A 144179-nucleotide genomic window follows, 5' to 3' on the forward strand; every position below is an offset into this window, starting at 1 on the left:
TTCATGACCATCATGATAGACGGCGGCTTCATCCATGCTCCGGTCCCTTGAATCGAGTCCAAAGTAGTGATGCTATGTGTAGTTCTGAAACATCGATTGGCTCATGTTGTAATTAAACTTTAATGAACTTGTATGTCTCTTTGGTTTGGACAGTCGTTCAACTTAGATGTAATCGATGCTATTAATGTCTTGCTTTTCTCTTCCGATCCTTTTGTTGCATACTTATATATTGCTTATGTATTGTCTGTGAATTGCTACTAACATTTTGTTTGGCTAGTGCATAGAGATGCCGTCGTATGTCGTGTACAAGGGTAAGGTTCCCGGAGTCCATGACGACTGGGAGGAGTGTCGGAGACAGGTTCACCGTTTCAGCGGTAACAGTTACAAAGGGTACACCACTAGGGCGGAGGCGGAATCTAGATACACGTGCTATCTAGTGGGAGAGAGGAGGGAGCGTAGGAGGAACCGGATGAAGACCAGTTTCATCGCGATTATGCTCATCGTGATGACCGCAGCTCTCTTCTATGTGATGGTAGTTTAGATGATCAATATCGACTTGTAATGTGAAGACAAACTCGCTACTCGCGGTCTCGAGACTTGTAATGTTCTATCTTTGTTCGGTCTTTTGAATTCGGAGACTAATATGATGATTTGTATGCGGAGACTAATATTCTATTGTATTCGATGAATTTGCTGTTGCTGTGTGGTGTTGTCTAAATTCTGTCCAATAATATATTTTGTAACCTGTGAAAATATCACAAAAGAAAAAAAATAATCCCTAATATTCATACTAGTGGTGCACCACTCAAGACACTAATGGCGCACTGTAAAAATGACACTAATGGCGCATTAGTGGTGCGCCATTAGTATTTAATTCGAATGGCTTGGTGCTAGTGGCGCATCAGTAGTGCGCCATTAGTAGGCAAAACTGGTGCGCCACTAGCTTGCCTTTTCCTAGTAGTGTCGCTCTTGATTCATCGCATATCCCAGTACACCGCCGGAGGTATTCACATAGAGTCATATTTTTGTTCTAGTATCGAGTTGTAACATTGAGTTATGAGTAAATAATAGTGTGATGATCATCATTATTAGATCATTGTCCCGTGTGAGATGAAAAAAAGGAGGCCAAAGAAGCCCAAATAAAAAAGAGAGGCCAAATAAGCCCAAACAAAAAAATGAGAGAAAAAGAGAGAAGGGACAATGTTACTATCCTTTTGCCACACTTGTGCTTCAAAATAGCACCATGATGTTCATGATAGAGAGTTTCTTATTTTGTCACTTTTTTATACTAGTGGGAATTTTTAATTATAGAACTTGGCTTGTATATTCCAATGATGGGCTTCCTCAAAATGCCCTAGGTCTTCGTGAGCAGGAAAGTTGGATGCACACCCACTTAGTTTCTTTTTGAGCTTTCATACATTTATAGCTCTAGTGCATCCGTTGCATGGCAATCCCTTCTCCTCACATTGACATCAATTGATGGGCATCTCCATAGCCCGTTGATTAGCCGCGTCAATGTGAGACTTTCTCCTTTTTTTGTCTCCTCATATAACCCCTATCATCATACTCTACTCCACCCATAGTGGTATATCCATGGCTTGCGATCATGTATTGCGTAAGGGTTGAAAAGGCTGAAGCGTGTTAAAAAGTATGAACCAATTGATTGGCTTGTCAACGGGTTATGCATGATGGGAGCATTTTGTGTGACAAAAATGAAGCATGGCCAAACTATATGATTTTGTAGGGATAAGCTTTCTTTGGCTATGTTATTTTGGTAAGACATAATTGCTTGGTTAGCATGCTTGAAGAATTACTATTTTTATGTCAATATTAAACTTTTATCTCGAATCTTTTCGATCTGAACATTCATGCCACGGTAAATAGAATTACATTGAAAATTATATTAGGGAGCATTCCACATCAAAAATTCTGTTTTTATCATTTACCTACTCGAGGACGAGCATGAATTAAGCTTGGGGATGCCTGATACGTCTCCAACATATCTATAATTTTTTATTGTTCCATGCTATTATATTATCCATCTAGGATGTTTTATATGCATTTATATGCTATTTTATATGATTTGTGGGACTAACCAATTAACCTAGAGCCCAGTGCCAATTTCTATTTTTTTTCTTGTTTTGAGTATCGCAGAAAAGGAAAGCCAAACGGAGTCCAATTGACCTGAAATTTCACGGAGATTATTTTTGGACATGAAGAAGCCCACGAAGTATCGGAGATGGGCCAGAAGATTCCCGAGGCACCCACGAGGGTGGGGGGCGCGCCCTACCCCCCTGGGCGTGCCCCCTACCTCGTGGCCACCTCGGGGACCCCACTGACTCCAACACCTCTTATATATACCCAAACTTCTAGAAAGAAACATAGATCGGGACTTCCGCCGCCGCAAGCCTCCGTAGCCACCGAAAACCAATCTAGACCCATCCCGGCACCCTGCCAGAGGGGGGAATCCCTCTCCGGTGGCCATCTTCATCATCCCGGTGCTCTCCATGACGAGGAGGGAGTAGTTCACCCTCGGGGCTGAGGGTATGTACCAGTAGCTATGTGTTTGATCTCTCTCTCTCTCATGTTCTTGATTCGGCACGATCTCGGTATATCGCAAGCTTTGCTATTATAGTTGGATCTTATGATTCCCCCTCTACTCTCTTGTGATGAATTGAATTTTCCCTTTGAAGTTATCTTATCGGATTGAGTCTTCAAGGATTTGAGAACACTTGATGCATGTATTGCATGTGCTTATCTGTGGTGACAATGGGATATTCACGTGATCCACTTGATGTATGTTTTTGTGATCAACTTGCGAGTTTCGTGACCTTGTGAACTTATGCATAGGGGCTGGCACATGTTTTTGTCTTGACTCTCCGGTAGAAACTTTGGGCACTCTTTGAAGTTCTATGTGTTGGTTGAATAGATGGATCTGAGATTATGTGATGCATATCGTATAATCATACCAACGGATACTTGAGGTGACATTGTAGTATCTAGGTGACATTAGGGTTTTTGTTGATTTGTGTCTTAAGGTGTTATTCTAGTACGAACTCTAGGATAGATTTAATGGAAAGAATAGCTTCGTGTTATTTTACTACGGACTCTTGAATAGATCGATCAGAAAGAATAACTTTGAGGTGGTTTCGGACCCTACAATAATCTCTTCGTTTGTTCCATGCTATTAGTGACTTTGGAGTGACTCTTTGTTGCATGTTTAGGGATAGTTATATGATCCAATTATGTTATAATTGTTGAGAGAACTTGCACTAGTGCAAGTATGAACCCTAGGCCTTGTTTGAACGCATTGCAATACCATTTGTGATCACTTTTATCATTAGTTACATTGCTGTTTTTATATTTTCAGATTACAAAAACCTATATCTATCATCCATATTGCACTTGTATCGCCCTCTCTTTGGCGAACTAGTGCACCTATACAATTTACCATTGTATTGGGTGTGTTGGGGACACAAGAGACTCTTTTTTATTTGGTTACAGGGTTGTTTGAGAGATACCATCTTGATCCTACGCCTCCCACGGATTGATAAACCTTAGGTCATCCCCTTGAGGGAAATTTGCTATTGTCCTACAAACCTCTGCACTTGGAGGCCCAACAAAGTCTACAAGAAGAAGGTTGTGTAGTAGACACCAGTTGTCTCCCAACATGCGCTTTTGTTTATAGCCATTAAGGTAGGCTTGAGAATTCAATGATGCTCACATAAAAGATAGCAATTGAAACACGAAGACAGAATCATAAAACATGTGACTAACATATTTAAGTCTAACATACTTCCTATGCATGGGAATTTTATATGCAAACAAATTATCGAGGCAAGCAAAAACTAGCATATGCAAGGAAGAAGGAAGAAACAATGGCAATATCAACATGACGAGAGGTAATTGAGTAACATGAAACTTTTTACCACCATATTTTCCTCTCTCATTACATTTGGGATCATATTCAAATTCAATAATATAGCTATCACATAACATATTCTCTAGATGATCCACATGCATGCAAAGTTGACACTCTTCCAAAATAGTGGGATTAACATTAACTAAAGTCATGACCTCTCCAAACCCACTTTCAATATTATTGCAAACATATTCATCATGAGTCTTAAATAAATATTCAAGATCATAAGAAAAATCACCCCAATCATAATCATTGCAACAAGTATTGGACATAGTAAATTTAGCATCCCCAAGCTTAGGGTTTTGCATATCATTAGTACAACTGACATTAATAGAATTTATAGTAGAAACATTGCAATCATGCTTTCCATCCAAGGAGCTATCGTGAATCACTTCATAAATTTCTTCTTTAACACTTAATCACAATTTTCATATTCATGAATTTCAAGCAAAACTTCATAAAGATAATCTAGTGCACTCAACTCACTAGCAATAGGTTCGTCATAATTGGATCTCTTAAAGATATTTCCAAGTGGATGAGGATCCATAAACTCTTAGCTTATATTTTTTCAATATAATACACAATTATTCCAAGCAAATGAGAAAACAAACCAAGTATGAAATAAGGGCAAACGGAAAGAAGGCGAATAAAAAGGCAAATCTTTTTGTATTTTTCTGAAAATAATTTTAGAAATGGGGGAGAGGAAAACGAGAGGCAAATGGTGAATAATGTAATGCAAGAGATGAGAGTTTATGATGGGTACTTGGTAGGCTTGACGTAGATCTCCCCAGCAACGGCGCCAGAAATTCTTCCTGCTACTTCTTGAGTTTGCGTTGGTTTCTCCCTTGAAGAGGAAACGGTGATGCAGTAGAGATAAGTATTTCCCTCAGTTAAGAACCCAGGTATCAATCTAGTAGGATAAACGCGCAAGTCCCCAATAGATGCACCTACACAAAAAATCAAACACTTGCACCCAACACGATAAAGGGGTTGTCAATCCCTTCACGGTCACTTGCAAAGGTGTGATCTGATAGAGATTGATAAAAATAAATAAAAGATTAAATATTTTTTGAGTTTTTGGTTTCTACATCTAAAAATAAAATATTACAAAGTAGTAGATCGGAAAGAAAATATGATGGAAAATAGACTCGGGTGTCATAGGTTTCACTAGAGGCTTCTCTCTTGAAGGCAAATAAGACGATGGGTGAACAAATTACTGTCGAGCAATTGATAGAAAAGCACAAAGTTATAACAATATCCAAGGCAATGATTATGCATATAGGCATCACGTCCATGTCAAGTAGACCGACTCCTGCTTGCATCTACTACTATTACTTCACACATCGACCGCTATCCAGCATGCATCTAGAGTATTAAGTTCATAAAGAACGGAGTAACGCCTTAAGTAAGATGACATGATGTAGATGGATAAACTCAAGAAATATGATGAAAACCCCATCTTTTTATCCTCGATGGCAACAATTCATTACATGTCTCGCTACCCCTACTTTGTCACTGGGTGAAATCATGCAAGATTGAATCCAAAACTAAGCACCTCTCCCATTGCAAGAAAAAAAAATCTAGTTGGCCAAACCAAACCGATAATTTGAAGAGAAATACAAAGATATCAAATCATGCTTATGAAAATTCAGAGAAGATTGAAATAATATTCATAGATAAGCTGATCATAAATCCACAATTCATCGATCTCGGCAAACACACCGCAAAATAAGATTACAGCGGATAGATCTCCAAGAACATCGAGGAGAACATGGTATTGAGAATCAAAGAGAGAGAAGAAGCCATCTAGCTACTAGCTATGGACCCGTAGGTCTGAGGTAAACTACTCACGCTTCATTGGAAGGGCAATAGGGTTGATGTAGATGCCCTCCGTGATTGAATCCCCCTTCGGCAGGATGCCGGAAAAGGCCCCAAGATGGGATCTCGCGAGAACAGAAGGTTGCGGTGGCGGAAAAGTATTTTTTGGATGCCTTTGAGGGTTTTGGAATATATGTGAATATATAGGATGAAGAGGTAGGACAGGGGACTCTCAAGGGGGGCACAAGGTAGGGCCCCCTCTAGGGTGTGCCCTCCACTCATGGGTCTTCTGGCTTGGACTCCAAGTCCTCTAGGTGTCTTCTGGTCCTAGAAAAATCATCATAAAGTTTTATTCCATTTGGAATCCATTTGATATTCCTTTTCTTCGAAACTCAAAAACAAGGAAAAAAACAAAAAATGTCACTGGGCTCTAGGTTAATAGGTTAGTCCAAAAAATAATATAAAGTAGCAAATTAATGCATATAAAACATCCAAAACAGATAATATAATTGCATGGAACAATCAAAAATTATAGATACGTTGGAGACGTATCATATATCTCTCAGACTCGATTACACAGAGGGAACATAGAGCAAAACTCAAAGCTAGATCATACTATATATTTATTCTAGTAAACCGAAATATAACCAAAAGTATCGAACTAAGAAAAACGATAAAGGTAAAGGTGTGATGGTGATATGATACCGGGGCACCTCCCCCAAGCTAGGTAGTTGTGAAGAGGACTTCCCATACCCGTGTATTTAGATTTCTTTTTTCAGAGGTGGTGATGATGGAGTTAAAGATGTATCTGTCAGCTTCATTAAGGTACCCTTAAGGTCCTGCAATTCTCGTAGCACGTGTTGGAGCATATTCACATTCTTCTGAATTTCCTCCAAAAGATGCTTATTTTCAGGCCACCAAGAACTTTTCCCTGCATCACATTCACTTTGACGAGATATGCCCAATTGGAGGGGATATGTGCATGAGAGGTATTCTCCACTCCATAGTTACCAACCAAATTATGAAAGTTGTTTTGATGTAACCTGTTTAAGGGCCTCCTAGGGGGAGCCCTTCTCGTATCTCTTGGCCTTTCATGGATGCTTATAGTCCCTGTTGCTTGATGGGGATTTGGGATAATGGAGATGCCGGCCAGAGTACCTCTCTCTGAAGCCGGAGGCTGAATCTCAAGCGAATCTCCTCCATACTCCTCCATTGTGACTCTCTTGGGATCCTCCCTCCCGAGTTCCATCTGCATCAACCAAGCATCGTCTTCCACGTTGTTGGAGGAGGGAGAAGACATGATGCCTGGCCATGAAAACTCTGGCAGAAAACAGCTTGAAACAAGAACAGAGGATTTTGCCGTGGTACGTTGGTCAAAACCTTAGGGAGATTATATAATGAATTTTTACCAAGCAAAAGAAGTATTCCACAAGAAAACTGAGTCCATAGGGCACATGAGGTGACCACAAGCCAGGGAGGCGCGCCCAGGGGGTAGGGCGCGCCCCCAAGGCTTTTCGCCTCCTCGTGCACTTTTTGGACTACCTTTAATTTTCCTAATTTTTTAAATATTCCAAAATGGAGTAAATTTTCCATGGGAAAAGTTTTGGGGTTGGTTTACTTACCGTACCACATACCTATTCCTTTTCGGAGTTTGAAACTTTCTGGTAGGTCTCCCATATGTACTAGTCTAGTGTTATGGTGTTTATAATATTGGTTTCAAAATTTATGGGAGTACCTGAGATATAATGTTTAATTCTTTGCCCGTTTACCACCTTTGGGTTATTTCCCTCGACGTTATTAATCTTGATGGCACCGAAATGATAAACTTCCTCGACGATGTAAGGCCCTTCCCATTTAGAGGGAAGCTTCCCTGCAAAAAATCTAAAACGAGAGTTGTATAGCAAGACAAGGTCACCTACACTAAATTCACGTTTTTCTATCCTTTTGTCATGCCATCTTTTAACTTTTTCTTTAAACAACTTGGCATTCTCATAGGCTTGGGTTCTCCATTCATCAAGTGAGCTAATGTCAAATAACCTCTTTTCACCGACAAGTTTGAAATCATAGTTGAGCTCTTTAATTGCCCAATAAGCTTTATGTTCTAGTTCAAGAGGTAAGTGACATGCTTTTCCATAAACCATTTTATATGGAGACATACCTAGAGTGTTTTTATAAGCAGTTCTATAAGCCCATAATGCATCATCAAGTTTCTTAGATCAATTTTTTCTTGATCTATTAACAGTCTTTTACAAGGTCAATTTAATTTCTCTATTGCCTAATTCTACCTGACCACTAGACTAAGGATGATACGGAGATGCAATTCTATGGTTGACATCATATTTAGCACGCAATTTATGAAAAGCACCATGAATAAACTGTGAACCACCATCAGTCATTAAATAACTAGGAACTCCAAACCTCAGAAAAATAACTTATTTAAGCATTTTAATGGAGGTGTTATGATCAGAACTACTAGTCGGAATAGCTCCTACTCACTTAGTAACATAATAAATAGCAACCAAAACATGTGTATACCCATTGGCGGAAGGAAAAGGTCCCATATAAACAAAGCCCCAAACATTAAATTTGTTCAATAACGTGCGAATAATTCATAGGAATTTCCTGACGTCTACTAATATCATCAATTCTTTGACATTCATCACAAGGTAAGACATACTTACGAGCATCTTTGAAAAGAGTAGGACAATAAAAACTACATTGTAATACCATGTGTGAAGTTCTATCTCCAGCACGGTGTCCTCCATAAGCTTCGGAGTGACACTTGCGTAGGGTATATTCCTATTCATGCTCAGGAACACAACGTCTAAGAACACCATCTACTCCTTCTTTATAAAGGTTTGGGTCATCCCAAAAGTAATATCTTAAATAATAGAATTTTTTTTTCTTTTGCGGGTATGTGAAACTAGGTGGTATGAATTTAGCAACCATGTAATTAGCATAATCAGCATACCAAGGAGTATTATGAGAAGAATTTATGGCGGCTAGTTTCTCATAAGGAAAACTATCAACAATAGGTAGTGGGTCATCAAGAATATTTTCTAACCTGGACAAGTTGTCTGCTACGAGGTTTTCAGCTCCCTTTCTATCAATAATATGCAAATAAAATTCTTGCAGCAAGAGAACCCATCTAATAAGTGTAGGTTTAGCATCTTTCTTTTCCATAAGGTATTTAATAGCAGCATGATCAGTGTGAACAATTACTTTAGAATCAACAATATAAGGTCTAAACTTATCACAAGCAAAGACAACAACTAAAAATTCTTTTTTAGCAGTAGCATAATTTCTTTGCGCACTGATACGTCTCCAACGTATCTATAATCTTTGATTGTTCCATGCTGTTATATTATAAATCTTGTATGTTTTTTAATCATTTTATATCATTTTTGGTACTAAACTATTGACATAGTGCCAAGTGCCAGTTGCTGGTTTCTACATGTTTTTTACATCGCAGGAAATCAATACCAAACGGAGTCCAAATGCAAAGAAACTTTACGGATATTTTTTTGGACCAGAAAGACACCTAATGGGCCAAGGCTGTGCCTGGGGGTGCTCTGAGGAGAGCACAACCCACCAGGGCGCGCCAGGACGCCCAGGCGTGCCCTGGTGGGTTGTGCCCACCTCGGGTGCCCCCCGGACTTCCTCTTTGCTCTATAAATACCCAAATATTCTAGAAACCCTAGGGGAGTCGACGAAAATCATTTCTAGCCGCCGCAGAGTCCAGAACCACGAGATCCAATCTAGACACCATCACGGATGGGATTCACCACCTCCATTAGTGCCTCTCCGATGATGCGTGAGTAGTTCTTTGTAGACCTTCGTTGGGTCTCTCCGATGATGCGTGAGTAGTTTTCCGATGATGCTTCCTCTCTCTCGTTTGATTCTCAATACAATGGTCTCTTGGAGATCTACATGATGTAGCTCTTTGTGCGGTGTGTTTTTTGGGATCAGATGAACTTTGAGTTTATGATCAGATCTATGTTTTTATATCCATGAAAGTATTTGAGTTTGTTTGATCTCTTTTATGCATGATTGCTTATTGCCTCATATTTCTTCTCCGATATTTGGGTTTGTTTGGCCAACTTGATCTATTTATCTTGCAATGCAAAGAGCCACTTTGTAGTGGGTTCGATCTTACGGTGCTTGATCCCAGTGACAGAAGGGGAACCGACACGTATGTATCGTTGCTACTAAGGACACAACGATGGGGTCTATCTCTACATAGATAGATCTTGTCTACATCATGTCATCATTCTTATTGTATTACTTGGTTTCTCCATGAACTTAATACAGTAGATGCATGCTGGATAGCGGTCGATGTGGAGTAATAGTAGTAGATGTAGGTAGGAGTCGGTCTACTAATCTTGGACGTGATGCCTATGTAATGATCATTGCCTGCATATCGTCATGATTATTTGAAGTTATATCGATTGCTAAACAGTAATTTGTTTACCCACCGTTTGCTATTTTTCTCGAGAGAAGCCACTAGTGAAACCTATGGCCCTCGGGTCTCTTTCTCATATTATTTGCCTATGCGATCTATTTTCCTCTGCTTTTAATTTCAGATCTGTTAAACCAAAAATAGAAAAATACCTTGCTGCGTTTTATTCTTATTTATTTTTATTTGGCATTTGATCTATCAATCTACTACAATTTATTCACGTCTATTTGCCTATCTTGAGGCAATGCTGCCCGAAAGGGATTGACAACCCCTTTTACATGTTGAGTTGCGAGTAGTTGTTATTTGTGTGCAGGTGTTGTTTTTGTTGTGTTGCTTGGTTCTCCTACTGGTTCGATAACCTTGGTCTCATAACTGAGGTAAATACCTACCACCTTGTGCTGCATCATCCCTTCCTCTTTGGGGAAATACCGACGTAGCTTCAAGCCGCTCAAGCACTGTCTAGAGTTTTGCTAGCATAATAAATAACATTCAATTTCTTATCAACTCTTTGTCCTAGAACAGCACCAACAACATAATCACCAGCATCACACGTAATTTCAAAGGGTAGGTTCCAATCAGGTGGTTGAACAATAGGTGCAGAAATCAAGGCTTTGTTAAGGATTTCAGATGCTTCTACACAATCATCATCAAAAACAAATGGAACATCTTTTTGGAAGAGATTAGCGAGAGGCATAGAAATTTTAGAGAAGTCTTTAATAAACCTCCTATAGAAACTAGCATGACCAAGGAAACTTCTTATACCTTTGATATCGTTAGGACACGAAAAATCAACTTTAGCTTTATCAACTTCAATACCTCTTTTGGAGATTTTATGTCCCAAAACAATACCTTCATTAACCATACACTACTAGGGAAAAGCATATACACATAATCTTACCAGCAGCGCGCATTAAAATAAGGCAGTGCTGCTAACTAGCACTAGCGCGCGCATAAACCTTGCTGCCGAAATAAATGTATCAGTAGCGAGCCCTCTCAAAGACGTGCTACCGCTAGAATTGCCACGACGCCGCCGCTAGGCTAGTTCTAGCAGCAGCTTGCTAATATGAAGAGCACTACTACTAGGGACCATAGCAGTAGCGCATTTACACAATAACCGCTACTGCTAAGTTTACTAAAAAAATTAGTCCCACCTCACTTCATGAAGAGAGTTTGTACCACCTTAAATATGTTACTTCTCAAACTTTCACAAGCACTTGGTCTTCATTGAACTCTATGTGTAGAATTTGTGGCCGCAATATGAGTGTTCACCAGTTCCTAAACCGGTGAGGACTCATATTGACAAATCAGATTGTACACAAAAAGATCATTGATGATCAATGTATTTTTGATGTCTATTTTTACATGCTGACACATAGCAGTAGCACGCTCTTTGTGAAAGGCGCCATTGCTAGGTCGTTTAGCAGTAGCGCCTTTAGCTGTAGCTCGCTACTGCTAAGACATTCCATCTCCCCCACTCTCCGATCTATCCGATCCACTCACACTCTCTCGATCTCCCCCTCAACCCTCACGCCAGTCCTCCCCGTCGCCCCTCCTCCGATCTGTGCCGCCGCCACCTCCTCCTCCTCGCTGGACTCGGTACTGGCCTCCTCCTCCGTCCTCCCTCTAGTCGCCGCTAGTCGGCCCCTCCTCGCTCCGCATTCCTCCTCCGTCCTCCCTCCACTCGCCGCCGGCTGGCCCCTCCTCGCTCCGTCTTCCTCCTCCGTCCTACTCTCTCCTCCCTCCTTGAGTCGCCCCTCCTTCTCCCTCCTCCCTCCTCCATCCACAACCCCTCCTCCCTGCTACATTTTGATTTAGTAGGCTAGTTGATTTAGTTGATTTAGAACATTTTGATTTAGTTGATTTAGTATGTAGATGATTTAGTTGATTTAGAACATATTGATTTAGTTGATTTAGTAGGCTAGTTGATTTAGTTGATTTAGTAGGCTAGTTGATTTAGAACATTTTGATTTAGTATGCTAGTGGATTTAGTAGGCTAGTTGATTTAGTTGATCTAGTATGCACCATTTTATTGTTATTTTTTCTGTACATGGATAGGTAGATGCTTTTGTTTTTTTGTAAGAAGTTATTTTTTGGCAAAATGTAGGTGCCAATTTAGTTAAATTTGCCACTTGTTTTTTAATCAATTATCTTAGGCAATAGGGGCAAAATGAGATGAAATGTCTTGGTAGGTGGTACCCTTATTTGGTAGATATTTGTGAAAAGTTTTTTCGGCAATAGGTGACACCGAAATGCTTTGTCCATAAAATTGCTTCTCGTGGAAGAACCAAAAATATCACATGCTACTGTTTTTCTTTCCTGTGAAGTGAATCGTTAATCCTTTGCTCATATTGCTTTAGGAAAATGGCACCACCACCACCAGCGCTATGTCGACTGTGCAAGTCACGGTGCGCCAGCAGCCTTGCAATTGGCAAGCTATTTGGCATCTACTTCCAGCCGAGTTTTTGTCATGCGGCAGCAAGAAATTAGATGAAATGTAACAACTATTTTATTTTTAGTGTTGGCATTACTGCATTGTGTCATTTTGCTTTTTTTACACAGATCGTCCCATGCAATGTGAGGTTGAAATTCAACAAGCTGACAGGAGACACCGTGACATTTGAGGCTCTTGGGGGGCCGTACACTATGGAGGTCGAGAAAGGACGCAATATGTCGCATATTGGAGGAGATGGATGGGCCCGTTTCTTTGCCCACATGCGTCTTATTGGTGGTGAGTTGATCAGCTTCTCCTTCAGAGCAGAAAGACCGAAGCTGGCTGTCATTTATCTCAACCTGGTGGAAGATGACGAAGATGACGAACATGATGAAGATAATGAGGACGCACTCGATGAAGATGATGAGAACCCACTTCATGAAGCCATCATAGCTAAAAGAATGAGGTTGAGCGAGGATGAGGTGCGCAACCTATGGGATATAATTCCGCCATGTGATGACTTTGTCGGGGTGCCATTCGTGACCCGCCTGACAAGTACCATGGTCGATCGGCATGAAATGGTATGTTATACGTACCGCCTGTAGTAATTTGATGATATATATATGCTTTATTGTTATACTTACAAATGCAAATTATTCAATGATATGCTTAGTAATTGGATGATATATATGCATGTAGTAATTTGATGATATATATATATATATATTCTATGATATATTTATTAGTAGAATTCATGATTAGTTAGTACAAATGCGTAATACTGTGTCTTTTGATAGTGTAGAAATCTAGACTTAATAGAAATATATTTGCAAGAGTATGCGCGAGGCTATTTATTAATTGATATGTTTTTCTTATTCAGAAATTGCCAAAGAACCTATCTGTGAGTTGTGGTATCGTGCCTGATGAAGAAGGCTCAGCTGGACTACGCCTTACCGCAAGGGGCTCTGATACGTCTCCAACGTATCTATAATTTTGATTATTCCATGCTATATTATATTCTATTTTGGACATTATTGGGCTTTATTATACACTTTTATATTATTTTTGGGACTAACCTATTAACCGGAGACCCAGCCCAGAATTGTTGTTTTTTTGCCTATTTTAGGGTTTCACAGAAAAAGAATATCAAACGGAGTCCAAACGGAATGAAACCTTCGGGAACATGATTTTCGGAACGAACATGATCCAGAGGACTTGGACCCTACATCAATACATCAACCAGGAGGCCACGAGGTAGGGGGGCGCGCCTACCCCCTGGGCGTGCCCTCCACCCTCGTGGCCTCCCTGTTGCTCCACCGACGTACTCCTTCCTCCTATATATACCTATGTACCCCCAAACTACCAGATACGGAGCAAAAACCCTAATTCCACCGTCATAACTTTATGTATCCACGAGATCCCATCTCGGGGCCTGTTCCGGAGCTCCGTCGGAGGGGGCATCGATCACGGAGGGCATCTACATCAACACCATAGCCTCTCTGATGAAGTGTGAGTAGTTTACCTCAGACCTTCGGGTCCATAGTTATTACCTAGATGGCTTCTTCTCTCTTTTTGGATCTCAATACAATGTTCTCGCCCTCTCTTGTGGAGATCTATTCGATGTAATCTTCTTTTGCGGTGTGTTTGTTGAGATCGATGAATTGTGGGTTTATGATCAAGTTGATCTATGAACAATATTTGAATCTTCTCTGAATTCTTTTATGTATGATTGGTTATATTTGCAAGTCTCTTCAAATTATCAGTTTGGTTTGGCCTACTAGACTGATCTTTCTTGCAATGGGAGAAGTGCTTAGCTTTGGGTTCAATCTTGTGGTGTCCTTTCCCAGTGACAGTAGGGGCAGCAAGGCACATATTGTATTGTTGCCATCGAGGATAATAAAGATGAGGTTTACATCGTATTGCATGATTTTATCCCTCTACATCATGTCATGTTGCTTAAAGCGTTACTCTATTCTCTTGAACTTAATACTCTAGATGCATGCTGGATAGCGGTCGATTTGTGGAGTAATAGTAGTAGATGCAGGCAGGAGTCGGTCTACCTGTCTCGGATGTGATGCCTATATACATGATCATACCTAGATATTCTCATAACTATGCTCAATTCTGTCAATTGCTCAACACTAATTTGTTCACCCACCGTAAATACTTATGCTCTCGAGAGAAGCCACTAGTGAAACCTATTGCCCTCGGGTCTATCTTCTATCATATTAATCTTCCAATACTTAGTTATTTCCTTTGCCATTTATTTTACTTTGCATGTTTATCATAAAAATACCAAAAATATTATCATATCATATCATATCTATCAGATCTCACTCTCGTAAGTGACTGTGTAGGGATTGACAACCCCTTATCCCATTGGTTGCGATGATTTATTTTTTTGTGTAGGTGGGAGGGACTCGTGTGTGGCCTCCTACTAGATTGATACCTTGGTTCTCAAAAACTGAGGGAAATACTTACAATACTTTGCTGCACCACCCTTTCCTCTTCAAGGGAAAACCAACGCAAGTGCTCAAGAGGTAGCAGGATCCGTCACCACCTGTACTTACCGCATGGACCCAAACGGTCGCACACACTTAAACTCGGTTGGGTGGAAGAGATTCCTTGTTGGCAAGAATCTTCATGTTGGACAGGCCATCCTAATTACTATTAGGAACACCCACCGCCCAGTCTTGAGGATGATGATCGTCGTCGATATCATCTAGAACTACATATCTATGTGTGTGGCTATATCATCTAGAACTACATATGATGATCGTCGTCGATATCATGTAGAACTACATATGATGATCGTCGTCGATATTATCTAGAACTACATATGATGATCGTCGTTGATATCACTTTGTACTGCTTCAGGATGCATGTTGAGTATATATGAAATTATTATCTTGTACTCCCTCCATTCCAAATTACTCGTCGTGGTTTTAGTTCAAATTTGAACTAAAACCATCACGAGTAATTTGGAGCCGAGAGAGTACTACCTAGTACCTATAATGCTTTATGAAATTGATATCTAGTAGTACCTAGTTTCTGGAAATTGCTTTTTATTGAAGCTGAAACGGGGTAGGAAGCCGGGGGGAAATGATGAAAGATATAGCAGTAGCACGGGGCCAGGAAATCGCTACAGCTAATTAATAGTAGCGCATTCCGGAAACGCGCTGCTGATATAGTCCATAGTAGTAGCGCCGGTGCAGACCGTGCTACTACTAACTGTTAGCTGTAGCGCCTTATTGGTAGCGCGGCTGCCCGCGCTGCTGATAGCCTCAAAACCAACGCTACTACTAGGGTTTTCCCTAGTAGTGATAAAGTGGCACTTATCCCAATTCAAGACAAGATTAGTTTCTTCAACATCTCTGCAAAATTTGATCAAGGTTGCTCAAGCAATCATCAAAAGAAGTTCTGTAAACGAAGAAATAATCCATGAAAACCTCAACAATCTTTTCACAAGAGTTAGAGAATATAGGAGTCATACATCTTTGAAAGGTAGCAGGTGCATTGCATAAACCAAAAGGCATACGTCTATAAGAAAAAGTACGGAAAGGGCAAGTAAAAGTAGTTTTTTCTTGATCCTCTTTTGACATAGGTGTTACCGTCGTTGGTGATCCACAACTGGTTTAGCATCTGGCTCCATATTAATTCTGTGCTGACATAGAGTGGGACTAATGCCCTTAAGATCATCAAGTATATGTAATATGTCTCCAACGTATCTATAATTTTTTATTGTTCCGTGCTATATATATTATCTGTTTTTGATGTTTTATATGCATTAATATGCTATTTTATATGATTTTGGGACTAACCTATTAACCTAGAGCCCAGTGCCAGTTTCTATTTTTTCATTGTTTAGAGTTTCGCAGAAAAGGAATAACAAACGGAGTCCAAACGGAATAAAACATTTGCCATGATTTTTCTTGGACCAAAATACACCCATGAGACTTGGAGTGCAAGTTAGAGGAGCCTCGAGGCAGCCACAAGGGTGGAGCGCGTGCCCAGATGGGGTGGGGCACGCCCCCCGACCTTGTGGGACCCTCGTAGCTCCCGTGACATAATTCTTTCGCCTATATATACTCTTATACCCCAAAAACATCCAGGGGAGCCACGAAATCACTTTTCCACCGCCGCAACCTTCTGTACCCGTGAGATCCCATCTTGGGGCCTTTTTCGGCATCCTGCCGGAGGAGGAATCGATCACGGAGGGCTTCTACATCAACACCATTGCCTCTCCGATGAAGCGTGAGGAGTTTACTTCAGACCTACGGGTCCATAGCTAGTAGCTAGATGGCTTCTTCTCTCTCTTTGATTCTCAATACAAAGCTCTCCTCGATGTTCTTGGAGATCTATTCAATGTAATACACTTTTCCGGTGTGTTTGCCAAGATCTGGGATTTATGATCAGCTTATCTATGAATATTATTTGAATCTCCTCTAAATTCTTATTTGCATGATTTGATATCTTTTAAAGTCTCTTCAAACTCTTGATTTGGTTTGGCCAACTAGATTGGTTTTTCCTGCAATGGGAGAAGTGCTTGGCTTTGGGTTCAATCTTGCGGTGCTCGATCCTAATGACAGAAGGGGAACCGACACGTATTCTATTATTTCCATCGAGGATAAATAGATGGGGTTTTCATCGTATTGCTTGAGCTAATCCCGCTACATCATGTCATCTTGCTTAAAGCGTTACTCCGTTCTTTATGAACTTAATACTCTAGATGCATGCTGGATAGCGGTCGATGTGTGGAGTAATAGTAGTAGATGCAGGCAGGAGTTGGTCTAGTTGACATGGATGTGATGCCTATATTCATGATCATTGCCTTAGATATCATCATAACTTTTCACTTTTCTATCAATTGCTCGGCAATAATTTGTTCACCCACCGTAATAATTTCTATCTTGAGAGAAGCCTCTAGTGAAACCTATGCCCCCAGGTCTATTTTCCATCATATAAGTTTCCGATCTACAATTCTAGTTTCCTATTTACTTTCTTTTGCAATCTTTTACTTTCCGTTCCATAAACGAAAAATACCAAAAAAATTACTTTACTGTTTATCCATCTCTATCAGATCTCACTTTGCGAATAACCGTGAAGGGATTGACGACCCCTTTGTCGTGTTGGTTTCAAGTTGGTGTTTGTCTGTGCAGGTATTCGGTCACTTGTTGCATAATCTCCTACTAGATTGATACCTTGGTTCTCAAAAATGAGGGAAATACTTACACTCCTTTGCTGCATCACCCTTTCCTCTTCAAAGGAAAAACCAACGGAAGTTCAAGAGGTAGCAAGAAGGATTTCTGGTGATGTTGCCAGGGAGATCTACACCAAGCGAAGGCATACCAAGTATCCATCATAAACTCTCATCTCTCGCATTTCATTATTCGCCATTCGCCTCTCGTTTTCCTCTCGCCCACTTCTCAAATGATTTTCGAAGAGATTCGCCTTTTCTTCGCCCCTCTTTCGTTCATCTTTTCTGTTTGCTCGTGTGTCGCCATCATGTCTGAAACTGGGTAGGTTATTGCTGAAAAGGATAGTAGTGTGGATGGGGGGAAACTTTGATGCTTTTGTTAATTTTGAACCTCATGAAGAAACTACCATCTTGCATGCTAAGAAATTCCACATTGGTAGCGGAAATATTATTGGAAAAGGGTTTATTCAATATTTCCTTACTTGTGCCGGTGCACTCCCCACTATGGGTGGATCTATCCTCCATAAAACTAGTAGCCCTGCGGATGCTATATCTTTGCTTGTTGTTGAACTTGAAAGACAATTTGTTCACATGCATCCATCCATGCAAAGGATTTTTCTAGAGTTTTCTAATATTGAGCATTCTTCTATTAAGCGCGCCGCCACTATATTCCTAGCCCATGTGTTTAGATTTATTATGAAAAAAGCTAGTGAAATTTTTGCTCATTACAAAGTAGGTGGTGGTCATCCTCCCATAGAGGTAATTCTCTTTAATCAAGAGGATATAATGCGCTTACGGTCTTTAGATCATGTTGCTTGCAACAAAAAATTTAGAAAGAGGGTTCCTACCGATGTTTTAGTTAATAAGATTTCTGAGCTGAATGATGATTTTGCTATTCAAAGCCGTGGGTGCGTTTCTCTCTTGGACATAAGCTCATGACTCTTTGCCAAAAGAATGCTTATAATGACGAGTTGGTCATACAATATGAAGGACCGAAGGATGAACCAATTTCTCGCGAGATTGATCTTGGGGACTCTTAACCCGTTAAATTTAGCCCTTTTGTTTACTTTTGCTTGCAACAAAGAAAACTTGCTGCTGAACGAAGGGAGTATGAGATGAGTTTTCGGGATTTTCCCTATCATTATTACGACAATACTTAGATATATTCGTGTTTTTATGCCTAGCTAGGGGCGTTAAACAAAAGCGTTTGTTGGGAGGCAACCTATTTTTATTTTTGTTCTTGATTTTTAGTTCCTGTTTTGCTTTGAATAAATCATCTAGCCTCTGGTTATATGTGGTTTTGTGCTTAAATTAGTGTTTGTGCCATGTAAGACCTATGGGATAACCTACGGTGATAGTTAATTTGATCTTGCTGAAAAACAGAAACTTTGCGCTCACGAAAAACAGAAACACGCTCCATCATTGTCATATTGCTTTGCATGATCATGTAGTTGACATCGTATTTGTGGCAAAGCCACCGTTCATCATATTATACATGTCGCTCTTGATTCATTGCACATCCCGGTACACCGCCGGAGGCATTCACATAGAGTCATATTTTGTTCTAAGTATCGAGTTGTCATTCTTGAGTTGTAAGTAAATAAAAGTGTGATGATCTTCATTATTAGAGCATTGTCCATGTGAGGAAAGGATGATGGAGACTATGATTCCCCCACATGTCGGGATGAGACTCCGGACGAAAAATAAAATAAAAAAAGAGGCCAAAAAAAGAGAGAAGGCCCAAATAAAAAAGGAAGGAAATAGAAAAGAAAAAAATGAGAGAAAAAGAGAGAAGGGACAATGTTACTATCCTTTTTGCCACACAGGTGCTTCAAAGTAGCACCATGATCTTCATTATAGGGAGTCTCCTATGAAATCACTTTCATATGCTAGTGGGAATTTTTCATTATAGAACTTGGCTTGTATATTCCAAGGATGGGCTTCCTCAAAATTGCCCTACGTCTTCGTGAGCAAGTGAGTTGGATGCACACCCACTTAGTTTTCTTTTTGAGGTTTCATAAACTTATAGCTCTAGTGCATTTGTTGCATGGCAATCCCTACTCACTCACATTGATATCTATTAATGGGCATCTCCATAGCTCGTTGATACGCCTAGTTGATGTGAGACTATCTCCCTCTTTTTGTATTCTCCACAACCACCGTCTATTCCACCTATAGTGCTATGTCCATGGCTCATGCTCATGTATTGCGTGAAGATTGAAAAGGTTTGAGAACGTCAAAAGAATGAAACAATTGTTTGGCTTGTCATCGGGGTTGTGCATGATTTAAATATTTTGTGTGATGAAGATGGAGCATAGCCATACTATATGATTTTGTAGGGATAAGCTTTCTTTGACCATGTTATTTTGAGAAGACATAATTATTTTGTTAGTATGCTTCAAGTATTATTGTTTTTATGTCAATATTAAACTTTTGTTTTGAATCTTACGGATCTGAACATTCATGCCAGAATAAAGAGACTTACATGGATAAATATGATAGGTAGCATTCCACATCAAAAAATTTATTTTTATCATTTACCTACTCGAGGACGAGCGGGAACTAAGCTTGGGGATGCTTGATAAGTGTCCAACGTATCTATAATTCTTGATGATTCCATGATATTATATTTTTTTGTTTTGGATGTTTTATATGCATTATTATGCTATTTTATATGATTTTTGGGACTAACCTATTAACCTAGAGCCCAGTGCGAGTGCCATTTTCTATTTTTTCCTTGTTTTAGAGTTTCATAGAACAGGAATACCAAAGGGAGTCCAAACAGAATGAAACTTTCGCCATGATTTTTCTTGGACTAGAAGACACCCGGGAGACTTGGAGTGCAAGTCAGAGGGGCCTCGAGGCGTCCACAAAGGTGGAGGGTGCGCCCAAGGGGGTGGGACGCCCACCCCCCAGACCTTGTGGACCTCTCGTAGCTCCCCTGATCTAATTCTTTTGCCTATGTATACTCTTATACCCCCAAAAACATTCGGGGAGCCACGAAACTACTTTTCCACCACCGCAACCTTCTGTACCCGTGAGATCCCATCTTGGGGCCTTTTCCGGCATCATGTAGGACGGGGAATCGATCACGGAGGGCTTCTACATCAACACCATTGCCTCTCCGATGAAGCTTGAGTAATTTACTACAGACCTATGGGTCCATAGCTAGTAGCTACATGGCTTCTTCTCTCTCTTTGATTCTCAATACAAAGTTCTCCTCGATGTTCTTGGAGATCTATTCGATGTAATAATCTTTTGAGGTGTCTTTGCAGAGACTCGATGAATTTTGGATTTATGATCAACTTATCTATGAATATTAGTTGAATCTCCTCTAAATTCTTATTTGCATGATTTAATAAATTTGCAAGCCTCTTCGAACTATCGATTTGGTTTGGCCAACTAGATTGGTTTTTCTTGTAATGGGAGAAGTCCTTAGCTTTGGGTGCAATCTTGCGGTGCTCGATCCTAGTGACAGAAGGGGAACCGACACTTATTGTATTGTCGCCATCGAGGATAAAAATATGGGGTTTTCGTCATATTGCTTGAGTTAATCCCGCTACATCATGTCATCTTGCTTAAAGCATTACTCCATTCTTCATGAACTTAATACTCTAGATGCATTATGGATAGCAGTTGATGTGTGGAGTAATAGTAGTAGATGCAGGCAGGAGTCGGTCTACATGACACAGATGTGATGTCTATATTCATGATCATTGCCTTAGATATCGTCAAAACTTTTCGCTTTTCTACCAATTGCTCGACAGTAATTTTTTCACCCACCGTAATAATTTTGTCACAGCCCTAGAATTCTGCTTTGTAATTAGTTGCATCAGTGAGTGGCATCCATGCATCATGTTTAAATTCCTTTTAAATGTGAATTGGGGAAAGTGGAAAGCGTCAGACATCATTTCTAAAAATGATCAACATTAAAAATTGCTTCAAACAAACCTAGGACGTGGCTTTGCTGGCTCTCTCCATTCTTGAAGGGAGATCGGGAGTTGGTCCTTCACAAGAACTCCGCACTGACGAATGAACTTGTCCGCAATCTTCTTAGGCGCTAATGGTTCACCATTAGGTTTGATGGCCTCGATATTGTACTTTACGCCCTCCTTCCACTTTTTGTTCGGGCCGCGTTTCCTGTTTCCTGAAGATTTGCTCGATCCAGATGGCTGAAAGAAGAAAGATCGATTCGTTAATATATCTTCAAGTCATTTAAAACATGTGATGATCACCAGATGCCCGCTTATATAAATATACATACCTCGCCGGTCTTTGTTGTTTCAAGATCAACATTTTCTTCGTCATGATCATAGTTCATGACTTCATCAATTTGGTCGTTGCGATCGAATATCATATCACCCTCCCCGGTGTTGTTTAGATATTCGGAGCCGTCATAATCTTCTTCATTCTGATCATCATCTGGCCCACGAGGATTGCGTATGATATTGAACAGGGCCTCTTCTCCCTCTCTGCCGGTATTGTTCGCCATAGGTTTTGTTTAACTAATCCAAAAGAAATATATTCAAATTACAATGCATGGATGCAATCAATTAATAAGGAAAAAGTGAACCAATCATAGTACATAATAAGCATCATCGAATATAATCTTGAATATGTTGTCTCGAATAATAGATATAATCTCGAATACATCGTCTCGAATAGTATATATAATCTCGAATAAATCATCTCGAATATTATATATCGAATACATCACTAGCTAGCTAGCTAATAAAGATCGAATGCTAGAGAGTAATCTAGGCGGTGGACAACCAAAGTGAAGGAACCATCACTGGATCATAGCTCGGGTGATCTCCCCAAAGAACCTGCCAGGTATTGGGGAACCTGACGTCCATAGCAGCCATGTAGAGATAGACATGCTCGTCCTCCTCCCTAACACGACGACGTACCACCACCGGCGGGGCCGGCTCCCTCCGCACCGAAAGTGGCCCACGCGAACGCCACCAAAGGAGATGAGGGTCGACGATGGGACCCGGGGCTGGGTTCCTCACCAAGCGTCGCGCCCCTGAAGGTAGCACCTCCTAGTGCCAGCCTTGCGGAGCCCAGTCCCGGACATGGGTCCTCTGAAGCAGGACATCGTCGCGAACGGGTCGACGGCGAGGATGCGGGCCGGGCATCGTCGACAACAAATACTATATGTCGCAAACATAAAGTAACATTTTTTAAATGATGGATTGTGATTTCATATATGCAAATTCTTAACTAAAACTAACATTTCTAATATTTCTATAACTAAAACTAACATTTCTAATATTTCTATAACTAAAAAAACATTTCTATATAACTAACATTTCTATATAACTAACATTTCTAATATAACTAACATTTCTATATAACTAACATTTCTAATATTTCTATATAACTAACATTTCTATATAACTAACATTTCTAATATTTCTATAACTAAAAAACATTTCTATATAACTAACATTTCTAATAATTCTATAACTAAAAAACAGAAAGATTGTGTGTGTGTGTGTGTGTGTGTGTGGTACATGGCGGCCGGGGCAGGAGCTCACCGGCGAGGCGCGACGACGGGGGGCGGCAACAGGGACGGAGACGGAGACGGCGACGGGGATGGGGCGGCGACGGGCCGGGCGGGGACAACGGGAGGACGGGGCGGGGCGCGGCGACGGGGCGCGGCGCGGCGGCGGGGACGACGGGGACGGGGACGGCGACAGCGACGGACGGTGACGGGGTCGGCGACGAGGGGCGGCGGCGACGGGGCAGAGGAGAAAGAAGCAAAGGGAGAGATGAGAAACTGACAAATTTTTTGAAGTGTTTTCTTATATAGAACAACCTTTAGTACCGGTTGGAGGCACCAACCAGTACTAAAGGTCTGTTTTGGCCAGGCCAAGCGGCGGGAATGGCACCCCTTTAGTACCGGGTGGTGGCTCCAACCGGTACTAAAGACCCCCCTTTAGTACCGGTTCGAGCCACCACCCGGTACTAAAGGGGGTGCGCTGGCGCAGGTGCGGTGTGAAATGTTTAGTCCCACCTCACTAGCCGAGGGGCGTCCGCACTGGTTTATAAGCCCAAGTGCGGTAGCTCCCTCAAGGTCCTCTCCAAAGCAGGCCTACTAGGCCTAAATGTTTTGTGCTGCCCTATGGGCCTACTGGGCCTTTGCGGGCCTGCATCCTAGCTCAACAACAGGTTGGGTTTCTAGTCGTATGCAGGCCGCTGTGACGCAGTAGGTGGGCTTTTTTTTCTTTTTTTTTGCTTTATTTATTTTTGTTTTATTTATTTTTGAGTTGTTTTTTGCTGTATTTAGAGTTTCTTTGTGAATATTTTTTCTTTAGGTACAAAAAATTACAAACTTTCTGTTAGTACCGGTAGTTTACAAATTTGAATAGTTTAAATTTTGAATTATTTGAAATTTGTGTGAATCACTAGTTTGTGAATAACTTAACTTTGAAAATAGATTTTTCGGTGATCCTTTTTTCTTATGTTTAATATTAGTGTGTTTTATCATTATATTCAATTTGGTAATTCTTAGGTTATTTAAAAAATGAAATGCCTTTGTAACGGATGAGTTTTCGTCCGAAACCCTCATACTTCGAAAGAGATTGTCCATTTCGTATACGAAGTGCATCCAGTTTTTGCGGTAACCCTCTCTACTTTTTTGAACATGCTATGTGGGTGAAATTATGATACCATGCCAACTTTCAACCTTTTCTGAGTTCATTTGAAATGCTTTTCAATTTCAGGGTCATTTAGCTGAAAAAATCAGTAAATGCATGAAAGAATTTGCTTGCACATAAAATTTCTTCGCATTTCAAATGCCAAAACACATAACTAGCTACCCTAACTATTACAGAGATTCCCTCCTGGGTGTGAAACACAGAAGAAAGTGATGATAGTGAAGCCGATCCCATCCCAGATCTTTGGGTGTAAAACTTTTTCTTCACGTGTGTCCCTTTGCGCCGTAGCCATGGAAAATCTTCATCATTTAACTGGATGCTCGGGTAAATATTCACTGTGAATGGAGCAATTTCATCAAACTTTTCATAATCTCCTGACATGTCTGTCTTGTCATCGACTCCCACGATGTTTCTCTTCCCAGAAAGAACTATGTGCTGCTTTGGCTCATCGTATGATGCATTCGCTTCCTTATCTTTTCTTTTTCTCGGCTTGGTAGACATGTCCTTCACATAGAAAACATGTGCCACATCATTGGCTAGGACGAATGGTTCGTCTGCATACGCAAGATTGTTGAGATCCACTGTTGTCATTCCGTACTGCGGGTCTTCCGTTACCCCGCCTCGTGTCATATTGACCCATTTGCACCGAAACAAAGGGACCTTCAAACCACGTCGATAGTCAAGTTCCCATATGTCCTGTATATAACCATAATATGTTTCCTTTCCCGTCTTGGTTTCTGCAACAAAGCGGACGCCACTGTTTTGGTTGGTGCTCTTCTTATCTTGGGCGATCGTGTAAAATGTATTACTATTTATCTCATACCCTTTGAAAGTCATTATATTCAAAGATGGTAACTGGGGCAGCAAGTACAGGTCATCTTCAATAGAGGCGTCATGCATGGTACGTGTCTGCAACCAGCTGGCGCAACTCCTGGTTTGTTCACGTGTAATCTAGTGATCAGACCGCTCCGGGTGTTTGGAGCGTAGCAAATTCTTGTGTTCATCCATATACGGAGCCACCAAGGCGGAATTCTGTAGAACTGTGTAGTGTGCTTCAGTGAGAGAATATCCGTCCATACATATTATTTGTTCCCCTCCTAGTGTGCCTTTTCCATCCAGTCTTCCCTTATGCCGCGATTCAGGAACACCAATCGGCTTAAGGTCAGGAATAAAGTCAATACAAAACTCAATGACCTCCTCATTTTCATGGCCCTTGGAGATGCTTCCTTCTGGCCTAGCACGGTTATGAACATATTTCTTTAAGTCTCCCATGAACCTCTCAAAGGGGAACATATTGTGTAGAAATACAGGACCCAAAATGTTAATCTCTTCACATAGGTGAACTAGGACGTGCGTCATGATGTTGAAGAAGGATGGTGGGAACACCAACTCGAAACTGACAAGACATTGCACCAAATCATTCTCTAACCTTGGTATGATTTCTGGATCGATTACCTTCTGAGAGATTGCATTGAGGAATGCACATAGCTTCACAATGGCTGATCGAACGTTTTCTGGTAGAAGCCCCCTCAATGCAACCGGAAACAGTTGCGTCATAATCACGTGGCAGTCATGAGACTTTAGGTTCTGGAACTTTTTCTCTGCCATGTTTATTATTCCCTTTATATTCGAGGAGAAGCCAGACGGTACCTTAATACTGAGCAGGCATTCAAACAAGATTTGCTTCTCTTCTTTGGTAAGTGCGTAGCTTGCATGACCCTCATGTATGCCGTCTTTTCCGTGCATACGTTGCTGGTCCTCCCGTGCCTCAGGTGTATCTTTTGTCTTCCCATACACGCCCAAGAAGCCAAGCAAGGTCACACAAAGATTCTTTGTCACGTGCATCACGTTGATTGCGGAGCGGACCTCTAGGTTTTTCCAATAGGGCAGGTCCCAAAATATAGATTTCTTCTTCCACATGGGTGCGCGTCCGTCAGCGTCATTCGGAACAGGTTGTCCACCAGGACCCTTTCGAAAGACCACCTTCAAATCCTTGACCATATCATGTACATCAGCACCAGTACGGTGGCGAGGCTTCGTCCGGTGATCCGCCTCACCTTTGAAATTCTTTCCTTTCTTTCTTACGGGATGCCTGCTCGGAAGAAATCGACGATGTCCTAGGTACACATTCTTCTTACAATTAGCCAAATATATACTGTCGGTATCGTCCAAACAGTGCATGCATGCGCGGTATCCCTTGTTTGTCTGTCCTGAAAGGTTACTGAGAGAAGGCCAATCATTGATGGTCACGAACAACAACTCCTTTAGGTCAAATTCTTCCCCCATGTGCTCATCCCACGCACGTACACCTGTTCCATTCCATAGTTGTAAGAGTTCTTCAACTAGTGGCCTTAGGTACACATCAATGTCATTGCCGGGTTGCTTAGGGCCTTGGATGAGCACTGGCATCATAATGAACTTCCGCTTCATGCACAACCAAGGAGGAAGGTTATACAAACATAGAGTCACAGGCCAGGTGCTATGGTTGCTGCTCTGCTCCCCAAAAGGATAAATGACATCTGCACTTAGACCAAACCATACGTTCCTTGCGTCATCTGCAAACTCCTTCCTTTACTTTCTTTCAATTTTTCTCCACTGCGACTCGTCAGTGGGTACTCTCAACTTTCCGTCTTTCTTATGGTCTTCTGTGTGCCATCGCATCGCCTTGGCATGCTCTTTGTTTTGGAACAAACGTTTCAACTGTGGTATTATAGGAGCATACCACATCACCTTGGCAGGAATCTTCTTCCTGGGGCGCTCGCACTCGACATCACCAGAGTCATCGCGGCTGATCTTATAGCGTAATGCACCGCATACTGGGCAAGCATTCAAATCCTCGTACTCACCGCGGTAGAGGATGCAATCATTAGGGCATGCATGTATCTTCTGCACCTCTAACCCTAGAGGGCAGACAACCTCTTTGCTTCGTACGTACTCTCGGGCAATTCGTTGTCCTTTGGAAGCATATTCTTTATCATTACCAGCAACTTTCCAAATCCCTTGTCAGATACACCATTCTCTGCCTTCCATTGTAGCAATTCCAGTGTGGTGCCCAGCTTTTTCTTGTCACCTACGCAATTCGGGTACAACAATTTTTTGTGATCCTCTAACATGCGCTGCAACTTCTTCTTCTCCAAATCACTTGTGCAATTTCTCTTTGCATCGGCAATGGCCCGACCTAGATCATCAACGGGCTCATGCGATGCCTCTTCTTCAGCTTCTTCCCGCATTGCCGGCTCAGCTTCTTCCCGCATTACTGGCTCAGCTTCTTCCCTCATTGTTGTATCATCGTATTCAGGGAACCCATGGCCAGGATAGCTGGCGTCGTCCTCTTCTTCTTCATTCACTAGTAGAAAAGGGGTCAAATGTTCACCCCTTTAGCCCCAGTTTGTATTTGAGCCGGCACTAATGTGACCATTAGTGCCGGTTCGAATGGCTATGCATTAGTGTCGATTCGTAATGAACCTTTAGTACCGGTTCGTGCCACGAACCGGTACTAAAGCGGTGGTGGCAGGCTGGCGTCAGGCCAGTGCCCCACGAGTCCCTTTAGTGACGGTTTGTGACACAAACCGGTACTAAAGGTCTAACCTATACTACCAGTTTGTGTCACCAACCGGCACTAAAGAGTCTTAACCTATAGTCCCGGTTGGAGGCACAAACCGGCACTATAGGGCAATTTTCAAACTCTACCCCCCCCCCCCCCCGTGTATTGCCATTTCAGTTTTGAAAAAATCAAAAGAAAATGATAAAAACTTCAAAAAATAAAATCCTTCGAGAGGTAGTTATATTACTACATCTACTAGTTAGGAAAATTTGAAAACTTAAATTTGGACATGTTTTGCAAAAAGTGTAGGGAAAATGTAAAACGACTATAACTTTTGCATACGATGTCGGAAAAAAACGTATAACATATCAAAAAATTCAGCACGAAAATCCGCATCCGATGGAGACCGCCTACGGCCTGTTTGCAATTTTTTAGAATCCTCAAATTCCAAAAGGAAAAAAATATATGGTCAAATTTTAGTTTTTTTAAAAAAATAGTTAAATCTGGTCAAACTACTTATTCAAGAAGTATTAATGTTACTACATAATTATTCAAGAATATTAGTGTTACTAAATAATTATTTCAATCTTTTGAATTTTGGTCAAATCTGGTCAAACTGTGGTCAAACTATGGTCAAACTTATTCAAGAAATATTAGTGTTACTAAATAATTACTGTTTTTTAGAATAATAGTTTCAAACTCAAACGGTGAAACATGTGACCTAATGCTCAAGCTAAACTACTGAGGGTTAGTAGGATTGATAGCTTACATTTGTCAGGAAAACAACAAGTGCAGACTTGGAATGTAGGGGGAATAGAACTCCGAAGTTAAGCGTGCTTAGGCTGGGGGAGTGAGAGGATGGGTGACCGGCCGGGAAATTAGGCGATTTGGAATGAGTGATCCACACTTGAGCAGTTAAGAGAGGTGATTAGACACTAAATCATCAAATAATTCAGAAAAATTGAAAAAAAAATCAAATTTTTTTCCAAAATTTTCAAAAAAAATTTCAAAAAAAACCAGGGCGCGAGCTCACGCCATGTGGTGGCACTTTAGCGTTGGTTCATGCCGAACCGGTACTAAAGGGGGGGGCCTTTAGTGCCCACCCTTTAGTGCCGGTTATGGAACCGGCACTAAAGGCCCTTACGAACCAGTTTTAAAGCTCTGTTTTCTACTAGTGATTGTCTTCCATCATAACCCCTCTTTCTCCATGCTTGGTCCAAACATTATAGTGGGGCATGAAACCGGACTCAAACAGGTGGACGTGAATGGTTCTTTACGTAGAGTAATTGTGACCATTCTTATAGCCAGCACATGCACAAGGCATAAAACCATCCGCCCGCTTGTTTGCCTCAGCCGCAAGCAGAAAAGTACGCACGCCATTAATGAACTCGGGAGAGCACCGGTCATCGTACATCCATTGCCGGCTCATCTTCAATACACAACACCGAAAACACCAAATTAATACAATACATAAAGTTCATACATAAAGATCATACAACACTTAAATGCAACAAACAAATAACTCTCTAGCTAAAGAATTTAAATGCAAGAACAAATGCGATCAAGATTGCAACTAAGGTAACAATTGATCCAATAGCATAATGATACCAAGCATCACTATGAATGGCATATTTTCTAATCTTTCTAATCTTCAAGCGCATTTTCTCCATCTTAATCTTGTGATCATCGACTACATCGGCAACATGCAACTCCAATTCCATCTTCTCCCCCTCAATTCTTTTCAATTTTTCCTTCAAATCCTTGTTTTCTCTTTCAACTAAATTTAACCTCTCGACAATAAGGTCGGTTGGAATTTCCGGTTCAACTATCTCCTACATACAAATATCTATGTCAACTTCATGGGCATAATTTGTCATAAACACGAAATGCAATGAATAGTTTTAAAAGAGAATATACCACATCCGAATCATAACCCGGACGAGGGCCGACGAGGACGGATATCAAAACCATGGCACTATGTATAACAAACTACGTATGGGTAAGATAATTATACGAGTAACTATATATCCAAATCACACAAACATCAATTTTTTATATAAAACTTCATGAACAAGAGGCTCACCACAAGGTGGTGCTGGCGACGGGACGTTGCGAGCGATCGACGGTGGTTACGACGGAGATTTAGAAGGTACCAAGTAAACCACACCTACATATGCAAACTAAGTGTTATTTTTGACCTCAAATTGCATATAAATCAAATACTAGCACATATATATAATTCCTCCGAAATTACTAAACAGAAAAATCAATCACTATATAAAGCATTGCACGAGCTAATCTAGCAATGAGAGATGAAAGGACAAAGTTGCTAACCTTTGTGATCATTTGAATGGAAGGGGGCCTTCAAATCTTGACAAATTTTGGGCAAAATGTGTGATGAGCTTGAGAGGAAGTGGGAAAAGAACAGAGAGGAGAGGGGAAAGGGGAAGAACAGAGCGAGCTCGGGTGGACGAAGGGTCTATGTAGGACGACCTTTAGTACCGGTTCGTGATACGAACCGGTACTAAAGGTGCTGGAGGGGCCCCGGACTGACAACATCCTGCCACCACTCACTTTAGTACCGGTTCGTGGCACGAACCAGTGCTAAAGGTTCACCACGAACCGGTACTAATGAGAGCGACTGGCTAGCCGTTGGAACCGGTACTAATGCACACATTAGTGCTGGCTCAAATTCAAACCGGCACTAATGTGCTTCACATTTGACCCTTTTTCTACCGGTGCTACCACCCTTAAGATGAATCTCGCCCTCGAGATTTGGGTTGTCTAGAAAATAGGTGTGGGTGGTCTTTGCGAAGATCATCCTCTCGTTCCCAGGTGGCTTCGTCCTTGGTATGGTGGCTCCACTGAACTTTGCAAAACTTAATAACCTTGCTGCGGGTAACCCGACTGGCAAACTCGAGAATCTTGACTGGTTTCTCCTCATAGGTCAAATCATTGTCCAACTGAATCGTGTCCAGCGGTACTGTATCTCTCAGAGGAATGTCAGCCATCTCTGTGTGCCACTTCTTCAAATGAGAAACGTGGAACACACCGTGAACTCCTGATAATCCTTCGGGTAATTCCAACTTATAAGCAACTTCTCCCATACGTTCCAAAACTCTCTATGGTCCCACAAAACATGGCGCTAACTTTCCCTTAACTACAAAGCGCTTAACTCCTCGGAGTGGTGATACTCGAAGATACACTCTTTCTCCAATTTCATAGACTACCTCCTTGCGTTTTGAATCTGCATAACTCTTCTGTCGGGACTGATCTACCTTTAGTCTATCTCTAATCAATTTAACCTTCTCTTCTGATTCCTTAATCAAATCTTGTCCAAATACCTAACGGTCTCCAACTTCATCCCACAACAATGGTGTCCTGCACCTCCTTCTGTACAAGGCTTCGAAAGGCGCCATCTTCAAACTAGCCTGGTAACTATTGTTGTATGAGAACTCTGCGTAAGGAAAGTTGTCATCCCAACTAGATCCATAATCTAGTGTAGAAGCTCTCAACATATCCTCCAGAATCTGGTTGACTCTCTCGGTTTGTCCATCTGTTTGCAGGTGAAAAGCTGTACTGAACTCCAGTCTGGTTCCCAAAGTTTCATGCAACTGATTCCAAAACTTTGAGGTAAACCGGGTTCCTCTATCTGATAGAATGGTCCTTGGAACTCCATGCAAACATACGATCCTGGTCATGTATCTCTTGGCCAACTTGGCACTTGTATAGGTGGTTTTCACTAGGAAAAAGTGAGCTACTTTAGTCAAGCGATCAACTACTACCCATATAGAATCATATCCTGATTTGGTCCTGGGCAATCCGGTGATGAAGTCCATGCCAAGCTTATCCCACTTCCATTCGGGTATCGGCATAGGCTGTAACAATTCGGCTGGCTTTTGATGTTCTGCCTTCACTCTCTGACATACATCACATGGCTACATACTCGACAATATCCTTCTTCATACCAGTCCACCAGAAACGCTCCTTTAAATCCACATACATCTTGGTGTTTCCGGGGTGTATCGAGTATGGTGAGTCATGAGCCTCCTGAAGTGTTAACTTCCTGATCTCAGTGTTATTGGGCACATAAACACAGTCCTCAAACCACAAGGTGGCGTGCTCGTCCTCACGAAAACCTTTGGCCTTTCCTTTGCTCATTCTCTCTTTTATCTCGGCGACCTCTTTGTCATCCTTCTGAGCTTCTCGAATCTTTCCTAACAATGTAGAGTGAACTTCCATTCTTGCAACAAAACCTCTAGGGACAATCTCCAATCGAAGTTCCCTGAGATCCTCTGCCAACTCCTTTGGCAATCCTACGCTTATGAGTGTGTTGGCATAACTCTTCCGGCTCAAAGCGTCTGCTACGACGTTAGCCTTGCCTGGATGGTAGTGAAGCTTCATGTCATAATCCTTTATAAGCTCCAACCATCTCCTCTGCCTAAGGCTCAGCTCCTTCTGTGTGAAAATGTACTTCAAACTCTTATGGTCAGTGTACACATTGGAATGGTTTCCAATAAGGTAATGTCTCCAATTCTTCAACGCATGCACTACGGCAGCTAACTCCAAATCATGCGTGGCATAATTTAACTCATGCGTTTTTAGTTGTCGCGAGGCATACAAAAAAACTCTTCCGACCTGCATCAGTACTCCTCCAAGTCCTAAGCGAGAGGTCTCGGTGTCAAAACCGGTGGATCTCGGGTAGGGGGTCCCGAACTGTGCGTCTAAGGCGGATGGTAACAGGAGGCAGGGGACACGATGTTTAGCCAGGTTCAGGCCCTCTTGATGGATGTAATACCCTACGTCCTTCTTGATTGTTCTTGATGACATGAGTATTACAAGAGTTGATCTACCACGAGATCGTAGAGGCTAAACCCTAGAAGCTAGCATATGGTATGATTGTATGTTGTCCTACGGACTAAACCCTCCGGTTTATATAGACACCGGAGGGGGCTAGGGTTACACAGAGTCGGTTACAAGGGAGGAGATCTACATATTCGTATTTCCTAGCTTGCCTTCCACGCCAAGGAGAGTCCCATCCAGACACGGGACGAAGTCTTCGATCATGCATCTTCATAGTTTAATAGTCCGACTAAAGGATATAGTCCGGCTGTCCGGAGACCCCCTAATCCAGGACTCCCTCAGTAGCCCCTGAACCCAGCTTCAATGACGATGAGTCCAGCGTGCGGTATTGTCTTCGGCATTGCAAGGCGGCTTCTTCTCCAAATCCTGAATATCTGCTAAGTAGTGCCCGGCTCCCATAAATATTAGACTTCTTGGCTTCTGCGCCCAATAAGGGCTATCTTCCACGAGTCGAGCGAATGCGAGGAGCCAGGGCGTTTTTATATTCGCCCCCTAGCCAGGTAAATAAATCATCTATTAAAGCGATGGGGATTCTTAGATCCTATCCACACCATCCTCCCACGGCGAGAATCCATCAGAGCGCACTCGGAAAAATCCATTCCATCATGGCTGGCCATCGCAGCTCCTCCTCTCGCTCCCGTAGCCCTAAGCCCAGTGATTGGGAGAAGTGTTCGGTCCCGCACAGGTATTTCTCCCTCAAGCGTATATGATCCCCGTTCGAGCCGGGCTCGCCATCTATAATGGCGGGGAGCAAGTGGAGAGCTTCCCCAATTCCTCCAAAGGGGAGCGGGTATGCCTTGTCCCTTACCTACTAAGGGGACTCGAGTTTCCAATTCATCCGTTCCTCCGCGGGCTCTTGGAGTTTTACGGCCTCCAGTTACATAATTTCAACCCTGCTTCCATATTACACATCGCCAGTTATGTTTCCTTTTGTGAGTTGTTTCTGGGCTGCGAGGCTCATTTCGAGCTGTGGAAAAGGCTATTCTGCCTTGTGCCCCGCACATAGAAGGGCTCACTTTATCAAGTGGGCGGAGCCGAAATATGGCGCATCGCCGAGACCAAATACCTATCCGGTACTCCGAAGAAGACGTCCGAAGACTGGCCTTTAGAGTGGTTTTTCATGGAGGACGTCCCCCTTACAGACCCTGTTCGGCAGGGTCTTCCTGAGTTCAACAACGCTCCTCTGAAGAAATGCCGAAGCTGGCACCCACGGAGCCCCCAGGAGGAAGACAACGGAGAAGTCCTTTACCTGATGAACCGGATTAAAGTGCTGGCTCAATCAGGATTGCCAATAATCGAGGTTATGTCAATATGCATAATGCGGGGAGTGCAGCGCTTCAATATCGAGGGCACCCTTGTGGTGTTTTAACGGGGAAGATGATGCCACCCATTATGGGTGTAAGGGACTAGACTCCGCTGCTGCTTTAGCAAAAATTCTGTCCAAGTTGTTCAAGGGAGAGGAAGAGGAGTTCATCCGTATCAAGCCACGGGATGGATTCTCCATGTACAACCCTCCAAGCTGGGTGAGTTGTACCTCTTTACCCCCGACCTTCCCGCATTCTTCGTCGTAGATACTCACCTTGCCATTTCACAGCAGGAACTGCAAAAAGTTGTAAGGGAGGTCAACAGCCCACCTCCACAACTAGAGGACCCTGGCCGGGCCCTCGATCCCGGACTCGAAGAGGATCCGGACATATTCGTGGAGCTGATAGACAGAAAATTCTATCAATTGAGCTGCGATGACGCCATGGTGGCCATAACGGCCAACTATCCTGGACAACTCCCTGTGTCACACGTAATAAAAACCAAAGTCCCAACTCCCCAAAAGGATCCCCTTTTATGCACTTCACCTACCGTACACATATGGTGTTTTACAGGGAAGGCCTCTGGGACGCCGTGCCGAACCCGCAGTAACTCGCCAACAAGAGGCACGGAAGCCGGGTAGGCCAAAAAGGAAGGCGGCCAGGACGGAGACGCCGGCACAGAGGTATGACACAGAACCTCACTCTGTGGTTGTCGTATTTCTTAAAATATAATGATGTCCATGTTTCCTAGCAGAAAAAACGCTCGCCGGACTATATCTGGAGAGGTTTCCGATCACGCCTCGACCAGTCGGGCTCCAGAGCCGGACATAGAGGCGGAGTCTAACGCGGGGCAGACGCCGGATGTTCCTCCTACAGAGGATGCGGACAGACTATCCGCTACAAATTCCGAAGTGGAGAGTGCCATGAATCACAGGCGTCGCCGGGCCGTACTCCGTGATGCTTGTTTCTCACCAGAGGCATTTGATGCCTTCAATTCCGGAGACGCATACATCCGTGCCGATCAAAATGGTCTAGCCAGAGCCACAGACCAGTATGTAAGGGATATACGGGTAAGAAAATCTGACGATTATATGTATCAGTAGCCCCTGAGACTTGAAATAGTTGACGCAACTGATTTAAGGATCATTATTTGTGCAGGTTCTTACAGAGAAGAATTCCCAATTGTCTCAAGAGTTGGACGAGTGCAAGGCCCAGCTAGGGACTGCTGTTGCCGCGTTGATGGAGTCCGAGAAGGGTCCTTCTGTTAACACTTGTTTCCATTGCAAAGAATATGGGTACCAAGTAGTATGCGACATGTATGCAAATCTAACAATAGATGTTGCAGGTGGCCCCGGAGTGAATCCGGAGGCCATGGCGATGGATGCGGCACGTGATGATCGACAACGAAATGGCTGGCGAGCGCGTGCTTACGTGAGTCAGGTAGGAGAAAAATGATATCCAAGACGCCAATATCCGGCTGGGCATGGAACTGAAAGATGTCCGAGCCCAGCTTGCGGACTCCGTGAAGGAGAATAAACGGCTTCGGTGCGGCATTTTTAGTAAGTGCTTGAACGAACTTTTAAAGGAGTTCGGCGAAGAAGCCGGCTAACAAAGTTATGTCTGCAGGTATGCTGACGGGTCGTCCCGCGGAGGAGATGCCCGGGTCTTCGGGTGATCTTCTACCAGAGCTCTCACAACTGCACAAACAAGTTCGGCAAATGATGCAGGGTATTTCCCAAGCCTTGTGGCCATCCCCGTCCCCGCCATGAGGCATAGGGGAGCTTATAGAGAAGCTCAAGGGAGCACAGCGCCGCTTCCGATTATGGAAGATATCTGCCTGCCGACAAGGTGCAAGGGAAGCCTGGGCTATGGTGAAGACGCGCTATACCAAAGCGGACCCAAACCACATGGCCGAGGTTGGACCTGTGGGGCATGATGGGAAAGAGATCCCCATCAGTTTAGTGTATGATCAAGTAGAATTAGCCGCAAAGTATTCCCAACAGGATTGTAGGCTAGACAGCCTGTTGGATGGTATAGAAGAAGAATTTAATCAGTCTTAGCGACTGTGTAATTCAAGTGACATATGTAAGGTCCCTAGCCGGATTGTAAATCATTTGTCATGGCGGACCTTTTTTGCTTCGACCTCTGGACCCGATAGTCCGGAGTGTATCCGAATACCCGCTCGATTATGTAAAAATCGGGGTATGCATGGAGACCAGGCGTAGGGGTCATAAGTGCTTGAACAGACAAGTACCCAACTAGTTATGTTATATTACATGGGTAGTAAGAAACATCTTCCAGGGAGAATAGTTCTGTTAAGGGTTCCTTTCCCTAGGTACGCATGCCCTAATGTGCATGTCCGAACTGCAAAAAGAGACGCAGAATATAAACATCTGGGGGCATGTTCCAAATTAGATAAAAGTCATCTTTTATTCACCGGCCGAATATTCCCTTAAGAACGCTAGCTTTCGGCTTCACCCAGTCTGAGGTACACATCCGGCTAACCCGACAGTAACAATCGCAGAGGTGCTCCCCTTATGCCCTAGCCGAATTAACGGGAACATAGGGCATAAGTACAAGAGCCAGGCAACCTAGCTTGGCCAAATCTTAAGTCATATCGATGCATATAATGGCGAAAAAAGGTACATGCGGAAGAATAACACATGTATGGGACGTAAAGCCTAGGAAAATAGTTAGATTAAGCTTCTGTGTAAGAAGCCCCAAGGTATAATGGGCGCGGTTAGCACGTCGAGATTGTGTAACCAGGACACAATTATAGCCTTTAAGGGTCTTGAAGAGAGTAAAAAGGGAGAAAGAGAGAAAAGATAGATATGAAATAAATTGGCGGATGTATGGAGACGAACATAGAGTCCGGCGCTAGGCGTAGAATCTTCGGAGTCTGGCTGCATTCCATGGGTTTGGCTCGAGTCGATTATCCGATGCATCCCGCAGACGGTACGCTCCACCCATCAGAACCTGGTCAATAATGAAGGGACCCTCCCATTTGGGCTTGAGCTTGTTCTTTTTCTTCCCCGGCAGGCGTAGAACTAGTTCGCTAACGTTATAGGTTTTGGCCCGTACTTCTCTTCTTTGATACCTTTGCCACGTCGCGCTCCTCCTCTATGGTGTCCAAACTGTCCTACTGATCAAGCTCGGCCTCTTTTTCTTCGTACATGCGCACTCGAGGTGAGTCATGAATTATGTCGCAAGGCAGAATCGCCTCTGCGCCGTACACCATAAAGAATGGTGTGTATCCGGTAGCGTGATTCGGTGTGGTCCGCTGCCCCCATAGTATGGAGTCGAGCTCCTCTACCCAATGCGTTTTTGACTCCTTTAAGGACCACACTAATCTGGGTTTAATGCCGCTCATGATAAGACGATTCGCTCGCTTGACATGACCGTTAGTTTGTGGGTGATAGATAGAAGCATAATCGAGCTTGATGCCCATGTTGCTGCACCAAAGCTTCACCTCGTCGGCTATAAAGTTCGTGCCGTTGTCAGTGGTGATTCTGTGGGGGACGCCATAACGGTGTACGACCCCGGATATGAAGTCTATGACCGGTCCGGATTCGGCCGTTTTGACAGGTTTAGCTTCTATCCATTTGGTGAATATATACACCATGATCAGTAAGTATTTTTTCTTATGGGTTCCCCCATTAAGGGGTCCAACCATATCAAGCCCCCAGACCGCAAAGGGCCAAGTAATGGGGATTGTTTGGAGAGCGGTAGGCAGCATATGGCTTTGGTTTGCAAAAAGCTGGCAACCGACGCAATGTTGGACCAGATGCTGCGCATCTGCCTGGGCCGTCGGCCAATAGAAACCTATACGGAAGGCCTTGCTTACAAGGGCCCGGGCTGCGGCGTGGTGGCCGCCGAGTCCAGCATGGATTTCTACCAAAAGCTTCCGCCCTTCCTTGTCGGAGATGCACCTTTGAAGGACTCCGGTAGTGCTTTTCTTATAAAGCTCTCCCTTGTGGACCTTGTAGGCTTTAGATCGCTGCACTATGCGGCGTCCCTCATTTTGGTCCTCGGGTAGTTCCTGCCTGGTTAGGTAGGCCAGGAATGGTTCTGTCCACGGGGCGATGATGGCCATTATTACGTGGGTTGAAGGTGTTATTTCGATGGAAAAGCCTCCGGTTGTGTCAGAGTGTTCGGTATCTGGGGTTTTGGCCGGGTCCCGACTATTGTTGCCGGTGTCCCCTTCCCATACCACGGATGGTTTAAACTGTTTTTCCAGGAAGATGTTAGGTGGGACAGGGTTGCGTTTAGCGCCGATACGGGCGAGGATGTCCGCCGCCTGGTTGTTTTCCCGAGCCACATGGTGAAATTCAAGCCCCTCGAACCGAGCTGACATTTTGAGGACGACATTGCGATATGCCGCCATTTTTGGATCCTTGGCATCGAAGTCTCCATTTATTTGGGATATTGCGAGGTTCGAGTCCCCACGCACCTCCAGGCATTGAATGCCCATGGAAAATGCCATCCGGAGACCGTGTAACAGGGCCTCGTATTCGGCTGCATTGTTGGAGTCTGTATATAGTATTTGGAGTATGTATTGCACTGTATCTCCGGTGGGGGACGTCAGGACGACGCCAGCCCCCAGACCAGCTAGCATTTTAGAGCCGTCGAAGTGCATGATCCAATTGGAGTATGCGCCGTACTCTTTAGGGAGTTCAGCTTCTGTCCATTCGGCTACGAAATCGGCCAATACTTGCGACTTAATGGCTCGCCGTGGTTTATATGTTATGTCAAACCGGAGGAGATCAATAGCCCATTTGGCAATCCGGCCCATGGCATCGTGGTTTTTTATTATGTCGCTGAGTGGTACTTCGGAGGCCACCATAATTGAACACTCTTGAAAGTAGTGTCGTAATTTCTGGGATGCCATGAATACCATGTATGCTATCTTTGGATAATGTGGGTACCGTCATTTGCAAGGAGTGAGGACGGTGGATACATAATATACCGGCTTTTGAAGTGGGAATTTATGTCCGTCCATCTCTCGTTCGACGACGAGCACTGCGCTTACAACTTGGTGAGTTGCCGCTATATATAATAGCATTGGTTCGCCAACATTTGGCGCAGCCAAGATTGGGTTCGTGGCCAGGATGGCTTTTATTTCTTCCAGTCCGGGCGTGCCTACGTTCGTCCACTCAAAGTGTTCGGTGCGCCGAAGAAGGAGATAGAGGGGAGTGCCTTTTCTCCTAGTCGGGAGATAAAGCGGTTAAAGCCGCCACACATCCAGTTAACTTCTGGATTTTCTTGAGGTCAGTTGGGATAGCCAACTGCGACAGGGCCCGGATTTTGGCCGGATTTGCTTCGATTCCTCTGTTGGAGACTATAAAGCCCAGGAGATTTCCGGCGGGTACACCGAAAACGCATTTTTCCGGGTTGAGCTTAATTTCGTATGTTCGGAGATTGTCGAACGTGAGCCTCAAGTCATCTATTAAGGAGTCGACGTGTCTGGTTTTAACAACCACATCGTCGACGTATGCCTCCACTGTTTTGCCGATCTACTTTTCCAGACATGTCTGAATCATGCGCTGATACGTTGCGCCAGCGTTTTTGAGCCTGAAGGGCATTGTGTTAAAACAGAAGGGTACATATGGAGTGATGAATGCCATTGCGGCTTGGTTGGACTCCGCCATCTTAATTTGGTGGTAACTCGAGTATGCGTCGTGGAAGCACAATGAGTTGTGTCCTGTGGTAGCGTTGATAATTTGATCGATGTGAGGGAGGGGGAAGGTATCCTTTGGGCAAGCCTTATTAAGGTCCTTGAAGTCAACGCATAGGCACCAGGATTTGTCCTTTTTTGGCACCATCACCAGGTTTGCTAGCCAGTCCGGATGCTTTACTTCTCTAATCAATCCGGCCTCCAGTAATTTGGCTAGCTCCTCTCCCATGGCTTGTCGCTTAGGTTCGGAGAAACGCCGATGAGTCTGCTTGACCGGCCGGAATCCTTTTAGAATGTTAAGGCTATGCTCGGCCAGCCTGCGTGGGATTCCTGGCATGTGTGAAGGATGCCAGGCGAATATATCCTGATTCTCGCGCAGGAACTCCCGTAGTGTGGTGTCTACGGCGGGGTTTAACTGTGCCCCAATGGACGTTGTTTTTGTGGGGTCCGTTGGATGGACCTGGAATTTGACTATTCCATCCACTGGTTTAAAGGAGGTGGACTTGGATCTTTTGTCTAGTATCACATCGTCCCTGTCCACTGTGGAGCGCAGCGCGGTTAACTCCTCCGCCATAAGGGCTTCGGATAATGCCTCGAGGGCCAGTGCGGCTGTTTTGTTCTCGGCGCGGAGTGCTATGTACAGATCACTAGCTAGAGTGATGATTCCATTGGGTCTAGGCATTTTGAGCTTCATGTACCCGTAATGGGGTATGGCTTGAAAAATCGTGAATGCCTCCCGCCCTAGAACGGCGTGGTATCCGCTACTAAACGGGGCCACTTGGAATGTGATTTCTTCGGACCTGTAATTCTCCGGAGTGCCGAATACCACAGCTAGTGTGATTTTCCCAGCGCAACGTGCCTCCCGATTGGGGATGATTCCTCGGAAGGTCGTGCTGCTTTGCTCAATACGGTTGCTGTCTATTTCCATTTTTTGAAGAGTCTCCTCATAAATGAGGTTTAATCCGCTGCCGCCGTCCATGAGCACTTTAATGAGCCAAAAGCCGTCCACAATTGGACCGAGGACCAAAGTGGCTGGTGCTCGGGCTGTTTGGAATTTAGGTTCGTCACTGGCATTGAAGGTAATGGTCGTGTCGTTCCATGGATTTATTGCTGCTATGTGGCAGACTTCGGCGAGGCTGTGGAGTTCTCGCTTACGCCTATTATTTGAGGCAAAGGTCTCGAAGCCTGTTAATACTGTATTGTTATCCACGGGAGGGTGTTCTGGGGTGTTTTGGACGACAAGATCCTCACCGCTCTTGGCCACCTGCCGGAGTACCCAACATGCTCTAAGGCTATGCGTCGATATGGTATCTGTTGTACTATGAATTTTGCAGGGCCCGTTAAGCCATCCCTCCAATACGGTTCCATGCCCTGTAGTGGGTTTTTGCTTATTTGTAATTGAGTCGAGCGACTTACGAGAGTGCACCCTTTTAGTTCGGACTGGGGGTTTTGTCAGAGCCGGATTGCCCCAAAATTGTGTTTGGGTTTTCCAGGCGCTTTCCATCGCACAGTACTTCCGTACTATGGCCGCCAAGTCAGCGAAGTGTGCTATGTCACGGCGACTTATGGCGTTGAGGATCCCCTTGTCCGTGCAATTGTTGCAAAAGAACGAAATTGCATCTTCCTCGCGACAGTCCTTGACCTTGTTCATTACAAGGAGGAATCTGGCCCAATAGTGATGTATTGTCTCTTGGGGCGCTTTCCTAATGTGGGAAAGATTGTTTGTATCTGGGTGGGTGGGTGGATTTAAGTCCGGACCCTGACCCAATCTGAGATCCCGGGGTAGGGGAGTTTCCGATCTTGGAAGTTCGTGCTCCGGGAGGTTCCTCCACGGGTTCGGTATGCGACCTGATTCTAGGTTCAGGGTCAGGGCGATGTCCTCCTGTGAGTGGGTATGCGGCTCGGAGAGCTCGGGAATCCGGACATAGTTCGTCCTCAGGATAGAGGGAGAACCGCCGCGTTGTTCCTCCACCACCTCTATTTGATGGGTGACCGGCAGAGAGTTAATCTCCCATTGGTCGGGTTTAAGCCCGATCTAATCGTAGTCCATAGTGACTCCCAGGGCAGCGAAGCGATCCAAGAGCTCGTTCAAAGAGGATAGCTCCATTGGATCCATCTGCTCGGTGAATTTTGAGCCGATGTGGAGGCTATTTTCGATGACCCGAGAAGTCATCGTCGGTGAAACAGCCGAGCGGGCGGTGATGACGAAGCCGCCTAGTCGAAGAGTTTGGCCTACAGCCAGGGCTCCCCCAGAAGTGATGTTGTCCTTGACAACGAGATGAGCCATCCCCCCTTATGATGACGGCACGGTGGAACTCTCAATGAAAGCACCAATGTCGGTGTCAAAACCGGCGGATCTCAGGTAGGGGGTCCCGAACTGTGCGTCTAAGGCGGATGGTAACAGGAGGCAGGGGACACGATGTTTACCCAGGTTTGGGCCCTCTTGACGGAGGTAATACCCTACGTCCTGCTTGATTGTTCTTGATGATATGAGTATTACAAGAGTTGATCTACCACGAGATCATAGAGGCTAAACCCTGGAAGCTAGCCTATGGTATGATTGTATGTTGTCCGACGGACTAAACCCTTTGGTTTATATGGGCACCAAAGGGGGCTAGGGTTACACAGAGTCGGTTACAAGGGAGGAGATCTACATATCCGTATTGCCTAGCTTGCCTTCAAGGCCAAGGAGAGTCCTGATACGTCTCCGTCGTATCTACTTTTCCTAACACTTTTTCCCTTGTTTTGGACTCTAACTTGTATGATTTGAATGGAACTAACCCGGACTGACGCTGTTTTCAGCAGAATCGCCATGGTGTTGTTTTATGTGCAGAAAACAAATATTCTCAGAATGACCTGAAACTCCACGGAACATCTTAGAAAAAACAATAAAAAATCCTTGCCAAAGATGAAGACCAGGGGGCCCACACCCTTCTCATGAGGGTGGGGGCGCCCCCCTAGGGCACGCCCCCCTACCTAGTGGGCCCCCTAGAAACCCTCCGATGCCAACTCCAACTCTATATTTGCTTTCGGAGAGAAAAAAATCAGGGAGAAGAAATCATCGCGTTTTATGATACGGAGCCGCCGCCAAGCCCTAAAACCTCTTGGGAGGGCTGATCTGGAGTCCGTTCGGGGCTCCGGAGAGGGGGATTCGTCGCCGTCGTCATCATCAACCATCCTCCATCACTAATTTCATGATGCTCACCGCCGTGCGTGAGTAATTCCATCGTAGGCTTGCTGAACGGTGATGGGTTGGATGAGATTTATCATGTAATCGAGTTAGTTTTGTTAGGGTTTGATCCCTAGTACCCATTATGTTCTGAGATTGATGTTGCTATGACTTTGCTATGCTTAATGCTTGTCACTAGGGCCCGAGTGCCATGATTTCTGATCTGAACCTATTATGGTTTCATGAATATATGTGAGTTCTTGATCTTATCTTGCAAGTCTATAGTCACCTACTATGTGTTATGATCCGGCAACCCCGAAGTGACAATAATCGGGACCACTCCCGGTGATGACCATAGTTTGAGGAGTTCATGTATTCACTATGTGCTAATGCTTTGTTCCGGTTCTCTATTAAAAGGAGACCTTAATATCCCTTAGTTCCCAATAGGACCCCGCTGCCACGGGAGGGTAGGACAAAAGATGTCATGCAAGTTCTTTTCCATAAGCACGTATGACTACATACGGAATACATGCCTACATTACATTGATGAATTGGAGCTAGTTCTGTGTCACCCTATGTTATGACTGTTACATGATGAACCGCATCCGGCATAATTATCCATCACTGATCCGGTGCCTACGAGTTTTCCATATACTGGTTCTCGCTTATTTACTTTCCCGCTGCTACTGTTATAATCACTACAAAATACCAAAAACATTACTTTTTCTGTCTTTACTTTTGTTGCTGCTACCACCACTATCATATTACTGTGCTACTAAACACTTTGCTATAGATATTAAGTTTCTAGGTGTGGTTGAATTGACAACTCAGCTTCTAATACTTGAGAATATTCTTTGGCTCCCCTTGTGTCGAATCAATAAATTTGGGTTGAATACTCTACCCTCGAAAGCTGTTGCGATCCCCTATACTTGTGGGTTATCAAGACTAATTTCTGGCGCCGTTGCTGGGGAGCATACCTCTATTCTTTGAGTCACTTGGGATTTATATCTGCTGGACACTATGAAGAACTTGAGAGATCCAAAAACCAGGATCTATCCCTCAACTACGAGGGGAGGTAAGGAACTGCCATCTAGCTCTGCACTTGATTCACCTTCTGTTATGAGTAAGTTTGCGACACGTACACTTGCTTCTGCTATTTGTTCTGATATGTCGCATGTTATTGATGATGCCACTTCTGCTATGCATGATACTTATGATGAAACTGCTTCTATGCCTGATACTACTGTGCCCCTTAGTGAATTTCTTGATGAACAAATTGCTAGGGCTAGAGAAAAAGAAATTTTTGAATCTGAATACGATGATGATAGTGATGATGAAAATATGCCTGTTATTCCTAAGGGTTATCTTTTTGATATGGAATCTTCTGCCGCTATTTTAGCTTGCAGAGATAGGTATGAGCTTAAGAGGTTATTAGTTAAATGGAACAAAGAATCACTTAGAGATAAAATGAAACACGACCCTGCTTTTGCTACTTCACCTATATGTGTTCCTGATAAGGATTATGAATTCTTTGTTGATCCTGATATAATTACTTTGGTTGAATCTGATCCGTTTTATGGCTATGAATCTGAAACTGTTGTGGCACATCTTACTAAGTTAAATGATATAGTTGCCCTGTTCACTAATGATGAGAGATCGCGTTACCTCTATATACTCAAAATATTTTCGTTCTCATTAAAGGGTGATGCTAAGATATGGTTTAATTCTCCTGATCCTGGTTGTGTGTGTAGTCCCCAGGATATGATTTATTACATATCTGCTAAATATTTCCCTGCACATAAGAAACAAGCTACTTTGAGGGAAATATACAACTTCATGAAAATTAAAGAAGAGAGTCTCCCACAAGCTTGGGGGAGGCTTCTCAAGTTACTTAATGCTTTGCCTGATCATCCTCTTAAGAAACCTGAAAAACTTGATATCTTTTATAATGGACTAACCGATGCTTCCAGAGATTACCTGTATAGTTGTGCTGGTTCTCTTTTCAGGGAAAGAACACCGGATGAAGCTGAAATTCTATTGAATAATATGTTGACAAATGAAAATAATTGGGCACCTCCTGAGCCAGCTCCTGAGCCAACTCCTGCTCCAATTATTGAGCCTATTCCTAAACCAACTCCGAAGAAGAGAGGTGTTCTATTTCTCAGTCCCGAAGATATGCAAGAGGCAAAGAAATCTATGAAAGAAAAAGGTATTAAAGCTGAAGACGTTAAGAATTTACCTCCTATTGAAGAAATGCGTGGTCTTAATTCACCGCCTGTTGAAGAAACTTATGATCTTAATTCTTTATTTATTGAAGAACCTCCTAATCCCGATATCCCGACACAGGTAGTAAAGGTAAATTCTCTCTATAGATATGATAAAGCTGAAGTCCCTCCTACTAAAATTGCTAGTCAGTGCTTGGATGAGTTTGATAACTTTATGTTTAAGAAAGATGACTTCAATGCTTATTTTGGTAGACAATTAAAAGAAAATACTTATATGATTAGACACTTGGGTGATTATATGGCTAATATTAAAGGTGAACTTAAACTTGTTAGCAAACATGCTTCTATGGTTACAACTCAAGTAGAACAAGTACTTAAGGCTCAAAAAGAAGTGCTTGATGAATGAATAGTAAGAAAAATGATTATGTTGTTAGAGTGGCTACTAGAACTAGTAGAATGACTCAGGAACCTTTGTATCCTGAAGGCCACCCTAAGAGAATCGAGCAAGATTCTCAAAGAAATAATATTGATGTTCCTAGTTCTTCTAAAAATAATAAGAAGAAAAATGATAGAACTGTGCAAACTTCTAGTGAACCTATTGCTGAACCACCTGATAATCCAAATGATATATCTATGTGTGATGCTGAAACACAATCTGGTAATGAACATGGACCTAATGAAAATATTAATGATGATGTTCATGATGATGCTCAACCTAGTAATGATAATGATGTAGAAATTGAACCTGCTGTTGATCTTGATAACCCACAATCAAAGAATCAACATTATGACAAAAGAGACTTTGTTGCTAGGAAACATGGTAAAGAAAGGGTACCTTGGGTTCAGAAACCTATGCCTTTTCCTCCGAAACCATCCAAGAAAAAGGATGATGAGGATTTTGAGCGCTTTGCTGAAATGATTAGGCCTATCTTTTTGCGTATGAGATTAACTGATGTGCTCAAAACAAATCCTTAAGCTAAATATACGAAGGATATCATTACTAATAAAATAAAGATACCGGAAGCTGAAATTTCCACCATGCTTGCTAATTATACTTTTAAGGGTGGAATACCAAAGAAACTTGGAGACCCCTGAGTACCTATGATACCTTGCTCCATTAAAAGAAATTATATTAAAACTGCTTTATGTGATCTTGGAGCCGGTGTTAGTGTTATGCCTCTCTCTTTATATCGTAGACTTGACTTGAACAAGCTGACACCTACTGAAATATCTTTGCAAATGGCTGATAAATCAACTGCTATACCTGTCGGTATTTGTGAGGATGTGCCTGTTGTGGTTGCAAATGTTACTATTTTAACGGATTTTGTTATACTTGATATTCCCGAGGATGATAGTATGTCTATTATTCTTGGAAGACCTTTTATTAATACTGCAGGGGCTGTTATTGATTGCAACAAAGGCAATGCCACTTTTCATGTTAATGGTAATGAGCATACGGTACACTTTCCGAGGAAACAACCTCAAGTTCATAGTATCAACTCTATTTGAAAAATTCCATCGATTATATTTGGAGGTTTTGAATTTCCTCTTCCAACTGTCAAGAAGAAATATGATATTCTTATTATTGGGGATGTGCATATCCCCGTTGAGGTAACTTAGTGTTATTCAAAATTTCTCCAGTTTCATGATTATCGGAATGAGTTTGTTAACAAGACTTGATCAACCTTGTTAGTGGATTATTTTTTGATGGGCATGAGATGGATGAAACTAGAAGCACAACCTTCTGTACCCCACTTTTACTTTATGTTATTTATATTAAATAAAGTAATCATAGTATTTTTCTGTCTGTTTCCTGACTTATCCATGCAATATAAAAATATCCCAAAAATAAAAGTCGTAAGAATGCCATGCCAATTTAATATGATTTTTTCGGGAATATTTAAGGATTTACTGTGCAAAAATTACTGCGGGAGGAGCTGCCACCTGGCCACGAGGGTGGTGGGCGCCCCCCCTCTTGGGCGCGCCCCACTGCCTCGTGGGCCCACGGTGGCCCTCCTCCACTTATCCCAGCACCCATCTTCTTCCTCTATCTTACACAAACCAGAAAAGCCAACTCAAGCACGAGTTCCAGCCACTTTTGCTATGATATTCAATCTCCTTGCTCAAAGCACCTCTCGCAAAACTGCTTCGGGAGATTGTTCCTTGGTATGTGACTCCTCCATTGGACCAATTAGTTTTTATTCTAGTGCTTTATTCTTTGCAAATTTGTGCTGCATAGGTGACCATGTTCTTGAGCTTGCATGTCAAATTTATATGGTTCCAAGTAGTTCTAATTCTTGATATAGGCTCTAGGCACTTGTAGGAGTAGTTGCTATCAATATTATTGAGTTCGGTTTACTTTTATTTTGAAGTTACTAAAAATTTCAGAATTTTTCAGAGAAAAACAATATGCTTAGGAAGATGTTGCAAGGTGGTTCCTCTAAGAAGCAAGGACCCAGGATTTCTACGTGCGATGCTGACGAGGATCCACCAAGAGACGCTCCAGTACGGCCTTGCGAATGGCCGTCGGAAAATTTTATGGACCGTGCGGGAATTAAAGAAGAATTCAAAGCATATTTGCGCAATGCCGGTCTGGAGGATTTTGAGGCTAACAAATGCCCCCAGTATCATGATCTCACAAGTTCATTTGCGAGGAGGTTTGAGTATTCATCTTCGCGTAATTCTCCTTCAGTCATGTTTGATCTCTATGACAAATCTTATACAATGGACTTAGAGGATTTCACTTCTGCTTGCAAACTTCCATCATGGGGTAGTTTTAGGGATCCCCTTAAATATGAATTTAGAAACTTTCTTGCTAGTATAACTGTGGGGGAATCTGGAGATATAACGCAGGCTACCATAGGGAGCATTCACTTTCCTGCTATACATTATTTTTCTCTCTTCATCGGTAGATGCATAAATGCTAAGGATGAAGCATGTCACATGTGTGTCCCTGATCTTATCATTCTCAGGAGTGCTATGTTAGGAGACCAATCTTATCATAGGGGAGCCATTGTAGCTCGTAGGTTGCATCATAATAGACATAATGGAGATTTCTTTGGAGGAATTTATGCAACCCGCTTAGCTCATTTTCTTGAGATAGACATTCGTGAGGGTGATATGGAGTTGCCTCCTGCATATTTAGATTATGACTCTATGGCTTCGCACCAGTTTGTCGAGAGGCCTGAATCACCTCTCTTATATCGTTTAATTTTTGACAAACGACGTGTTTTCCGTATTACTCTCCCTACTCCTGCCTTCTTTGATTCACAGACAAAAGGAAGATATATTATTACCAGAGAGGAGGCAGAAGAGTAAGAGAGGAGAGCGGAGGTAGCTCGCCTCCACGCTGCAGCTCAGCAGGGGATAACCGCTGCACATCAGTATGATCCCAACTATTCTTCCTCATCACAGTACGACCCCAACAACTATTATTATGGATATCCGCCAGGCCAGCCGTGGCCATAGACCAACTTAGGCAAAAAGCCTAAGCTTGGGGGAGTGCGTATTTCTCACCGACATTACATTTATGTTCACACACACTCATTGCTAGATGTCGGTGCTCATACTTTTTCACTGTAATATCCATGCTAGTTTATTTTCTTTTTCCTGCTTTCTTCTTGTGTGTTTGCTTAACCTTAAGAAAAAAAATTAGTAGTAGTTTATTTTTCTACTATAGTAGTAATAATTAAAAAGAGAACGCAAAAATATTTCCCGTTCTTCATTTGCTAGTTGGGAGCTTTCCCGTGTAAATAGTTTTATTTCTTTTCTTTATTTTGGGGGTCAGTAGGAGAAGACCATAATTAAATTGTTGAAGTGGCTCTTATATGCATCTTTGTTGAATTAACCGAGAGCCCATATTACCTTGTCTTCTCCTGTTTATTGAATGCTCGCAGATTCTAGCTTAGTCCAATGCACGTACACTCTTATTATTATTCACACCATTCGGTTGTGCAAGTGAAAGGCAATTATGATGATACATGATGGACTGACTGAGATGAGAAAAGTTGGTATGAACTCGACCTCTTTTTTTTGTAAATATGACGAGTCCCTCGTTCTTGATTCAGCTTATTATGAATAAACATGTTTGCAATGACAATTAGAGATCATAGTTGCTTGTGCCATGCTTGATTAGCTATGAGTTATAATGATTTACCTTGTGTGCCAACATGCTATTGAGGTGGTTATGATGTGGTATGATGGGGTGGTATCCTCCTTTGAATGATTTAAGTGACTTGACTTGGCACATGTTCACGCATGTAGTTGAAACAAATCAACATAGCCTTCATGATATTTATGTTCATGGTGGATTATATCCTACTCATGCTTGCATCCAATGTTTATTAATTTTAATGCATGTACATGGCTGTTGTCGCTCTCTAGTTGGTCGCTTCCTAGTCTTTTTCTAGCCTTCACTTGTACTAAGCGGGAATACTGCTTGTGCATCCAATCCCTTAAACCCCAAAGTTATTCCAGATGAGTCCACTATACCTTCCAATATGCGGTATCTACCTGCCGTTCCAAGTAAATTTGTATGTGCCAAACTCTAAACCTTCAAATAAACATTCTGTTTTGTATGCTCGAATAGCTCATGTATCAACCAAGGTTGTCCTTATCTTCCGTGTTAGGCGGGTTATTCTCAAGAGGAGTGGACTCCGCTCCTCACTCACGAGAAAATGGCTGGTCACTGGGATGCCCGGTCCCATGCTTTATGCAAACTAAATCAAAATTAATTGCAAACAAAACTCCCCTTGGGACCTGAAGTATGTTGGAGGAACTCGTTGTTTCGAGCAAGCCATGGATTGATGTTTGTTGGTGGAGGGGGTGTATAAACTTTACCATTCTGTTTGGGAACCGCCTATAATGTGTTTAGCATGGAAGATATCGCCATCTCTTAGTTGTTATGTTGACAATGAAAGTATACCACTCAAAATACAATTTATCTCTATTTCAAAACCGAGCTCTAGCACCTCTACAAATCCCTGCTTCCCTCTGCGAAGGGCCTATCCATTTACTTTTATATTGAGTCATCACCCTCTTATTAAAACGCACTAGCTGGAGAGCACAGCCGTCATTTGCATTCATCACTGTTAATTTATATTGGGTATGACTATGATTGGATCTCTTTAACCATGAATTACAATGTCTAGTCAGTCCTTGATCTTTAAAGGTGCTCTGCATTTATGTTTTGCGGTCTCAGAAAAGGCTAGCGAGATACCATCTTGTTATATCATATTATGATTGTTTTGAGAAAGTGTTGTCATCCGAGATTTATTATTATGGCTTGCTAGTTGATTATGCTATTGATATGAGTAATTATGAGACCTGAGAATTATTGCAAATGTGGTTAGTTATGATCTATGCTGAAAACTTGAATGCTGGCTTGACATAGTTACAACAACAAGAGCAAACAGAGTTTGGAAAAGTTTTTATTTCTTTCTTTCAGTTTGTCAACTGAATTGCTTGAGGACAAGCAAGGGTTTAAGCTTGGGGGAGTTGATACGTCTCCATCGTATCTACTTTTCCAAACACTTTTGCCCTTGTTTTGGACTCTAACTTGTATGATTTGAATGGAACTAACCCGGACTGACGCTGTTTTTAACAGAATCGCCATGGTGTTGTTTTATGTGCAGAAAACAAATATTCTCGGAATGACCTGAAACTCCATGTAACATCTTAGAAAAAACAATAAAAAATCCTCGCCAAAGATGAAGACCAGGGGGCCCACACCCTTCTCACGAGGGTGGGGGCGCCCACCCCCCTAGGCGCGCCCCCTACCTCGTGGGCCCCCTGGAAACCCTCCGAGGCCAACTCCAACTCTATATATTTGCTTTCGGAGAGAAAAAATCAGAGAGAAGAAATCATCGCGTTTTACGATACGGAGCCTCCGCCAAGCCAGAGGGCTGATCTGGAGTCCGTTCGGGTCTCCGGAGAGGGGGATTCGTCGCCGTTGTCATCATCAACCATCCCCCATCACCAATTTCATGATGCTCACCGCCGTGCGTGAGTAATTCCATTGTAGGCTTGCTGGATGGTGACGGGTTGGATGAGATTTATCATGTAATCGAGTTAGTTTTGTTAGGGTTTGATCCCTAGTATCCATTATGTTCTGAGATTGATGTTGCTATGACTTTGCTATGCTTAATGCTTGTCACTAGGGCCCGAGTGCCATGATTTCAGATCTAAACCTATTATGTTTTCATGAATATATGTGAGTTCTTGATCCTATCTTGCAAGTCTATAGTCACCTACTATCTGTTATGATCCTGCAACCCCGAAGTGACAATAATCGGGACCACTCCCGGTGATGACCATAGTTTGAGGAGTTCATGTATTCACTATGTGTTAATGCTTTGTTCTGGTTCTCTATTAAAAGGAGGCCTTAATATCCCTTAGTTCCCAATAGGACCCCGCTGCCACGGGAGGGTAGGACAAAAGATGGCATGCAAGTTCATTTCCATAAGCATGTATGAATATATACGGAATACATGCCTACATTACATTGATGAATTGGAGCTAGTTCTGTGTCACCCTATGTTATGACTGTTACATGATGAACCGCATCCGGCATAATTATCCATCACTGATCCGGTGCCTACGAGTTTTCCATATACTGGTTCTCGCTTATTTACTTTCCTGCTGCTACTATTACAATCACTACAAAATACCAAAAACATTACTTTTGCTGTGTTTACTTTTGTTGCTGCTACCACCACTATCATATTACTATGCTACTAAACACTTTGTTGCAGATATTAAGTTTCCAGGTGTGGTTGAATTGACCACTCAGCTGCTAATACTTGAGAATATTCTTTGGCTCCCCTTGTGTCGAATCAATAAATTTGGGTTGAATACTCTACCCTCGAAAGCTGTTGCGATCCCCTATACTTGGGGGTTATCAAGTCCCATCCGGACACGGGACGAAGTCTTCGATCCTGCATCTTCATAGTTCAACAGTCCGGCTAAAGGATATAGTCCGGCTATCCGGAGACCCCCTAATCCGGACTCCCTCAAGAGGCGTCGCAATACACTTGTAAATCCTTGCATATATCCGGCAGAATCAGTACTCGGGCTATGGTCAGACGTTTCTTTAACTCCTAAAAACTCGCTTCACATTCTTCCGTCTATTTAAATTTGGTATCCTTCTTCAATAACTCCGTCATTGGCTTCGCAATCTTGGAAAAATTCTCAATGAATCTCCGATAGTGTCCTGCGACTCCAAGAAAACTGCGGATCTCGCTAACTGAAGTGGGTACCAACCATTCAGTGACAGACTGGACCTTGGTGGGGTCTAATGCTATACCTTCTCCTGATATGACATGTCCAAGGAATCCAACTTCCTTCAACCAAAACTCACATTTGCTGAACTTGGCATACAATGATGTCCCCTGAGTTTCTCGAGAACTAAACGCAAATGCTCCTTGTGCTCCTCTTCATTCTTTGAGTATACCATTATATCATCAATGAACACCACAACAAACTTATCCAAATATTCCATGAACACCTTATTCATCATGCTCATGAAATAGGCAGGGGCGTTAGTCAGTCCAAATGACATGACCATATACTCATATAACCTGTACCTTGTGGTAAATGCGGTTTTAGGTATATCCTTCTCCCGAATCTTCAGCTGGTGATATCCTGATCGTAGATCGATCTTCGAAAACACCTTAGCTCCTTGCAACAGGTCAAACAAATCATTGATCATCGGCAGTGGGTATTTGTTCTTGATCGTCACCTCATTCAATGCACAATAATCAACAACCATCCTTAGAGACTTATCCTTCTTCTCAACCAAAAGCACTGGGGCTCCCCATGGTGATGAACTCCGTCGGATGTAACCTTTCTCCAATAACTCCTTTATCTGCTTCTTAATCTCCTCCAGATCATTTGCGGGCATCCGGTAGGGTCTCTTTGATATTGGCCCGGTACCTGGCAATAGCTCTATCAAAAACTCGATGTCTTGATCTGGTGGCATGCCTGGTAACTCCTCGGGAAAAACATCTTGGTAATCCTTCACTACATGCACTTCCTCCTGAACAACTCCCGTGAGGGTATATACTTGGGTCCTCCTAGGCGCATGTCTAGAGACATACTTGATCCTTTTTCCCTCCAAGGTGGTGAGATAAATTGATTTACTAGCACAGTCAATGCTTCCTCCATACTTTGACATTTAGTCCATGCCTAATATCACATCCAATCCTTGTGACTCCAAAATTTATTAGGTCTGACAGAAAAACATGGCTACCAATGGTTAAGGGTATCCGGTCGCACCATCGGTTAGCCATATACTCTGCTCCAGGTGAACTTACTAACAGAGGGATCCTAAGGGCTTGGGTTGGTAGTTTAAATTTATCCACGAATCCCCTTGATATGTATGAATGTGATGCACCTGTATCAAAAAGAACAAGGGCGGTAAAAGACTTAACGAAAAACTTACCGATAACTACGTCTGGTTGCCCTTCAACCTCCTCCACGTTAACGTGGTTCACTTGTCCTTTGTTGAATGGATTAGGCTTCTTCCCAGCGCTCCCATTACCGTTTCTATTCTTCGCTTCCGGGCACTCCGTGGCATAGTGTCCAGTCTTCCCACACTTCAAGTAAGTAATGTGACTTAGGTCTCTCTTGGCGGGTGTGGCTGGATTGGAGCGGTTCTGATTGTTGCTTGTTCCATTCCCAGTCCCATTCTTGGAACCATTGTGGTTATGCGAACTTCCTCCGTTATGGTTATGACCTCCATGGGTATGAACAAGTCCTCCCGAGTTCGGGGTTAGACGAGGCTTCTGCTGGGCTCCTGAGTTGTACCTTCCTTGTCCATATTTCCTTTTGCGGCTCTCAATTTGCTGCTGCTTCCCTTCAATCATAAGAGCCTCGTCAACCAACTCCTAGTAGTTGTTAAATGTTGCCACCATCAATTGCATTCTCATCTCATTGTTTAGCCCTTCCATAAACTTCTCCTGCTTCGCGGCATCTGTGGCCACATCGCCAGGGGCATAACGAGACAGCTTACTAAATTCATCCACGTACTGCCCCACAGTACGGTTCCCTTGGCGCAAGTTGCGAAACGCACGCTTCTTCATGCTCATAGCTCCCGTTGAGACATGGGCGGTGCGGAATGCTTGCTGAAACTGATCCCATGTAACAGTGGCTATAGGGTAGGTGACTGTGTAATTCTCCCACCTTGAGGTGCTGGTCCAACCAACTAATGTGCGGCAAAACGCACCTTCTTAGCATCTGTACATCCTGCAGTGGTTAACTCCCTTCCAATCCTACGGAGCCAATCATCTGCCACTATCGGCTCGGTGCTACAGCGAAACACCGGCGGCTGCAACCTCAGAAAACGGGCTAAGTTGTCAAATGGTGGTGGTGGTGGTGGTGGGTTGTTGTTGTTGTTCCCTTGGTTCTGAAGTAACAACTGCATCAGTGTATTCTGCTGCAGGATCAACTGAGTGAGCTCCGGTGGGAAAGTAAATCCGGGGTCACGTCTCGGAGGCATCTGATGGTTTAGAGGGAAGAGAATAGAATAGAATGAGGTCTAGTGAGAGAAACACTACCCATATGCACATGAGACAAACACAATCATATCACTCAATCAATCAACCAAGGGCGTACAATCGATCTAACTATCGTTACAAAAGTGCTCGCACTATATTATATACATGGTGGAATACTACTACTCATGTGGTGGTCTACTAGAAATATTGATCGGTCAAAGACTCCATGAGGTCTGCTCCAGCTTCGTCTTCATAGTCATCATCGCTATCGTCAGGGTCCGAGTTGGTGTCCTCGATGATGATGTAGTCCTCAGAACGAATCTCTTTGGGTTCATCGTCTTCTCCTCCTGGCGCGGGGTCTCCCATGAATACTCCTAGCTTCCTTTCCAGATCATCATTCTTCTCCACTAGTACGATGATTTCCTCCTCATAATCTTCGCGAGTAGTGCGCACATCTGATTCTCCTGGCGACGAATGTGCTGTTTAACTCCTAGATGAAAGTTGCGATTGATCTATCCTTCCTGGTGCTGATCATCTCCCATTGCTCATCTCGGCACCCACAAATCTGGTAGATCGTATCCTTAAGCTCCTTATGGTAAACTTCTCCAATGCGTGCCATGGTGATGTGAGCTGCCATACTCTTTCCTAGACTCCGGGTTGGGGCATCAAAGGAAAACTCTATGGGTTTAGTGACTGGCGCGAATGTCCTTCCTAGAACTTGAACCTGAATCATCCATCGCTCCTCTTCTAGTAAAGTGGCATTGTAATTCCCAGTGAAGCTTGGTATTCCAATGTTAAGGTACTTGGTGAATTCCTTCAAGTTTCATCCAAAAGGTGCTTCTTCATCCGGTTGTGCAAACTTGTTCCTTACGTCCGCCATCCTAAAGAGTAGAAAATGGAGAGGAGTCAGAAATGAGAAGAGAGTAGTGATCTAGGGCTTTAACTTAGTGGTCGTGTCCTACACTCAGCGTGTGCTCTGATACCATCTTGTAGCGACCCGACCTCAAACGGTCAAGTCTCTGTGCTTCAGTGTCTTCCCTAGATCGGTAATGCTGACACACACAGTACTCGAAGGATTTATAACAGAGTAGCAATCACACACTTACTACATAGAATGTCTCAAAAGAGAACTTATTACAATAAATATGGCTTAAGGTCATCTAATACGATAACAGCGAAAGGCTTGGAAGATAAACTGAGTCCATCAACTCCAACGGCATAGCTGAGCTGCATGGCAACGACCTAACGAACCTTACTCCACATCTGAAAAGTCTGCAACATAATACGTTGCAGCCCGAAAACGGGTCAGCACATGGAATATGCTGGCAATATAACAGAGTAGAGCAAGAACAAAATAATGCTATCACTATATGCATATTTGGCTGGTGGAAAGCTCTATGGTTAAAGTTTTGCGAAAAGCCTATTTTTCCCTACAACAAAGGAATAGATTTTATTTAACTATCATTGTAGTTGAAACATCATTGAGAAGGTTCCTCCAACTCAATCCCAATTAAAAGTAATTATCAACCCAACAATATTAATTTAGGGTGATGAGATACATATGATAATCCAAGTACTAGATACTCAAGATGTCCATAACCGAGGACATGGCTAACCATGATTAGTTTGTACACTCTGCAGAGGTTTGCACACTTTTCCTCACAAGACTCAATCCACTCCGTTGGATTTCTCGCACTACATGGTGTTTGAGAAACGGATGACTGAGACACAGTCTTTCAGAAACATTAACTCTAACCCCGGGTAGACAGTACCAACCTACATCCCCTACATCTGCTAGCCTACCACTGGAAGAGGTCATGCAACTTACTCAATTATGCTAGAGCCCATAATAGCTTGTGGCTACACACGGAAGTTTCTAGCATGAAATATCTCAGTTCCCTTTGAGCCTGGGTGGCCGACCTTAGGATTATCACACGGGTACTCCGGGATATCCTAGGACAACACTGGATTCTCCAGGTGCCCGACAAGCAATCCGCCCAGATGTGTATTAAAGTTGCCACCTTAAGTTGAACCATTAATTAACAATCTCACATCTATCATGTATTCACTCACCCAAACCACGTCTACGAGCATAGCATGGGAATACAAGCAATACGTAGAGGTAACTCCCAAGGGTTTGATAATAACAGGGAAATAGGTTCTACCTCATCAACTACTTCCCAATCCCACATGTTATCAAGTCATAACCATGCAATGTTTGAGGGTTGAAACTAATGCATAAAAACTGGGTGATAAAGGAGTATGATCAAAGTGTTACTTGCCTTGTTGATGATCTGCAAAACCTAGAGAGTTGTAGTAGCACGCTTCGCACTCCGGGTGTTCTATCGCAAACAAAAAAACAATAGCATGCATAAGCAAACAAGCGAAGAAGCACGGGTAACACACGAATAAGAAGATCTAACCAGAAAGTTCAACTTAAGAACTCCGGTTTGCAAAAAGGAATCAAATCAAACGGAGCAACGAAACTCAAATTGTGAAAGAAACAAGATCCGATTACTAATCTGGACTAAATTCACACTTTATTGTATCAAAATCTTGTTTAAGCTGGTTAAACGGAAACAGGGCTTCGATACGAAGATCTAGGCGCTTGAATCGCCTAATTCTGGTAAACGAGCGAAAAGATAAACTAAAACGAAAATTGGATCAGAAATCGCGATCGAAAATAATCGCGGAAAAATCCGAGAAAAAGAAAAACTAACGAACAGGCTAACGAATGAACGTTCATTGTCTGCGGCTAAACGATGAAAATCGTTCGTTAAAACGAATGTACGGACGAGCGTCCGCTAAGTAACTAAACCGAAAAAAAACTAAAACCGATCTATTCTAAAAAAACAAAACCTAGTGTTTTCTAAAAAAACCGAATCGGTTTTAAAATAAAACCGAACGACGGCGACGGCGGCGTATATCTCCGGCGAGGCGGGGCGGCTCCGGCGGGGTTCGGTCGTGGCGGTGGGGCGATGGCGAGGCGGCGAGGCGCTGGGGCGCGGCTCCGGCAGGCGGCGGCAGAGGGCGGCGGCTGCGGCGACTTGGGGTCCCGAGGGGCCCCGAGCTCGGCTTATAAAGGGGGGGGGGCGGAGGCGTCTTGGGCGAGGGGGCTCGGCGGCTGCGAGGCGTGTCCGGCTCGGACTCGCCCGGCGATGTCGGTGGCGGCGCGGGGTTGGGCCGGCCGGCTCAGCTGGGCTTCCGCCCAGTTGGACGCTAACTTTTTTTAAACAGATTCTGCTGAAAATAAATCCTAGAAAAATAAATAAAAATCTAAAGATGCCAAAATAATTTTTCACCGTCTAAATAAAATATTTAGAACAAGATGAACATTTTCTTGGCCCTAAAATGCAATTTTTGAAAACGTGCAATTTTTCTAATGCAAATAAAATTGCAATAAAATCCGAATAAAAGCAAATATTTGATTTTAATATTTTTCCTCCAATATTTCATTTCTTTTGGAGAAGTCATATTATCTCCTATCATATATTTTATCATGAAATATTTTCAGAGAGAAAAATAATTAAAACCAAAAATCCTCGTTTCAATATTTGATTAAATTCGAATATGAAAACAGTGAAATCCCCAACTCTCTCTCTCTCCGAGGGTCCTTGAGTTGCTTAGGAATTCGAGGATCAAGCCAAAATGCAATAAAATATGATATGCAATGATGACCTAATGTATAACATTCCAAATTGAAAATTTGGGATGTTACAGCAGATGACATATATGATGTCGAAAGTAGGCACTACAAGGCAACATATGCATGATATGAATAACATCATGATACCAAGTTAGAGCAAACACCTTCGGGGTAAATAGGAGTGGTCAGCTGCGTTTGAATCCGCCTCAGAACAGATATCTTCCTCTGGATTACAATCTGGAGAGGGGGGAGGGTTTGCCATTGAACATACCATGGAGCGATGTCTGCATGACATTGTATTGCCACGCAAAACTCATCTCTTTTTATCTACATGTTCAGCATGACTGTGTACAACACTAACATGCATACAAAAAAATAGTGAGATTATGTAAGGAGAGCATGCAGAAATCTAGAGTAATTGTAACAACCAGTGGATGGATCCAAAAATAATGATAGGAGGCTGATGATTGCTTTAATTTAATAAAAAAAGATGAGGATTGCTTTACTGTTTGTTTCCCACCCAAGATGAACAACATAGGCACACCCTAGGTGAACCAGATATTAGACAGAGATACTATTCATTGTTTCCTCGATATGTGCCTCACAACTAATTTAGAACTCAAGTTTGAACATCAATTTGGACCTGGCTTGGAGCCTAAGAGGTGAACAAGACAATAAAGTAGTAGGTAATATTAAGCAATGCATAACATAAGCAGAAACAAAAGAGTGCGGCCTATCTTATGGACCTGCATACTCCTCAGGTTCATCTGCTGAGTCAATGATGGTGATGCCATTGCGGTGGGTACCGGCGGTAGGGAAGGAGACCTGATGCGGCGAAAGACGGTCAGGAGTCGTGATGTCTGGTTTGGTGGATGCTTCTGTTGATGGAGCAGCTCAGGTGAGGTGGATGACATCGCGGCAGGAGCAGGAAAAACCACACAAAGTTATCTTCGTCACCTACCTGTAACTGAAGTAATTCTGTAAGGGCTCATTTGGCTTGCATGATTCTAAAAATGCAGGGATAGGAGGAAAAACGCTGGAATAGGATAGGAATGCACATGGGAAACAGAGCATTTGTGAACACGGGATTTCGGTCAACTTGGGTGTTTGGTTCACAGGAAAAGGAGGAGTAGAGGAATGCAAAGAAACATGGCCAAAATAATGTGAAACCATATGAAAGCGTGTACAGTTAGAATGTTATTCTGCCACCAATGCACTTGGTCTTGTTTTCATGCATAGGATTTTGAAAAGTAGGTCCAGGTGGATGTTTTGCTCCATTCCTTTCAACAAAATGCATGAATAATTGAATAGTATAGTGCCATAGGAAAATTTCCAATTGATATGTTTTTCCGTTGAACCGCAATAGCCCTAATGAGTCAACATGAATGTAGAGTAATAAGTGATGCGACAAGTGTAGAACCTCTTTGCCGTAGCCGTGTCGACCTCAGCATCATTGGGTTGGTCGCTGAAGAAGTTGAGGCAGAGGTGGCTGTCGAAGGTGTGGAGGAAGATCAGAGGAATCTGTAGATGGTGTACAGGGCACTACTCTATTGTGATGGATCGTTCCGTCCTTGGAGCAACTCAGGTGAGCCGTAACACGTCAAGGCTGAAGCAGCACAAGACAAACATCATTAATCTCAAGTGGGTTTCTAATAGCATCTCCAATAGATGATGTAAAATGCATTACCAAAAAGTGATAGGTGTAAAATTTACATCACCAAAAACCACCTGACTACAACAGATGAGGTAAAAAATATTGACTCTGAACTTCACTGTCGAAACTGAAATTTACTACGGAATCTGAATGTTACTGTCGAAACTGAATGCAGTGGTAGCAGAGAGGCACTTCACATGGGATAGTTTAGGGAGGTCCTGCAGTTCATCTTCAACCTGCACCCCCGTGCGCCGTCAGCCACAACCGGCCGAACCCCGCTCCGCCTCGCCGCCCCGAAACAACTCCCCATCGCCGCCTCGACACCCCGAAACAACTCCCCACCACCGGTCTACCGCCGCCTCACCGCCCTGAAACAACTCCCCACCGTCAGTCCACCGCCGCCCCGGCCAGCCATCTAGCCCCCCCCCCCCCCCCGCACGCCAAGCTTTTTCTCCTGTGATCCCCACGCCACCGCCCCACCACTGGCAGCTGGATGGAGTTTTCGCGCGCGTTGTAATTTCGGGATCGCAGGACGCCAGTTTCGGGAGCACGATATCAGAATTTTCGGGATATAACAAGGCGTGGGTTGAATTTTAGCGACAAGCCTAAAGTGTAATATTGTACTTGTACGTACTAAATCAATTCCCACTTCCCTCAACGAAAAAGATAAAACTATTCACACCACACAAAGAGAGAGTCTTGTCCCATTTTACTATACAAATGTTATTCAAAGCTACACAAAGAGAGAGTATGAATCCATGTTATGTCCAATTAAATTTTTCGCTGGTTGTATAATGCATGTAACCTACTAATACCAACATTTTAGTGCATTCCAATTGTTTGTACTACCGCTGCAATTCGAACTGAATTTGAATTCGTTTCTCTATTTCAATAAGAATCTACAATCATGATTATTGCCAACTTCAACCATTATTCGTGTATTACCTTAACAACAAACCACATGATTAATATAGAGATATATATGAACTATGTGTACTATATGAACTCAAATTCAATCTTTTGAATAAACTTGATGTTGATTCCAAATAATACTACATTTGATGTACTAACTATATATTCATAATCTAAACCATGTTTGATACGTACATTGTGTTTATCACACAAAGTATAGTGCCCCGCCCCCTACATTATGATAAGTATTTAGCCCTGAGCTGCAAAAGCCACACATTAGCCCAAATTATAATCAATGTTCTACATTATGATATCTTCTTGAAGTATTTGTATCCACTTTTTTATAATGAATTATGATCAATGTTTTTCTTTAACACCTTCACGATCCTCTTCTCTTTGTAGTTAGCTAGCGCTAATTTTCTATTGTGCATGCACACGCCCGCCCCCTCTCACCCTCCCTAAGCGTCCCCTCCATCGCGCACGTTCGTTATTTCTCTTTAGGTCGTTCACCCGCGGTGTGTCTAGGCCCCCTGACTCCTTCTTTCCGGCATACACCGGTCGATATAACTCTCAAGCCAAGTGTGCCTACCACAAACACATATTCCCCTCTTCTCTTCTCACTGTCCATGCCCCCTATGTCCAATACGGTTCCACGCAGGTGCACACTCCCGCCCCTCTTTTCATCGATCTCATAGTCGCACACTCCTCCCCCCTCGACATAGTAGGCCTCTCGCAGCACCTCCTAGTCACACTCCTCTGCCCCTGTCTTTCTTTTTGGACCGTATTTGCTTCTAACACTTGCATGCATGTATACGCACTAATCTCCCTACATATAGCTAGGTCGACTATAATTCTTTTCCCCACGCACCGGTAGACTTACCTCACTAGTTATGCCTCTCCCTTTCTCGGACACACGAAAGTTGATCTTCCTATGTAGTTACGTATGCCTGCCACAACCATATCATCTCCCCACATAATCCTTGCATAGCTCCCGACCTGTCTCTCACACGCACGTGCATAGACAGACAGACATCCCCGCCCTCTCTTATTGATATTGCACTCGTACCCACCGTTTGTCTAGTAGGCCTCTCCCACCATTTGTGAGACGCCACTCCACCACCAACCCTCTGACACTCTACCTTTTTCTTTCTCCCAACCTTATTCCTCTGCTACACATATCCATGGATGTCGATCGATCTCCCTCTATACATAGCTTGGTCTCTCTCCTTCTCCACACATATACTAGTCGATCTACGTCTCTATAGTTAGGTCTCTGCCCCCCTCCCCCCCACCGATAGTCGAACGTTGTACGTACGTATCCATGCCACACAGAAAAACTGCACCTCTACCCTCTCAAATTCCAGTAGGCCAGCCGCCCTATATCTTTGATGTGGGCAAACACAAATTCGATGGCACTCTTTATCGATCGTGCAGCCACACACTTCATCCCTGTTTTTGAGTCTATCGATATCTCACGCCGATGGTCCCTCCACTCTCTTCTCGTGGATCGCTCCCTCTATATATGATATATCCATGACTAGGTTTCACACACATTGCATATGTTACTTTTTTTGTTTGAGATATCATCCACACATTGCCTCGGTTTTGCACAAACCATCTCTCTCACACCCACCCATGTACATACCTGCACCTAAATAAGAGGTGCACGCAGGACGCACGTACTCACGTCTCGTTTCGGGCCACACCCGTGTGGGTACACAGTGGAGTTCATTTTTGTACGAAAAGGCAGCCCACGTGATAATTTGATGCGTGTAGCGGTTGTTTACTCGAAGGAGGGTCGGGTACCACGCCTAGATGGAACAAAGTTCGACTTGACGCGTTTGTATTAAATAAAGTTATATATTCCTCCTCAATGGCGCGTAATACAGAATATAAAATGATTGTCATGGGGAAAATGGAAAAATCCGCTCCACTATATACAACGGAGCCTGCCTACTGGGGTTTGTCTCTCGTCACACCATCTCACACAAGGCGGTGGTGGCCTATTTTCTCACCGTTGGTCAGTGATCCGGCCGCATCCCGTTCGCCGGCGGAAAGGGAGGATGTGCATCGTTTCTCCGTTTGATGGCGTTGAGGCAGCACGTCTCGATCTGCGGTACCTGTCGTTCTCTCTGACCAAGCTCCGGCGCTGTAGGGCCTTCGCCACTTGCTCGCTGCTGCAGTATGGGCAGATCCCGGCCGCCGGCGCCCTCCTACTAACATCCCGACAACCCTCAGGTAGAGCTTCCTCCGGCCTTGCTCCACTTCCCATCTTCCCATGTTGCTGCATGTGGATCTTCTTTAGTTGTTTGCTTAAAACGTATCTCGGCCGGCGTACTTTCCATCTTGTAATCTCATCCTCAAACCATTTTTGATAAACCACCATGCTGCTATCTTTCCCTTATTACATGGAATATGCTTCTTTTTTGTCGGCGTATGTGTTTTCAACTTGTGTTATTCTCCAGTAATTGTTTCCTTTCTACCTCTTTTTTGCAAACAGGGCTAGCCATTTCACCTCATTGATATTGCGACCTTTTGGTGAACTGCACAAATCACTTTTTTTCTTAAGAGTGTTTTGTGCAGTTCTGCCAAAATGTCACACGTGCTGTAGAAAGGGAGATTGGTTTTGCTATCCTCCTCATCCGACTCCTGCCTAATCTTCTCCGACAAGTAGTTAGTCCTAAACAGAGATCGTATAGGTGATCAGCTTCTATTTGTGTGTGTTATATTTCATCATCTAGTTCCACTATTATTGTAATCACACTGACTGGATATCTTTGCAAAAAGGGATGCTCTACTCGATTTTAGTGGAGCTGCACAAAATGATTGGATTGTGGTTTTCTCCGTACACCCCCCCTATTTGGCTACAGTGCTAGGTGAAACTAGCTGCCAAGCAATGAACACTTGCTAGTCACCACAAATATCATAGTCCCTGAAATCAGCATTACCGATTACGCAACTTTGCAAGCTTGTGCTAGTCACCACAAATATCATAAAAATACATGGCAAGCACCACTGTAAACATGACATGGCATATAACAAAACACATGTAGAGCTCAGGATCATAGCATGCACACATAAAACATGGCAAACATGACAAAATGCTATTTGCTGAAACAGATCTGACAAATTCATCACATAGCCCTCTTCCAACAGCATTTCGGGCATCAAGATGAGATCAAATAAAAATTATGCAATGAGATGAAATGATGTACTCGTCGAGACGAACATTTTGATATGCTACACGCACAAATCGGAGCAACAGATGCAGAGTTATAGCATGCCAAAGTTTGCAAAAAAAATATGAGGGAGGAAGGGAAAATGTCAACCCTAGATCTAGGGTTCGTCCGGCGCGCGAACCAAGGCGGCCGGATCTCTCGCTGGAGAGCGCGGGCTATCGCCGGAGTAGCTGGAAACGCCGGATCCGGTCCTCCCTTGACCGGATCTGGCCGGGGGCGACGAAGGCGTGGTGCGGCGAGGTCGGTGCTGGCTCGGGGCGGCGCGGCGGAGTGGTGACCGGCGGCGGAGGTCGGCAGAGAAGCTCGTCGGAGCTAGGCCGGCGCGGTGGCGGAGCTCTGTGGGAGGCGGCGGCACGGCGCGCACCAACGCGGGAGGCGACGAGCGGGAAGGGGACGAAGGCGGCGCGGGCGGGCGCCTCTGGCCCGGGCACGGGCGCGGGCGGGCCGGCCACGGGCCGCGGCGGGCTTCGGTGCCGGCAGGGCAGGAGCTGCCACGTGGCGAGAGGAGAGTGGCTGGGGGATGGGGCGGACACGTCCGGCGCCGGCGGACGTTGTCCGGCGCGCGGAGGAAGAAGGGAGACTAGGATTTCGGGGAAGAGATCCGAAAATTTCGGGGAAGGTCTATATATAGAGGTAGGGGGAGCTAGGAAGCTCCAAATGGAGTGCGGTTTTTGGCCACGCGATCGTGATCGAACGCTCTAGATGATGGAGGGGTTTTGGTGGGTTTTGGGCCAAATTGGAATTGTGTCGGGATGCAACACTCACGAGGCCTCTTCGGTCCCTCGGTTAACCGTTGGAGTATCAAACGAAGTCTAAATGGCACGAAACTTGACAGGCGGTCTACCGGTAGTAAACCAAGGCCGCATAACAAGTCTCGGTCCAATCCGGAAATGTTTAACCCCCACACACGAAAAGAGGTAGAAAGGACCACCGGAGGACATAGGAGCGCCGGAATGCAAAACGGACAAGGGGGAAAATGCTCGAATGCATGAGACGAACATGTATGCAAATGCAATGCACATGATGACATGATATGAGATGCATGACAAAGACAACAACACACAGCGACAAAAACCCGACACCGAGGAAAATAAAATAACTTAGGCCGGAAACGGCAAGAGTTGGAGTACAGATAAGGTAAATTACATCCGGGGTGTTACAGGTTTCCTCTCCACCCTTTCGTCTGTGGGCTTATGTTCTATTACTGGCTAGATTTCCATGACCTAGCCCCTAACTCTTTCATTGTCGTGTGTGAGGCCTTCCTCCGCATCCAACCCCACTTCGGATTGTGGCTCAAGATCTTCAACGTGAAGCCGAAGGTGGTTGATGGCCAGCATGCAGAGTGCGGAGGCGCCATGGTGAGCAAGATACCCAATGTCACATGGCACACGGTACTTTTGTGGAGACCGTCAAGGAGTGCCAGAAACTGTGGTTCTACATCACAGAGCCCCGCGACGCCACCTGGGCCGCGACTTCCGAATTCAAGTCCGGAGCTCCAATGCGGCTCACCTCCTAGATAGAGAAGGGAGCAAATTGGTCTTCGTCAAACGAGTTGATAGCGCTGCAAACGCGCATCCGAAGCATGATGAATAAAAACATCAAGCCCGTCGACGTAATCCAGGTGATGCTGGTTCGCCTGATCCTCCCATGCCAGAGCCGAAGCTGCCCCTTATAGGAATTCGACCCAAAGAAGCACCAAACCTTGGCAAGGCTCTTCGGAACCACTCACGAAGATGCTTGGAAGTTGCTCTTTAAGGGCAACGAGACGCCGCCAGCCATAGACTCGGACCGCGGGCACGATATTACCCATTCTGCCAATGCGGTAAGCCTTTCACATCTCCAGCCGCGTCCTCTACTTGCTTGTTTCAATGAGGATATATAAACTTTATTTCTTTTTAGGTATGGACGGAGAGGGCGGAGCAGATTGAATGTTTGGCCCTGCTGCCCGAGGAACTAGTCATCCCGCTTCTGGCGAAGATGCTGGTGCCAGCGCCCTATAAGGCACCGGAGAAGAAGGCCAAGAAGAAGGCCAAGGCGGTCCGGAGTGGCCCCTGCCGCAAGGGAGCTTCGGACGTGTCGTCCGAAGACAAGACTTTCTCCTCCGCCGCCGAAGACAATGACGAGGAGGAGGAAGAAAGCACCTCTCCCCCTGATGGGGGGAGGAAGAAGAGGGCGCCCTCCACAAATCTGGAGGCGGAGGTGCCCAAGAGGGGGAAGGGTCCCCCTGCGGATAACTCTACATGGGACGTCAACAGCAGCCCGAAGCAACGCCCCCGAAACAAGCCTCTTGCCGCGTCGTAAGTACTAAAAACCCGCATATGTCCATGTATCTGGCCTCTCTTGCTTCATGATATTAATATGTCAATTTATGCCATTGTAGTCCGGCACACGATAGCTCCCTGCGATCCTCATCAAGAGGTTCATTGGATTCGAAGGCAATGGTCAGCGAATCACCGCCGGCTGCTCTCTCTCCCACGGCCAAGGGCGACGATGAGGTGTTGTCCCACAGGACCTTCGCATGCCAGGGAGAGGTTTAGGAGGCCTCCTGGGTGATGCCAGAGGGCGAAGCCTCGGCTGCCAGACACATGGGGGAGCAGAACCCCATGGCGACTGGGGATGGGGCTTTGCTTAGTTCGGCCCCCAGCTGAATACAAGTCCGGAGGCCTATACGGCTCTGGAATCCGGCGAGCAACCTCCTTCGAAAGAAGGGGGTGTGCGTGTTCCGCCGGTGACCTCTGTCCAACCAGAGGCACCGGATAATCTACTGGAAGCGCTACGAGGCGCTCCCATTGTGGATGAACACTGTATCCTTCTGGGTACGGTGATTGAGAGGGTTCAGTCCGTCAAGAGCGGACTAACCGAAGACTGCAACAACCTGCTGACAGGTTTTGAGGTAAGCGACGCAAAAGAGAAAATCCCAATATAGACAGCAGCCCCTGAGACAATGTCCGGTGTTCGGAAAGAAGAGCCGGACAGAGGATCAATTTATTTTCGCAGGAAACTAACTAAATATGTCTTATATGAATAAGCAGGCGTCGTTGCTCGCCGCGACCTCACACACTACCGAAGTCTCCGGACTAAAGCAAAGACTAGAGTTGGCCGAGGAGGAACTCGGCCAAGCGAGGAAGCATCTAGAAGACAAGCAAGGTATGTAATGATTTGCTTTATATTCGGAAGCAATAAATGATGCATATTGATCGTAGTGCCATGATATGTGTAGGAGCGGCGACCGAGGTCGAGGTCCTTAAACATGCCCTGTCCAAGGCCGAGGAGAGAGCTTAAAGGAAAAAGCCGCCCGTAAGAAGCACGAGGCCAGGCTTGATGAGGTCCAGCAAGAGCTCCAGGATGCAGTGAAGAAATCCGAATCCTTGGAGTGCGATGTTTCGGCTTGAGAGACCGAACTCGCTAAGGCTCGCCAAAGCGCGGAAGAGGCCCAGGTTGAAGCCCAGGGCGCCCTCCAGGAGATCTAGGAGGCCAGGAAAATCGCGGCGGGTAAGGCGTTTAGCATGCAAAGCAAGTATGTGAAGAAGAAGTATCTCTTACTAACCCGGATTCGAAGTTCTCCAGGGGCATTTGCAGATCTGCCGCACAGTGTGTCGGACGCTGCGGAGTTCTTCTGAGCCGAAGAATGGAGCTCAACGGATAAGCTGTTCCGGTCGCAATATCTTGCGCCAGAACATCCAGTGCCCTTTGGCGATCAGCTAAAACAGTTGGTCGAGCTGCATAGGGTGGCCGAACTGGCCATGAAGGATTTAATAATCCGGCTGTGGCCTGCCGAAGCTATGCCCGGCAGCTACTTCGGGCTCGTGAAGCGGATGGTGAATGCCTGCCCTTGGTTGGACATCGTCAAGCGGTCGGTCTGCATCAAGGGCGCGCGCATGGCCTTCGCCCGCATCAAGGTGTGGTGGGTGAAGATGGACGCCGTCAAGCATACGACAGAGGGACCGCCAGAGGGCAAGGAGCACCGCACGCCCGAGCGGTATTTTGAAGACGTGTTGGAGGGGTCTCGTATTGTGGCAACGCAATGTGCGCAAGACATTATTTTTGAATGAATACATTCATGTTGTCTCTACCTTGTATGATGAAACAAAGTCGTTATGTAATATAATGTTTGTTATTTAAAAATTCCACCTCCTGTGTAGCCGTGTTGTGTGAAATCTGAGAGTTGGCCAGTCGTCGGCTTCTGCCCCCAAGTAGGTAGTACGGAGGTGTTCGGGATGTAATCTAAACACTCTTGATCCAATTGTTTGGTCCTTAAAGGAGGTGTTTAGCGCGACGAGCCAGGCAACCGGACTATGCGGCTTTAGCACCCTCACTTAGCCATAGGAGTTTGACAATAAAAGATAGGCGCGGCCCCTAGTATCTGAACTAGGATGTTGTAAACACCTGATCGGGTAAGTACCGATCCCTCGCGTAATGCGGAAAAAATCTCTAAGGATTTGAAACCTCCGAAGGGCTGACCGGCTCTTGCCACATCATGACAGTCAGTTTTTGGCATTCTCTACTGAGGTGCTCATCCGGATAAACCAGGGCACAATCGCAGTAGTTCTCCCTTTACTACCCTAGCCGATATAGCAGAACGTAAGGTAGCAAGAACAGGAGCCGGGCAACCCAACTATTGACCAAAGACATGATTCGGAGCCAATGCATATAGTGCTAAATTCGGGGTGCCGAACTATACTGTAAAAAGTGTTCGGACTTTGTTGCCATGTTGTGGGGCGCTATGAAGCCCCTGGCAAATTGAAACGTACCAGAGTGTATGGGTGCTATTTTATAAAGTTAAAAAAAGAAAAAGAAGAAAAGGTAGTAAGCTAGAGCCATAACATTTGGGCCGCAAACTGTTTCCATTATAATTTCATTGGTGCATTAAAGCGCATTTATACAAGTAGTGCGATAAGCAGAAGGCTATTTAATATGCCTTAACCAAGGGAGAGCTACATGTGGGTCCTGAAAACAGGTAGAGGGATCGTTAAAGAAACCATCTCAAATTTCCCCAGTACATCCATGCTTCTTGCCGTCTTGGTGTATTTATCCTTCGAAAAGGACTGATGGTCAAGCCGTCAGGGAAGGCCTGTGAAAAAGAAACCTGAAAAGGGAGAAAAAGGAAACAGTGAAAATATGTGTGTCCGGGGGCGGTCGATCCGTATTGTGGATCACAAGCTAGTTATGCCTCCATCCATGCCCATGGTATTTTGAGTGCGTAGTTATGTACACATGGTACAGTTGCCGCCACTTGGCTGGGACTGGGACGGAGGCCGAATTGCTAGTCGATCTCTTAATGAGCCGAGCTGTCCTGCTGCAGAATAGTCCAGACTCTCTTGACAGTGTCCGGGAGCTCGGCCGCCGAATTAAGGTTCTGATTGAAAAGGCCGCTCTGTACTTCTGCTGCTAAGGCAGCGGTGTGCTCCTCGATGCGGAGGGAGCGTTCCGTGTTTCCATTAACTATTATGACGCTGCGTGGTCCAGGAATCTTGAGCATGAGATAAGGGTAGTGTGGCACCGCATTCAATCGAGCAAATGTGGTTCGTCCAAGCAGTGTGTGATAGCCGCTGCGAAAGGGGACGATATCGAAGATTAACTCCTCGCTTCGGAAGATGTCCGGAGATCCGAAGACGACCTCTAGTGTGATTGAGCCTGTACAACGGGCCTCTACACCTGGTATGACTCCTTTAAAGGTAGTCTTTGTGGGCTTGATCCGTGATGGATTAATGCCCATTTTGCGCACTGTATCCTGATAGAGGAGTTTGAGGCTGTTGCCACCGTCCATTAGGACTCACGTCGGGTGGAACCCATCAATTATTGGGTCCAGGACCAGTGCAGCTAAACCGCCGTGACAGATACTAGTCGGATGATCCCAACGATCGAAAGTGATTGGGCATGAGGACCATGGATTAAATTTTCGGGCGACTGGCTCTATCGCATAGATGTCCCTGAGCGCGCGCTTGCGCTCCCTCTTGGGGATGTGGGTAGCATATATCATGTTCACCGTTTTGCCTTAGGGGGAAACTTCTTCTGCCCCCCTGTGTTCGATGGCCAGGGCTCCTCGTCGTCGTCCTCGCTTTGTGATCCGTTCTCCTTGCTTTCGGGATTTAACTTGCCGGCCTGTTTGAAAACCCAACAATCCATGTTGGTATGATTGGTTGGTTTGTCTGGGATGCCATGGATCTGGCACGGATGATCGAGTATGCAGTCCAAGCTGGATGAGCCCGAATTGTTCTTTTTGAACGGCTTCTTCCATTGACCGGACTCAGATCCACTAAATGTGGCATTGACCGCTGTATCATCGGTGTTGTCATTGTTGTTTTGACGCTTGTGTCTGTTGCATCGGGACTTGTCGTTGCTACTTCTGGCTTCAGGGGTGCCGGCGTCGCTTGCATTGTTTTTGCTACGGGCCAGCCAACTATCCTCACCCGCACAAAAGCGGGTCATGAGTGCCATGAGGGCTGCCATGGACTTCGGCTTTTCTTGGCCGAGGTGGCGGGCGAGCCATTCGTCGCGGATGCTGTGTTTAAAGGCTGCTAGGGCTTCGGCATCCGGACAGTCGATGATCTAGTTCTTTTTAGTTAAGAACCTAGTCTAGTATTTCCTGGCTGACTCTCCGGGCTGTTGAACTATATGGCTTAAGTCATCGGCTTCCGGAGGTCAAACATATGTACCTTGGAAGTTGTCAAGGAAGGCTTCTTCCAAGTCCTCCCAGCTGCCGATGGAATTTTTAGGCAGGCTGTTCAGCCAGTGCCGGGCTGGACCTTTGAGTTATAGGGGGAGGTACTTAATTGCATGAAGGTCATCGCCGCTTGGAGAATGAAGTCTTCGATCGATACCGCGGGGTATGTGGTTCCATCTTATGATTCGATATTCACGGGTTTGAACCCTTCTGGGAATTCATGTTCCATGACTTCATCAGTGAAGCGGAGAGGGTGTGTCGTGCCTCTATATCGGGCCAGTTCATGACGTAGTTTGGATGGAGCCCGTCTGCGGCTTTCGGCTCGGACGTAATTGTACTTGCCATGCTCGGCTTGATAGCCATCGTCGCGTGTCGAGGCACGTACTCGCGATCCGTAGATAGATCTGGTATGTCTTGATCTATTGTTTAGGTCATGTCGAAGGTCATATGTATGACCAAGAGCTATTTTATCACTGCCTCTACGATGGGGCGGGCCGCTTTATCTCGACCACATGGTGGTCGGTTAGCCGCATTGCGCGATGATGGTATAGGCTCCGGCGCCTCGTCGTCGAACTGAGGTAAAAATTTGTGCTTCGGGTAGCTTTTGGCTGGGTGCTTGAGGCCGTATTCTTCAGCTGCTAGGACATCGGTCCATCTATCATTGAGCAGATCTTGGTCAGCTTGAAGCCGTTGCTGCTTCTTTTTCAGGCTCCTTGAAGTGGCTATTAGCTGGCACTTAAAGCGCTCCTGCTCGAGAGGTTCCTCGGGTACGATAAAATCCTCGTTGCCGAGGCTCACCTCCTCCTCGGAGAGCGGAAGGTAACTACTGTCCTCCGAGTCTTCGTTTATGGCCTGTTCATTAAGGCTAACTTGCCCATCTTCCTGATTGTCCTGTTCGACAGTTCGTTCGTTGGGATCTTCTCTGTCTTCGTCACTGTCTGGAGTGTTATCATCTCCCGTGCCGGTCTTAGTGTCTTTGCTGCGGCATGATTTAGAGCGGCGCCGCTGACGCCGGCGCTTTGGTTCTATCTTATGAGGCTCATCCTCAATTGGATTCTCCTTCTCATCGTCATTAGATTTTTTAGGTGTATCCACCATGTACACGTCATAAGAAGAGGTGGCCGTCTAGCGTCCAGTAAACGACGAGTCTTGGCCCTGCTCCTCATCAGCATCGTCGTCCATGTCATCGATGTCTTCGGAGCCGTAATCGAGTGTGTCAGTTAAGTCTTTGACAGTGGCTATGAAGTGGGTGGTGGGTGGGAAGCGAAATTCTCCGTCATCAGCCTCCAGTTTGAACCGGATATACTTCGGCTGTGAGCCCCCCGCTAAGGATAGTGCTCTTAACGAGTTTAACACGTCGCCCAAAGGTGAGTTCCCGAAGATGTCCGTGGAGCTGAATTCGACAATCGATGACCAATCAAGCTCGACGTGTGCGGATGCACAAGGTTTGGAACCTATAGCCGGAGACGAGTCAATGGTTCTGGTGACACATATGTCACTTGAAGTTAGGTCTATGTGCGGCTCTAGCACCGTTGAGTCTGCGACTTCCGCGGCGGGGCTGACCTTCCTGTCCTCAGATGGTGTGATCTGCTCCGGATCTAAGGCCAGAGCAGCTACAGGTACTATCTCCTGGGTATGGTCCGATGACAGATTTACGTCATGTTAATCGTGGTGTCAAGGAGCAGCTACCACGGTCTCGAATCCATCAACGATCAAGTCTCCGCAGATGTCCGCTACATAGTTCAAGCTTCCAAATCTGACCTGATGGCCAGGGGCGTAGCTTTCGATCTGCTCCAGATGGCCAAGCGAGTTGGCCCGCAGTGCAAAGCCGCCGAACACGAAGATCTGTCTGGGGAGGAAGACTTCCCCTTGGACAACGTCATCGAAGATGGTAGAAGGGGCCATCAATCCTTTTGACGACGGCACAGTGGAACTCTCAATGAAAGCACCAATGTCGGTGTCAAACCCGGCGGATCTCGGGTAGGGGGCCCTGAACTGTGCGTCTAAGGTCGGTGGTAATAGGAGACAGGGGACACAATGTTTACCCAGGTTCGGGCCCTCTCTATGGAGGAAATACCCTACTTCCTGCTTGACTAATCTTGATGAATATGAGTATTACAAGAGTTGATCTACCACGATATCGTAATGGTTAAACCCTAAAAGTCTAGCCTGTGTGACTATGATTATGAGGATCTATGTCTACGGACCTAGCCCTCTGGTTAATATAGACACCGGAGGGATCTAGGGTTACATTACGTCAGTTACAGAGAAAGGAAACCTCATATTTGGACACCAAGCTTGCCTTCCACGCCAAGTAGAGTCCCATCTGGACACAGGTAGAGTCTTCGGTCTTTCTATCTTCACAGCCCATCAGTCTGGCTCATGTCCAATAGGTCGGACGCCCGAGGACCCCTTAGTCCAGGACTCCCTTAGCTGGTACTCCCATATTCCCAGAGTAATAAGTTGCTCGGGCGAAGCAACCATCACTTCACCTTTCCCACAGTAAATACCTCCTTGGGCCCGCTGAAAAATCACTTTTCTCTCTCCATCAAGTGCATTTATTGTCAATCTAACCCTGTCACTGAAACACCTCTTTGGATATAGTTAGTTCAGGGTTAGTCATGAGTTCGTCTAATCTCTAGCTAAGTTAGAGTATCCAAACAGGAGCAGTATAGTACATGCAAGTTGCTCAAAGCATATAGTCAAATTCATACGTGAAAGGATCTTTTTTCTTTTTGAAAACGTAACGTGAAAGGATCTTCGAATGATATAATTTTCAAATTATATAAAATCTTATCAATAGTCAAACGCATCCTCGAAGAATACATTAGGCCCTACTCCCTGCGTCTAGGTGTATAAGTCACCTTATGAAAACCAAATAATCCCAAAATACTTAGGCGCGGTGCATTAACTCCCACCTCGTTTCTTGTTTCTTGACATATCCACCAATAAGAGATGTGGGGCGTGCATGTTTTCAATGACTTAGACTACCAAACACGACATGCAATGGTTAGTTCATTGCATGCAATGTTGTTAATTAGCAAATAAATATTAATTTCTCTTGTTTTCCCCTCTTCCTTGGTCACGGTGCACAATCTAAGATGACTTATTCACTAGACGGAGGGAGTATATAAAATCTTACCAATAGTCAAAACCAAGTGTTACTACTACACCAATAAAGTTCAAAATGAGAAACTGGACCCACTTACGCCATGGCACACCAGTCTCGTTTGGTCCATCGGTCAAAGTGCTTCCTCTTCTTGGCATAACAATAGAGTACACTAATTTTTTTAGAATGCTCTTGGCATGTCGCTAACATGTGATGAGTTAAGCGACCTCAATAGACGGCAAAAACGCCAGCCTGCCGCACTTTGAGAGACACAAGGAGCGAGAAGCGATACGGGCTCGTGGATTACTAGAGCCAGGTGTCACACAGAGGCCAAGAAATATGATGATAGCGCGGGTTGGCCACGTACAGTATGATGTAACTACACTGGGCTGCCGTGTTTCGTACTCTTCCTGTCTACTGTGGAGATGATTGGTTGATTTTATATCACTAAATAATATAAAATACTATGAGTGCAGACGCTCCACCACGAGGTTCCTTGCTCCTTCTCAGTCGTCGGGAATCTATGTTCTTCCACTCTTTTTTTACATGAGCTTTGTTCATCTTTTTTCCAACACGCGGAACATCTAGCATCAAGGTGCACGTGTCATACAAGAAAATGGAGATAAGCAGTGCGTAAGTGAGTCATGCACTACGATGGCACCTAGTACTACATAATATTTTTCCTCCTCGATGGCACGTGAATACTGCACGTACTCAATGACGGGGCACGAGATGTTAGCCATGGACTGATGGACATGGTCGGCACTTTTTGGAGAGAGTACTGAATACGTATTAAATTTGATGTGTCCCGTCAACTCGCAGAATGACGAGAAGCACACACTGAATGACGGAGCACGGGATGGTAGCCATGGACATGGTCAACCCTTTTTGGAGACTAATGCACTACTTAATTTTGATGTGTTCGGTCTACTCGCAAACGAGGAGAAGCTTTGCTTACAAGTACGTACACTATCGACTATGTACCATCATCATTGTTCGACTTTCGGAAGAGACGAGAGAACTTAATATTTATTTGCTAATTAATAGCATTGCATGTAATGAACTAACCACTGCATGTCGTGTTTGCTAGTCTCAAATCATTAAAAGCATGCACACCCACATCTCTTTGGTTGATATGTCAAGAAACAAGAAAGGGGGTAGAAGTTAATGCACTACACCTAAGTATTTTGGGATTATTTGATTTTCGTAAGATAACACCTAGACAGAGGGAGAATTATACTTGGAGGCTACAAGGTTGGCTATAGATGACGTGGCAGTGTCATGTAGCCATCAGCTGGTTATACTATTAACCATGCTCTTATAATACTCCTATATTTAGGACTGGAGGGACTAGTTGGCATGCATGATACTACCTATAATACTCCCATTACAACCAGCCTAGTAGAATTAAAATACCTAATCCAAATGGTCGCCGTCCGATCTCTTTGTCCTCCTCCAGCATCCGGCAGAAGAAGAATCAAGCAAGACACCTGCTGTATTCGCCGGCGTCGCCTCGGCGGTGGCCTTCATGGGATACAATCGGCCGCGGCCTCCCGTGTTCTACTTTTCCTCGATGATGGTGGCGGGCGGGGACGTGCTGCCCGTCACCTCGTCCACATCCGCGTAGCCGCATCACCTCGTTGCATTCCGTGGCGAACTCTTTCTATGCCTGCATGTCGCGGCTACGCGTGCGTCAACGGCGGATGGCGCAGTCGCAGACACTGGATGCACTGTACGACGCGGCGGCGTCGAGGGCAGCGACGATGCTGGTGCCGCCGTGCTCCCCAACAAGCTGACGTGGAGCAAGTCAGCACTCTTCCTCAAGCTGTATTGGAGAGGCCAGCTGCGGAACCATGCGCTGGCTTAGTGCGGCAACTACCTGCGACGGGATAGGCTAGGTAGGTGGAGAAGCGAGCTGTTGGGCTCGGCGGGCCACCCAGACGACTTTTATGCCGGAGAACTACTCTTCCCGCTCGTCGGATGCCACCGAGAGAGTGGACAAAATGGTGGAAGGAGGATCTTGGCCGGCGTCCTGCTCCTGAACGGACGTGTGTGGCCGGAGTTGGTTTCTCGCATTCCACGCATGTTTCTATATCTATATCTATATCTATATCTATATTTACTATATAGTGTACCAACTTTAAGTAGGACTAAGAACGTCAATCATAACCATTGATCTTCTAAATCCAACGGCCAATATTAGTAGGATTCGCATGAACAGTACATTGCTGCTACCACACCTGTGTTCTAGAATAATCAAGACAGAGGGATGTGATGGTTGCTTGTCCATTTATTTTACCAAGCCACTTATTAGTGGTTGGGTTTTGTGATATGATGGCTTTATTGCCGCGAGACTCGCGTGCAGCGCCACCCTCTACACTAGTACTACATCGGTCGTGGTTTATTAGTCCCCCATTGAATTTGACTGAAGATTTAATTGATAAAATGTTAGTGCATGTCAACAAAAACTATATCGTTGGATTAGTATTTGAACATAGTTTTTGATGATATAATTTTAGGTGACATGCATCAGCATTTATCGTACTATATATAATGTAAGTTCAATTTTTGGTCGTAATAATCTATAGTAAGGTGCCCGTGCGTTGCATGGAACAGTTATATTAAGACGTGCCTTGCACATGTATACATACTAGTAAATGTAGGTTTTTGAATGCGGCGAGCAGGCGGGTATAGCTGGGAGTGCAGCGGGCGGCGCCCTGGGCCAGCGCGCCGCTTCAAATGGCGGCTGTAGTGAGAGGTCGCGTCCGCCCTGACCCCCTTGATGGTGCACGTCACCTTGTGTCAAGATCTGAGATGTCACGTGTACCAGATGAATTACTCCAAGCTCGACCACCATGATGCAAGAGGTGCAAGCCGAGGGACGCTATTGGAGACACCCTCCTGGTCATCATCTGAGTCCAAGAAGATCTCACCCACATTCATAGACAATATGTGCAGAAGGAGTAGAGGCGACTGGGGACACACCACGTCGTGGGCACTCTGTACGTGCTCGTGTGTGTGCAGCGTGCGTGCTTTTCCATCGGTGGTAGCTCTAAGGCCGAGGCTGCGGTGGTCTTCGTCTCCGGCTAGTCGTTGAGCAATGATGGCAAAGAGGTGCTGCAAGAGATGCGTATGCACCGTTCTGTGCGAGCTTCGCCGTAGCACGATGAACCGGACGTCACTGCAGATGGCGCACGCCTCCGTGCAGCCGAGTGTGTGTGCATGCATGTGTAATTCACGTGTATTCTGCGGCCGAGTATGTGTGCATGCATGTGTTGTGTATGTGTGTTTTGTGCTTCATGCTGTGCGCTTTGTGCATGAGTTGGATCGGCATGAGTTAGTGCGTTGGCGTGTGTACATGCGTAGCTGCATGCGTCCTGTACATGTGCGGCTTCTTGCTTGGTTGTCAATATAAACTAATAAAAATATCTTCAACTTAGCATCCTGATGTATCGTCTCTAGTGGTTAGCGAAGAGTTCATGTTCTTTTATTTGTTTATAGGCAGGCAGGCGGCAAAAAACAGGGGAAAACATGCAATGTTCCTTGCAGATGCTCCACCGCGAGGTTCCTTACTCCTTCTCGGTCGTCGGGAATCTATGTTCTTCCACTCTCTTTTTTACGTGAGCTTTGTTCATCCTCTGCCAACACGCGAGACATCTAGCATCAAGGTGCACGTGTCATGCAAGAAAATGGAGATAATCAGATAAGAGGTGCGTAAGTGAGTCATGCACTTCGATGGCACCTACTCCTATACGCAATATTTTTTGTCCTCGATGGCACGTGAATGGTGCACGTACTCAATGACGGAGCACGGGATGGTAGCCATGACATGGTCAGCCCTTTTTCGGGATGGTAGCCATGACATGGTTGGCCCTTTTTTGGAGAGAGTATGTACTAAATAACTTTGATGGGTACCGTCAACTCGGAGAACGACGAGAAGCTTGCTTACTAAGCCTTCTCCCTTGCCAACGCGTGTGCGGTGGCTCTCAGCACGAGGAGAAACTTTTGCTTACAAGTGATGGACATGCAGCAGTTCATTTGGTGTCAGATTGCCAGAAGTACTACTGTAGTACAACCATTATTGTTCGACTTCTGGAAGAGGCAAAGAGCCAAGCGCAAGGCTAGCCATAGTGGGAGTAACATAAGTAGGAGTACCTCCTTTTTTATTCTAGAAACAACCACACGCGAATATTGGACGGTAGCAGCATAGGAACTGAATCAAAAATCGAAACCTTCCCGCCGGGCACCAGATGAGCCTGCCGCTCCACATTGATGGCAAGTCAGGGAGACGTGACCTCTCACTGTTTCTGCCGTTGAAGCGGCACGCCGACTGAGGGCACTGCCCGCTGCACGCCTGGCATTTCAGACTACACATACTTTGTGAGACAAAAGGTGGGGCCATTATTAATGATATAGTATTATACTAAAGGGACTAACTATTGTAAGCAGGCTCCGTATTAGGTTGGTTCTAGATGATGTGTCAACTTCATATAGCCGGATGTTGGCTATACTATTAACCATGCTCTAAGTGTGGTGTGAGTTAGAAAATTTACTAAGTCATTAATTAATAATTAATGGATGCCTTAATTACTCAGCCGTTTCTCATTCTTTTGGATAGTGGGGCTATTATTGACTTGGACGTGGGGTTTGGGCCAAAGGCCTACTATTATACTACTTGGTCTTACTCGCACGACCGACCTGATAGGCTCTACCCTAGCCGTCGCTGTATCATATGGTTTCGCGCCATTCCAGATCTTAGCACGGCCACGCAATTCTTCTCCATCCCTCCTTCCGGCGTGCACAACGAGAAGGGACAATAGTCCTCCGAACCTCGCCTTTCGTGATCCTGTACGGGAGAGGGGCGATCAGGTTTTTGGGGAGCACACTCGTATGACTGTTGCCAGCGACGACTTCCTCAACGACAACCTTCTTCCCCTACCACGGTAACCTCTTCATCAAAAACATGAGTGACAACATCAACCACAGCGGCTCTACTCCGGCTGTACAGTATGTGATTCTGTCCTCCTGGTTTACTCCGCGTCATTACTTTGATCTTTGCAATTGTCGTCATGATCTATTTACGGTTGATTCAGATTACATCTCATAGTAAATTTCTCATATATTCAACAATCCAATCCAAATACCTGATTGTAGGCAATTTACTCTGAGTGGTTTTGTTGCGCATTTGAAGCCGCCTACTTTTAAGGGGGTGCAATATAAAAGGTGGCGCACAAGAGCAGTATATTGGTTTCAGATCATGTACTGCTATGACACCACTAAGGGCAGGCCTGAGGGCAATCTTAATCCTACACAGCAGGAAGCTTTTGAGAACATGGATACCCTATTCAAAGCCGCCCTGCTGATTGTTCTTGACTATTCCATTGTGGATTCATATATGTCATTTGACAGCAGCAAAGACATGTGGGCTGCGCTCGAGGCCATGTTTGGGGCCTCGGGCACTGGCAACGAGTTGTACGTCATGCAGCAATTCTGTGACAACAAGATGACTGATGAGTGCTCTGTTGTTCAGCAGACTCATGAGATACAATCACTCGCCAAGCAACTTGAGTACTTCAAGTGTGTGTTGCCGGACAAATTTGTTGCTCGGACCAACATTGCCAAGCTTCCACCTTTGTGGAACGATTTCGCTACTTCTCTGAAAAATAAGAGACATGAGTTTTTAGTTTCGGATCTCATTAGCACTCTTCATTTTGAAGAGAAGGCGAGAGAAAAAGACACATGTGCTTGGGTCGCTGAGGGAGCTTCTAGTGCCCACATGGTACACGAGAAGAACTTCTAGCCCAACCAGCCCCAAAACAACAAGAACAAATCTCAGGGGAAAGGAAAGTTTGATGCAAAGAACAAGCCGTCACATTCTACCAACTTGAAGAACAATTCTCATAACGGGAAGGGATACAAACCTCAATTTTGGTAGCACCGCACAAAACTTATATGGCTGCATCTACCTATTCTCAGCTAACCTCATGGTGCTCCAGGAATTCCTACATTCGTAACTAGGTACAATCACCACCGCAAGATGAAATAAGCTTATTCGTCTGTTGACTTGCTGATTGCAGTGTGGAATGATCCTATCATGTGTGAAGTAGCAAACAAGCAGTGCAGCCAAAGGTGGAAATCAACCAAGGACTTATGAAATTATAAATAATCTTACTCGGGCAGGTCAGTATCCCATTCGTCCAGATGATCATGTTTTGTCATGCCAAGCTATTGATGTGCTACTGTTTTGCAGCATCGTTTAAGTATAGCTATTCTCTTCCTATCTTTTCAGATTCAGGACAATGAAGATGATTTTAGGGGAACTTCACAATATGGACTCATGTTGAGTCATCTCTATTGCCTCATGTGTTTGCTCCAAATGTGTCAGCATCAATTGCAAGATGAGGCAGCTAGCTAGCTATGGAGTTGCCAACATGCTCAAAGTGCTCGCGAATTGAGAAGAAACATGCATGCCCAGGAAACTAAGGAAATTACTGTGTGCGTAGGGAGGCCCTTTGCTTAGAGAAGCATCGACCGATTTTCTTTATTTCCACACCTTCTCACATCTTTGTATTGGTTATAGTATGGTGAATCATTGAGATGCATAAACATGGTGAACTTTTGTTCTTCTGAATGTTAGTATGCATACCGTATCTTCTGAAGCTTAGTTTAATGTAAATGTTCACTAGCCTCTGAACCTTCATAATCTAGTAATTATATTGTAGGCCTGTTATTTGACACCTCACTTTGTCGCGCCACGCGACCAGTCTGAGTGTCTGCATCCAGTACCGCATCCTCTAATTTGGTGGATGCCAAGTTGAAAAAGGTTACCGATGAGTAGACATAAGCTGGAGGCCTCTCTCTCTTTCTTTCAAATGGGCAATAAGCTGGAGAGTGTCTCGGGCTGCCTCTAGCACAAGGCCCTCCAGTACGAAACACGGGCAGCCGACTGGGCCGATACAAAAGCTAATCCATCTCAAAGCCCATTTGTTTTTGTTTTTTGCGAGGAGAAGCCCATATTTCTTGAAGAGGGGGCGATCCCAGGAAAACCCTCCTTCCTCCTCGCTTCCACTTATACTACAGCTCGCGAGACTCTCCCGCTTCCGTTGCCCCCCAATTCCCCCCGCTCCCCATCTTGCTCACTCGTCCAGAAAACCCCCGCTCACCTTCTTCCTCACTAGTACAGAAAACGCCTGCTCCTCTTCTTCCACTCCTACAGAAAACCCCATCCCTCCTTCTTCCCCACTCGCACTGCCACTAGGCTCGTCTCTGGCTACTCTACTCAAACTCATGAGCTCGGCGTGACGCCCACAAGGAAAATGGAGTCGGTTGGCCCTAGCGCAAAGAAGATGAGGCTCCCGCCAGCGGCAACGCCGATTGTAGATCCCGCAGACGGCAGCGTGGGGATAAGCGGCGAGCCCCCCCCACTCGGATCTAAGGAACCGGTAGAATCTCCGATGGACCGCATCAGCGATCTCCCGGACGTCATCCTTGAGGAGATCATCTTGCTTCTCCCCACCAAGGATTGCTGCCGCGCACAAGTCCTCTCAACTCGGTGGCACCCTCTATGGCGCACCGCGCCCCACAATCTCGATTGTCGTCATATATCTGTCCTTCCTGAATTTCATCTCCTCAGAGCCATCATCTCCTCTCACCAGCAGGGCCCCATTCAATGCCTCTGCATCCCGACATGCTACCTGCTATCCATACCCGGCACGGTGGACGCTTAGCTGACATCCCCTGAATTTGGAAAACTCCAGCAGTTTGAGTTATACCATTACCACGAAAGTTTCATACCACGAACATGCCAAGAATTCGTGCCCACACCATCATTGTACATGTCACGGTTTTCCTCCTCTCTCCACACCGCCACCTTCGCCCGGTGCCATATACCAGATGATCTGGTACAAATACTTTGACTCCCACTGCTAAAAAACTTTCGCTTGTGGTGGTTTATCTGTCGGAGGCCTCACTGCACAACATCATCCACTCCAGTTGCCCTGCCCTGGAGTGCTTGCTGATTGTTTTGGGAATAGAAATTCCTATCAGTTGTCTCAAAATAAAGTCGCCTCACCTTAAAAGCATTGGAGTTTGTTTTGAAGGACAGCAGCTCATCATCGAAGATGCTCCTTCACTTTAAAGGTTGCTCCTTGATAATTATTATACACCTTCGTAAATAAATGTCATCTCTATGCCCAAACTGGAGACCTTGGGTTTAATTCGTGAACCATTTGATGATCAAAACAAGTTGGTGTTTGGCTCCACACTTATTCAGGTACCGTATATTATCATCTACACATTTGTAATCATAAGCTACATTTGTTATTTGTGCGCATAAGTTTTATATCATCTTGTAGTACACTTTGGGTACTAATATTATGTTATATGCTCAATGAAGAGTTCGTCCGTGGATAGCCTATCAATGTTGCTGGATTCTGTCAAGATCTTATATATCGGATGTTTAGTTTTGATCTGAACATAATTATTGGCTTGCTGCGATGCTTTCCATCTCTAGGGAATTTATATATAGAGGTGATGATTTCATGCACATTGAAAGCCCGTATATATTGAACAAGAATTAATCGTTCAGCTATCGCTCTTTCGACATACTCTTTGTACAGACCTTAACTGTTTTCAATCTTCATGTATAATTAGGCAGTGCTACCACATGGAAAAAACGTATAACCCATTGGTGGCGTAATAAGCACCAGGATTTTCTTAGTTCTCATGACATTTGTTTGAGGACAATAACGATGGAAGGATATGCATCCAACCAGGCAAACAGAAGCTTTGTCACATTCTTCCTGTTGAATGCGAGGTTACTATTGTCCATGAGGCTTAAGTTTTAGCGCAAGAGATTTCTCATGGACAGACACGTTGGACAGCAAAAAAAGAAGTTTCAGGTGGACAAATGGGCTTCTAATCGTGCCCGACTTCTATTTACAACAAGTTGTAGTCATCCTAAAATATTTTTTTGCACAGGATGTTGATTTTATGGATCAGACCAATCCATTTGTTTGTGACTGCGGAAAAGAGTGGTTGGGTTAGATGTTGCTGCCATGTTCAATCTGGTTTTTGTCTAAAATTTTGATGAACAATTAATCCTTGGGCTTTTTGTACCATTTGTAAGCTTGAGTTACATTTCGTTTCCCTCGTACTCCCATCCACCTGCCACTACACTGCCGCATCTTCCACGACTGTTGTCCATTCCCGTCCGAGGCCTCACCATCATTATCCGCCTTGGTTCGCTCGTTGTGCCCGCCGCCGTATGGCGTTGTCAACATGGTCAACAACCTCCCAGCAAAAAAAACATGGTCAACAACCAAGAGGAATCAGGAGATGATTGTACGTGGAGAGGCTGACCGTAGGGACCCACCAGGGTCATTGCATTACGCAAGCAGGTGCCTCGTTATTACAAGCCAAAAAATAATACTTCCTCCTAATTCCTCACTGCTAGAAAATTGCTTAAATGTCTTAAAAGGTCAATTGACCCCTGAAATTTTCCAAAATTTGACATGACAGTTTTATTAGTACTACAAAATTTCTCGTTCATTTAAAACACCATCTATTGCCACTTTACTCCAAATTCATCTTTCACGGCTAATAAAAATATGTACAACATCACACACAGTTGTTTTCTAGGAACCGTTTGCGATGAAAACATCTGGGTCTATTTAAGTCTCCCTCCTTAAGCTTCATCGGCTCGTCTGCTCCAGTGCCGGCAACCCCCGAATCCACGAATCCCAATCGCCATTACCGCACCACCTTCTTGCAAAGATGACGCCATGGAAACGCTTCGTCAAGGCCTGTATGATGGCCGCGTCCCCCCCCCCCCGAGCACCGCCGCCTATGCCGAGAGAACGGCCGCCTACTCCGAGAGTGCTGCCGCATCCGCATTGAGCACGGTCGCTTCCGCTGAGAGGGTGTCTGTGGCAGCCGACAGGGCAGCCGAGAAAGCTGCAGCTGCTGCTGCGACGGCGGCTGCAAACGCCGAGAGCACTCAAGCTGCCGTTTGTGCCACGGATGTCGCCCTGGCCCGGGTCGAGGCCATCCACGCCAAGATCGAGGATGCACACGCCAAGATATTACAGGCCACGTCGGACTCCAGCATGCAACCCATGTCTGAAAAGGCGGCAGTGGCCATGGAGCACATGCTTCCTCATGAGGTCGCCGAGCAGGAGCTGGAGTTGCAGGAGGTGGCGGAGATCGAGGAGCGCCGGGAGGAGGAGTTGCGCGTGGCCGATGTCGATGTAGAGAAGAGTCTGTCCGTCGAGGAATCGGCGATGGAGTACCAATGCGAGCTCTGGCGCAGCCACTACTACGAGTACTACAACCTTGAGGGCGGCGCCGAAGACGAGGACGAGGACGAGGACGAGGACGCGGTCGACTTCAGCAAGGGGGACGCGGAGTCCACCAACGGCTGCATGTCGCCAGGACAAGTCATCGACATCTCATCTCACACCGGCGATGCATAGGCCGGTGTGGCGGCGGATTTGTTAAAATTACACAACGAGCGGATTACACCGGGGACCCAGAAGCTCGCCCAGTTTTTTTTTAGTTTTAGAGACCTAGCTCAACTGCGCGCTGTTCGGGGGCTATGGACCGTCTAGCCCACGCTTACGCTTTTATTTAAGCACATGACGAGCCCAGTTGATATCTTTTTTCTTTCTGAAAATGGCTAGTCCAGTTCTTTTTTTTGGAGAACACCAAAACCAAGGTGTACTTGCTTTTCTCAGCCCTGCTGGGCAGCAAATCTTTCAAGACGAGGAGGGGGGATGGGCTTCCCAAGAAAATGGGCTATAAGTTGTAAGAAATGGGCTGTAAATTTTTAAACCAAAGACAACCGACAATTACTTCAAAATATCATATTTTTTTTCAGGATTTCTCTACTCTCTACTCTTATAAAAACCAAAGCCAAGTCGCAACTACATTAAAAGATCGTCTTTTCTCCCACAAGATATACAACTCATAGAAAGGCATCTTGCTAGTTAAGATTTTAAATTTCATTCATTTTTTTGCAGAGAATTGTTTTTTGAATTTTATTTTGATATAATTTTTAAAAAAATATTTTTAACGCGACTAGAAATGTCATGCTTAAAAGAGTTTGGACTCCACCGAAATATGAAAAAATTTCTTGAATTTTTTAGTAGTGCCCAGAATATATGGTCTGTAATGCTAACAAAAAGAATATGGGCGTCAAATATCCTTAAGAATTAGCAAATGGGTTGTAAATTATTGAAAATAATGGATAATGGGTTGTATGTTGTTTTCCACAGATTTGGAGGCTGACTGCTGGACCTACTAAGTTGACGATGACGCTGTCCTAAAAAACAATTTGACGCATACGCAAGGCTTTGTCAACTTAGTCAACACAGAGCAGTGACTGTTGGATGTCCATCCAACGGCCGTCGTGCTTCTTCAATCTCTGATCTTCCTGCTCCAGCCGCCCAAACCAGTGCCGGCGGGACTGCCTGCTCCCTCCCCCCATGGCTGGTTGTGCTGCCGCCAGGCCATCCCTCTACACACCCGCACATCCTGTTATTTTCCGGCGACGTCAGCCTCACCCCGCAGCCGACCAGTCAGCGCTCGTACACCCCTCGGCATGGGCATCCGCTACGGTGGCTTCGCCGTCTTCGGGCTGTTCCCTTCTTGGGCCTCGCCCTCGTCCACCGCATTTGTGCTCTCGGCGCGGCGAGGTCAATACGGTTAACAGACAACAACCATCGGAAGAGGCTGACAGTAGGGTCCACACAAGGAAATGCCTCATTATTACGTGCAAAATAATGATTCCTCCACCTAACAGCTGGGACCCACCGGAAGGGCCTCTGTATTTCTTGAAAATAATTTTCATCCCGCTGTCAGCTCGGACCCACCAGCTATATCTTCGCACACAAGGAAGTGCCTCCTTATTACGCACAAAAAAATGAATACTCCCCCTGCTAGCTGGGACCCACCATTGTGGGAGGCTGACTTGCGGGCCTACTAAGATGATGGGGACGGAGGACTTTGTCAACTTAGTCCATATGAACGGTTCTAGCTCCAGTGACTGTACGATGTCCATCCAACGGCCATACTGCTTCTTCAACCTCTGGTCTTCTTGCTCCAGCCGCCCAAAGCAGCACCGGTCATGCCGCCTGCTACTGCCTCCCATGGCCGGCTGTGCTACCGCGGAAGCCTCACCGCCCCCTACTGCTCCCACCGCTAGCCATGTCATCCCTCCACTCACCCACACCCCCTGTTATTCTGCGGCGATAGCAGCCTCACACCGAAGTCGAACCAGTGAACCCTCGTACTCCTCTCTGTGTGGGCATCCACTGCCGCGTCTTCCCCGGCTCCGCGTCATCCCCTTCCTAGGCCTCGCCGTGGTCCAGCGCCCTGGTGCTGTTGGCGCGGTGTGGTCAACATGGTCAAGGAACGACTTCCATCGGAAGAGTACTATACGTGGAGAGGCTGACAGCTGGGTCCACGACCGTAGCAAGGAAGTGCCTCCTTATTACGCGGAAAATAATGATTCCTCCACCTGACAGCGGGGACCCACCGGACGGGCCACCGTATTTCACGAAAAAAAATGTTTCCCCCCTGACTGCTAGGACCCACCAGCTACATCTTCGCACACAAGGAAGTGCATCCATATTACAAGAAAAAAAATGATTCGCCCCCTAACTGCTGGGACCCACCAACTACATCTTCGCATGCAAGGAAGTGCCTAACAATCAGGACCCACCCAGTCGAAGCGTATGTAGCGTTGTCATTCTGGTCACGAACGTGTACGTAACGTACTGGTCGATCGGTCTATCAGTAGCCTGCAGCGATGAACCGTGGCCGTGTAAGGCAGGGCACGTGTGGTAGTAGATGCGCGCACGTGTGGTAGTAGAGGCGCGCATGTAGCATGTACACGTACGTACAGCCGCCAGGGTGCAAGAAAGTAAATACGGCCACGTACGTACATACGGGCGGGGTCTTGAACGTCTACTCACGCATATGTATGGCCAGGGCTCGTGTACGTGGCTGTGGCTGGGTCGGAACGAAGAAACTGCATCGTCGTTGTGTTCATGGGGATGCAAAAGAATGTTTCATGTTCATCGGGAGGAAACAGAACGCGTGTTGTTCATCGGGAGCCAACCGGCTTGGACGGAACAGCCGATGGAAACGAGGCCTAGCGTACCACAGAATGGAGGAAACGGCCTTGTGTTCGACCGGCCACGGTGGAAACGGGATTCTGTTCATCAAGAGGGGTCTAGCGTACCGCAAAACGGAGGAAACGGACTTCTCTTGGACCTCCTATGGTCGAAACGGGGTCCTGTTGATCGGGAGGGGTGTGGCGTACCGCAGAACGGAGGAAACCGACTTGTGTTGGAGCGCAACGGTCGAAACGGGGGTCCTGTTCATCGGGAGGGGTGTGGCGTACCACTAAACAGGACTCCACGGGATACTGTTCATCTCCACCATCAACCTCCTCCAGCCTCCGGGGGCTACTAATCATCCACCGTCGACCTCCTCCAGCCTCCACCTGCAACTGTTCATCCACGGGCTCCTGTTCGTCCAGCCTCCACCGGCTACTGTTCAACCAGCCCTCTCCACGGGGTCCTGTTCCACCACCCCTCCACGGGCTACTGTTCATCCAGCCCTCCACCGGCTACTGTTCAACCAGCCCTCCACCGCCTACTGTTCAACCAGCCCTCCACGGGGTCCTGTTCATCCACCGGCTCGATCGATCGGGGTACTGTTCATCCAGCGGCAATGACCTCTACTACCACGGGTTCCTGTTCATCCAACCCCCACCGGGAACTATTCATCCAAACCCCCCAACAACGCTCACTGTTCATCCAGAGGCAGCATCAATCGGCTTCAGTTAGCAGCAGTAGCGAAGGAATCGCTCGATCGGGTTCAGTTAACAGCCATCGATCGATCGCTCGGGTTCAGTAACGCGTAGCCTGCAGTGCAATCGCTTGGGTTTAGTTAGAGCCCAACGCTTCGCTCGGGTTTGGTTAGAGTGCAACGCCTCGCACACACACGCGTACAGACGAGAGAAACACGCATCGCTCGGCCCCCGACCAGCCACCTTAACCGGCAACTCCCCGATAATTTCCTCGCCCTCACTTCTACCACGGTTTTTTCCATCATGGACGGCCCAAAGAATGTCATGCAGTTGCGTCTCCAGCCCGACCAGGACGAAAAGCCCATTTTCTATCATGATTTTTTTCATAGAAGTATGAGCCCACCACATCTATGATGATACCGGGTTTTGTCACAATTATCGTCCTAGAAGTGTCATAAGTAAGAGGAAAAAAAATCATTCGGCCCAAAATTTCACGGATGTGTCTTTTTTCTATAGTGCCCGTAGATACCGCCATGACGCTTTGCTTGCAACTGCACCAGCTGACTGCCCCACTGATACATCTCCAACGTGTCTATAATTTTTGATTGTTCCATGCTATTATATTATCTATTTTGGATGTTTAATGGGCTTTATTATACCTTTTATATTATTTTTGGGACTAACCTATTAAGAGAAAGCCCAGTGGAAATTGCTATTTTTTGCCTATTTCAGTCTTTCGCAGAAAAGGAATATCAAACGGAATCCAAACGGAATGAAACCGGTGAGAGAATCGTTTTTGGAACAAACGTGATCCAGGAGACTTGGAGTGGACGTCAAGGAAGCAACGAGGCGGCCACGAGGTAGTAGGGCACGCCCAGGGGGGTCAGGCGCGCCCCCCACCCTCGTGGGCCCCTCATAGCTCCACCGACCTACTTCTTTCGCCTATATATACTCTTATACCCTAAAACCTTCGGAGAGAGCCACGAAACACCTTTTCCACCGCTACAACCTTCTGTACCCGTGAGATCCCATCTTGGGGCCTTTTCCAGTGATCTGGCGGAGGGGGATTCGATCACGGAGGACTTCTACATCAACACCGTAGCCTCTCCGATGATGTGTGAGTAGTTTACCACAGACCTTCGGGTCCATAGTTATTAGCTAGATGGCTTCTTCTCTCTCTTTGGATCTCAATACAAAGTTCTCCTCGGTATTCTTGGATATCTATTCGATGTAACTCTTTTTGTGGTGTGTTTGCCGAGATCCGATGAATTGTGGGTTTATGATCTTAATTATCTATGAACATTATTTGATTCTTCTCTGAATTCTTATATGCATGATTTGATATCTTTGCAAGTCTCTTCGAATTATCGGTTTAGTTTGGCCTACTAGATTGATCTTTCTTCCAATGGGAGAAGTGCTTAGCTTTGGGTTCAATCTTGCGGTGCTCGATCCCAGTGACAGAAAGGGAAACGACACGTATTGTATTGTTGCCATCGAGGATAAAAAGATGGGGTATATATCATATTCCTTGAGTTTATCCCTCTACATCATGTCATCTTGCCTAATGCGTTACTCTGTTCTTATGAACTTAATACTCTAGATGCATGCTGGATAGCGGTCGATGTGTGGAGTAATAGTAGTAGATGCAGAATTGTTTTGGTCCACCTGTCACGGACGTGATGCCTATATTCATGATCATTGCCTTAGATATCATCATAACTATGCGCTTTTCTATCAATTGCTCGGCAGTAATTTGTTCACCCACCGTAATTCTAGTTTACTATGTATTTTGCAATCTTTATTTTCCAATCTATACCAAAAAAATACCAAAAATATTGATCTTATTATCTCTATCAGATCTCACTACCGTAAGTGACCGTGAAGGGATTGATAACCCCTTTATCGTGTTGGTTGCGAGGTTCTTGTTTGTTTGTGCAGGTACTAGGGGACTTGCGTGTAGTCTCCTACTGGATTGATACCTTGGTTCTCAAAAACTGAGGGAAATACTTACGCTACTTTGCTGCATCACCCTTCCCTCTTTAAGGGAAAACCAATGCATGCTCAAGAGGTAGCAAGAAGGATTGCTGGCGTCGTTGCCGGGGAAATTTGCACCAAGTCAAGTCAAGATTTGATCTCCCGTCAACTAGCCATTTCTGGCGCCGCTGCCGGGGAGATCTACGCACAAGTCAAGACATACCAACTACCCATCACAAACTCTTATCCCTCGCATTACATTATTTGCCATTCACCTCTTGTTTTCCTCTCGCCCACTTCACCCTTGCCATTTTATTCGCCTATTTTCTATTCCCCCTTCTTCCGTTCGTCTCTTTTGGCTTGCTTCTTTTGTGTCTGTGTGTTAGATCGTTTGTTTTCCCGTTATGCCTAGTCCTTCTATTACTGTTAGTACTCCTGATTTTGAAGTTCTCCACTTCAAACAAAGACAAGGAGAAAACTTAAAATATGCTTGGTATAGGATGGTAGAATCTTATCGTAGTTGCACCATAGAGGGAGATTTCAAGATTTTACTTTGCAATTTTTATGTTGGGCTTACCTTACCCCATAGACAACTCCTTGATTTTTCCGACAAAGGGAACTTTATTGAGGTTGACCGTAGTATTGCTTATGATATTATAGAGGGGATAGTAGGAGTACTTCCCCCACAAAAGGGACTTCACCTTATGCAAGAAGGAACCCAAATCTTAGAGAAATTATGTGAACTGAAAAAAATTTGTTGAACCTCTTAAAAATGTTGGTGGAAATCTTAGCCGCATGAATATGTTGATTACACTTTGCAATAAGCGGTTGGATGCCTTAGATATAAAGATCTCCGAGCATGAAGGGAAACATAAGGAACCTCCCGGATCCGAACATAACTCCGTAAAAAAGATAAATACCAAGGATGGCAATACCTAGATCTATTCTTGTTTTTATTCCTAGCTAGGGGAATTAAACGATACCACTTGTTGGGAGGCAACCCAATTTTATTTTTGTTCCTTGCTTTTGGTTCCTGTTTAGTAATAAATAAATCATCTATCCTCTCTTATGATTGTGATTTTTATGTTTTAATTAGTGTTTGAGCCAAGTAAAGCCTTTAGGATCTTCTTGGATGCTTGTTATTTGATCTTGCTGAAAAAACAGAAAGTATGCGCTCACGAAAATAATTTTGATTTTTAACTAGAGAGCGATAAAATACTGATTACAACTGAAGTAGATTAATATACAAACTATTTAGGTCTCCCTAATTTGGTAGAATTTTTGGAGTTACAGAAGTATCTGAAACCTACAGATTACTACATACTGTTCTGTTTTTGAAAGATTCCGTTTTTCGTGTGTTGTTTGCTTATTTTGATGAATCTATGGCTAGTATCGGGGGTATGAACCATAGATAAGTTGGAATACAGTAGGTTTAACACCAATATAAATAAAGAATGAGTTCATTACAGTACCTTAAAGTGGTGGTTTGTTTTCTTATACTAACGGAGCTCATGAGATTTTCTGTTGAGTTTTGTGTTGTGAAGTTTTCAAGTTTCTGGGTAAAGATTTGATGGATTATGGAATAAGGAGTGGCAAGAGCCTAATCTTGGGGATTCCGAAGTCACCCCAAGGTAAAATTCAAGGACAACCAAAAGCCTAAGCTTGGGGATGCCCCGGAAGGCATCACCTCTTTCGTCTTCGTCTATCGGTAACTTCACATGAGGCTATATTTTTATTCACCACATGATATGTGTTTTGCTTGGAGCATCTTGCATGATTTGAGTCTTTGCTTTTTAGTTTACCACAATCATCCTTGCTGTACACACCTTTTGGGAGAGACGCACATAAATCGGAATTTATTAGAATACTCTATGTGCTTCACTTATATCTTTTGAGCTAGATAATTTTGCTCTAGTGCTTCACTTATATTTTTTAGAGCACGGTGGTGGTTTTATTTTATAGAAATTATTGATCTGTCATGATTCACTTATATTATTTTGAGATTCTTTTAGAACAGCATGGTAATTTGCTTTGTTTATAAAGCTAGTCCTAATATGATAGGCATACAAGATGGGTATGATAAAAACATTCATATAGAGTGCATTGAATACTCTGATTCTTGATAGATGTTTTGAGATATACAGGTGGTAATGTTAGGGTCGGGCTAGTTGGGCAATTGTGAAATTGAGAAATACTTTTGTTAAAGTTGGCAAGTCCCGTAGCATGCATGTATGGTGAACGTTGTGTGACAAATTTAAAGCATGGGGTGTTCTTTGAGAGCTTTCCTTATGAGTGGCGGTCGGGGACGAGCAATGGTCTTTTCCTACCAATCTATCCCTCTAGGGGAATGCGTAGTAGGACTTTGCTTTAAGGGCTAATAAACTTTTGCAATAAGTATATGAGTTCTTTATGACTAATGTGAGTCCATGGATCATACGCACTCTTACCTTTCCGCAATTTTCTAGCCTCTACGGTACCGTGCATTACCCTTTCTCACCTCGAGAGTTCGTGCAAACTTCGCCGGTGCATCCAAACCCCGTGATACAATACGCTCTATCACACATAAGCCTCCTTATATCTTCCTCAAAATATCCACCATACCTACCTATTATGGCATTTCCATAGCCATTCCGAGATATTTTGCCAGGCAACTTTCCACCGTTCTGTTTATTATGACACGCTCCATCATTGTCATATTGCTTTGCATGATCATGTAGTTGACATCGTATTTGTGGAAAAGCCACTTTCATAATTCTTTCATACACGTCGCTCTTGATTCATCGCATATCCCGTTACACCGCCGGAGGCATTCACATAGAGTCATATTTTTGTTCGAGTATCGAGTTGTAACATTGAGTTATGAGTAAATAAAAGTGTGATGATCATCATTATTAGAGCATTGTCCCATGTGAGAAAAAAAGAAGAGGCCAAAGAAACCCAAATAAAAAAAAGAGGCCATAGAATCCCAAACAAAAAAATGAGAGAAAAAGAGAGAAGGGACAATTTACTATCCTTTTTCCACACTTGTGCTTCAAAATAGCACCATGGTCTTCATGATAGAGAGTTTCTTATTTTGTCATGGTGATACGTCTCCAACGTATCTATTAACGTATCTATTGCATGGTGATACGTCTCCAACGTATCTATAATTTTTGATTGCTCCATGCTATATTATCTACTGTTTGGGACTATATTGGGCATTATTTTCCACTTATATTATTTTTGGGATTAAATATTAACCGGAGGCCCAGCCCAGAATTGATGTTTTTTTGCCTACTTTAGTTTTTCGGATAAACAGAATATCAAACAGAGTCCAAACGGAATAAAATCTTCGGGAACGTGATTTTGTCACAGAACGTGATCCAGGAGACTTGGACCCTACTCTAGGGAATCAAAGAGGAGGTCACGAGGGTCGGGCCCCCCCTAGGGCGCGCCCCCTGCCTCGTGGGCCCCTCGGTGCTCCACCGACGTACTTCTTCCTCCTATATATACACACGTACCCCCAAACGATCATACCAGGAGCCAAAAACCTAATTCCACCGTCGCAACTTTCTGTATCCACGAGATCCCATCTTGGGGCCTGTTCCAGAGCTCCGCCGGAAGAGGGCCGTCATCACGGAGGGCTTCTACATCATCATAGCCTCTCCGATGAAGTGTGAGTAGTTTACCTCAGACCTTCGGGTCCATAGTTAGTAGCTAGATGGCTTCTTCTCTCTCTTTGAATCTCAATACAAAGTTCTCCCCCTCTCTTGTGGAGATCTATTCGATGTAATCTTCTCTTTGCGGTGTGTTTGTTGAGACCGATGAATTGTGGGTTTATGATCAAGTCTATCTATGAATAATATTTGAATCTTCTCTGAATTCTTTCATGTATGATTGGTTATCTTTGCAAGTCTCTTTGAATTATTCATTTGGTTTGGCCAACTAGATTGGTAGTTCTTGCCATGGGAGAAGTGCTTAGCTTTGGGTTCGATCCTGCGGTGTCCTTACCCAGTGACAGAAGTGGCAGCAAGGCACGTATTGTATCTTTGCCATCGAGGATAACAAGATGGGGTTTATTTCATATTGCATGAATTTATCTCTCTACATCATGTCATCTTGCTTAAGGCGTTACTCTATTTTTAACTTAATACTCTAGATGCATGCTGGATAGCGGTCGATGAGTGGAGTAATAGTAGTAGATGCAGAATCGTTTCGATCTACTTGTCATGGACGTGATGCCTATATACATGATCATGCCTAGATATTCTCATAACTATGCTCAATTCTGTCAATTGCTCAACAGTAATACGTTCACCCACCATAGAATACTTATGCTCTTGAGAGAAGCCACTAGTGAAACCTATGGCCCCCGGGTCTATTCTCATCATATCAATCTCCATCACTTTAATCTTGCTTTGCTTTTTTACTTTGCTTTTACTTTTTACTTTGCATCTTTATACCAAAAATACCAAAAATATTATATCTATCAGATCTCACTCTCGTAAGTGACCGTGAAGGGATTGACAACCCCTAATCGCGTTGGTTGCGAGTAGCTATCGCTTTGTGCAGGTACGAGGGACTTGAGCGTGGCCTCCTACTGGATTGATACCTTGGTTCTCAAAAACTGAGGGAAATACTTACACTACTCTGCTGTATCATCCCTTCCTCTTTGGGGAAAACCAATGCAAGCTCAAGACGTAGCACATGGCAATCCCTACTCCTCGCATTGACATCAATTGATGGGCATCTCAATAGTCCGTTGATTAGCCGCGTCAATGTGAGTCTTTCTCCTTTTTGTCTTCTCACATAACCCCCATCATCATATACTATTCCACCCATAGTGCTATATCCATGGCTTGCGCTCATGTATTGCGTAAGGGTTAAAAAGGCTGAAGCGCGTTAAAAAGTATCAACCAATTGCTCGGCTTGACATCGGGGTTATGCATTGATACGTCTCCAACGTATCTATAATTTTTGATTGCTCCATGCTATATTATCTACTGTTTTGGACTATATTGGGCTTTATTTTCCACTTTTATATTATTTTTGGGACTAACCTATTAACCGGAGGCCCAGCCCAGAATTGTTGTTTTTTGCCTATTTGAGTGTTTCAGATAAACAGAATATCAAACGCAGTCCAAACGGAATAAAATCTTCGGAAACGTGATTTTCTCACCGAACGTGATCTAGGATACTTGGGCCCTACTGCAAGGGATCAAAGAGGTAGTCACCAGGGTGGGGGCGCCCCCCTAGGGCGCGCCCCCCTGCCTCGTGGGCCCCTCGGTGCTCCACCGACGTACTCCTTCCTCCTATATATACACACGTACCCCAAACGATCAGAACAGGAGCCAAAACCCTAATTCCACTGCCACAACTTTCTGTATCCACGAGATCCCATCTTGGGGCCTGTTCCGGAGCTCCGCCGGAAGAGGGCCGTCATCACGGAGGGCTTCTACATCATCCTTGCCCCTCCGATGAAGTGTGAGTAGTTTACCTCAGACCTTCGGGTCAATAGTTAGTAGCTAGATGGCTTCTTCTCTCTCTTTGAATCTCAATACAAAGTTCTCCCCCTCTCTTCTGGAGATCTATTCAATGTAATCTTCTTTTTGAAGTGTTTTTGTTGAGACCGATGAATTGTGTGTTTATGATCAAGTCTATCTATGAATAATATTTGAATCTTCTCTGAATTCTTTTATGCATGATTGGTTATCTTTGCAAGTCTCTTTGAATTATCCGTTTGGTTTGGCCAACTAGATTGGTAGTTCTTGCCATGGGAGAAGTGCTTAGCTTTGGGTTCGATCTTGCGGTGTCCTTACCCAATGACAGAACGGGCAGCAAGGCATGTATTGTATCGTTGCCATCGAGGATAACAAGATGGGGTTTATTTCATATTGCATGAATTTATTTCTCTACATCATGTCATCTTGCTTAAGGCGTTACTCTCTTTTTAACTTAATACTCTAAATCCATGATGGATAGCGGTCGATGAGTGGAGTAATAGTAGTAGATGCAGAATCGTTTCGATCTACTTGTCACGGACGTGATGCCTATATACATGATGATGCCTAGATATTCTCATAATTATGCACAATTCTATCAATTGCTCAACAGTAATTTGTTCACCCACCGTAGAATACTTATGCTCTTGAGAGAAGCCACTAGTGAAACCTATGGCCCCCGGGTCTATTCTCATCATATCAATCTCCATCACTTTTATATTGTTTTGCTATTTACTTTGCTTTTACTTTTTACTTTGCATCCTTATATCAAAAATACCAAAAATATTCTATCTATCAGATCTCACTCTCGTAAGTGACCATGAAGGGCTTGACAACCCCTAATCGCGTTGGTTGCGAGTAGGTATCGCTTTGTGCAGGTACAAGGGACTTGAGCGTGGGCTCCTACTGGATTGATACCTTGGTTCTCAAAAACTGGGGGAAATACTTACGCTACTCTGCTGCATCATCCCTTCCTCTTCGCGGAAAACCAACGCAAGCTCAAGACGTAGCAAGAAGGATTTCTGGCGCCGTTGCCGGGGAGTCTACGCAAAAAGTCAATATACGAAGTACCCATCACAATCCCTATCTCTCGCATTACATTATTTGCCATTTGCCTCTCGTTTTCCTCTCCCCCCAATTCACCCTTGCCATTTTATTCGCCCTCTCTCCCTATCCCCCCACTCCTTTCTCGCTTGCCTTTTTGTTTGCTCGTATGGTTGGAATAGTCATTTATTTATTACTAAACAGAGAACCTAAGATCTATGGATCCTCATCCGCTTGCCAATCTTTTTAAGAGATCCAATTATGATGAACCAATTCCTAGTGATTTGGATGCACTAGATTATCTTTATAAGCTTTTGCCTGAAATCCGTAAATCTGAAAATTGTGATGAAATACCTTATGGAGTGATTCATGATAGATCTTTGAATAAAAAGCATGATTGCAATGATTTTACTATAAACTCTCTTGATGTCAATTGTGCTAATAATATGCAAAACCCTATGCTTGGGGATGCTAGTTTTGCTATGTCCCCTACTTGTTGCAATGATCATGATTGGGGTGATTCTTCTTTTGATCTTGAAAATTTATTTAAACCCCATGATGAATATGAGATTGATTATAATGTTTGCAATAATATTAAATGTTGGTTTGGAAGAATGTCAACATTAGATCCCACATATTTAGAGAATGTTCGATCTTATGAAGTTTTTGATAAAAGTGCGTTTGGGAAGGTCATGACTTTAGTTAATGTTAATCCCACTATTTCGGAAAAGTGCCAACTTTGCATGCATGTGGATCATGTTGAGAATTTTTTATGTGATAGCTATATTTTTGAATTTGCTTATGATCCTACATGTAATTACTATGAGAGAGGAAAATATGGTGGTAGAAATTTTCATGTTACTAAATTACCTCTCGTTATGTTGAGATTGCTATTGTTTCTTTCCTCTTCCTTGCATATGCTAGTTTTTGCTTGCCTTGACAATTTGTTTGCCTATAAGATGCCTATGCATAGGAAGTATTTTAGACTTAGATGTGTTTGTCACATGCTTTATGATGCTCCTTTTGTGCTTCAATTCTTGTCTTTCATGTGAGCATCATTAAAATTATCAATGCCTAGCTATAAGGCTTTAAAGAAAAGCGCTTGTTGGGAGACATCCCAATATTTTTCCTTGCTGTTATTTAATAAATAAATTATTTAGCCTCTGTTTTGGTTGTGTTTTTCGTGTTTAATTAGTGTTTGTGCCAAGTAGAACCGTTGGGAAGACTTGGGGAAAGTCTTGTTGAACTTGCTGTAAAAAACAGAAACTTTTGCACTCATGAGAACTGCTGTCATTTTTATTTGGAGAGTTCTATTTAGTTATTTCTTTTTGCAGATGATTAATAGATAAATTCCTCACGTCCAGCAATTTATTTTAGAATTTTCAGGGTTCCAGATATTGTGCTAGCTACAGATTACTACAGACTGTTCTGTTTTTGAAAGATTCTGTTTTTCGTGTGTTGTTTGCTTATTTTGATGAATCTATGGCTAGTAAAATAGTTTATAATCCATAGAGAAGTTGGAATACAGTAGGTTTAAAACCAATATAAATAAAGAATGAGTTCATTACAGTACCTTTAAGTGGTCTTTTGTTTTCTTTCGCTAACGGAGCTCATGAGTTTTCTATTTTGTGTTTTGTGTTGTGAAGTTTTCAAGTTTTGGGTGAATTCTTTTGATGGCTCATGGAACAAGGAGAGGCCAGAGCCTAAGCTTGGGGATGCCCATGGCACCCCCAAGATAATCCAAGGACACCAAAAAGTCAAAGCTTGGGGATGCCCAGTAAGGCATCCCCTCTTTCGTCCACTTCCATCGGCAATTTACTTGGAGCTATATTTTTATTCACCAACATGATATGTGTTTTGCTTGGAGCGTCTTGTATTATTTGTGTATTTTTTTGTTAGTATTCCACAATCATCCTTGCTGTACACACCTTTTGAGAGAGCCATACATGAATTAAAATTTGATAGAATACTCTATGTGCCTCACTTATATCTTTTGAGCTAGATAATTTTGCTCTATGTGCTTCACTTATATCTTTTGAGCTAGATAATTTTGCTCTATGTGCTTCACTTATATCTTTTGAGCTAGATAATTTTTTTCAATGTGCTTCACTTATATCCTTTGAGCTAGATAATTTTTATCTATGTGCTTCACTTATATCCTTTGAGCTAGATAATTTTGCTCTATGTGCTTCACTTAGATCTTTTAGAGCACGGTGGTGGATTCGTTTTAAAGAAACTATTGATCTCTCATGCTTCACTTAAATTAATTTGAGAGCCTCTTAATAGCATGGTAATTTGCCTAATAATAATATGCTTGGTATTCAAGATTTCTGAAACTTTCTTTTGAGTGTGTTGAATACTAAGAAAAGATTGAAGCATGATAATTGTTTTTAGATATGGAGGTGATAATATTAAAGTCATGCTAGTTGAGTAGTTATGAATTTAAAGAATACTTGTGTTGGAGCTTGTGATTCCCGTAGCATGCACGTATGGTGAACCATTATGTGATGAAGTCGGAGCATGATTTATTTATTGATTGTCTTCCTTATGAGTGGCGGTCGGGGACGAGCGATGGTCTTTTCCTACCAATCTATCCCCCTAGGAGCATGCGCGTAATACTTTGCTTTGATAACTTCTAAATTTTTGCAATAAGTATATGAGTTCTTTATGAATAATGTTGAGTCCATGTATTATACGCACTCTCAACCTTCCACCTTTTCTAGCCTCTCTCATACCGCGCAACTTTTGCCGATATCATACACCTACCATATACCTTCCTCAAAACAGCCACCATACCTACCTATTATGGCATTTCCATAGCCATTCCGAGATATATTTCCATGCAACTTTCCACCATCTAGTTCATCATGACACATCCATCATTAACATATTGCTTAGCATGATAATGTAGTTGACATAGTATTTGTGGCAAAGCCACCGTTCATAATTCGTTCATACTTGTCACTCGTGATTCATTGCATATCCCGGTACACTGCCGGAGGCATTCGTATAGAGTCATACTTTGTTTTAGTATCGAGTTGTAATCATTGAGTTGTAAATAAATAGAAGTGTGATGATCATCATTCAATAGAGCATAGTCCCAAAAAAGAGAAAGGCCAAAGAAAAAAAAGAAGGCCCAAAAAAGGGGCAATTCTACTATCCTTTTTTTCCACACGTGTGCTTCAAAGTAGCACCATGATATAGCAAGTCTCATATATTGTGCTTCAAAGTAGCACCATGTTCTTCATATAGAGAGTCTCATATGTTGTCACTTTCATATACTAGTGGGAATTTTATGTTATAGAACTTGGCTTGTATATTCCAATGATGGGCTTCCTCAAATTGCCCTAGGTCTTCGTCAGCAAGCAAGTTGGATGCACACCCACTAGTTTCTTTTGTTGAGCTTTCATAAATTTATAGCTCTAGTGCATCCGTTGCATGGCAATCCCTACTCACTCACATTGATATCTATTGATGGGCATCTCCATAGCCCGTTGATACGCCTAGTTGATGTGAGACTATCTTCTCCTTTTTGTCTTCTCCACAACCACCATTCTATTCCACCTATAGTGCTATATCCATGGCTCATGCTCATGTATTGCATGAAGATTGAAAAAGTTTTGAAAAAGTTAGAGTATGAAACAATTGCTTGGCTTGTCATCGGGGTTGTGCATGATTTAAATACTTTTTGTGGGGAAGATGGAGCATAGCCAGACTATATGATTTTGTAGGGATAACTTTCTTTGGCCATGTTATTTTGAGAAGACATTATTGCTTTGTTAGTATGCTTGAAGTATTATTATTTTCTATGTTAATATAAACTTTTGTCTTGAATCTTTCTAATCTGAATATTCATACCACAATTAAGAAGATTTGCATTGAAATTATGCCAAGTAGCACTCTGCATCAAAAATTCTCTTTTTATCATTTACCTACTCGAGGACGAGCAGGAATTAAGCTTGGGGATGCCTGATATGTCTCCAACGTATCTATAATTTTTGATTGCTCCATGCTATATTATCTACTGTTTTGGACTATATTGGGCTTTATTTTCCACTTTTATATTATTTTTGGGACTAACCTATTAACCGGAGGCCCAGCCCAGAATTGTTGTTTTTTGCCTATTTCAGTGTTTTGGATAAACAGAATGTCAAACGGAGTCCAAACGGAATAAAATCTTCGGAAACGTGATTTTCTCACCGAACGTGATCCAGGAGACTTGGACCCTACTGCAAGGTATCAAAGAGGTGGTCACGAGGGTGGGCCCCCATAGGGCGCGCCCCCTGCCTCGTGGGCCCCTCGCTGCTCCACCGACGTACTCCTTCCTCCTATATACACACGTACCCCCAAACGATCAGAACAGGAGCCAAAACCCTAATTCCACCACCGCAACTTTCTGTATCCACGAGATCCCATCTTGGGGCCTGTTACGGAGCTCCGCCGAAAGATGGCCGTCATCATGGAGGGCTTCTACATCATCCTACCCCCTCCGATGAAGTGTGAGTAGTTTACCTCAGACCTTCGGGTCCATAGTTAGTAGCTAGATGGCTTCTTCTCTCTCTTTGAATCTCAATACAAAGTTCTCCCCCTCTCTTGTGGAGATCTATTCGATGTAATCTTCTTTTTGCGGTGTGTTTGTTGAGACTGATGAATTGTGGGTTTATGATCAAGTCTATCTATGAATAATATTTGAATCTTCTCTGAATTCTTTTATGCATGATTGGTTATCTTTGCAAGTCTCTTCGAATTATCCGTTTGGTTTGGCCAACTAGATTGGTAGTTCTTGCCATGGGAGAAGTGCTTAGCTTTTGGTTCGATCTTGCGGTGTCCTTACCCAGTGACAGAAGGGGCAGCAAGGCACGTATTGTATCGTTGCCATCAAGGATAACAAGATGGGGTTTATTTCATATTGAATGAATTTATCTCTCTACGTCATGTCATCTTGCTTAAGGCGTTACTCTGTTTTTAACTTAATACTCTAGATGCATGCTGGATAGCGGTTGATGAGTGGAGTAATAGTAGTAGATGCAGAATCGTTTCGATCTACTTGTCACAAACGTGATGCCTATAGACATGATCATGCCTAGATATTCTCATAATTATGCACAATTCTATCAATTGCTCAACAGTAATTTGTTACCCACCGTAGAAAACTTATGCTCTTGAGAGAAGCCACAAGTGAAACCTATGGCCCCTGGGTCTATTCTCATCATATCAATCTCCATCACTTTTATATTGTTTTGCTATTTACTTTGCTTTTACTTTTTACTTTGCATCCTTATATCAGAAATACCAAAAATATTCTATCTATCAAATCTCACTCTCGTAAGTGACCGTGAAGGGCTTGACAACCCCTAATCGCGTTGGTTGTGAGTAGCTATCGCTTTGTGCAGGTACGAGGGACTTGAGCGTGGGCTCCTACTAGATTGATACCTTGGTTCTCAAAAACTGATGGAAATACTTACGCTACTCTGCTGCAGTATCCCTTCCTCTTTGGGGAAAACCAATGCAAGCTCAAGACGTAGCATGCATGAGGGGAGCATTTTGTGTGACGAAAATGAAGCATGACCAAACTATATGATTTTGTAGGGATAAGCTTTCTTTGGCTACGTTATTTTTATAAGACATAATTGCTCCGTTAGCATGCTTGAAGTATTACTATTTTTATGTCAATATTAAACTTTTATCTTGAATCTTCCGGATTTGAACATCATGCCACAATAAAGAGAATTACATTGAAAATATTGGTACGGAGCATTCCACATCAAAAATTCTGTTTTTATCATTTAACTACTCGAGAACGAGCAGGAATTGAGCTTGGGGATGCTTGAAACGTCTCCAACGTATCTATAACTTTTTATTGTTCCATGCTATTATATTATCTGTTTTGGATATTTAATGGGCTTTATTATACCTTTTTATATTATTTTTGGGACTAACCTATGAACCGAAAAGCCCAGTGCAAATTGTTGTTTTTTGCCTATTTCAGTGTTTCGCATAAAAGCAATATCAAATGGAATCCAAATAGAATGAAACCTTCGTGAGGATCGTTTTTGGAACAAACGTGATCCAGGAGACTTGGAGTGGACGTCAAGGAAGCAGCGAGGCGGCCACGAGGTAGGAGGGCGCGCCTAGGGGGGCCAGGCGCACTCCCCACCCTCGTGGGCCCCTCATAGCTCCACCGACCTACTTCTTTCGCCTATATATACTCTTATACACTGAAACCTTCGGAGAGAGCCACGAAACACCTTTTCCACCGCCGCAACCTTCTGTACCCGTGAGATCCATCTTGGGGCCTTTTCCGGCGATCTGCCAGAGGGGGATTCGATCACGGAGGGCTTCTACATCAACACCACAGCCTCTCCAATGATGTGTGAGTAGTTTACCACAGACCTTCGGGTCCATAGTTATTAGCTAGATGGCTTCTTCTCTCTCTTTGGATCTCAATACAAAGTTATCCTCGATCTTCTTGGAGATTGTTGGAGTAAATGACCATGGGTAGCCTAGCCGGCTTCCCCTGGTACTTCAGAAAAATTATAGGCCGATCAATCCTCTAAGCGTCCAAGACATGGCGCCGCCTTCCCCCGGCCGGCTACCTCTCAAGCCGGCTGCTCAAAGGCGGCCCAGCCCTGAAATCCTTGAGAAACAAGACCACGAGAAGGCCGACTTCCAGAAGCCGGCCATGAAAAGGCCGACTCCCAGGAGCCGGCCCCTCAGTAGGTGGCTAAGATCTTGCCCTCAGAGTCTGCACCCACATAATGGCGACAAGACGGGGCGTGGCTACAGTAAAGCCTGCCACCCCCAAATCCTGGCGCACGCATGGCCACAGTGCACCGTACGGGGCGGCCATCACCCGTCCGGCGCGGCACTATTGCCACGATGATCGTGACGTCACCCACGGCGAGCGGTCAGTATAACCCGTGGGTGGCGGGCCCCCTCGGTCAGAGAGATCCCAAAGGCGGCCAGGCTTCCGACAGTCGGCCAAGGGTATGGCTGGCTTCCAATAGCCGGCCAGCTCTCTCCCTCCAAGGAGGTGCTTCATTAAGGAGACAAGAGAAGGTAAGGCTACAGTGATGAGCCGCCTCATGGCGGCACTGTAGCCATGCTTACCACGACAAAGCCATCGTCACCAGAGGCAAGGAAACAGTAACCAGCCTCCGACAAGACTCCCGAGCGGTGGGGCCAACCTGTCGACCAGAAGGCCGGCATCCGGCGGGGCCTACCAGGCGGCGGGCCCATCGATCGGCGGAGAAGCCGGCCAGCGTAGACGCAGATGGCTTGGGGCCCGCACCCAGCCGGATTACCATTGTACCCCTGGGGGGTAGGCCTATATAAACCCCCTGGGGCACCCATGCAAGGGGGCTCTCTCTTTTCGATAGTTTTAGACACCACAAGGAGAAGAGGAGCGGGCTGGCCTTGCCCTCCTTCATCCTTTCACCGAACAGCTCAAGGTGCATTCTGTAGCTACCCATCGAGCTAGTGATCACGCGGAGACCCCGCAGAGCAGCATTAGGGGTGTTATCTCCACGGAGAGCCCTGAAGCTGGGTAAGATTCGCCGGCGTGCATGTCTTCGCCTTATCCCATTTCCAGGCACCGACGATGTTTTATTGGCTCCCACAATGATAAGCCATCCATTGGCATATGTCGCACCAACCACCCGACATTTGGCCCCCACCGTGGGGCCAGTTGCACCGTCGTCCGGAGACCTGTTCTGGACGGGAACCCTCTTCTTTCCCAATGTGCGTAGGCAGCCCGGCTCGCCCGATGGCGCTTGCCCCGACGCGCTGCAAGACGTCGCCGACGCTTGCGCGACAAGCTGCCTCACCGATCTTCTTGGCGAGGCTCGCATCTCCGACGAGCCCACATCCAACGCGGGCACAGACTGCCCCGAGAGCCACCTCGTCAGCCTCCTCGACCAACTCCACGTGCTCCACCGACCCGATGCTTGTCGACTCTGACACGACATCCCTTGACGCCTTCCCCACCAACGTGGTGGTCATCAACGACCCTCTTTCTCGAGCCGACAGCAGCGGCAGTGCCATCACCGAGGTACTGGTCATCAGCCACGGCGCCCCCTCAGGCGAAAACGCCCACGGCGCTCTGCAGACGGCGCTGCATGACTTGTCCGTCCCCGTCCCGGCCAACGCGGATGCCAAGACATTGGAGGCGCGCGCCTCGCCCTCGTTGCAGAGGGCCAGAAGCTCGCCACCATGAGACGCCTCACCGAGGCTCACCAACGCGAGGTCGACCGTGCCGCTTTCGGCACGCCGCCTCCCGACGGGCCGAGCCGCGTTGGATTCATCCAGAAACATGGCGCGGCTGTCGCCGACATGATGGGAGCAGACCGCCCTGTCTATGCCACGCCTCTCGAGAACTTGCGCACCGCCCAGGCGGCCGCAGGCGAGTTGAATGGGCTGGGGCCTGACGAGCTCCCCTACATGACCATACGCATCCAACAACTTATCGACGCGGCCACGGAGCGGCACGAAGCCGGCGTCCGCGTCGAGAGTCCTCCACCGCGCTGAGAGAATGGCGCGACATCCCGAACACCGACCACGGTCAACGCCTACACAAGAAAAGAAAAAGAGCCAGCTGCCAGCCGCAGCCGGACTCGAATCTCCATCGAACGTGACGCAGAGGGCCGCCCTCGAGCCGTGGAGTGGCGGGGCAACCCCCCTCCTCCGCCGCCTCATGGGGAGAGATACCCTACCCCGCCGCCTGTCATGCATCCGACTCTCAGCGGCCGGCTGGGTCGCCGCGAAGGAGTCGGCGAGAATGATGCCCGCCACCGGATCGACCGCCTTGTGCGATCCCTGGCCCTGGAAGAAGAAGATGATGTCAGCCCGTCTTGCTTCGCCCCCCGCATCCGCGACGAGCCTTTCCCCAAAGGGTTCTCGCTCCCAAGAGACACGCCCAAGTGCAACGGCTCCGTGAAACTGGAAGATTGGTTGATCGACTACTCCACGCGGTTAGCATCACAAACGGCAACAGTCGTGTTGCCGTAAAATATGTGCCCCTCATGCTCTAAGGCACAACGCGCACCTGGCTCAACAGCCTCAAGCCTTACAGTGTCAACAGCTGGCTAGACTTCACTGAAGCCTTCATACGCAACTTCACCAGCACCTACAAGCGGGCTCCCAAGCCCCGACAGCTCTCCTTGTGTGTCCAAGGGCCCAAAGAATCGACTCGCGACTACCTCACGCGTTGGGCCGAGCTCTGCAATTCCTGCGAGGGAGTGCACGAGGTTCAAGCTATAGAGTACTTCACCGCTGGGTGCCGAGAAGGCACCCTCCTCAAGCACCAACTCCTCTGCGACGAGCCGACTACGCTTGACGAGCTGCTGGTCATAGCCGACAAATACGCCACGGCCGATTCCTCAATGAAGACGGAGCTCCGAGTAGACGCCTCCGGGAAGGTGCTCGCTCCATGTCCCAAGACGCCGGCTGGAGAGTCCGGCCGACGCCCGTACCAGAACGACCACAAGCGCAAGGCTCCCCTGCCACCTTCCACCAGTCGGCAGGTGGCCACAGTCGAAGACGAACAACTCAAAGGGCAGCCCGCACCCAAGAAGCAGAAGGGCGGCAGGCCGGCTTGGCAGCTGGCTTTCTCCTACGAGCAAGCTGTAATGCCCTTCGACGCGGCTATATCTTCCACGTGTCGAAGCACGACTTAGAGGCATAACCGCATTGAAAGCAATGTCGCAAGTGAGGTAATCTTCACACAACCCATGTAATACATAAGGGACAGAGATACATAGTTGGCTTACAATCGCCACTTCACACAATTACATGAATAAAGCATTACATCAATCAGATACAATCAATGGCCCGACTACGGAGCCAAAATAAAAGAAGACTACCCCAAATGCTACACAGATCCCCGATCGTCCCGACTGGGCTCCACTACTGATCAACTGAAACGGAACAACACAGAGGACAAGATCTTCATCGAGCTCCTCCTGAGCTTGGTTGCGTCATCTGCATGGTTCAACGGCACCTGCAAGCTGGTTTTGGAAGTATCTGTGAGTCACGGGGACTCAGCAATCTCGCACCCTTGCAATCAAGACTATTTAAGCTTATAGGTAGGGAAAAGGGTATGAGGTGGAGCTGCGGCAAGCGACTAGCATATCTGGTGGCTAACATATTCGCAAAAGAGAGCGAGAAGAGAAGGAAAAGCATGGTCGAGAAACTATAATCAAGAAGTGATCCTAGAACAACCTACGTCAAGCATAACTCCAACACCGTGTTCACTACCCGGACTCCGCCAGAAAGAGACCATCACGGTTACACACACGGTTGATGTATTTTAATTAATGTCAACTTCAGGTTTTCTACAACCGGACATTAACAAATTCCCATCTGCCCATAACCACGGGCGTGGCGTTTGAAAGATCAAAACCCTGCAGGGGTGTCCCAACTTAGCCCATCACAAGCTCTCACAGTCAACGAAGAATATTCCTTCTAGCAGGAAGACCCGATCAGACTCGGAATCCCGGTTACAAGACATCCTCGACAATGGTAAAACAAGTCTAGCAAGACCACCCGCTGTGCCGACAAATCCCGATAGGAGCTGCACATATCTCGTTCTCAGGGCATACCGGATAAGCTAAGTGTACAGGAGCCAACGTAACCCAAGTTGCCAAGGGACGGCCCCGCACGGTGCTCTGGGTTGGACCAACACTTAGAGAAGCACTGGCCCGGGGGTTTAAAATAAAGATGACCCTTGAGCCGGCCGACTCAAGGGAAAGAAAAGGCTAGGTGGTGAATGGTAAAACCAATGTTGGGCCTTGCTGGAGGAGTTTTATTCAAGGCAAACTATCAAGGGGTTCCCATTATAACCCAACCGCGTAAGGAACCCAAAATCCGGGAACATAACATCGATATGACGGAAACTAGGGCGGCAAGAGTGGAACAAAACACCAGGCATAAGGCCGAGCCTTCCACCCTTTACCAAGTATATAGATGCATTAATTAAATAAGATATATTGTGATATCCCAACAAGTAAACATGTCCCAACAAGGAACAACATCTCCATGTTCCAACAAGGAACAAACTTCAATCTTCACCTGCAACTAACAACGCTATAAGAGGGGCTAAGCAAAGCTGTAACATAGCCAAACAACGGTTTGCTAGGACAAGGTGGGTTAGAGGCTTGGTTCAACAATATGGGAGGCATGATAAGCAAGTGGTAGGTATCGTAGCATAGGCATAGCAAAAGAGCGAGCAACTAGAAAGCAAAGATAGAAGTGATTTCGAGGGTATGGTCATCTTGCCTGAGATCCCGCAAGGAAGAAGAACAAGTCCATGAAGAAGACAAACGGACGTAGATGAACGGGTCCTCACAATCACGACGTTAACAGAACCAACCCGAAGAAGCAAACACCGGAAAGAAGCATATAACATAGTAAACAACCAACACATGAACATGGTATGATATGCGAGATGCGGTATGCGATGCATATGCATGATTTGACAAGGAATGATTGAACCTGGCCTCAACATGGAAATCCAAGAGTGCCACTGGAAAGGTGAGGTGATTTCGGTTGAAATCGATATAAAGAACACCGGAATCAGAGGCACGGTTTGGAAATGGCAAGCAACACAAATATGGCACCGGTCTGCGATAAACAGCAAGTGCCCCACTAAATGCAACAAGATAAATATGCTAAAGCACACAAACATGGAAACAAAATACATGGAAGGGATCCATTCATAATGCTTGACAAAAGATGAACACTGAGCTACTGCCAATTCATCCATTAACAGGTTCAAACAAGCATGGCAAAAATGCAATTGGTAAACAGGTCTCAGACTTAGTGAAATTAACACAAGCCTGGAATTTCAGATCAGGTAGCACACTTTGGAGCGAGAAAACTATAGGTTACAGGAACTTAACATGGCAAAGCAACGCATGGCATGGAGATACTCAAAGATCCTAACAAAAGTCCCTTAGTGACCTTGAGCCAAAAGGGATCAGAAAATACAATTGCAAGCATGTGAACATGGCAAAAACATAATCAGGTTACAGACTTAGAGAAAAACTGGAGAATGCAAATCAGATATCAAGTAGGCATGTTTACGAGCTCGATGCACTCACTACAGAGCAAGGCATGACAATCTAATCATACACCCATCACGAATACACATTATACAAGCTAGACATGGCAAGAACAATAACATAGCATGGACGGATCAACTACAACATCCTCGGCAAAAATCGCTAACAAGTAGACAATCTGCCCAGATTCACGAAATAGCAAAAATAGAGCTCGATTGACTCAAGCTAGGATGCTCCATAATTTCAAACAAAGACATGGATGGATAGAGCACTACAAGATTAACGAATCATCCTTACTGATCATCCTCAAAAGAGGCACGGATCACTAGGAAACAACATGAACATATGGCATATTCATAAAAACAGATCAAGGACTTAGTGAAATTCTAAGTCCCTGAAATCAGCATTAACGAATGCACCACTTTGCAAGCTTGTGCTAGTCACCACACACATCACAAAAATACATGGATATCACCTATGGAAAGATGGCAAAGCATAAAACAAAACACATGTAGAGCTCAGAGGCATACCATGCACACATTAATCATGGCAAAAAATGACAAATAGCTATTTGGAGCAGCAGATCTGACAATTAACTCAAATAGCACTCTTCCAATAGCATTTCGAGCATCAAGATGAACTCAAATGAAAATGATGCAATGATATGAAATGATGTGCTCTCTGAGAGAAACATTTTGATATGCTACACGCATGAATCGGAGCTACGGGTGATGAGTTATGGCATGATGAACAAGGGCTTTTGAAACTGAAAATCTCGGGGACTTAGTAGAATTTATACCTCCGTGAAAAGTCAACGCGGGACGGAGAGAAGCGGGACGGCTCGGTGCAGATCTGAAACGGGGTGTTTGGTTCGGGGAGTGGTGGATCTAGTCCACCCGCACCAGATCTGGTGACGGCGAGGCGCTCTGTAGGCGGCGAGGAGGACGGCGCACGGGGTGTGGGCTCGTAGGCGGCGGGGCGCGCCGAAGACCGGCGACGAGGCGAGCGGCGTTGTGGCCTCCGGCGATGGCGATGGCGGCGCCGGGCGGCGCTCGTCGGCGAGGAAGGCGGCAGGACGAGGCTCGGGCGGCGCGCGGAGTCTGGCGATGTTCGGCCCCGAGGCGGGCCGGCGATGGGCCTCGGGCGGGTCCGGCGGCACGGCGAAGTGGGCACGCGGGCGCGCGAATCATACGACACCACGTGGAGGTAGACGGCGAAGTCGGACGTGTCCGTCGGCGGGATGTTTGTCCGGTGGCGCGAGGATGAAGGGATCTAGGGTTTCGTCCGCGAAAATGGACGGGGAGGACATATTTATAGGTAGAGGGAGCTAGGAGAGTCCAAATGAAGTGCGGTTTTCGGCCACGCGATCGTGATCGAACGACCGAGATGATGGAGGAGGTTTAGGTGGGTTTTGAGCCACTTTGGAAGGGTGTTGGGCTGCAACACACACGAGGCCTTCTCGGTCCCTCGGTTAACCGTTGGAGTATCAAACGAAGTCCAAATGGCACGAAACTTGACAGGCGGTCTACCGATAGTAAACCAAGGCCGCTTGGCAAGTCTCGGTCCAATCCGGAAATGTTTAACCCCCCACACACGAAAGAAATGTAGAATGGACCACCGGAGGAGATAGGAGCGCCGGAATGCAAAACGGACAACAGGGAAAATGCTCGGATGCATGAGACGAACATGTATGCAAATGAAATGCACATGATGACATGATATGCAATGCATGACACGCAAGCAATGACAAAGCAACAACAGCGAATAACTGGAGGACACCTGGCACATCGGTCACGGGGCGCTACACAAGCACTTGATGCCCCCTGCAAGTTTCAAAGCGGCGCAAAGCCTTCAAACCACACGACCAGAAAATGCCATTGGCTCACACGGATCTCCAAGGGTGAGGGGATGGCGCCAGCTCCGCCTGCTGGTCAGCCGCCTCCGGCTCCTCTGCAGCCGGCCGCTCAACCAGCAGTCGGGGCAGTTCTAGACGAGTACCCCGACGAGCATGCCGCCTACGTCGTCTTTACAAGTCAACCAGAAGATCGGCGTAGCCGACGCCAACAAAACCAAGAAGTCAACGTAGTCGCCTCCAACAACCCAGAGTTCATGCACTAGTCAGAAAGGCCTATTAGCTGGAGCCGGACAGATCACCTAGAGGTGATGCCGTCTCCCGGCTCTTAAGCATTGGTTCTGGACACCACCCTCACTATAGAAAGGCGAGCCGCCCGTTTCTCCCGCGTGCTGATAGATGGTGGGAGCAGCATCAATATCCTATACCGTGACACCATGGAGAAGCTGAGCATCAAGGCGAAGCAGCTCATGCCCAGTCGGACTGTGTTCCATGGCATCGTACCTGGCTTATCTTGCTCCCCAATCGGCAAGATCAAAATAGATGTCCTCTTCGGGGACAAGGATCATTTCTGCTGAGAGGCGGTGTGGTTTGAAGTGGTGGATCTAGAGAGCCCTTACCACGCGTTGCTTGGCCGACCTGCCCTAGCCAAGTTCATGGATGTACCCCATTATGCCTACTTCAAGATGAAGATACCAAGTTCCAAGTGCATCATCACCATAGCCGGAGACTACAAGAAATCCCCCGAGTGTGCGGCTGCTAGTAGTCGGCTGGCTGAGTCCCTTGTAATTGCTGAAGAGAAGAAGATACTGGACCGAGTCGTGGCCACGGCCGGTAAGCAGCCGACCCTGTCCCCCAACCCCAAGGAATGTGGTGCCCAAGGTTCTTTCAGCTGGCCAAAGCAACAAAGAGGGTACCTCTGGACCCAGATCACCCAGAAAGGTTTGCCACCATCGGGGCAAACCTGGACAGCAAATAGGAAGGCGAGCTCGCCAATTTCCTCCATGAGAATCAGGACATTTCCGCATGGTCCCCCAAGGACATGCCGGGTGTGCCGAAGGAATTCGCCGAGCACAAGCTACATGTCCGAGAAGGTGCGAAACCAGTCAAACAGCCTCTCCGCCGACTATCAAAGGAGAAGAGAAGGATTGTAGGAGAAGAGATAGCCCGGCTTCTGGCAGCCGGCTTCATTATGGAAGTTTTCTTCCCAGAGTGGCTCGCCAACCTGGTCCTCGTGCTGAAGAAAAATAACAAGTGGCGCATGTGTATTAGACTACACTAGCCTCAACAAGGCTTTCCCCAAAGATCCCTTCGCCTTGCCAAGGATTGATCAAGTAATAGACTCCACAGCCGGATGCGAGCTGTTGAGCTTCTTGGATGCTTACTCAGGCTACCACCAGATAAAGTTGGATCCAGCTGACCACCTGAACACCGCCTTCATCACACCATTCGGAACCTTCTACTACCTGACTATGACATTCGGCTTGAGAAATGCCAGTGCCACTTTTAATCATTGCATGCAGAAATGCCTCCTCAAGCAGCTCGGCAGAAATGCCCACGTCTATGTAGACGATATTGTAGTGAAGACGCAGAAGCGCGGCACCTTGCTGGAGGACCTCAGAGAAACATTCGAAAACTTGCGCCGATTCCAAATCAAGCTCAACCCCGAGAAATGTGTGTTCGGAGTACCAGCCGGCCAGCTCCTAGGCTTCCTGGTCTCCGAACGCGGCATTGAGTGCAACCCAATGAGGATCAAGGCCATATAGAGAATGGAGATTCCCACCAAGCTGCGGGATGTCCAGAAGTTCACCGGATGCTTGGCTTCCCTGAACCGCTTCATCAGCCGGCTCGGAGAGAAAGCCCTCCCCCTCTACCGACTCATGAAGAAGTCCACTCATTTCGAGTGGAACAACCAGGCGGACCAAGCCTTCCACGAGCTAAAGAAGATGCTGACCATGCCGCCTGTCTTGGCGGCACCGGCTGAAAAAGAGCCCATGCTCCTTTACATTGCCGCTACTAGTCGGGTGGTCAGCACTGTCATCGTAGTCCAGCGCCCAGAAGAAGGCTGGGCTCAGCCGGTTCAGAGGCCGGTGTATTATTTAAGCGAAGTCTTATCCACCTCGAAGCAGAACTACCCATACTACCAGAAGATGTGCTACGGTGTGTACTTCGCTGCCAAGAAGCTCAAGCCCTATTTTCAAGAGCACCCCATCACGGTCGTGTGTACTGCCCCGCTCGCCGAGATCATAGGCAGCCGGGATGCATCTGGCTGAGTGGCCAAATGGGCCACTGAGCTGGCCCCCTATGCGATCTTCTACCAGCCCCGCACCGCTATTAAGTCCCAGGCATTGGCCGACTTCCTCGTCGATTGGGCCGAAACCCAATACCTGCCACCGGCTCCCGACTTCACTCACTGGCGGATGCACCTCGATGGGTCCAAGATGCACACCGGCTTGGGAGCCGGCATCGTCCTCACCTGTCCCAAGGACAACAAGCTCAAGTATACATTGCAAATTCATTTTGCCGACTCCAACAATGTGGCCGAGTACGAGGCGCTCATACACGGGCTCCGGCTAGCCAAAGAGCTCGGCATCCGCCGGATCCTGTGCTATGGCGACTCGAATTTTGTGGTCCAACAGTCATCCGGTGACTGGAACGCGAAAGACGCAAACATGGCGAGCTATCCTTTCCTCGTCTAGCAAATCAGTGGATATTTTGAAGGATGTGAGTTCCTTCATGTACCACGTGCCGACAACATGCAAGCAGATGCCCTGGCACGAGTAGGATCCACCCGGCAAGCCATACCAGCCGGCGTTTCTCTCCACTGCCTCCTCAAGCCGTCTATCAAGCCGTCTCCAGAATCGGATTCCATCTTCGTGCCGCCTGACCCCAACGCAGCTGGATCCGACTTGGGAAACCAAGCAGGTGGTGTGGGGACTCCAACAGGAGGCCCGGGGACTGCCATAGTCGCACCCGGCCCAGGGAATTCGGAACTCGGCCCGGGGGCTACTGCAGCCGGCCCGGGGACTACATCAACACAACAGGCGATGGCCGACTCCGACTCCAACTCTTCAGCACCCAGCCCACCCGCCCCTATCTCAGTGGCTGTCCTGAAAATACAAGAAGTCACAGCTCCATCATGGGCCTAGCCTATCCTCAACTTCTTAGTAAACAGAGAGCTGCCAACCAACGAGATCTCGGCAAGACAAGTTCAATGTCGAGCCGGAGCCTACACAATCGTCAGCCGAGAGCTTGTTAGGCGCAGCGTCACTGGAGTCTTCCAGCGTTGCGTCGAACCAAAGAAGGGCATAGCAATCCTCAGGGACATCCACCAAGGCGAATGTGGCCACCACGCAGCCTCAAGATCACTCGTCGCCAAAGCTTTTTGCCATGGATTTTTCTGGCCGACTGCTTTGGAAGACGCCAAGGAACTAGTCAAACACTTCAAAGGGTGCCAAGTTTTCAGCTCCAAGCAACACCTGCCGGCTTCTGCACTCAAGACCACCCCCCTCACCTGGCCCTTTGCCGTCTGGGGGCTGGACATGGTGGGCCCGTTCAAGACGGCACGCGGTGGCATGACACATCTGCTCATCGTTGTGGACAAATTTACCAAGTGGATTAAGGCAAAGCCGATCAAGAAGCTGAATGGGCCGACTGCCGTCACCTTCATTGCAGATATTACAACCCGGTATGGCATACCGCATAGCATCATCACCGACAACGGCACAAATTTTGCAAAGGGAGCACTGGCACGTTTATGCGCAACACACGGCATCCGGCTGGACCTAGCGTTCGTTGCCCACCCATAGTCAAACGGCCAGGTCGAGCAAGCAAACGCCCTCATCGTCTCAGGCATCAAGCCCCGACTGGTCGTGCCAGTGGAGCGTTCGGCCAGCTGTTGGCTCAACGAGATGCCGGCCGTCCTCTGGAGTTTGCGCACTACCCCAAACAAGTCGACCGGCTTCACCCCTTTCTTCCTTGTATATGGTGCCGAGGCTGTCATCCCAACTGACATCGAGTTCGACTCTCCTCGGGTCACCATGTACATGGAGGCGGAAGCCAAGGAAGCACGAGAAGACGACGTTGACCTGCTGGAAGAAGGCCGGCTGTTAGCTCTCAGTCGGTCCGCCATCTATCAGCAGGGTCTGTGCCGCTACCACAGCCGGAAGGTCAAGCCAAGATCTTTCCAAGAGGGCGATCTCGTGCTCCGGCTGATCCAGCGAACAGCCGGCTAGCACAAGCTCTCGGCCCCTTGGGAGGGCCCCTTCATCATCAGCAGGGCTTTAGGCAATGACTCCGACTACCTAATCGATGCGCAGAAGCCGAAGGCACGCAAGAGAGATGATTCCGGCAAAGAGTCGGAACGACCGTGGAACGCCAACCTCCTCTGAAGATTTTACAGTTAAAAAGCAGTACATAGCACGCTACCTTTTGTACTAAGTACGAGACAAGGGGTGCCTCGAGGAGCACTCGGGGACTACCCTCTTTTATCTATGAATGACGAGTATCACGCATACGATTATGTTACTACACTCGCTTTTTTTCGTCCGGCACCGGGTTCGACTAGTCGGCCCAAGGACTCGCCGCCTCAAGTTATATCTAGAGTTCCACCTGCAGTCAGACAAGTAGCATGCCGGCACCCAAGCCCCTCCTTGCCAAAAGTCGCAGCTCGAAGAATCGACTGTCCAACTGGCAAGAGCCAAGGGCAGGAAAGGATGCCCACAAGAAAAACGGCTAAGGACCAATGAACTTATATAACGCGAGCCGACCTCCCACCCCGCCAGCCGGCTACCAGAGCAGTCGGCTGGCCGGCTTCCCGTTCACCTTGCTGCAATCTGAGAAAGCTCGAGTACTTGCCTTCCCAAAACAACCAAGTCCTTCTCCGGCCGCAGACTGCAGAGCAGCTGTCCGGCTGGGAAGGCGGCGCCCAAGGGAAGGAGGCAAAGGAAAAAGGCAAAGGATAAAAAGCAAATATAAACGGAAGCCAAACACATGCATAATATTTACACAAAAGACCTTCGAAAGGCCAGCATTCAACATAGTCTAAATACACCCCAGTGGGTGGAACTGCGCAAATTTAAAGATTGTTCAAAAGTGTAACAAGCAGGAAAGCAAGAACGGCGGATCAAGCCAGGGGAACAACGGGCGAGTTGGGCAGGTTGGCGGAGTTGGCGGTGCCGGCTGGTGGAGTGACCGGCTGGCGAGTCTCGGCATCGTTGCTAGAGGCACGATCGGGCTGAGGCGGGCTGGTCGCTTCACCATCCGGCGCAGCGTCTTCATCATCCTCTCCCTCCTCCCCTTCGCCCTCATCACTGGAGGCAATATCCTCCACTGAGTCTTCACCTTCGGCCGGGTTCAGCCTGAACCACTCCTCCGGCTGAGCGACGCCAGCGTCATCCACCTCAGGAGCAAAGGCGCTGGTGTCAGTATACTCGGCGATCGCCGAGGCGCGCTGGATGTTAGCCGACCGCACCGCCTCCAGCTCCTCGTCAGCCTCCTGCCGCCAGCTGCTTAGCTGGTCTAAGTTCAGCCCTGGATACCAGGCTCGAACGAACTCAAGTGCCCGCCCTGCGCCAGACCGGGCCGCTGACGCCTTCCAAGCCTCGAAGCGGCCGACTGCGACCTCTAGCCAGTCGGTAGTCCGACTTGGGATGCGCGGAATCACCTTGCCAGGCTAGAGGGCGGCCAGCACTTATGCCCCAGCGCGCTGAAGATGACGGAGCATGTTGTGGGCCAGCTGCAGGCGGGCTTGACGCCCCAGAAGCTGCTCCTCAAGTGACCGGCTGGCACCCGGCACGATCTCGGCCCCCGCCTGCCGTCGTGCGTCGCGGTAGGCCTCGATGGCTTGGGTGGCGGCGGCTGAGTAGCCGGGAAAGTAATCTGCACAAAGAGGAAGGCAGTGGCACAAAGTCAAAAAATGAATCAGATAGTAGGAGGCAGGCAAGGAAGCAAAGAAGAAGACGGCCTACCGTCAATCAAGTCTTCCACCCGGCTGTAGCCTTGGCTCAATGCCTACCTCGTCTCGGCCCAGTTTGCCACCTCGGTCTCATATTCGGCTTTGAGGGCGGCCTTGCTATCCTGCGCCAGCTTCAGGGCCGCCTTGTGGCTCTCCTCCTGGTTGGCCAGCCTCTTGACCAGGCGGTCACGCTCTTGAGCCAGGGCGGCGCACTCGGCCTCCTTGGCACGAAGGACGGTCTGGGCTCCGCTCAGCTGGCTCCTCAAGTCAGCATTAGCCCCTGCAGATATGAAGGAAGAAGTTGTCAGGAAAAGATCCGACCCGACTACTCAGCAGTCGGCCCGAATCTCGGGGACTACACCCAGTGGGTGCACTGACTCGCCCCCACTTAAAAGAAAAACGAAGCACTTACTTCGGCTCTCGGTCAGATCAGTGGCTTTTTGATTCAACTCCTGGGCCTGGGAGTTGAAGGCGGCCGCGTGGAGGTTGTGGTACTTCTGCAGATAAGACAAGGGACGCGAGTAAGAACAAGATGGCAATCAAGCTTTCCAATAAGTTCCAAGCCGCCTGCTCAGCAGCCGGCTCGAAACTCGGGGACTACACCTAGTGGGTGCAATGACGCGCCCCCACGGAAGAAATTAAAAGCAATCGACAAGGAGCAGGAGGACTCACCCGAATAACCAACCGCGTCGTGAGAAACTCCTAGGTGTACTGCTTCAGCGCGGTGGCTTGGGCCTGAAGCCGGTTACGGACGTCCTGCGACACCGCATTCAGCACGGTCGTCCCGCCGCCCGGCGTCCACCCGGATGAGCTGTCGCTGGCCGCTTATAATTGTTGGGCAGACGAGCCGGCGTCCATGGTTTTCTACGCGTCCGGCGCTGAAGTCGCCTTCCCCGCGTGTCTGCGAAGCGGTGATGAGATCACAAGATCCCCTCCCACGGCCGGCTCGCCTCCAGCCGGCTGCATGGGCGGCACTTCAGGCCGGCTTCCTCGGTCTGCTCCAGTCAGCAGCGATGGCGCCACCTCCCTCTCCATCTCCAGCTTGCCGCAGCCGGCCTCCTCCGGGGGGCACAACGGTGTCTGGAGCCGCGGCGCGGAAGGGAATGACGAACTACGGAGGCTGGTTCTGATGGGCCTCCGCCTCCCTCTCCCCGTCCGCGGCCTCCGCCTGGGCCTTGGCGGCCGCGACGGCTCGCGCCTCCGCCAACTTGTGCTTCGCCTCTCGAGACACCCTACGCTCCTCTGCCTCCCGCTGCTCCCGCACTTCCCGCGCGTTCCGCTCCGTCGCCTCTAGGAGGTCGGCGCGGGGATCCACCCGGCGGGAGATTGAAGACCCTCCCACGGCTCCGACCACGGAGGCGGCAGGGGCCCGTTCAAGAGAAAGTGGGGCCATGTTTTTTTAAAAAGTCAAGAAGAAGGCTTAGAAATATATCAACTGAAGAAGAAAAAGAAAGGCGTAAGAGCGATAACACCTACGCTGAAACCGACTGCGGCTGCTTCACCACCTTGCGGAAGCGGGCCGCCTCGTGGCCGCCTCATCCCGCTTGGTCGCCGCCGCGGTACTCTTGGGCTTCTTGGCCCGACTGCCGAAGTGGGTCGACGCGGCCCGGCGCTTCTGCGTGCCACCATGGGGAGCCGGCGCGGCGGATGGGCCCGCGCTTTGGTGATCGGGCGCCGGCTGACGGCACGGAACGACTTCGGCCTCAGCATCATCTGGCCAATCCTTGAAGGCGGCCCCGAGCCCAGAGCCGCCTGCCTCGCCGCCCTCCCCTGCGGTGTCTTCTTCCATGGCGGCCGCCCCTAGATCCGGGTCGTCCACATCGTCCATCGTGCGGTCGGGGAGGAACTGGCCCTCCACCCCCACATCCCCGGCTGCCGGTGGAAGCATGGGATTCTGCCAGAAACAAGCCGACTGGTCAGGAGTCGGCCATCACGAACCCGACAACATGGGAAGAAGAAAAGAAGAGAAACTTACCACCGGCGGAGGATTGGCGCGAGAGTACGGCACCTTGCCGTACTGCCACTCCTCGGTGAGCTTGCAGTTGGAAATGTAGTTCACCATGTAAGACACCTCGGCGTGAGGCATCTCCTTGGTGCTTAGCCGGCACGGGTCGAAGCGGCCGCTCATCTGGCAGATCATATGAGGTCGGCCTTGGAGTGGGAGCACCCAGCACTCCACGAAGACGGCCACCAAGTCGGCCCTGGTGTGACCCTCCGACTGGATCATCACCTAGAGCCGTGCAATGGAGGCGGCCCCACCCTGAGACAGCGACCTGGCCCGAAAGGACCATGAGGGATGCCTCCCAGCCGGCGGGCCGGCTACATAAGCCGGCAGATTGAAGAAGTCGCCTTGCAAAGCGATGTTCTTCACATAGAAGTAGGACTTCTGCCAAAGCTTCACCGACTGGATCAGCGGGATGGGCGGAAACGGGTTGTTGTCGCTTGTCCTCCGCATGGCGATGAAGGCGCCGCATGGGGCGGGCACGCCCGCGACGATAGTACCGAGCTTGCACTGGAAGAATTCTCCCCACAGTTAGAGGGTGGGGAGGACACCGAGAAAACTCTCACAAAAAGCAACGAAGGCTGACAGCAGCATCACCGCGTTCGGGGTAAGGTGATGCGGCTGGAGATGATAAAATTCAAGGAACGAGCGGAGGAACCCGCTCACCGGCAGGCCGAAACCGCGCAGGCAGTGCGAGCGGAAGATTACCCGCTCGTCCTCTTCCGGCGCCGGTGAGATCTCCCTCTCCGGCGCAAGGCGGACCCGCACGAGATCCACGCCCGGTAGCCGCCGCATCCGACGGAGGAAGTCGACGTGGTCGTCGTGGACGTTGGAGCCGTCCTAGGAGCTTGACAACGCCATGGGGACGGTGCGGCGACGAGAAAGGTGCAGCGAAAGGAGGGCACATGACCCAGCTGCGACGAAGCAACGGCAAGCCAAGAAGATTGGCGGGAAGGACGAGCGGCAGCAGGTAGCTGTCACGGTGGAGAGGAGGAAGAAGAAGGAGGGGGCAGAGCGAGGGAGAGCGTGCGAGCGTTTGGCGCTCCCCTCCTCTCCCCCTACTTATAGCCTCGTGCGGCAAAGCCGAGGAGGCAGGACCTGGGGGGATGTGGGATTAACTTCACCCACTCCTCCACGCCCCGTGAGTATTGCGCCATCACGGCGTGAGGAAACTGCCGCTGGGGCGCGCGGTTCGTCCGGGCCGCAGAAGATCCGCGCATGGGCCGAGGCCCTGTAGTGGCGGGCCCCAGACTGCGGCGGTGTCCCGTCGCGCGCGTGGGCTGGCAGGCCCCTCCAGCCGAAGGATGCCATGTGGCGTGCAGGCGATGAAAGGTCAGCTCACCGCCGAACTCGCGCGCCGACTGGCACCCGCTTTCAAGCTTCGAGATCTCTTGGAGACGGTGCGCCTTGTAAAAACCAGCTCCTAGTTCCCGGCTCCTCAAGATAGGAAGCTGACTAAGCTCCTCATCTTTTTTCTGCCTCGGAGCCCAGCCAGCTTCGGGGACTACTATCGGAGTAAATGACCACGGGTAGCTTAGCCGGCTTCCCCTGGTACTTCAGAAAAATTATAGGCCGATCAAGCCTCCAAGCGTCCAAGACATGGGGCCGCATTCCCCCGGCCGGCTACCTCTCAAGCCAGCTGCTCAAAGGCGGCCCAGCCCTGAAATCCTTGAGAAACAAGACCACGAGAAGGCCGACTTCCAGAAGCCGGCCATGAAAAGGCTGACTCCCAGGAGTCGGCCGCTCAGCAGGCGGCTAAGATCTTGCCCTTAGAGTCTGCACCCACATAACGGCGACAAGACGGGGCGTGGCTACAGTAAAGCCTGCCACCCCTGAATCCCAGCGCACGCATGGCCACAGTGCACCGTACGGGGCGGCCATCACCCGTCCGGCACGGCATTGTTGCCACGATGATCGTGACGTCACCCACGGCGAGCGGTCAGTACGACCCATGGGTGGTGGGCCCCCTCGGTCAGGGAGATCCGAAAGGCGGCCAGGCTTCCCACAGTCGGCCAAGGGTATGGCCAGCTTCCAATAGCCGGCCAGCTCTCTCCCTCCAAGGAGGTGCTTCATTAAGGAGACAAGAGAAGGTAAGGCTACAGTGATGAGCTGCCTCGCAGCGGCACTGTAGCCATGCTTACCACGACAAAGCCATCGTCACCAGAGGCAAGGCAACAGTAACCAGCCTCCGACAAGACTCCCGAGCGGTGGGGCCAACCTGTCGAGCAGAAGGCCGGCAGCCGGCGGGGCCTACCAGGCGGCGGGCCCATCAATCGGCGGAGAAGCCGGCCAGCATAGACGCAGACAGCTGGGGCCCGCGCCCAGCCGGATTACCATTGTACCCCTGGGGGGTAGGCCTATATAAACCCCCTGGGGCACCCATGCAAGGGGAGCTCTCTCTTTTCGATAGTTTTAGATACCACAAGGAGAAGAGGAGCGGGCTGGCCTTGCCCTCCTTCATCCTTTCACCGAACAGCTCAAGGAGCATTCTGTAGCTACCCATCAAGCTAGTGATCATGCGGAGACCCTGCAGAGAAGCATTAGGGGTGTTATCTCCATGGAGAGCCCTGAAGCTGGGTAAGATTTGCCGGCGTGCATGTCTTCGCCTTATCCCGTTTCCAGGCACCGGCGATGTTTTATTGGCTCCCACAATGATAAGCCATCCATTGGCATATGTTGCACCAACCACCCGACAGAGATCTATTCGATGTAACTCTTTTTGCGGTGTGTTTGCCGAGATCCGATGAATTGTGGGTTTATGATCTTGATTATCTATGAATATTATTTGATTCTTCTCTGAATTCTTATATGCATGATTTGATATCTTTGCAAGTCTCTTATAATTATTGGTTTAGTTTGGCCTACTAGATTGATCTTTCTTGCAATGGGAGAAGTACTTCGCTTTGGGTTCAATCTTGCGATGCTTGATCCCAGTGACAAAAATACCAAAAATAGTTATCTTATTATCTCTATCAGATCTCACTTTCGTAAGTGACCGTGAAGGGATTGACAACCCCTTTATCGCGTTGGTTGCGAGGTTCTTGTTTGTTTGTGCAAGTACTAGGGGACTTGCGTGTAGTCTCCTACTGGATTGATACCTTGGTTCTCAAAAACTTAGGGAAATAGTTACACTACTTTGCTGCATCACCCTTTCCTCTTCAAGGGAAAACCAACGCATGCTCAAGAGGTAGCACCCACCATTCAAAATATAAACGTATCCGGTTTGTGACTTGGAGTCATCCAGATCTGTGTCAAACCTAGCATCGACGTAACCCTTTACAACAAGCTCTTCGGCACCTGCATAAATAAGAAACATATCCTAAGTCCTTTTCGGGTACTTTAGGATCTTCTTGACTATTGTCTAGTGTTCCATTCCGGGATCACTTTGGTACCTCCATACCAAACTTATGGGAAGGTTCACATCAGGTCTGGTACACAGCATGGCATACATAATAGAGCCTATGGCTAAGGCATAGGGGATGAAATTCGTCTTTTCTCTATCTTCTGTCGAGGTTGGGCATTGAGCTGTGATCAATCACACACTTTGCAATATGATAACGCACAAGTATAGGGGATCACAACAGTTTTCAAGGGTAGAGTATTCAACCCAAATTTATAGATTCGACACAAGGGGAGCCAAAGAATATTTGAAGGTATTAGCAGTTGAGTTGTCAATTCAACCACACGTGGAGATTAATTATCTGTAGCAAAGTGATCAGTAGCAAAGTAGTATGATAGTTTTGATAATAATAGCAGCAGTAACGGTAACGGTAACAATGATAGCAGTAAATTTGTAGCAAGTGTCACAGTGATGAAAGCAGTAGTAACTTAGCAAGAACAATATAAGATAAATTCGTTGGCATTGGATCGGTGACTTGTTTGGTGATATTCATCATAAGACAGTTATAACCTAGGGCGATACGGCACTAGCTCTAGTTAGTCAATATAATGGAGACATGTATTCTGTAAATAGTCATACATGCTTATTGAAAGCACTTGCATGACATCTTTTGTCCTACGTACCCTCTCGTGGCAGCAGGGTCCATATTGGAAACTAAGGGATATTAAGGCCTCCTTTTAATAGATAATCGGAACAAAGCATTAACACACTGTGAATACATGAACTCAAACTATGGTCATCACCGGGAGTGGTTGTTGGTGTCAAAACCGGCCGATCTTGTGTAGGGGGACCCAAACTGTGCGTCTGAGGATCGAAGGTAACAGGAGACAAATGGGACACGATGTTTACCCAGGTTCGGGCCCTCTTAATGGAGGTAAAACCCTATGTCCTGCTTGATTGTATTTGATGAGTATAGGGGTTACAAGAGTTGATCTACCTCGAGATCGTAATGGCTAAACCCTAGATGTCTAGCCTATATGAATTCTGATAGCCTCTACGAACTAACCCCTTCGTTTATATAGATACCGGAGGGGCCTAGGGTTGTACAAAGTCGGTTTATAGAGAAGGGAAACTACGCATGCGGACGCCAAACTTGCCATCCACGGAAAGGAGAGTCCCATCCGGACATAGGGGAAGGCCTTCTATCTTGTATCTTCACGGCCCATCAGCCCGGCTCATAGCACACGGGCCGGACTCTCGAGGACCCCTTAGTCCAGGGCTCCCTCAGTAGCCCATGAACTAGTCTTCAATGACGATGTGTTCGGCTCGCAGATTGTCTTCGGCATTGCAAGGAGGGTTCCTTCTCCGCATACTTCAAAGTAGTCTTCTGAGAAAGAGAACTGTATCCGTCTCTGTATAACAGTTACAACCCACAACCACAAGGGTATAATAGTTAATCAAAATAAGGTATGTCTACTGACAGCTTTTTCGGTGAAACGTCACGTCTGGCCTTTTTATTATTTCGAACCATTTTTTGGCCTCCCTTTTCGTGTTTCGAGGCGTAGCTCCATCGACACGTCTTGTCAAAGTAGAGATCGTGTGCACTTATTGCAGGATTTTCATCAATACGGGTTTGGGTAATCTAACCATGCCATTTGCATGACCCCTTTGGAACAGGCGAGTTTTAAGGCTTGTGGGGGCGCTTGATATTCACTGCCTATATAAGCGGATAAAGATCCATCTTTTTACCCCACGCCTTCTTCCTTCCTCAGCCTTCCCATCCTCGAGCCCCAACGCCCAAGCTTCAATCTTTCCCACCGCCAACAACCTCTCCAGCCATGTCCGGATCCGGCTGACAGGGCAAGTGGATGGTCTCCTTTTTCATGGAGAAGGACATTAAGGAACTCCGGGAGGCGAGCTACTTGACCGTTGAAATTGCACACAGGATCCTGGCCAAAGAGCAAGTCATCCCCACTCCAGAGCCCGGCGAGAGGGTTGTGTTCATCCCTCACTTTCTCCGCGGACTAGGGTTTCTACTTCACCCTTTTGTCTGCAGCCGCATGTTCTATTACGGGCTAGATTTCCACGATCTAGCCCCAAACTCCTTCCTCCACATCTCGGCATTTATCGTCGTGTGCGAGGCGCTCCTCCGCATTCCATCCCATGTAGGCCTATGGCTCAAAGTCTTCAACGTGAAGCCGAAGGTGGTTGATGGGCAGCATGCTGACTGCGGCGCCATGGTGAGCAAACTCCCCAACACCACTTGGCCCAAAGGAGCCTTCGTGGAGACTGTGAAGGTGTGGCAGCAGGAGTGGTTCTACATCACCAAACCCCGTGGTACCAAATGGGCGGCTGCTCCTGAATTTAGATCGAGCCCCCTATGCGGCTCACGTTGTGGACCAACAAGGGTCTGGACTGGGGGTCGACCGACGAAGTGATGATGCTGCAAAGCACATCAAGAGTATGATAAATAAGCACACCAGTCTCTCCGACGTGATTCAGGTGATGCTCTTCCGCCGGATCCTCCCATGCCAACGTCAGTCTCTCCGCATGTGGGAGTTTAGTCTGGAGGACCCCCGGACCCTGCAGCGCTTCTTTGGCACAACGCACGAAGAGATCTGGAAACTGCTTTTCAAGGCCTAGAAGACGTGGCCGGAGGAGACCGAAGACATCGGTCTCGACAGCGCGAATCCGGCTACTGAGGTAAGATTTTTACTTCCGAACATAATTTCGGTCCATAAGTCAAAGCGTATACTGATATGCCCATTCCTTATTCAGGGCTGGACAGCAAAGGCGGAGAAGATCAGGTGCCTGGCACTGCTACCCAAAAACCGAGCCACTCCTCTGCTAACGAGGATGCTAGTCCCGGAGCCTTATCAGGCGCCAGAGAATAAGGCCAAGAAGAAGGGCAAGGAGGCTAAATGTGGCCTCTGCCGTAAAGGCACTTCAGACGCTCTGTCCGGAGATACCGAAGCTCTCTCCTCCCACGAGGGAGATGAAGACGAAGAAGAGGAGGAAGAAGAGAGCAATTCTCCCCTTAAGGTGAGGAAGAAGAAAAGGGCGGCCTCCATAGGCCTATAGGCAGAGGCGTCCAAGAGGGGGAAGATATCCCTCTCGGACGGCTCGGATTCAGATGCCTAAGCCATCCCCGAGTGGCGCCCCAAGTCGAAGCCCCTGGCCGCCTCGTAAGTATCCAAGGATATTGTACATATATCCGATTTTTATGATTGTAATTCTAACACATTTGTATTGTGTGCTTCCGTCCGGCCCGCGATCTCCCCCAATTATCATCATCTTCGGGGAACTCGCTGGAGCCGGGGATGGTGGAGAGCGAGACGCCTCTGTGAGCCTCCCCGCCAACTGCTATGGATGACACCGAAGTGTTGTCCCGAAGAGTCACTCCAGGCCATGGAGAGGTGCGGGAGACTACCAAGACGGTGTTAGAGGGTAACACCTCGGCTGCCGAGAACATGGGGGAACCAACTATCATGGAGACTAGCGACGGGGGCTATGACCAGTCTGGCCCCTAGACGAACACCATTCCGGAGACTCACATGGCTCCGAAATTGAGCGAGTAACCCCCTTTGAAGGAGGGGGGAGCATCGACTCCACCGGCGACCTCCATCAATCCGGAGGCGCCGGACACTTTGCTGGAAGCACTTCGACGTGCTTTCGTCGTGGAGGAGCACCATACACGTATGGGTACGGTGGTTGAGAAGATTCAATCCACCAAGAGCGGGCTGAATGAAGCCTTCACCAGCCTACTGACGGGCTTTGAGGTATGCGACGTAAGACGGTTTTTCATATGGAGGAAATATGCCTGTATATAGATAGTATCCCCTGAGACTCTGTTCGGTTTTGGAGAAAAGCCGAACAGAGGATCAAATGATTATTGCAGAAGGTAACGTACATATCTATTAAATGTATAGGCTTCCCTGTTGGCGGCGACCGCCCAGGCCACCGAAGTTTCTGAACTCGAGCAGAAGTTGAAGCTGGCCGATGATGACCTCGACCGCATTAACAAGCTGTTCGATGAGGCGCAAGGTATGTTTTTTAAAGGGTTGTTTATACAAATGAAATTACATGCCAATGCGGAGTTTAAACTCACACACTTTGTCATGTATATGATTGCGGGTAGTTCGTCCGAGGTCGAGACCTTCAAGGGTGCCCTGTAGCAAGCCAAAGAGCAGGCAAGGGTCAGCAAAGTGGCCGCTGATAAAGCAGCTACAGACTTAAAGGCCGACCAGGCCACCCGCCGCCAGTATAAGGAGAGGGTGACCAAAGTCGAGCAAGAGCTCAAGGATGCTGCCGGTATGTGCAAGGCCTTGGAAGAGAAGAATAAGGCCCAAGCACTCGAACTCACCAAGGCTCTCCAAGGGGCTAAGGAGGCGCAGACTGATGATACGTCCATTTTGCATCATGCTTTTATATCGATATTTATTGCATTATGGGCTGTTATTACACATTATGTCACAATACTTATGCCTATTCTCTCTTATTTTACAAGGTTTGCACGAAGAGGGAGAATGCCGGCAACTGGAATTCTGGTCTAGAAAAGGAGCAAATGTTCGAGACCTATTCTGCACAACTCCAAAAGTCCTGAAACTCCATGGGAGTCATTTTCTGAATATATAAAAAATATTGGGTGAAGAAAGCACCAGAGAGGGGCCACCCACCATCGATGAGGGTGGGGGCGTGCCCTACCCCCCTAGGCCCGCCCCTTGCCTCGTGGGCCCCCTAGTAGGCCTCCGGTGCCCATCTTTGGCTACATGATGTCCTTTGCCTTGGAAAAAATCCATTGTTGAGGAAATCGTTAACTGGTAGCTACTCGGTTGGCTGGCGAGTAGGAGATTAATAGGCTAATCGGCAAGTTAATCGGCCATTTAATCAATTAATCGGATGATTTATCGGTTTATGCGCTACTCGGTGACCCTACGAGTAGGGATTAATCGGCAAGTTAACTGGTTAATCGGACAAATTCTTGAACAGGGAAAAAATCATAAGCAAGCTCTCAGGAGGAAACCCCGCCGCCACGAGGCGGAACCAATCTAGGGCTCCGACGGAGCTGTTCTGCCGAGGAAACATCCCTCTGGGAGAGGGAAATCATCACTATCGTGATCACCATCAATCCTCTCATCGGGAGGGGTCAATCTCCATCAACATCTTCACCAGCACCATCTCATCTCAAACCCTAGTTCATCTCTTGTATCCAATCTTTGTCCCAAAACCTCAGATTGGTACCTGTGGATTTCTAGTAGTGTTGATTACTCCTTGTAGTTGATGCTAGTTGGTTTATTTGGTGGAAGATCATATGTTCAGATCCTTTATGCATATTAATACCGCTCTGATTATGAACATGAATATGATTTGTGAGTAGTTATGTTTGTTCCTGAGGACATGGGGGAAGTCTTGCTATAAGTGGTCATGTGAATTTGGTATTCGTTTGATATTTTGATGAGATGTATGTTGTCTCTCCTCTAGTAGTGTCATGTGAACGTCGACTACATGACACTTCACCATTGTTTTGGCCTAGGGGAAGGCATTGGGAAGTTATAAGAAGATGATGGGTTGCTAGAGTGACAGAAGCTTAAACCCTAGTTTATGCATTGCTTCGTAAGGGGCTGATTTGGATCCACATATTTCATGCCATGGTTAGGTTTACCTTAATACTTCTTTTGTAGTTGCGGATTCTTGCAAGAGGGGTTAACCATAAGTGGGATGCTTGTGCAAAGAAGGAAAGTACCCAAGCACCGGTCCACCCACATATCAAATTATCAAAGTAACGAACGTGAATCATATGATCGTGATGAAAACTAGCTTGACGATAATTCACATGTGTCCTCATGAGCGTTTTCCTTTATATAAGAGTTTGTCCAGGCTTGTCCTTTGCTACAAAAAGGATTGGGCCATCTTGCTACACCTTATTTACTTTTATTACTTGTTACCCGTTACAAATTACCTTGTCACAAAACTATATGTTACCGATAATGGGTATACACATATTTTAGTTGTTGTTGATTATGTTACTAAGTGGTAGAAGCTATTCCAACTAGTAGTGCTGATCATAACACCTCTATTAAGATGTTTAAAGAAGTTATTTTTCCAAGGTTTGGAGTCCCTAGATACTTAATGACTGATGGTGGTTCACATTTTATTCATGGTGCTTTTCGTAAAATGCTTGCTAAGTATGATTTTAATCATAGAATTGCATCTCCATATCATCCACAGTCTAGTGGTCAAGTAGAACTGAGTAATCACTAGTAGAAAAAGGGGCTTTTGTCCCGGTTGGTAAGGCCCTTTAGTCCCGGTTTTCGAACCGGGACTAAAGGGTCGGTACTAATGCCTCTCCCCTTTAGTCCCGGTTCATACACAAACCGGGACTAAAGGACGCGGCCACGTGGAGCTCCACCTTTAGTCCCGGTTGGTAACACCAACCAGGACTAAAGGAAATTTTATGATTTTTTTAAAAAAAAATTGAATTTTTTTTGATTTTCAAATTTCCACGTGGAGCTCCACCTTTAGTCCCGGTTGGTAACACCAACCAGGACTAAAGGAAATTTTATGATTTTTTTTTTGAAAAAAAAAATTGAATTTTTTTTATTTTCAAATTTCTGAATTATTTTAACCTCTAGTGTGTAATCACCACCCCTCATCACTGCTCAATTTATCCTCTAATCAACCCTCATCATTCCAAATCATCTAACTTCCCGAACGGTCACCCATCCTCCCACTCCCCCAGCTGGAGCACGCTTAACTTCCGGGTTCTATTCTCTTTCGTTTCCAAGTCTGCACTTGTTGTTTTCCTGACAATAGTAAGATGTGAATCCTATTAACCTTCATGAATTTTGCTTGAGCATGAAGTGACACATTTCACTATTTGAGTTTGAAACTATTGTTTTAAAAAACAATAATTATTTAGTAACACTAATATTTCTTGAATAATTAGTTTGACCATTGTTTGACCATAGTTTGACCAGATTTGACCAAAATTCAAAATAACTGAAATAATTATTTAGTAACACTAATATTCTAGAATAATTAGTTTGACCATTGTTTGACAACAGTTTGACCACTGTTTGACCAGATTTGACTAGTAATTTTTTCGATTTTTCCACTGTAGATCTTAAAAGCCCCGTAAATTTTTTTTTGTTAGGTTTTTGAGGATTTTGAAAATGTTTAACAACGTTCCCCCAGTTAAATTCGGATGTAACTTTTCGAGTAGATGATTTTTCATATAAAAAACTTTTTAATCCGAGTTCGTATGCAAAAGTTATGCCCATTTTACAAATTCCACAGAGATTTTGCAAATAAAGTCGAAATTCATATTTGTAAATTTTCCCAACAAGTAGACCACATATCACATGGGAAACTTATTTTATTTTATTTTTTGACATTTCCATCATTTTCTTTTGTTTTTTCTAAAACTAAAAAGGTGGTCCACCGGGGGGGAGTTTGAAAATGGGACCTTTAGTACCGGTTCGTGCCATGAACCGGTACTAATGCCTCAAAACCCATTAGTCCCGGTTGGTGCCACCAACCGGGACTAATGGGCATCACACCCTTTTGTCCCGGTTCGTGGCACGAATCGGGACTAAAGGGCCCAGGTGAACCGGGACTAATGCCTTAGCCGCACGAACCGGGATAAATGCTCACATTAGTCCCGGTTCTTGAATGAACTGGGACTAATGGGCTGACCCGGCCTGGACCAAAGCCCTGTTTTCTACTAGTGAATAGAGAGCTTAAATTAATTTTCAAAAGAATGTTAATAGATCTAGAAAGAATTGGTCCAAGAAACTTGATGATGCATTATGGGCCTATATAACTGCATATAAAAATCATATGGGTATGTCTCCGTATAAAATGGTTTATGGAAAAGCATGTCACTTACCTCTCGAACTAGAACATAAGGCATATTGGGCCATTAAAGAGCTCAACTATGATTTCAAACTTGCCGATGAGAAGAGACTATTTGAAAATGCCAAACTGTTTAAAGAAAAAGTTAAAAGATGGCATGACAAAAGGATACAAAAATGTGAGTTTAATGTAGGTGATTATGTATTGTTATACAACTCTCGTTTAAGATTTTTTGCAGGAAAAATCCTCTCTAAATGGGAAGGTCCTTACGTTATCGAGGAGGTCTATCGTTCTGGTGCCATAAGAACCAACAACTTCGAAGGCACAAATCCGAGGGTGGTGAACGGTCAAAGAATCAAACCTTATATCTCAGGTAATACTATAAATGTTGAAACTAATATTATTGAAACCGTAATCCTGGAGGAGTATATAAGGGACACCTTCAAAAATGTTTCAGCCTTCAAAAAGGAATAGGTATGTGGTACGGTAAGTAACCCGACTCCAAAACAGTTCTAATAGCTTTTTTTATCCGTTTTGGAATATTTAAGGAAATAGGAAAATAAGAAGTAGTCCGGAAAGGACACGAGGCATCCACGAGGGTGGAGGGCGGGCCCTACCCCCCTGGCGCGCCCCCCTGCCTCGTGGGCACCTCGTGTGCCCTTCGGACTCCGTTTTCTTGCACGATACTTCTTTTGGTCCGTAAAAATTCATTATATAATCTCCCGAAGGTTTTGACCACCGTACCACACAAATATCTCTTGTCTTTGTTTTGAGCTGCTTTTCTGATAGATCTAGATCACCATGATGTCTTCAAGCGCCCCCAAGGACAAGTTTTTTGAGAAGGTCGTCAATCCCTACCTCGCGGAGGTGTTGCAACACCCTCAAACCGTTGAGTTGCGTGAGGGGGTGCTGCACATCCGCGATGTTGAAGGACCAAGGAGGACCAGAAGTGTGGAGACAAGACTCGAAGCAATGGAGGAACAAGTTTTCAAGTGCCAGAGGATGGTGGAACGCGGACTCGACGCCAACCACATGATGATCATGGAGTTCACCAACAAGCACAAGTTGGATGCCAAGGACATTGGGGAGACCATCTTCAAGCTTCACGAGAAAATCGAGCACCTCCAAGCCCAGATCTATGACCTGCAAAACCAAAACTGTGAGTATGAATATAGATTCAAGCGGATGAGTTTGGCTGCAGATTCGAGGATCTCGGAGACTCGATCCTCCTTCTATGATGGTTAGCCTATGACTTGGAAGATGGACGGCAAGCCTACATCATCAACAACTCCATCATCACTACAACCAAAGGAGCACTGAGTAACGGGTATGGGCACTCCCCTTGGCAACTGCCAAGCTTGGGGGAGGTGCCCCAGTATCATATCACCATCACACCTTTATCCTTACCGTTTTTCCTAGTTCGATCCTTTTGGTAATATCTTGATCTAGTAGAATAAAGTTTTAGTATGATTCAGTTTTGAGTTTTGCTTTATGCTCCTTCTATGTAATCGAGTCCGTGAGCTATATATAATAAAGATTAGTTTTGAGTCAAGGGCTTGGTTATCTTGCTATGATCTTTGGAAATAAGAGATAGAATAAAAAGAATTATAGAGATCATATGGATCTTATGGAGAGTAATGACTTCACATATAAAGAGTATGATGAATAAAAGTTGTTGAGAGTTGACAAACATAGTTTTGGTCATCGTTGCAATTAATAGGAAGTAATAAAGAAACAGAGGTTTGCACATATAAATATACTATCTTGGACATCTTTTATGATTGTGAGCACTCATTAAAATATGACATGCTAAAAGGTTGATGTTGGACAAGGAAGACAACGTAATGGGTTATGCTTTCTTACATCCGAAATAAATTATATTGTCATGGATCATCCAACATGTTGAGCTTGCCTTTCCCCCTCATGCTAGCCAAATTCTTTGCACCAAGTAAAGATACTACTTGTGCTTCCAAATTTCCTTACACCTAGTTTTTCCATGACGGTCCACCATATCTACCTATGGTTGAGTAAGATCCTTCAAGTAAGTTGTCATTGTTGCAAGCAATAAAAATTGCTCTCTAAATATGTATGATTTATTAGTGTGGAAAAAATAAGCTTTATACGATCTTGCGATGTGGAAGAAATAAAAGCGACGGACTGCATAATAAAGGTCCATATCACAAGTGGCAATATAAAGTGAATTTTTTTTGCATTGAGATTTCATGCATCCAACCATAAAAACACATGACAACCTCTGCTTCCTCTGCGAAGGGCCTATCTTTTATTCTTGTCTTATACTTCATACAAGAGTCATGGTGATCTTCACCTTTCCTTTTTACATTTTATCCTTTGGCAAGCACAGTGTGTTGGAAAGATCCTGATATATATAGCTAATTGGATGTAAGTTTTCATGAACTATTATTTTTGACATTAACCTTGAGGTAAAAGGTTGGGAGGCAAAACTATAAGCCCCTATCTTTCTCTGTGTCCGATTAAAACTTCATACCCACAAGTATTGCGTGAGTGTTAGCAATTGTGAAAGACTAAATGATAGTTGAGTATGTGGACTTGCTGAAAAGCTCTTATATTGACTCTTTCCAATGTTGTGATAAATTGCAATTGCCTCAGTGACTGAGATTATAGTTTTTTAGTTGTCAATGAAGTTTCTGATTCATACTTGAAATTGTGAATGAATTGTTAATTTAGCATAAGAAATCATATGACAATATATATATATATATATGTTGATGTTCTAAGAATGATCATGATGCCCTTATGTCCGTATTTTATTTTATCGACACCTCTATCTCTAAACATGTGGAAAAGCGAGGTCTAAGCTTGGGGAGTTGATACGTCCATTTTGCATCATGCTTTTATATTGATATTTATTGCATTATGGGCTGTTATTACACATTATGTCACAATACTTATGCCTATTCTCTCTTATTTTACAAGGTTTGCATGAAGAGTGTGAATGCCGACAGCTGGAATTCTGGGCTAGAGAAGGAGCAAATATTAGAGACCTATTATGCACAACTCCAAAAGTCCTGAAACTCCATGGGAGTCATTTTTAGAATATATAAAAACTATTGGGTGAAGGAAGCACCAGAGGGGGGCCACCCACCATCCACGAGGGTGGGGGTGCACCCTACCCCCCTGAGCGCGCCCCCTGCCTCATGAGCCCCTTGGAAGGCCTCTGGTGCCCATATTTGGCTATATGAAGTACTTTGCCCTGGAAAAAATCATAAGCAAGCTCTCGGGACGAAACTTCGCCGCCATGAGGCGGAACCTTGGCGGAACCAATCTAGGGCTCCGACAGAGCTGTTCTGCCGGGGAAACATCCCTCCGGAAGGGGGAAATCATCACCATCATCATCACCATCGATCCTCTCATCGGGAGGGGGTCAATCTCTATCAACATCTTCACCAGCACCATCTCATCTCAAACCCTAGTTCATCTCTTGTATCCAATCTTTGTCCCAAAACCTCAGATTAGTACATGTGGGTTGCTAGTAGTGTTGTTTACTCCTTGTAGTTGATGCTAGTTGGTTTATTTGGTGGAAGATCATATGTTCAGATCCTTTATGCATATTAATACCCCTCCGATTATGAACATGAATATGATTTGGGAGTAGTTACATTTGTTCCTGAGGACATGGGAGAAGTCTTGCTATAAGTAGTCATGTGAATTTGGTATTCGTTCGATATTTTGATGAGGTGTATGTCGTCTCTCCTCTAGTGGTGTCATGTGAACGTCGACTACATGACACTTCACCATTGCTTGGGCCTTGGGGAAGGCATTGGGAAGTAATAAGTAGATGATGGGTTGCTAGAGTGACAGAAGCTTAAACCCTAGTTTATGCGTTCCTTCGTAAGGGGCTGATTTGGATCCACATGTTTCATGCTATGGTTAGGTTTACCTTAATACTTCTTTTGTAGCTGCGGATGCTTGCAAGAGGGGTTAATCATAAGTGGGATGCTTGTCCAAGGAAGGGCAGTACCCAAGCACAGGTCCACCCACATATCAAATTATCAAAGTAACAAACGCGAATCATATGAGCGTGATGAAAACTAGCTTGACGATAATTCCCATGTGTCCTCGGGAGCATTTTCCTTTATATAAGAGTTTGTCCAAGCTTGTCCTTTGCTACAAAAAGGATTGGGCCATATTTCTGCACCTTATTTACTTTTATTTCTTGTTACCCGTTACAAATTGCCTTATCACAAAACTATCCGTTACCAATAATTTCAGTGCTTGCAGAGAATACCTTACTAAAAACTGCTTATCATTTCCTTCTGCTCCTCGTTGGGTTCGGCACTCTTACTTATTGAAAGAAATATGATAGATCCCCTATACTTGTGGGTCATCAACTGAGTCCCGGGCGGCTCGCGAGGAGATCAAGCAGGATGAACAGATAGCGGCCGGTAAGCCCTTTCTTTTGCAGAGTAAATTCGGCAGTCAAGAATATGCCCTCCTTACTCGACTATGGAGTTCTCCAGACGCATTGGTAGATCTTCCGAAGAGAGCCGCTGACGCTGCGAAGTTTCTCCAGGCCCAAGAGGGCTGGGGAACACGATGGAGAAACTCTTCTGGTCACAGTACCTGGCACCAGAGCATCCAGCGTTGTTGAACGACCAGATGATGCAGCTGGCGAACCTGCAGAGGATGTCCGGCCTGGCCATAAAGGACATCATAGTCCTTAATGGGTATTCGAACACATTCTTAGCAGCTACTTGGGCCTGGTTAAGCAGCTCGTGACGCTCTACCCCGAATTGAGGCTGTGAAGCGCTCTTCATGCATTGAGGGTGCGTGGATGGCTTTTGCCCGTGTCAAGATGCACTGGGCGAAGATCAAGGCCGCCGTCGTGGTGGTTGAGGGCCCACCCGAAGGTAGGACCACCGCAAACCGGAGCAGTATTTTGAAGATGTCCTAGAGGGTGCCCATTTGATACAGGGTCAATGCTCGAAAGATGTCATGTTTGAATGAATGTATCCGGGCTGCCCAGACATTGTTTTATGAACCAAGGCTTTTGTAATATATTTGTAGCTTTATCTAAAATTATTTTCCTCCTACACGGTCATTTTTATTTTTGAAAGTTTGCCAATCGTCGGCTTCAGCCCCCACATAGATACTACAGGGGTGTTCGGAATAGCACATGACCACACTTGACCCAACATCTTGGTCCGTAAAGGAGGTGTCTTTGCAGCAAACTAGGCAATCAGACTATGCGGCTTTATCACTCTCACTTGGCCATAGGAGTTTGACAATCGGACTATAAGCTAGCCCCTGGTGCGTGTGCAGCTATCCGAGATTGGATGTCGTAGGTGCGTGGCCGGGTGGAGGCCATTCCATTGTACAATACGGAAAGAATATCGCAAAAGATTTATTAAGTCATCGAACCGCTGACCAGCTCTCGCTATATCATGACAGTCAATTTTCGGCTTTCTCTACTGAGGTGTTTGACCAGACGAACCAGAAACACGATCGCAGTAGTTCTCCCTTTACTACCTTAGACGAACAAGTGGAACGTAAGGTGGTAACCATAGGAGCCGGGCAACCCAACTATTGATCAAGGACATGATTCGGAGCCGATGCATATAATGCAGTATACAGGACACCGAAGTGTGCTATAAAAGTGTTCGGGATTTTTTGTTTTTGAAAAATATACGTGGCCAAATAGAGCCCCTGGAAATTTATGCCGAGGTGTATTATGTCAATCTGACGTGAAGGGGGAATACAAATTATGAAATAAGCCAATACCGAATAGGTTTGGACAAAACTGTTTCCACTATAGTCTGATTGATACGTCAAAACATGTTCTTACAGAGAATGCCATAAGCATCAAGGCTATTTTACATGCCAAGAATTTTTGAACAAGGGAAATTTGTATATAGGTCCTTAAAAAGGTGGTCTTGAAGATCCTTTGGACATCCTGCCACATGTCTGCGCCGCTTTTCACCTTGGTGAAGGATCCTTTGAGAGGATCAACGATCGTACATATAGAAGGGGCCTGGGAGAGGGCCCTTGTACCACCGAAAAATGATCTAGGTTTTGAAGAACCTGAAATAAGAGAGAAAAGGGGGGGAAAGGAGAAGAAGATTAGGGTCCGAATAAGGTCGAGCCGTATTGTGGACTTTGTCCTCAGTGTGCCTCCATCCTTGCCCATGGTATTTTTAGTGCATAGTTATGCACGCGCGGTACGTATGTCGCGATCAGGTGGGGGTTTGGATGGAGGCCGAATTGCTAGTCTAGTTCGGGATGAACCGGACTATCGTTCTGCTATGTAGACCAGACTCGTTTGACAGTGTCCGGGGGCTTGATGGCTGATGAAGTATTCGGCTTGATAAGGCCACCCTATACCTCAGCTGCGAGGGCCACGGTATGCTCCTCAATACGGAGGGAGCGCTCCATATTTCCATTGACTATTATAACACCGCGTGGCCTGGGCATATTGAGCTTTAGATAAGCATAGTGCGGGACTGCATTAAAGCAGGCGAAAGTGGTTCGTCTGAGCAGTGCATGATAACCACTGCGGAAGGGGATGATGTCGAAGATCAAATCTTTGCTTCAGAAATTATCCAGTGAGCCGAAGACTACTTCCAGCGTTATTGAACCTGTGCAGCAGGCCTCCACGCCAGGTATTACTCCTTTAAAGGTGATTTTAGTAGGCTTGATCCTTGACGGATCGATACCCATTTTACGGACAGTGTCCTGATAAAGCAGGTTAAGACTGCTGATGTCGTCCATGAGTACTCGCGTCAGATGGAATCCGTCGATGATTGGATCGAGGACCAATGTTGTCGAACCTCCATGATGGATACTAGTCGTATTAGGCCTGGGCGTTCGATAGAAACCAAAATTTCGGTTTCTGCTGTTCAGTTTTTTGTGAATTCGGTTTGCAGAAGTGAAAACCGAATTTGGCACTAAAATTCGGCTAACCGAAATTTCGGTTAACTGATTTTTCAGTTTGGTTTTCGGTTTAAACCGAATTATGTACCATGTACAGAAAATGCACTTTCAGGACATATTGACAGCAACATCAACATGCATGGTTTAAAGAAAAAATTGACAGCATAACAAGGCAAAATTGTAAAATGCGTAATAACATATTCACATCTTTTCAAATATCACATAATATCAAATACAAGGATTTCAGAACAGTGACAGATGCATAACCAATCATCAAATGTAAAACTTCCAATGTCCACACTGAAAAGTGATAAGTGACAAACTAACAAGTAATAGAGCCAAGTTCATGTTCCAGATTTCCAGCCCAGCACATAACCAAATTCCAAGTTCCAGGACACATAGCCAAAGTCCAAGTTCAACAAAACACAACCAAGTTTAAAGTTTACTTATTACACTTCAAAACATAAGCACACAGGAAGGACATTGAAGTGCACTTCAAGAGCAGCCACAAATAAGAATCCCAATTTTCCATCATGAACAGGAACATCTTGACATGCCCAGAGAATCTTGACCATCCCAGCTTCCAGCCAAGCGTTGTGAATCTGTAATGTTGTGTGTGTGGTGCAGAATTTGGTTAGAACAGATAGTACATGATGCAGAATTCAAATAAAATAACGATATATATATATATATGTAAAATAGAATAGCAGATGGCACATTACAAGGATTGACATGATTCAGTTAAAAGAACTACATATATGTAAAACATAATATGTTGGACTATATGTACCTAAAGATTAAAGAGTAATCTAAAGATCTTTTCTTCATAAGAGTTTCCAACAGATTTTGGAAAACAAAGTACATGAGGTTCATGAAACAACATTTGTATTACAACAACATTTACATGAGGTTCATTACAACAAGTGAGCAACGTTTGCATTTACATGGCTGTGTGGTGCATCTTTTGAATCATACTTCAGGAAAAAAAAGAATGCTAAAAACATGAACAAGAGCAGGACAATTTCTTGTAACTCACTCACCAATGGTTAAGTAGAGGATGGAGGTGGGCAAGATGGCACAGCCCCGGATGGCTTGCAAACAGACTTGCTACTGCTTGCTTTTGACTCGGATGAATATGTACTACCAAGCTCTTCAATTAGTTCTGAAAAAGAATGAAATGAACATATAATAAGCATAGGAAGTTAGAAATATAGAAAATTACATAGAAAACAATCACAATATGTTACCCTTTTCCAATCTTAACAATTCCTCCTCATCTTCTTCAATGTTGATAGTAGTAGAACCCCTTAGCCAATCTTGGGCACAAACAAGAGCTTGGCCCATTAATGGTGTAAGAGAGGTTCTAAATTCATTTAGAATGTGACCACTTGTGCTAAATGCCGACATAAACGCAACCGTTGATACCGGAACAACCAACACATCACAGGCCATTCTAGACAATATTGGGAATCTAGCAACATTGTCCTACCACCATTTTAGAATGTTAAAATCATCCCTATTCACTTCATTCTCTTCATGTGGGTATTTCTCAAATTCAGATTTGCTCATGCTAGCTTCACCATCAGCACCAACTCTCAACTTTTTATTTATCTGAGACACCAATTTCCTTCCTTCCCTTTTTTGAGTTGGCTCAGATTGTGGAGCACCCACATGCTTGCTTGCATCACTTGGTGCATACTTAGCTTTGTACTCTTCAAACAAAGCATGCATAAATGTTTTCACCGCCTCCCAAGCTTTGCCTCCATTTAACTCACCATACATTTTTTCAGTTGCTAGTTTTGTGAAATTTGATAGCTTGAATCTTGGATCAAGAACAGTTGCAGCAAATACAAACATGTTCACATTCTCCTCTTCCTTTTTCTTTCCTTTCCCCTTCCCCCTTTCATTCTCCACCTCCTCATGCCAACGTCCCTAATATTTATCATACTCATCTTGCATTTTCATGGCCATTGTTTTGCGCAAAATATCATCACTATCAGCCCACTCTTCCAACACAACATTAATTTCAGCAATATCCATAACAAATTGATTCACCGTCACATGGAGTGTGGCGGAAACACTAAGAGTAAGGTGATAAAACTGTCCAAGAAATTCATCCATTTTCGTAGCATTCTCCCAATCACTATCAATAGGAATAGCAGGACCTTTCTCACTAGTTAAATCCAATGTATAGAGTGGATCTTCCTCCTCATACCTCGCAAACACTTTCTCAAAGTTGATTGCGGTTGCTAACATTAGGTATGTGGAATTCCATCTAGTGCATACATCCAAACTCAAGAATGCCTCGCTGTCCACCTTTTCTAACTAAGCAAGTTCTTTAAATCTTGTAATTCTAGATGGCCCATGTCTTATATATCTAACCGCAGCTCGCACACGCTTAATTGATTCATCAACTCTTTTATACCATCAGTAACAATCAGATTTATAATATGAGCAGCACATCTCACATGAAATAATTTACCTTCAGCTATGTTATTTCCAGTTTTGATCATTTTCTTCCGTATGTAACCCACACCACCATCATTCATGCTAGCATTATCAAAAGTTATTGTCATAACTTTGTTTATTCCCCACTCCATCAAGCATTGCTCTATGGCTTTTCCTATATCATCTCCCTTATGACCTTTTACTAGGAAAAAACTAATGTTTTCTTGTGCAAATTCCATTCAGGATCAATAAACTGTGCCGTGACTGTCATATAACAATCTTGTGTTTGAAAAAGTCCAACCATCAGTAGTGAGACACACTCTTTGACAAGATTGTTTGAAAAAAAGTTTCAGCTTCGCTCTCTCTTCAAAATAAACCTTCACAACATCCCTAGTGCATGTTCTTCTAGAAGGCATATTGAAACATGGACATGCAATTGACATCACTTCTCTAAAACCAGATTTTTCAGCAAAATGCAAATGGAAGCTCATCTACTATAATCATCTTAGCAAAAGCTTTCCTTAGTGCTTCGGGATCAAATTTATGCACTGAAGGACTTTCCCCTTGGATAACTTGCAAAGTACCTTGATTCTTATTCTTATCATTATGAGGATTATACTTGCAAGTATTAAAATGACTCTTTAAGGCAGATGTACCGTTAACCTCTGGAACGACCTTGATATCACGATTGCAATGCTTGCACTTTCCAAACTTGAGCATACCATGAACTAGTACCTCAGAAAAGTGATCCCGCATCGGTGATCTTTTCTTCATTTGCCTTCTTGTAGGTCGTTCCTCCATCTCCTTTTCCTTTTCATCCTCATCAATCTTTCTTTGTTCTCCTCGTAAACTCACATCTCCTCTTCAGTCATGTCATCACCAAGTCCACCAGGTTCAACCATCTACAAAATAGTAACATAATTAGAATTCATGTCATCATTCGTCTATACTAATTACTTCGAAGAATAATTAAATAAAAGTAAACTGGCCATATTAATAATTCACAGACTACTAATGGTTATGACATGGGATTGGGACAGTATTCAGCCAAGGAAAAATGTGGCAGCAGACATTATCTCTTTGGATTAAACTCCGAGTGATATACACTATACAGTCATTTCCATTATGCTTCTGCAATACATTAAAAGCTGAATCCACTCCACTGCATTTCAAATGTTATTTTCATGACAAGATAATAGAAGCGTTCACAAGTTGTATTTGTGAACAGTTAGTCATCGAAGTAGGATTTCCTAGTGATATACGCAGAGATGTCAATGCTCAATAGTGGAGCAGCACAAAAGATGGCATCCATAGACAGAATGAGCAAAAACTAAACAACAAGAGCATCCAGATTCCAGATCCACCTTTACCATCTACTCACAAAGAACAAAAAAATTGGAGACAAAGGATGGGAGATTGAGCTTATTACATTGACTGAATGCTCAGTTTCTGCTGTCGAAGACGTGATGACGAACTGGAGGCCGAGATGCTACCGACGGATGCGCGACGGTGGGTCTTCGTCTGAGTTGTCTCCATGCTCCTTTCCTTCTGTTGTGCAGATGCGGTGGAGTTCACTGCGTCGGGGATGGCCGAGTGGGGAGAACCAGAGAAGATGTGGTGGCCGGTGGCGCCGGCAGCGGTGTCCCTGCCACTCAGATGAGAAGCGGCGGCTGTGTCCCTGCTGCTCGAATTAGAAGCGGCGGTGGCTGAGTAGTGCAAGGGGCTGCCGGTGGGGCGTGGGGGAGGGGAAGACTGGTCGACTGGATGGGGTTAGGTCGTTAGGCTGCGGGGGGTCGTGGGTCGTGGACTTATGGCATCGTGCCTGGGTGGGTGGGACGATGGGCTGTACTGGGCCGAGGGAGGGGAGTGGAGTGGGCTATTCTGTTAACCGGGAAATATACCGAACCGACTGAATTTGGTTCGGTTAGTGGCCTAGCTAACCGAACTTTTTTGTTAACAGTAAAAAAATGAAAATTCAGTTTATTCGGTCTCGGTTTCGGTTCAGTTTTCGGTTGGTCGGTTTTTTATGCCCAGCCCTAGGTCGGATGGTCCCTGCGATCAAAAGTGATCGGCAGGCCGACCATGGGTTGAATTTTGGGGCAACTGGCTCTATGGCGTAGACGTCCCTTAGTGCGCGCTTGCGCTCCCGCTTAGGGATATGAGTGACGTAGATCATATTCACTGTTTTTACCTCGGGGGGAATTTCTTTTGCCCTCCTTTGTTCAGTGGGCGAGGCTCATCATCATCCTCGCTAGGCGGCTCCTTCCCCTTATGTTCGGTGTTTAGCTTACCAGCATGTTTAAAGACCCAATAATTTTTGTTGGTATGATTGGCAGGCTTGTCAGGGCTGCCATGAATCTAGCAAGGCCGATCGAGTATTCTGTCCAAATTGAATGGACCATCTTTGTTTCCTTTGAATGGCTTCTTCAGCTGACTAGATTTTGAGCCACTGAATCCGGCGTTGACCACCGTGTCTTTGGTATCTTCATTGTTGCTTCGACGCTCTTGTGTTTGTTGCTTCGTGGCCTACCGTTGCCATCTCTGGCTTCGGAGGTGCCAAGGTCGCTGGTGCTATTGCTTCTACGAGCTAGCCAGTTGTCTTCTCCCGCGCAAAAGCGGGTCATGAGTGCGGTAAGAGCTGCCATGGGCTTCGGTTTTTCTTGGACGAGGTGTCGGGCAAGCCATTCAACATGGATGCTGTGTTTAAAGGCTGCGAGGGCTTCGGCGTCCGGACAATCAACAATTTGGCTCTTTTTAATTAAGAACCTAGTCCAGAGTTTTCGGGCTGACTCTCCGGGTTGCTGGACTATATGACTAAGGTCATCAGCATCCGGATGCCGACATATGTGCCTTGGAAGTTGTCTCTGAAGGCATCTTCCAAATCTTCCCAGCTACCGATGGGGTTCTCTGGGAGGCTGTTTAACCAGTGTCGCACTGGCCCTTTCAATTTTAAAGGGAGATATTTGATGGCGTGGAGATCGTCACCGCAAGCCATGTGGATATGGAGAATGAAATCTTCAATCCATACCGCGGAATCTGTCGCGTCGTCTTATGATTCGATGTTTACGGGTTTAAACCCTTTTGGGAACTGGTGATGCATTACCTCATCGATAAAGCATATGGTGTGTGCGGGGCCTCTGTATCGGGCAACATCACGACGGAGTTTGGATGACATCTGTATGTGGTTTTCAGCCCTGGTGAGGTTATGCCTATCACGCCAGGCCTGATGGCCGTCTTCTCGCATTGGGGCACGCCCCCTTTATAATGCCCATGATGTGGCTATATCTCCCATGTGTCGAAGCACGACTTAGAGGCATAACCGCATTGTAAGCAATGTCGGAAGTGAGGTAATCTTCACAACAACCCATGTAATGAATAAGGAAAAGAGGTACACAGTTGGCTTACACTCGCCACGTCACACAATGGCATAAATATCATTACATTCATCTAGATACACTCAAGGTTCGACTACGGAACCAAAACAAAGAACAACCCCAAAATGCGACAAAGTCCCCGATCGCCCCAACTAGGCACCACTACTGATCGTCTGAAATGAAAACGTAGTATCGTCCGGAGTCCTCATCAAACTCCCACTTGAGCTCAGTCGAATCTCCTGGAGCGGTATCATCGGTCCCTGCATCTGGTTTTGAAGTAATCTGTGAGTCACGGGGACTCAGCAATCTCACACCCTCGCGATCAAGACTATTTAAGCTTATAGGAAGGGTACAAGTATGAGGTGGAGCTGCAGCAAGCAACTAGCATATATGGTGGCTAACATACACAAAAGAGAGCGAGAAGAGAAGGCAAAGGCACGGTCGATGAACTATGATCAAGAAGTGATCCTAGAACAACCTACGATCAAGCATAACATGAGACCGTGTTCTCTTCCCGGACTCCGCCGAAAAGAGACCATCATGGCCACACACTCAGTTGATTCATTTTAATTAGATTAAGTTTCAGGTTTTCTACAACCGGACATTAACAAATTCCCATCTGCCCATAACCGCGGGCACGGCTTTCGAAAGATCAAATCCCTGCAGGGGAGTCCCAACTTAGCCCATCACAAGCTCTCACGGTCAACGAAGGATATTCCTTCTCCCAAGACAATCCGATCAGACTCGGAATCCCGGTTACAAGACATCTCGACAATGGTAAAACAAATCCAGCAAAGCCGCCCGAATGTGCCGAAAAATCCAGATAGGAGCTACACATATCTCGTTCTCAGGGCACACTCGGATAAGCAATCCGTACAACTAAAACCAGCCCTTGAGTTTCCCCGAGGTGGCGCTGCAAGGGGCTCTAGTTTGGACCAACACTCAGAGGAGCACTGGCCCGGGGGGTTTAAAGAAAGATGACCCTCGAGCTCCGGAAACCCAAGGGGAAAAGAGGCTAGGTGGCAAATGGTAAAACCAAAGTTGGGCATTGCTGGAGGAGTTTTATTCAAGGCAAACTTTCAAGGGGTTCCCATTATAACCCAACCGTGTAAGGAACGCAAATTCAAGGAACATAACACCGGTATGACGGAAACTAGGGCGGCAAGAGTGGAACAAAACACCAGGCATAAGGCCGAGCCTTCCACCCTTTACCAAGTGTATAGATGCATTAAAGTAGACAAGATAATATAATGATATCCCAACAATAAACATGTTCCAACAAGGAACAAACTCCAATCTTCACCTGCAACTAGCAACGCTATAAGAGGGGCTGAGCAAAGCGGTAACATAGCCAAACAACGGTTTGCTAGGACAAGGTGGGTTAGAGATTTGACATGGCAATATGGGAGGCATGATAAGCAAGTGGTAGGTATCGTTGCATAGGCATTGCAAAAGAGCGAGCATCTAGCAAGCAAAGATAAAAGTGATTTCGAGGGTATGGTCATCTTGCCTGCAAAGTTCTCCGAGTTGACGTTAGCTTGATCCTCGTAAGCGTACTCAACTGGTTCCTCGATCGTGTACTCGTCTCCTGGCTCTACCCAAGCAAGAACAACAAGAAAATGGAGACACAATCAACCACGTGCAATGCACAAACAACATGATGCAAAACATGGCATGATATGTGGGATGCGAAATGCAATGCATATGCATGTTTCGGAAAGGAAAGATTGAACCTGCCCCAACTTGGAAAACCAAGAGTGCCACTGGAAAGGGGAGTTGATTTCAATCGAAATCGATATAAAGATCACCGGAATCGGATGCACGGTTTGGAAATGACAAGCAAAACAAATATGGCACCGATCTGCGATTAACAGCACGAGGCCATCTAAATGCATCAAGAACAACATGCTACAGCACTATAAGATAACAACAAAATTCATGGCAGGGATCCACTCAAGATGCTTGAAAAAAGATGAACACTGAGCTATGGCTAATTCACTCAATAGCAGGTTCAAACAAGCATGGCAAAAGTGCAAAAGATATCAGGTTACAGACTTAGTGAAAACAACATGTCAGGAATTTAAC

The 144179-nt window shown here is 45.7% G+C and overlaps 1 protein-coding gene and 1 pseudogene across 1 annotated transcript; one reads left to right on the forward strand and one right to left on the reverse strand.

Annotated features, from left to right (window-relative positions):
* Positions 1-12376: 12376 nt before the first annotated feature.
* On the forward strand, positions 12377-80073 carry LOC147986203 (uncharacterized). The gene is made up of 5 exons (XM_087541916.1): positions 12377-12384; positions 12524-12674; positions 12759-13211; positions 79178-79563; positions 80064-80073. The coding sequence occupies exons 1-5, from the start codon at positions 12377-12379 to the stop codon at positions 80071-80073; spliced, it is 1008 nt and encodes a 335-aa protein (XP_087398042.1).
* A 57432-nt stretch (positions 80074-137505) lies between these two features.
* LOC147986204 (zinc finger BED domain-containing protein RICESLEEPER 2-like) lies at positions 137506-139622 on the reverse strand (annotated as a pseudogene).
* Positions 139623-144179: the final 4557 nt, after the last annotated feature.

Source organism: Triticum urartu, chromosome 2A (genome assembly GCF_056163025.1).
Source record: "Triticum urartu cultivar PI428250 chromosome 2A, HENAU_Tu73, whole genome shotgun sequence".
Classification (NCBI taxonomy): domain Eukaryota; kingdom Viridiplantae; phylum Streptophyta; class Magnoliopsida; order Poales; family Poaceae; genus Triticum; species Triticum urartu.

What these genes read in the sequence shown, in the direction of transcription:
- LOC147986203 (XM_087541916.1), top strand. An exon ending in CGAGTTTTTGTCATGCGGCA is followed by an intron (nt 12,675 to 12,758) that starts GCAAGAAATTAG and finishes TTTTTTACACAG; the next exon opens with ATCGTCCCATGCAATGTGAG. An exon ending in TGGTCGATCGGCATGAAATG is followed by an intron (nt 13,212 to 79,177) that starts GTATGTTATACG and finishes GCGCATTTGAAG; the next exon opens with CCGCCTACTTTTAAGGGGGT.